The sequence below is a fragment of the Lagenorhynchus albirostris genome, chromosome 5 (assembly GCF_949774975.1).
Source record: "Lagenorhynchus albirostris chromosome 5, mLagAlb1.1, whole genome shotgun sequence".
Lineage (NCBI taxonomy): Eukaryota > Metazoa > Chordata > Mammalia > Artiodactyla > Delphinidae > Lagenorhynchus > Lagenorhynchus albirostris.
The window spans coordinates 136,448,066-136,569,961 of NC_083099.1; the positions used below are offsets into that span (position 1 = coordinate 136,448,066).

Sequence of the window (121,896 nt, forward strand, 5' to 3'; positions counted from 1 at the left end):
CAAGGCCGTCCCTAATCACCTGTTGACAATGCCCACCTGCTTTCTCCACTCAACTTTCCTTTATAGCGCTTCTATATCTGAGATTCTCTACAGTTTGTCTAGTCCTTTATTCTGCCTATTGCATGTCTCCCCTCACGAGAAGGGATGCTCTATGAGGACCAGGAGATAACAACAACCCCTGAACAGAAATCATCACAGAGCAGACACTCCGTAAATATAATGATATAAGATGTTTAAAATGGAAAAGTCAAAATAAAATCGCCCAGCTTTTTGTCGCTCTCCGGCATTCAAGATGTCAAAGCGAGGACATGGTGGGTCCTCTGGTGTGAAATTCTGGATTTCCTTGGGTTTTCTGGTTGGAGCCATGAACAGTTGTGCTGACAACACAGGAGCCAAAAGTCTGCATATCATCTCTGTGAAGGGGATCAAGGGACACCTGAATACACTTCCTGCTGCTGGTGTGGGTGACGTGGTGATGGCCGCAGTCAAGAAAGGCAAACCAGAGCTCAGAAAGAAGTGGTAATTAGACAACGAAAGTCCTACCAGAGAAAAGATGGTATGTTTCTTTATTTTGAAGATAATGCAGGAGTCGTAGAAAACAGTAAGGCGAGATGAAAGATTCCGCCTTTCACAGGACCAGCTGCAGAAGAACGTGCAGACTCGTGGCACAGGACTGCATCCAATGCTTGCAGCATTGCATGATTCTTTGGTGTATTTGTAAAAAAATAAAAATAAAAATGATTTGCTCCCCCCCAAAAAATAAAAATAAAATAAAATCGCCTGCCACGAACAAGTAAGCACCTTCTCTCCACTAAGGTAGACAGTATGGTGAAGCCGTTGCCCAGAGAGCCGAGGACGAAATAGGAGGAGAAACACTGCTCATGCCCTGGCACATTGGATACTAAGCCTTGTGCCTTCCATTTCACCTTGGAGCCCTGATCCCTGTGCACACCTCCACCTGAGAGACTAGAGGGAAGAGCGGAGACGATCCCTCTGGTTTCCAGCTTGCTTGTCAACTCACTGGTGAGTTGTATCCAGGACCGACTTCCCGGGAATGCAGCCTGCATCATGCCACAAGTCTCCGCACTTGGAAGGGACCCTATGTTTGGTTTAATGCTCTGCTGTCCATACCTTGAAATTCTTAATAATTTTACCTTCCAATTTGTCTTTTATAAGTGAAATTCAGTGGGACAATGGAAGATGCGTATGAGCAGAGGAGAGTCATGAAATAAAGGAAAAACCTTCATATTTTAGACCTTTAATGGCACTTTTCCCTACCTTTCAACAAGCAGCCCCATTTTCACTTTGCACTGGGCCCCAAAATTATGTAGTCGGTCCTGGTTGTATCCATGTTATTTCTGGAGAGCAACAAAAACTTTCTAAGGTAGAGGAAATCCATTCTGTCCTATATGGTCTGTTCTCCCAGCTCGAAAGCAACGTGGTCATCTTTTTGGCTGGCAGTGACCCTCATCACCAAGCTTAGATTCAATTAAAGTAGAAATTAAGGATAGCATTTGAGGCAATGAGTTGATTTTGGAAAGAAAGAAAAAAATAAAGAAAATCCTGTTATAAAAATAATTACTGAAAATGTTAACAACAGTAGCTTGGAAACTCTTTTTGTTGTCTGAGAACTTTTCAAAAAGTTTTTTTGTTTTTTTTTATTGTTTTTTATTTTTTTTTGCGGTACGCGGGCCTCTCACTGCTGTGGCCTCTCCCGTTGCGGAGCACAGGCTCCGGACGCACAGGCTCAGCGGCCATGGCTCACGGGCCCAGCCGCTCCGCGGCATGTGGGATCTTCCCGGACCAGGGCACGAACCCATGTCAGGCAGACCCTCAACCACTGCGCCACCAGGGAAGCCCTCAAAAAGTTATTTATTGAAATCATATGACTATATCTACTACAACTACACCATGTACGAAAAGCAAATGGTTTAATCCACCTCTTCCTGGGGAAGAGTGGAGATTAGTGACATTACCCAAAGAGTCTCAAATACTGGAGAGAATCTGGCCATTCGACAATGACGCAAATTAATAAAAGGCAATGCTCATCTTTATTTTCACAACTTCCTAATTTTGAGAAAACTCTATGAACTCACAGGTTAAATTAAAATAAGAAAAAATTTAAACGAGCTGCTAAAAAATAAAAGTTAGATGGGTCATTCATAAACTAAATGCTAATGACACCCAAATTTGGTAACTTGCAAGAAATAAAATAGTTTAACCTCATATTCCCAAATGACTAATATTTTTCTAATAGCCAGCCCTTCCCTATGTCTCTATTTCCAGGATGCTGTCAAAGAAGATGCAATACCTGAGCTGTAAAATCAAACACCTGTAGGGGTCAGACACATAACACAAATGTGTGACTCCGATTAGATACAAGATAACAGAGGAGATGGGACAGTAAGAACTGCATGTGTCCCTTATAAAGAAGTGTTTCATTTCGTTTTGTTTTGTTTTGAAGGGGGCCTGTGTTAGTCTGGGTCTTCTGAAAAGCAAAAACCAAGAGAGGATTAAACGTACCAGTAATTTATTAAGAGAAATACCTATGAAAGAACATGGGAAAGGAGCCAGTCTCCAAGAGGTGATGGACCGTGATGCAGGTCTGACGTGAGGGAAGGAGAGAGGGAAGGAAGGGAATTTGCATGCATGCCTCCTGGGCTGCCTGGAGCTCTACAGAAAGTTCGCCAAGGCCACTGGGGGAGGCCTAAAGCCACAGTCAGAGGCGTCCCATCTCTCCCAGAAATGGACCTGCCTCAGTTTCCTGCCTCACTCAGCCTTGGAAGGCATGGCCTCAGTACCAACCAGTGATGGATTTCAAAGCTCAGAAGCTGGGGCTTCTGAGAACCACTGGAGATATGAGGTCATTCTCACGGCCCTCAGGGTGCCCACAAAACACACCTGCAGACCAGCAGTTTGAGACTCTTCCTGGGCCCAGCTTACAGTTACTTTCTTCATTCTCCCGACATCCCTCCCTTGATGAACCACTGTTGTCTTTCTGTGTCTATACATCTCTTCAGACACAAGGAGAGTTTAGTCATCCAGTTCAGAGGCATTGAAAGGATTCATCAGTTGAAAAACAGGACTTGCGCCGCTAGGAGAAACATTTTCAGAACCAGCTGTCCTTAGAGATCTGTTGGAAGTCAGTCACTGAAGTTGCCTTCAGGCCAGAAAAGTTGGATCAGGTATCAGATTGTTCCATGTCCCCACAGAGGTCACGGTGCCCTTTGCTGAACATGGTTCCAGAACCAGAAAAGTTACGTAGCAACAACCAGCATTTTTTTAACCAATTAATTTTATACCAGTGTTTGAAACATAAAGGAATCTCTCACCCTCTTCTTTTTATACAGAAGAGTGTTCCCCTTGGGAAAGTTCCAATGATCCCACAGTTCCTCCCATGGATACAGAAATAGCATCAGTGTTACATTTAAGAAGTTGAGAGACAAAACCCTGAGTACTACCAGACCCAGGGCCTGCAAAAATATTAGCAGCAGTGTTGCCACACAGCAGGGCTGAAAGTATCATGGCTGTATCCCAAGGGGGCCTCAAGTCAGCAAAATTATTCTGCTGAAGGACTGAAAGAAAATAAAGGAGAAAGTTCCCTGTAAATACAGAACCAGTGAAGAGAACAAAAACAAAAGGGCATCCCTTTAAAAACACAAATGAAATATGAAACACGAAGGAAGATTAACAGCTAAGCCCTCACAGGGGGGAACCAGAAAAAAAGGAAACTTTGCTGTTGACATGTCCAAAATGCCACCTGAGAAAGCTGAGTGCAAGGGGCCTATCAGGGGGAAACGATGGTCTTCTTCAAGATCTTTTCTCTAAAGGATCCAATGCCCCTAAAATAACATGTCATGCATTTTGGGGAAGAGATGAGTAGAGAAATACTTTGTCAAGAACTAACATGGGGTGATTGCCAGGGAGCAAGCAGACGACTGAATAAAAGGGGAATGACAGTTATATGAAGGTATAGATTGAAGAAAAATCATCTAAGTGTAAACTTAATACATGTACATTTTATTGATATAAGTTATGCTTCAATGAAGTTGAAAAATCTTAACAGAAAAAAAAAACTAACATGGGGTATAGAAGAATAAAAATGTGAGACTTGGGTGTGAGCCACATTTTACTGATACTGTTAACCAAGTGTGTGGTTACACTGTGTATTCTAAAAATGGAATTGTGACATGATCTGTGTGTTGCCTTTCCAGGTGATGTGTCTTCTACTAGGACATTCAAACATCCTCAAATCCATCCTGACCCCCAACAAACAGCCTGCCCTCATGTTTTCTTTCAGGAAATGGCAGCCCTGTCTATTCTGGAAACCTATCCATGTTGGAAGACTTCTCTTCTCCAGCCTTATACAACCCATCATCAAGACCTCTCGGTTTCACTTTCTCTTGACTCCATCTGCTTCTTGTAACCGTAACCTCCACCCTGGTCTAAACGAAGGTCACTTTTTTCCAACTCTCTAGAGACAGCCATCCAACTGGTCCCCTTGATTCAACTCTTTCTCCACACCCCGCGTCCTTCTCCAAAGAACAGCCAGTGACCTTCCCAAGACATAAATGGCTCATATTGTTCCACTGTAGTCTCAACCTCTCCAGTGGCTTCCAATTCTGCTTTACTTACAAAGACCCTCATCCTCAACATGCCCGACAAGATCTTCATGTGTGTAGCCCCCCTTGCTAATACATCCACCCCATCTGCTCAGTCCCTATACAGCATCAACACCGCCTTCTTCCGGTTCTTCAAATACTGTGCTCTTTGTTGCCTCAGAGCCTTTGCAAATACTGTTCCCTCTGCCCCCATCTCCTCACCTCTTCCCTCCTGCATTTCATGGAGTTCAGAAGGATTTTCCTCAAGAAAGCCTTCCCTGCCACATCCTTAACTAACCCGTCTCAGAATAACTGAGGTCCTTTTCACACTTTTTGTAGCATGATTGCCATTTTAGTGTATTTATGGGATGATTTGACTAATCTCTGTCTTTATATCTAGAGTGAGGCCAGGAACCATGTCTGTTTTCTCAATTATTTCCCTTGTGGCTAGTCCAGCACCTGGCACAGAGGTGAATAATTGTGTTGGATGGATGGATGGATAAGTACAAAAATATTATAAATGCATAAACCAAATACATCTTTCCAGGGGCAGAAATAAATTTCCAATGTAGATAAACACTAATGGGTAAATATACCACATTTTCAATGTTTTAATTGTTTTGAATAGGTAATACATTTACATGCTTCAAATCTAAAAGATATCCATTGAGAAGATTTGTTCCTACCTTGTATCCTTCTATTCCATTCTTCACCACCCCTATAAGGCACCTACTAGCATCTTATATCCTTGTATCTTCACGCACATACAAGCAAATACATGTTCTTAGTTTCACTTTTTCTTACACAAAAGAGAGCATACCATACACACTGTCAGTTTACCGAGAGCTTCTTACTCTTCTGTACAGGTGTGTGGTAGTCTGTTTATTTAACCCTTCCCCTCCTCTCTTTCTTTTTTTTTTTTTTTTGCTCTTTCAAACGAGACTGCCATGAATAACACTGTGCATGTGTCATTTTGTATGTGTCCAGGTCTGACTGTAAATTCAACTCCTGCAGAAGGAGGATAGCTGGGTCAAAGTGTAAATACACTGGTAATTTTGCTAGATTTCCATCTACACGCATTTTAAAGTCTCATTTTAGAAATCTATAACTTCAAAAAAAGGTACGTTAGGAGATAGTGGGGTAAGCCTTAGAGCCAGAAATGTCTGGGTTTGAATCTTCACTCTATTACTTATCAACTATGTTAGCATGGGTTAGATCACCTCTCTGAGCCTGTTTTGTGGCTTCAAACAACTCCCAAACCTCCATCTGCAGCTGAGACTCTCCTCACTTGTCCAGTTGCCTACTGGATACCTCCTCCTGTATGCCCCACATCCTTAAGTTGCCAATATTTAAAACAAAACTCACGATCTGTCACTTAACCTGGATTCTATTCCTGCGTTATCCAGTCATCCAAAGACACAGAGACCTGAGGGGTTTCTTCTGCTCTTTCTCCTTCTACCCACAGTTCCAATCCAGTCATCAAATCCTGGTCATTCTTCTTCCCAAATCTTCTGGAATCTGCTTCTTCCTTTATTCTCTTTCCATCTGTCCCATTTTAGTTGTTCATAGCTTCCCAACTGGACGATGACAAAAGGGACCAGGCTAGTTTTTCTGACTCTGGTCTCAGGGCCTTTTAGGACAATGTCGCTAACCAGTTGTAAAGGGATCATTCTAGAACACTAACCAGGTCTTGTTTCTCCCTGGATGAAAGCCACTTGTTGTCCTCCACCTTCTGGGGGCAGGTGTCTAAATAAACAGCATGTAAACTGTATGCACCACAGCCTTCTCTCAGCTTCACCTCCAGCCCCTCGCCTCCAGCCCCGCCAGCCTCTCACCCAAACAGATTTCTCTTTGCACAAGGAACTCTTCCTGTATGTTTTTCACTCATTTATTCATTCAGCAAATATTTCTGAGTGGCTAAGATGTGACATTTATCCTTTAATTTAAAAAATATATATATGTCTGGCACGCCTCAGACTACTGGACCCCCAGAGGCTTCATTGGTGCAACAGATCCCTGAATTTTCATAGGGTAAATCTCCCAGCTCTGCTACACAGGTGTCTTACTAAGGCAGTATTTCTCAACATGGCACTATTAAAATTCGGGGAAAGACAATTCTTTGGTGAAGGGTGAGGGTTGTCTCAAGTAGTGTAGAATGTACATCCCTAGACTCTACCCACTAAATACTAGTTACTCACAATCCCTCATTTTTAACAACCAAAAATGTCTCCAGATATTCTCAGGTGTACCCTGGGAGTTAAAATCCCTTGATCGAGAACCCCTGTATTAGGGCATCTATGATACTTGCAGTACCCTGATCAGTAAGTCCAAGTACCATGATGTCATTATAGGTGGGCAGAATGATGTTCGGTAGAATGTCAGGATGAGCAAGGTCCCAGCAGACGTGTAGACAGCGAATGTATACTGCTGCCCTTGCCATGTGAAGGCCAACCACTCTATATTCTCCCCGTTGATGGGGACTGAGAAAAAAGCATGTGCTAGATCAGTAGTCCCATAACCAAGTTTGAGAGTATGTGTTGATCTTCAACATTCAACACATTCAACACATCTGGTACAGCAGCTTCAAAAGGGATTATCACCTGAATAAGTTTAAGGTGGACTAATAACACCTGCCATAATTCATCTGGTCATTACAGGGATGCAATGGGTAAACTGAATGGAGATATTATAGGAACCACCACTTTGCATCCCTTATGTCTTTGATGGTGAATATCTGTAATTCTTCCCTAGGATGCAATATTATTTCTGATTACCTATCTTGGATAATGGGGGAAGAACAGTTTCAGATTACTTTTATTTGGTCCTTCCTACCATAATGTCCCACACTCCACAAGTCAGAAAACCTACTGGGAGTTCTGCCAACCATTAAATATATCTATCCTACTTGGGAATCTGAGAAATAACCCCAGGGTAGTTTTGTGGACCCAAAGAGCCATTATAAAATGGACTTTGGGGAAGACTTAATTTGTCACCTGGCCTCCTAAAGCTGCTGATCTAACTATGGGACCAGTATGTGGCATTTCAGATACCCTGGTACTACTGTCAGCTTAGACCTTATATATAGTAGTTCTCAAAAGGTCTGGCTAGTCCCCATTCCATAGCACTAGTTACTTGGGGAAATATCTACAGATCCCTTGAAGGGGAGGATTAGAGGAATAAATTTTCACGTATACTAGTGAGAAATAGTAATGTTCTTCTCCAAGAGGACCTCAGCCTCCCTTAGGGTCTACAGATTCTAGATATGTAAGTTGACTTACATTTGAAAACCAAGCAAGAAGCCATAATTTTCCACTGCAGTGACTGATGATAACATCCTGCTCTCCAGGTTTCACTTTTGTTATTATTATACAATTTTAACAACACCCTAGTCAGCTGTCCATCCGTCTCCTGTCTAGAAACACCACAATCTGTTAGTCATTGCCACAAATCTCTGAAGGTTAAGGCACCCTAACTGCTACTCTGTGGTGCTTCCGGTTATAATAAGCATGGCTACCTTTGCCTCTGGTGGTTAAGAGCTGCCACCTAGTCTTTTAATTGTGGAATCTCATTACCCCCATTGACATCAAGGAGTCTATGGCAACGTTTACCACCATTAAGCTCAGCCTACAGAAGACAGACACCAACCTCTCAGAGATGTCAGTGAGCCCTTAATTTGTGACTTTGTATTGCCTACAGAGGAAGTGTCCTCCAGTCTCTTTCAAGAAACAGAGTGGGCTTCCCTGGTGGCGCAGTGGTTGAGAGTCCGCCTGCCGATGCAGGGGACACGGGTTCGTGTCCCAGTCCGGGAAGATCCCCCATGCCGCGGAGCAGCTGGGCCCGTGAGCCATGGCCGCTGAGCCTGCGCGTCCGGAGCCTGTGCTCCGCGACGGGGGAGGCCACAACAGTGAGAGGCCCACGTACCGCAAAAAAAAAAAAAAAAGAAAGAAACAGAGTTAAGTGGAGGTTCTTAGGTTTTACAAGCCCTGAACACTACCCTTGCATTTGGATTAAATAACGTCAATGAGTTGGATCTAAAGGAGGTCATTTCAGCACAGACACAAGATACAATAACAGGCGAAATCTTTTCTTATCCTTTTCAAATTCATGTCCTTAGATTTTTTTATTTTTTTAAGAAAGAAAGCTGTATAGCAGCTAAGATGTTGACATTTCCTTAATACATTCATTGAACTTGAGAAACTAACCACAGATTTTCAGGGAATTCTACCTGTTTAACCAAGAAAGTTAATGTAGGAAGCCAGAAATGTTTGAAATTATAAATTCTATGCCACTGGGCACAGTCTAACAGCTCACTACTGCTATTCTGTCAGATGGATTTTTTCTCTAACTAGTCAAATTGCATAAATTCTCCACTTCTATTTGTACTTTGTAGCCAAAGCTCCTTCAGCTTCTTACAGCCTCACCAACTCTCCAGCTGAAGGATGTCTCTGACTGCAGGGCAACTCTACCTGTGTGCTGTGGGGGAAGAGCTGACTTGTCCAAAACTACAGTTTGGTAAAATACAAGACAAAGGGCTAGAGAGAAAGGAAAGGATTTTTTTTTAAAGTCTCCCATTTGTACTAACCGTGAGCCAAACTGAATTCGAGGGACTTGTGTATTTTAATTGTAAAATGTACTATATCTGACTTCATTACAGATTCTGCTCTTAAAGTGACATCATATTTTATCTGGACTAGGAAAATTGTTCTTTAAAGATACTGCAGTGATGAGGAATACGGGGTTAACAAACTACTATACATAAAATAGATAAGCAACGAGGATTTACTGTATAGCACAGGGAACTATACCCAATATCTTGTAATAACCTATAATGGAATATAATCTGAAAAAAAAAAAAGAATCACTACGCGGTACACCTGACACTAACACAATGTTGTAAATCAATTATACTTCAATTTAAAAAAAAAAGGTACTGCAGCAAATTTCTTATTGCTAACTGTCATTTTGTGATATGAAGAATCACGACTTATTGTATCTGTTTTTTACGTTCAAATCTATCCAAAAATCTTTCAGGACAATATCCCGGTATTTCACGTCGAACTTAGGGCATAGTATCCAAAACATGCTTCACTTTTGTATTCAATGAATAATCCAATGCAATACAGACCGAAATCAGGAGCTAAAACAAAAATGCATTCGATGGCATGAGGGCAAATTTGCCGTGGCTGCAACGTCTCCTGTTACAGCCTACCCAACGTGCTGTCACCATATCATTCTGGTTTTGCGTTCAGTAAACCGGCAGTCTCGTGGCATTTGGATGCCGAGACAGGGCAAAGTTTAGAGCATAATCTTTCATTTTAATCTTCCATCCTCATGAGATGTGACGCATATGCAGCTATCTTTGGACTGCTCGACTTCCAAACGTCCACTCCCTCCCTGCACGGACACAGGCCCACAAAGGAACGAAATTGATAGCTCTGAAGTAGAGAGAGCCCACACAAAGTTAACCAGCAATAGGAATATGGAGTGGTTTGGGGGCTTTTTCCCCAATAATACCCTCTGTCAACATGACTCTTTTAGACGGGATCAGAAAGGGACTCCCTTAAACATCCAAGCAAACAACAGGTACCCTTGGTTCCCAGCCACAGCGCCCTCTGCTGCGTATCGAAGAGGGTCCCCCACAGAAGCATACTTTGCTTTAGACTCAACTATTTTTCAATTTATTCACTTTCTGGAGTAAAATGAGGAAGAAAATTACGCAGTTAAGAGCCATGTAGGAAAAAAGACCTCACACAACAAAGGTATCCACTAAATGCTTGGTCAGTGAATGAATGAATGAATGAGTCAATGAACATATCTGAGCATGACATGGCACAACAAGCATTTTTTTGAACCTCAGATCCTATGTAACCGGTCAAAGCTTTGGTCAGTTAAACTAAGCAATGTCCTTTTTTTTTAATTTTTTTTTAATTTTTTTTTTTTTTTTTGGCTGTGTTTGGTCTTCGTTGCTGTGTGCGTGCTTTCTCTAGTTGTGGCTAGCGGGGGCTACTCTTCGTTGCAGTGTGCGGGCTTCTCATTGCGGTGGCTTCTCTTGTTGCGGAGCATGGGCTCTAGGTGCGCGGGCTTCAGTAGTTGTGGCACGCAGCCTCAGTAGTTGTGGCACGCAGGTTCAGTAGTTGTGGTGCACGGGCTTAGTTGCTCCGCGGCATGTGGGATCTTCCCGGACCAGGGCTCAAATCCGTGTCCCCTGCATTGGCAGGCGGATTCTTAAACCACTGAGCCACCAGGGAAGTCCCAGCAATGTCTTTTTAATCTCTTTCTAAAAATACTATAAACAGCTATCACACTTATTTTAGAAGTAATAATACTAAAATATGGAAAATAAGAAATGGAAGTTCCCAAAGTCCTATTCCTGAGAGGTTATCTCCCTTAACAGTTGACTGCATATTCTTCCAGGGTTTTTTTCCCATGCATATATAGAATATACGTACATATTTTTAATAAGTGGGGTCCTAAACTGCATACTATTCTGTAAGTCATTTTTTTTTTTTTTTTTTTTTTTGCCACACCACACGGTTTTCAGGATCTTAGTTCATCCACCAGGGATTGAACCCGGGCCATGGCAGTGAAAGCACCAAGTACTAACTACTGGACGCCCAGGGAATTCCCTGTAAGTCACTTTTTAAACCTAGTACTAACTACTGGACCCCCAGAGAACCCTGTAAGTCACTTTTTAAATCTAAGTCTCTATTACAGACATTTTACATGTCAGAATATACAGTAACTATATCTCACTTCTTTAAATGCTAAATAATATTCCATAAGTCACTTAACTTACCCCCTATAGATGAAGTATAATTGTAAGGTCAAAAATATAGGCACTTTTTAAAAACAGATATTGTCAAATTTGTCTCTAAAAAATTATACCACCATCATCAATACTGAGTACTGTTAGCCTCCTTAATACTTGTAATCTCATGGAGAAAATGCTATTTCATTGTTTTAATTTGTATTAATTTGATTATCAGTAAGGATAAGCATCTCTTCTGCTTATAAGCTATGTATACTTTTTCTTCCATGAATTGCTTTTTCATAACCTTCGTCCATTTTAAATTGGATTGTTAAGTGCTTGCTTACTGATTTGTAGGCACTTAGACACTTCTTATACTAACCTTTTTAAATGACACAGGGTGAATATTTTTCCCAGCTTCATATGCTGTCTTTAAATTGGGTTATATAGCTTTTAGTTACATAGAAGAGTTTTCCTTCACTGTTATCAAATATGTCATTCTAAACCATTTGACTTATGGGCCATATGTCATTTCTTTTAATGCTTTGCTCACTCCAACATAATGAAAATATTTCCTATGCGCTTACTAGTATTTTAAAGATTTTTCTTAAGGTTTAGATCTATAATCATTTCAGATTCACTTTTGTATGTGATATAAGTTAAAGATATAACTTTCTTTTTAAATGTTTTATTTCTTAAATCTTAGCTTATTTTTTAATTTTACCAAATTACAGCCAGATGTGTAAACATAATTCGTTCAATAATTTATCCTTTCTTCACTGATGTAAAATGCCTCCTTTATCATATACCAATTCTCCATGTACAGTTGAAGGCTTTACGAGCAAAGACTAAGGTTTTCAGGAGAAGAAGCAATTCTGCCCAAGACTGCAACACGGAAACCCTGGCTGAGTCTCCAGCCTGCCTGGTCTGCCCTGCGGAGTCTGGACTCAAGACAGTAACATCAGCTCTCAGTATCCTGTTCACCTCTTGGTCTACTCCTGGGCTAGCATCTCACTCTTTTAATTACTGTAACTTTATAGTTCATTTTCACATCCAGAAAAGTAAGACTCTCCTTCATTCTTCTTTTTGAAAAGTTTCTTGACTCTTCTAGAGCATTTGCTTTTCCAGATTAACTTTAGAATCAAATCTGCGATAGTACAATCATACACATTCTGCCTTGGAAGATTTCTTCTCTTCCTGCATCCAAAGTACACTAACTAGGCCTCTTTTGTGTGTTGGCCATCGTATGTAGGGACCACTCTTGCAATGGTTCCAAGCATCAGAGAGCCATAATCTAAGATGTCATAGACTAATAAATAATACATTTCCACCGCAGTGGGGGAAATAAAGGATGACCTGGATGTCCAAAGAAGGTCACCTAACCCAGATTTCGTGTCAGAAAAGTTTCCGTAATAGGTGATATCTAAACATTGGCATAAATAATATTAGGCGTTGGACAGGAAAAACAGACAGAGGAGAGTATTTCGGGAAGACAGAAGGCAGTGAGGAAGAGAAGGCACATTGGGCCACAAGACCTGAAATGTCCACTGTGACTAGAACATGGAGGCCGCCACCAGGGGCCTAACAAGCTCCATGAAGGCATCTGTGTTCTTTCCCAAGAGCAATGAGCTGCCTTAAAAAGGGTTGGACAGAAGAGAGTAAAGGAAATGAGTCAGAGTCATTGAACAGTCATTGAGTGCCCAAGCATCCCCTCTTTTCCCAGTGACGTGCAGCACCCGTCACAGGGGGCGGTACCATTGACCAGTTCTGGCCAATGGGCTGTGAGTGGAAGTGATCGACGGCATTTCCATGCCAAAGCATTTAAAAGCTGACCCTCCCACCCTGGTTGCCCAGCAACCTGGAAGCCACATACAGAGATCTCGGCTTCCCAATATGGAAGTGGCCTGGATCACCAGGTCCCTGAGTGGAGGACAGTGCCCTGAAGACTAGCCTGACCCACACCAGAATTTGCATGAGTGAGAAAGAACTCTTTATTGTGTAAGCCATGGAGTTCTAAGGTTTATTTATTGCTACAGTACAGCCTGGTGCTAACCTAAGAAAGTCTCCAAATACAATCTGATAACAGGGGACCCAGCTTCTCAGAGCTCCCCAACACCACTGAAAGTCCTTGTCTTCAGAAGCTGAGAATACTCCTTCCTCTTTAGGGGAGAACAGTACTGATATCAGCAAGGCCGTCGCTATGCCTTCTCGGGGGTTTACAAGCTACTCCGTTGATGAACACATCGCTCTACTGAGCAGGCGTGAGATGCTTCCTGCACAGAGAATGTTAAGTGATCTGCAATTTTCCACTCTCTCTCCCCTGCTTCATGGTTGTACCTTTCTTTCTTATGTCCCCTGGTTCTTTCATCCCTGGCCTTTTTCCTATCTTTCTTCAGCAGTGAGAGGGTGCTGGCTGATAACTCAAGGGTGGCCACGTGGCAGCTACAGCCACAAGCAATGTCCTAACCTCCAGCCCCGCTGCACCTCCAAGAGGGAGGACAGACTCCCTAGCATTGCTGCTGCAGGCACAGCAACCCAAGTTCAAATCCAGCCCAGCCTCTTTCCTCTCTGTATGCAGTTTGAGAGTTTCTCAACTTCTCTGAGATTTCATTTCCTATTCTGCAAAACGAGGATAGTGATACTTACTTGAGAGTCTTACAGGGATTATAGGAAAAAACAAATGTAACGTTCCCAGCACAGTGCCTGGCACAGAATATGAATTTCCTAAAAGTCTGTTTCCTTTGCCCTTTCTCCTGAGGGAGAAACCGACTCCTCTCAGATCTCCATGGCTTAATCCTACATCTATCTATGTCGGCCTTTTGATGGGCAAAACTGCACTCTTAGGTCTGTGGAGGATACAAATGATCAGACGATGTAGCTGAGGAGGCCAGACGTACTCATAGGGAAAAGTTAACAGGTTAATTATTAATTAGATGTGTAAACACCCGAGGGTTTAATATAAGCCATAAGTGCTAAAGAAATCCAGAGAAAGGAGAGACATGCTCAGGCTCCTGGGATTGAGGCTAAGGATTCAGCACAGGGAGACGGGGATAAGGAAGCAGCTCCTGCTTTCCCGAAGGCCGGGTCTCCCATCTCTGGGTCAGCATCCACTCTAGTTCAAGACGGGCTTCAGACTGATAGCTGTCCCAACGATGACAGAGCTGGAGAGACATTTTCGGACAGGCTCTGTCCACTCACAGCAGATACATCTCTGAGTACTACCTACTGATTCAGGAGGGTATAACAAATAAACTTTTGAATGAATGTGCCCACCCTACAAAAGATTTTAGAGGGTCCCCTCTGTGTAAGGTACAAGGGTGGTCACTCCAAAGGCTATACTTGATATCAAAGGTGGGGACTATGCCGGGTACCCTTGCCAAGCCAGAACCTAACACCAGCACCGGGCACCCAGAGGTTATTTACAGGCTGTCACAGGAGGTTCCCATGGCTCTGCAAACATGCCTACAAATGCCCTCAAACTTTTGGATAGGCGGGGTCAGCTCCTGATTGGGAATGACGCCGTCAGCTTACTCAGCTGCACGTGTGCTTTAGCCGGGACGTACAGTTCCTTTCAAAAAATCTCACAGAGGGGCTTCCCTGGTGGCGCAGTGGTTGAGAGTCCGCCTGCCGATGCAGGGAACACGGGTTCGTGCCCCGGTCCGGGAAGATCCCACGTGCCGCGGAGCTGCTGGGCCCGTGAGCCATGGCCACTGAGCCTGTGCGTCTGGAGCCTGTGCTCCACAACGGGAGAGGCCACAACAGTGAGAGGCCCGTGTACCACAAAAAAAAAAAAAAAAAAAAAAATCTCACAAAGGTGGGAATCATTTAGTAAATGTATAGAAATTTCAAATCACTACTGTGTGGACCTGGAACCAACATAGTGTTATAGGTTAATTATACTTCATTTTTTTTAAAAAAAAGAGAGAAAAGAAAGGATGTAATCACCGTATTCTAATAGGTTCTGTCTGCAGTGAACAATATTTACATAATTAGAATGTTGCAAACACTAATTACTGGCATAATTAAAAGTATGATAATTTGGGGGAAAGAATGAGGAAGGGGAGGTAGAGGTATTAAATCTTCATCTCTTATAACGCCGATAAATTTTAAACTTGCTTTTTTCTTTTCTTTTTACTGATGTCTATACAAGACAATAAATGTTAACTAAACCTACTGCGGTCGTCATTTACAATATATATAAATCAAACCTCACACTGTACACCTTAAACTTATACAGCAATGTGTGCCAACTGTTTCTCAATAAAACTGGGGGGGAAAAAAATCTAACAAGCTCCAGCCACCACTCCCAAAGGAAAACATGAATTTTAGTGTGATCCTGTCACATTGTATGCAAAACAATGCAAAGTTGCATATCAACATCATACATCCACTGGCTGAAGACTCTCACATCAAACGGCATATTCAAAGGCCAGCAGAAAAGCGAAACAAATGAACAGTGACTAGGTTCACTTCTGCTTCTTTTCAGAACCCTCTGGGTACATGGAAATGTAAGGGAATAACAGGTTGATTGTTCTTTAGACTTTAAGGTAAACACAGGCCAACGGTGTGACACAGCTACCAAAAAACCAAATGAGATCTCAGGATGGATAAATTAATAGAAGTACAGTGTCATAAGCAAAGGAGGTGACCGATCTCTGTACATGAACGATGTGCGGGGTCTATATTGCTACTGGACAACTCCTGCAGGAGGTGAGAGTGTTCTCCCTTCGCGTCAGAAAGCAGTGAGGACATTCAGACAGGAGACGATAAGGCAACGTAAACACCAGTGTCATCTTTAAACATTGCAAGGACCTCAGTATGAAGAGAGCTGGATTTTTTTCATATAGTTTCAAAGGGCAACTGAGACCAAAAGACAAAATTGAGAGGGAGACAATTTTTAGCCAAATGTGAAGGAGACCTTTCCAACAACGAAGGCTGTTCAAAATCTGGAACAGTCTCATGAGGTGGTGGGCCTTCCTCGCACTGAAGCTTTCCTACAAAGGTGTCTTCCCACTTTTTTGGCTGCATGAAAATTTAGAGGAACATGAGATTCTTCAACTTTCAAGGCAGGTTTTGTAGAAAGCATCCCTTAGGACAGAGAGTTTAGGTTGGGTGGCCTCAAATGACTGCATAGAAGCTAACCAAAAATTCTTGCTTCCTCAGACATTAGTTTCCCCTATTACAAAGGTTAAGAATTTCCCGGGTCAGATTTTAAAGGGGCATTTAATCGGGTCATTAAAGTTCAGTCCTTTTCCCAACTGGCAAGTCCTGTGCTCACTGGCCTTTGTGCGGTTCTGCCCTCTCCTCTTCCCACCCCAAAGTCACACCCGCGCTCTTGCTAAAAGCTGTGGACTCTAAACCTCATCATGTATAATGCAGAAAGGGAATCATTGATTTTGTTCTGATTAGTCATCATAATGCTTTTCTCTTATATGTACTTAATCACTGTGGTTTCTCCAAGAATGGAAAGCTTTCCTTTCTACGGGAGAAGCTAAATAGCTCTGCAAACAGACAGCAGCTGAGCAAGCAGTGCAGAGAATTTCGGTGCCCTGTGATGAGAGCCACCGCACCCTCAGCTAAGGCCAAGCAGCTCCTGGCACGGCAGCCAAGTTACAAATAGCTGCGGAGTGATTCCTTTTGATCAACGGTGGACGCTTCCATTTCTTACGAGAATGTTCCATCCAGCTTTGTGGTTAGTCACAAAGCCTGAGAACGATAAATGTACTAGAGAATTGGCCAGCGTTTCCCTTCCAGGACTAGGACCAGACGGAGCCGGGCAGCACCACTGCAGCAGGAAACAGCCGTACAGCTGGCCCCCTGGCAAGGGGCCAGCATGAGACGCTTCTCCCTGGAGCCCTCATTTCTCCGCAGCCTTCGCTGCGCACCCTGCCTGGCCCGCTCTGCCTGTCTCTGCCCAGCAATCAGGCCTTTCGTACTTTGCAATCTTCAGCACAGGAAACGCACAAGTCAGCACCCACAAAAGCGCACATCACCTCTTGCTCCTAAGGAGAATTCCCAGCAGCTGTTTAACAGGGTATATATGCCCACTCACATTATCTAACTGCTGAGGCAGGATGAGATGGGGTGGGAAAAAAAAAAAAGGAATGAATGACTCCTGTGAGACTGCAGACTGTTGAATAATAACCAGTTGGCATTCTTCCCTTAAGTAATGTTCTAGTGTTGCGGGGGAAATGTAGGTTTGAGAAGTGTTGCAGCCTCCTCGTGTTCTAGGGGAAGAGGGCTGGCCAGGGGCTTTTGCTAAATAGAGAGGCTCCTTGGGGCTGGTACTGGGAAGAGTATTTCCAGCTCAAAGCACCAGGTGATGCTGCAGCAGAAGGAAGGGATAGAAGAGTACAGTGTCTTCAAGGCCAAGGCCACCTGAGGTCTGACTCTGGGCATGGTCAGCCTCCCAGAGGAGGCCACAATGAACTTGGAGCCTGTCTCCTTGGGGGCAGGACTGCTTGGCTTCTTGCTCTGTGGGAGAAAGTATGAAGCCTTGTCTTTAATTTGCATTTTCTCATTAAATGGAGTCAAGCCCTCTTACATCTGTGCATATTGTGGTTGCCTTGACTGGGTAGTGTCTTTACATTCCAAATTCCAAATTACCAGCTACAAACACACTTTTATTTATTTGCCATCTGTCTTTACACAACCTGGAACGCACTCAAAGGAAGCTGAGCCTCATGCTGTAAAATCGTTATTTTTCCCAGGTCGTGCCGAGCTCAGGCTACAGAACCCTGACCGCAGTACTAAAGCTGGGTCTACCCGGGCCAGGTCTTACTGCTGAACATTGACCAGAGGCTCTTAAATACAGGACTTGGTGAGGGAAGTTTCTAGCAGTACAATCCTACCTCAAGAAACAAGAAAAATCTCAAACAAACAATCTAACCTTACACCTAAAGCAATTAGGCAAAGAAAAACAAAAAAACGCCCAAGTTAGCAGAAGGAGAGAAATCATAAAGATCAGGTCAGAAATAAATGAAAAAGAAACGAAGGAAACAATAGCAAAGATCAATAAAGCGAAAAGCTGGTTCTTTCAGAAGATAAACAAAATTGATAAACCACTAGCCAGACTCATCAAGAAAAAAAGGGAGAAGACTCAAATCAATAGAATTAGAAATGAAAAAGGAGAAGTAACAACTGACACTGCAGAAATACAAAGGATCATGAGAGATTACTACAAGCAACTCTCTGCCAATAAAACGGACAACCTGGAAGAAATGGACAAATTCTTAGAAATGCACAACCTTCCGAGACTGAACCAGGAAGAAATAAAAAATATAAACGGAGCTATCACAAGCACTGAAATTGAAACTGTGATTAAAAGTCTTCCAACAAACAAAAGCCCAGGACCAGATGGCTTCACAGGCGAATTCTATCAAACATTTAGAGAAGAGCTAACACCTATCCTTCTCAAACTCTTACAAAATATAGCAGAGGAAAGAACACTCCCAAACTCATTCTATGAGGCCACCATCACCCTGACACCAAAACCAGACTAACATGTCACAAAAAAAGAAAACTACAGGCCAATATGACTGCTGAACATAGACGCAAAAATCCTTAATAAAATACTAGCAAACAGAATCCAACAGCACATTAAAAGGATCATACACCATGATCAAGTGGGGTTTATCTCAGGAATGCAAGGATTCTTCAATATATGCAAATCAATCAATGTTATACACCATATTAATAAACTGCAGCATAAAAACCATATGATCATCTCAACAGATGCAGAAAAAGCTTTTGACAAAATTCAACAACATTAATGATAAAAACTCTCCAGAAAGTAGGCACAGAGGGAACTTATTGAACATAATAAAGGCCATATATGACAAACCCTGAGCCAACATCATTCTCACTGGTGAAAACCTGAAACCATTTCCTCTAAAATCAGGAACAAGACAAGGTTGCCCACTCTCACCACTATTATTCAACATAGTTTTGGAAGTTTTAGCCACGCAACCAGAGAAGGAAAAGAAATAAAAGGAATCCAAATCAGAAAAGAAAAAGTAAAACTGTCACTGTTTGCAGATAACATGATACTATATGTAGAGAATCCTAAAGATGCTACCAGAAAACTACTAGAGCTAATCAATGCATCTGGTAAAGTAGCAGGATACAAAATTGATGCACAGAAATCTCCTGCATTCCTACACACTAATGATGAAAAATCTGAAAGAGAAAGTAAGGAAACACTCCCATTTACCACTGCAACAAAAAGAATAAAATACCTAGGAATAACCCTACCTAAGGAGACAAAAGACCTATATGCAGAAAACTATAAGACACTGATGAAAGAAATTAAAGAGGATACAAACAGATTGAGAGATATACCATGTTCCTGGAATGGAAGAATCAACATTGTGAAAATGACTATACTACCCAAAGCAATCTACAGATTCAATGCAATCCCTATCAAACTACCAATGGCATTTTTCACAGAACTAGAACAAAAAATTTCACAATTTGTATGGAAATACAAAAGACCCCAAATAGCCAAAGCAATCTTGAGTAAGAAAAACGAAACTGGAGGAATCAGGCTCCCAGAGTTCAGACTATACTACAAAGTTACAGTAATCAAGACAGTATGGTACTGGCACAAAAACAGAAGTATAGAGCAATGGAACAGGATAGAAAACCCAGAGATAAAACCACGCACATATGGTCACTTTATCTTTGATAAAGGAGGCAAAAATATACAATGGAGAAAAGACAGCCTCTTCAGTAAGTGATGCTGGGAAAACTGGACAGCTACATATAAAAGAATGAAATGAGAACACTTCCTAACACCATACACAAAAATAAACTCAAAATGGATTAAAGACCTAAAAGTAAGGCCAGACACTATAAAACTCTTAGAGGAAAACATAGGAAGAACACTCTTTGACATTAATCACAGCAAGATCTTTTTTGATCCACCTCTTAGAGTAATGGAAATAGAAACAAAAATAAACAAATGGGACCTAATGAAACTTCAAAGCTTTTGCACAGCAAAGGAAACCATAAAAAAGATGAAAAGACAACCCTCAGAATGGGAGAAAATATTTGCAAACGAAGCAACTGACAAAGGATTAATCTCCAAAATATACAAGCAGCTCATGTAGCTCAATATCAAAAAACAAACAACCCAATCCAAAAATAAGTAGAAGACCTAAATAGACATTTCTCCAAAGAAGATATACAGATTGACAACAAACACATGAAAGGATGCTCCACATCACTAATCATTAGACAAATGCAAATCAGAACTACAATGAGGTATCACCTCACCCCGGTCAGAATGGCCATCATCAAAAAATCTACAAACAGGGCTTCCCTGGTGGCGCAGTGGTTGAGAGTCCGCCTGCCGATGCAGGGGATACGGGTTCGTGCCCCGGTCCAGGAAGATCCCACATGCCGCGGAGCGGCTGGGCCCGTGAGCCATGGCCGCTGAGCCTGCGCGTCCGGAGCCTGTGCTCCGCAACGGGAGAGGCCACAGCAGTGAGAGGCCCGTGTACTGCAAAAAAAAAAAAAAAAAAAAAAAAGAAGTCCCCCCAAATAAATAAATACAGGACTTGATGAAAACAGCAGAGCTAGTAAACCCTCCGTGTAAACAGAAAGCTGAATTCTGTGTATATTGACTCCCTTAGGAGGTGACTTAGGCATTAGTGATTTCCACAACTAAGACTCATGTTTTGCAAGATACTGATATCAACAAGGGGTGAGGCCGGAGCAATGAGGAGCTCCCTCCTCTCTTCAGAGGAGACCTAAGCAGGGCAGAATCTGGAGAGACTGGAGGAGGAGGAAGAACGGGAGGCAGACGGGGGCTTTGTTCGTGGCACAGAAAAGCACATCCTAGCAGAGAGGGCGTCTGCCTTGGGCACAGGTGATGAACATCCTACGGACACAGATGCTAAAGGCAGCCAAGGAGAAGCAGCAGTCCGTCCTCACAGCTCTGCCCCTTCCCAGCTTCTCCCCACGCTCTGCCCTCCTTCCTTCCTTCCTCCTCCAGAGCTTCACTGGGAAGCAGCTGCATCATGGAGAGGTGGTGAAGCTCCTGGTGCCTGTGTTCTGTCTCCGGACACAGCGGGGAGGCCTCTGGCTGGGGTCAGGGCAACGCCGGCTACACTGGCTCAGCCCCACCTCCATGCCAGTTTTCACTTGCTCCAGCTGGAGAGCAGCCCCATCCTCCGGTCTGGATCTGTCCCCGTGGACCCTGTGCATCCTCCTCTGTGGACCCTGCATCCCAGGACTGACACTGGGCTGGCACTTTCTTCTTCGCAGGGACCTCACTCTTGGTCTCTCCTTATGAGCTGCCCCAAGTCTTCTTTCTGTATCGATTATAGACCTTCATCAATTGTCTTGGCAGACGCTGGCTTCCCGTAGATTGATTGATGCCCACAGCAACTTTGCTGAAAACCTGAGTGAAACCCAGAGCTCTGGCTCACTCTTCATCCTCTGTCTTCTGTCTGACAACTATATTCTCCACTGCAGTCAGTGCCCTGTGTGTTCTAGGAGCGGAATCAGTGGGAAGAGGCGTTTCTCAACTGGGTTCCAAGCTGGAAACGGTTCCCTCCAGGTGGAACCATAAATACCGTGACATGTTGGGAAGGAAAAATCAACCATAGCTGGCAATGAGATGTGAAGGGGGAGGGAGGATTCCTGCACGACTCCCCAACTTTGAACTTGGATGACTAGGTAGATGGCAAACGAGGGCAGGAAGACAAAACGGAAGGGGGTGTGAGTGGATATCCATGTGGGGTCTCTCCCAAAGGTAACAGCTACCTGGAATGTTGTTAATCATCCCCTTGCTTCATCATATATATGCAGTGATGTGATGGTAAATGTTTAAAAATCAGCTCTCCAAAAATTAAATATGTGTGCATATCCTAATAAGTTTGTTATAGATTGTTTGATACAAAGGATGTATATCACACAGTTTACAAATAATAAAATACATAATATCCTTATTATAAACCTCTAACATTCAATTGATTCTCACAGAATATTTTTTATTTTTGCCAAACTTTCATAATTGTGGCCAACCTACGGTTGCAACAGATGAACCAATGTAGTTTCAGTATGAAGGTTGGTTGATATTTTCATTTACATAAACAAGTAAGAAGAAAGCAAAATGACAGAGACACATGGTAGAAAATCACTTTTTTATCAATTATGTGAGCAACTTCTTTGTTGAATCGGATAATAGTTTTCAAATACTGGAAGGCTATTTCCTCAATTTCTGTGCTATTCACAATGAAACAGCCACAGACATGACAAACATTTAAGTTTAATCTGTTAATCATTATTAACATTTAGTCCGTCATTTTGTTATATCCAGACAATCAACAAAGCAATCACGCCCTGATTTGTAGCACTGGCCAATTTCTTTCATATAAATAGGGGCCCATTTCAAGCTACCAAGGTGATGTCACTGAACACTGAATTGGAAAGAGATCATGGTAGCATGCCAGTTTATAGGATTTTTACCATACAGATGCAATAGATAGAATAACCTCAACAGCATAGATAATAGTAAAATAAGTAAGATAATTAGGAAGTGATGAGTTAGAGTATTTATTACCATTCCTGTTGCTGTAATTATTTTATTGTAAGCTTATATAATTTAATTTTTAATAACAGCTGTGTTTAACAACTGCCTTGCTGAATTCCTGAAAATTTAACTATTGGATCTCGCAAGTCAGTTCAAGCCGGCTCAGGCAAACCATTGCGTGAATGGCCCACCAATATGTTGTTTCATTTTGTGCTTTATAAAAATGGTACCATGTTGAGATTCCCTGGCGGTCCGGTGGTTAGGACTCCGCGCTCTCACTGCCAAGGGCCCAGGTGCAACCCCTGGTTGGGGAATTAAGATCCCACAAGCTGCACGGTGCAGCCACAAAAAAACGGCACCACGTTGCAGGTCATCTTCTGGGAGTTGCTTTGTCACTCGCCATCGTGTTACTCTTGTCTAGGGACACTCAACACTATCCTGTCCCCTTGTTCTCAGCTCTGTCACAGGAAGTAGAAGCCTGAGGGCCACAATCCCCAAAATCTCTTGCCAGCAGGGTTTCTGTTCCATGACCAACGACAGGTGGACGGTGGTACAAGGTGGATTTCACTCTTCCTCAGGCAGCGATGGTGTCCGTGGTAGCCATAGTGGCTTCCTGCAATGTTCTGGTTTCCGAGGAGCATCCCCATCTCTGGATTTCGCCCCCTCCCATCCCTTCCAACAATTGTGTAGGACCTGATTTCCTGTACTAAACCCTTCCGACTGGAAATATGTAGAATGGTTTCTGGGCTTAGGATGAAAAGACTGGGATTTATCCACGTTGATGCATGTAACCTAGGACCATCTTTTCCACTGTGGTATAACAGGCCACACTGTGACGGCATCACGTAGGATTCTCCACAGTTAGGCTGCATTTTATATCCTGCCTGCCCACCTTTGATACTTTCAATACAGCCAGTGTGCCCAGAGGATACTACCGCGGGCAACAGGAGATCACGCCCTGGTGCTGACCCACACAGTTCTCAGGCTCACTCACTGGACTCAACATTCCTGCCCTTACCTCCTTCTCCATCTCCTTCTGTAGGTGATCCGCTGGATCCTGCTCTCCAGTCCGTCAACCTTGGCCAAACATGCGATCATGTACTGAAGGAGGGTCTACTGGTGATAAAGAAGTCTGGTTCCCGTGGGCCAGTACAGGCTCCCAGCTACAGCATGGGAAAAAAAAAATCACATAAGGAAAATGTAGCTTGGGTTAGCACATGTAAGCTTTTATATATGGAGTGGACAAATAACAAGGCCCTACTGTATAGCACAGGGAACTATATTCAATAACCTATGATAAACCATAATGGAAAAGAATATTAAAAAAAACAATGTATATATATATATATATGTATAACTGAATCACTCTGCTGTATAGCAGAAATTAACACATTGTAAACCAAATATACTTCAATTAAAAAATATTGAAAAAAAACATAGCCTATCTGCTCATAGTAAATTACCTTGAGACGTAAGTTGACAATAGCATGACATAATTGGCAACAGCCCGCCCAGATTCATTAGTTAATCAAACCCAGCCAGGACTTTTCCAGAATGTCCTCCCTGTTCCCATACAACCTGTGCTGAGCTGCTCAGGAGATAAGTTAATTTATTTCTGGGAAGAGGAGAGAAATATTGTCTCCCCTTGTCTATGGGTTGAAACCCTATTTGCCCTTCAAAACCCAGTTCAGATATCTCCTCCTCCGTGAAGCTTTCTCAAACGCTACCCATCTGAAATACCCTGCTCTGTATCCTCTGCACCTTGTGTATAATTCTTTACGCCCTTGAGAGATGGGATAATGTCTTCCCCCCAGACAAAAAATGGGCTTGCTTATCACTTACTCTAAGAACAGTGGATTCGCCAAGCTCAGCATTCCTCGGCTATGACACAAACCCGCTGCACACCTAACGTCCACCTGGACCCCTCATATTGCCCCTGTGGGGCTTGGAGGACAAGGGGAACCCAGGCCGTCATAATACCCATTCAGTCTGCTCTGCCATGAATAATGAAGTCCCTCGTCTCTGACCCAGGACTCTGTCTTCTGCCGGCAGCCAGTGAACCAGTAAGAGGCTAAGTCATTAGCCTGTGAGTAAAATCCCAGACCCTTCCCAGATCCAAGACTGAGTCTGTGTCTTATCATCCTTGGGGCTGCAGAGTCTACTACAGGCCTGATTAGTACAATATATGTTTGGAACGTCATCAGGTTGAATGGACTAGACCAGATACCAGGAACTTTTCTTCTACTGCGTACCAGTGAGCCCGGAGTCTCTCAACTTGGGCACTGTTGACATTTGGGGCTGGAGCATTCTTTGCTGGGCGGAGGGTGGGAGGCGCTGCAGGATGTGCACTACAGGATGTTCAGCAGCATCCCTAGCCTCTACCCACTCTCCAACTGTGGCAACCAAAACTGTCTCTGGACATTGCCAGCTGTGCCCTGAGGAGGCAATACCACTCCCCTTTCTCCAGCAACGAGAACCACTGGTGCAGCCTACCCAGAGGGTAGTGGTGAGAATGGGAAGAGCAAGCAAAGGGGCCGTCGCTAAGTTACAATGTAGCATCCGGACAGAGATATAAAATATTACACAGAGGGGGCTCCCCTGGTGGCGCAGTGGGTGAGAGTCCGCCTGCCGATGCAGGGGACACGGGTTCGTGCCCCGGTCCGGGAGGATCCCACATGCCGCAGAGCGGCTGGGCCCGTGAGCCGTGGCCACTGAGCCTGCGCGTCCGGAGCCTGTGCTCCGCAACGGGAGAGGCCGCAGCAGTGAGAAGCCCGCATACAGCAAAAAATAAATAAATAAAAATATTGCACAGAGATGTAAAATACTGCACTGCCTTTGCACAGCTAACAGTAAACACAACCGTGTGAGCACCATAGGTGCCCCGGGGGCATCAGCTAGATCACCTCATTCACACCCTCCGACATTTCACTCTGTAGGAACCAGAGGCATGGATGGGGTAAGCGGCTCACCCAAGTGGAATAGTTTGGACTTGAACCCAGAGCTGAGGGTTTCCAACACTCTTGTTCTTAATTCTTAGCCTCGTTATGATCCCACAAAGAAAGGGGGGGAGACAGACTGGGGCTTAGAAATAAGGAGATGGGAAATCAAAGTTGACCTTAAGAAAAAATAATAATAATCAAAATTACACGTCAACACCAGTCTCTTAAGGGTTAAAAATACATAACCCTTTAGCTATTTTAAGTGGGCAAATAAGTGCCAGAATCTGTATTAACATGTACTTTAATTCCTACATAAAATGTTTAAGTACAAGCCCTCATGAGCTGCTCTCTTTTCTGCATCCAGAAAGTCCAGAAAGGAGAAAAGTGTCAAAAGCTGTTTTAACGCAGCAAACGCATTGGTGAACTTCAGTGGAGTACCTCTGCCATCTGGTGGCGAGTTGAAGAACTGTCCTTAAAACACACAAAGCCACTTGGCACACTGCGATGGGTGTTTGAATGAGTGCCCACCTCATTCCCAACTAAGTCAGACAAGAATTGATGCTCCAAACTGGCTACAGGTTGATACCAGATTTGGGTAATCTGGAGAGCAGAAAAATTACTGATTACCTATGGAATTACAAAGCTTGAGTAACTCCTAAGGAAAAACACTATTTTGACTTTAAACTTTCCCTGAGAAGCTAACATTCCCCTCATCCTTAATTCTCAGAAATGTTTTCAATGCACGATAGCGTTGTGTTTTGGAGGCAGAGAAAGACAGCAAGAAAGAAGGAGGGGGAAAGAGAAGAAATGAAAGAAAGGGGACATCACTGCCATATTTGGTGCCCAAAACCATAATTCTATTAACAATGCATATTAGTCAAAGATTTTCCAACATCTAAGTCAGTTTCTCTCAGGAATCCTAGAAACATCATTAATGTTTTTATTAAGAAATTAATGATGACTTCTTAGTTAAAATAATAAATTTACTTAAGATACATCTACATAACTCCTGTTGATAAAAGTAATTTCCTCCCATTATTTTATGTTCCAAATAGAATTGTCTCATGTCTTCATTCCTCAAATCTTTAAACTGTTCTCTTCCTCTACTCAGTAATATCATAGAAAAATCTACAACACGTTTTTGTTAATCTAATGAGTATTTTCTTGAGCATCTACTATGTACCAGGCATTGGGATATAGCAGTGAATGAGACATATCCTTACCCCATGGGGCTTACAATCTAACAGGGAGAAAGGCGATCCACAGGCTCTATGTAACGTGGTAAGAACCATCTCATTTAATTTTCACAACTCTATGTAGTGGGTCTTATTATCCCCATTTTACATATGAGGAAACTGAGGCTCAGGGAGGTTAAGTGGTTTGTCCAAGGACTCAGAAGACTAAGTGGCAGAAGCAGGATTCAAAATCAGATACCACCTCTCCAAAGCCCAGCTCTTAACACCTGTACGATTCAGTTACACGTCTTCAACAGCGAAGCAGGCAGCGTGCACTGAGAGCTGATATGTTCGGGGCACGATGCCAGGCCCTGTGGGGTATAGAGGAGGTGCCTCCAAGAGTTAGAACAGCATCTGCCTGCAAAGATTAGTACGTGAGGCTTCCGGGCCCAAGAGCACACCTCCCCACTCACCAGCATTCATTAAAAATAACGAACGGGGCTTCCCTGGTGGCGCAGTGGTTGAGAGTCCGCCTGCCGATGCGGGGGACACGGGTTCGTGCCCCGGTCCGGGAAGATCCCACATGCCGCGGAGCGGCTGGGCCCATGAGCCACGGCCGCTGAGCCTGCGCGTCCGGAGCCTGTGCTCCGCAGCGGGACAGACCACAACAGTGAGAGACCCACGTACCGCCAAAAAAATAAAAATAACGAACGATCCCAAACTCCACTCTAATACTCTGGGGGAAAAAAATCATTCTTAAAATTATAATTTAAAATGTATAATAAACGTGAAATTCAACAAAAAGATTCCCATTAAGAGGATCATCGACAGATCCAGCCATTTCCCCATAGAGGGAAGAAAAGTCAGGTTTGGGGCAACGGATATCGTGGGGGGCTTCCGCTCCCCCACCTCACGAATTTAAAGTCATGATGAAGGACAAGGACTGGGATTTTCAGGTGGCCAAACACAGCCCCTGAAGTGGAGATCTTGCTTCTGTACCAACAGTGCATTCTGAAAGGCTCCGTGACGTAGAATGTAAAAGGAGGAGTGGGAAATTGCAAAAGACACTCCACTTGAACAGACGGAAAGTCAGCACTTCTGGATATCACGTGCCTCTTGGGCAGGTATCCTAAATCTAGGCTGCATCTCACACAGACCCAAAGTTGACCTCGGAAGAGAAGCCCCGCTGCCTACACGGCTGTTAAAGCCCATTCCCCCCGGCCATTTCTCGCAAACCTCTGATTTCCACTTGTTGTCTGAAACACAGTTTGCTTGGCCAAAGCCAAAAGACCTGAGAACCTCCCAGGGCAAATGTTGATCTAAAGAAAATGTCCTAAGTGATCGGTGGTATTTATCCAGGTATTATTTCCGCCACCTGAGCTGAGTTTACCAAGCAGGTGGGGAGAGCTGCTCTCTCCCCTACGTTTCACTTGAGTTGCCTGGATACCACGTGTTGTGTTCAACAGGGAACATACACGTAATTGTTCCTCTCTGCACTTAAACCATAAGGATTCCAAATTAGCTCATATCGCTGAACCACAAGAAGGAACCCTGTGCACGTGAACTCTGCATGGCTGGCCGGAGCTGCCCTGTGAAACCAGAGGCAGCAAGGTCTGTAATCGAGAAGATGCTTCAGGGTCTCGTCAAACCAACCAACATTCAAGAATCCCTCCTCCTGGCAGGCGTCAGTTTCGGTGTGATCGCTCCTAATTGCTGGTGACATTAAGGAATGGATCTCTGAGGTCTGATTCCCTTTCTGCAGCCAAGTTGCTAACGTACATTAAAAACACCCTCATAAACTGTCGTCTGTGGGCAGAACCATCAGTGCCCATTCCAAGACATGCTTGGCTTCCACAGACTGGAAAAAAAAGAAGAAATCGGAAAAAAATAAGCCCAGAAAGGACGCAATTATAATAAATGTAATACAAGGAGTAAACTTCAAAGTTGCAGCTACTGTAGAATCTTTGGCAAATCTTAAAATAAGATTATGAAACGTCATGGAAACGTTTTAAGGTATCTGTTCACGAAATCAACTTTTTTCCTTGGGTTCTATTTTCATTTCACAGCACTTATCCCAACTGTGATTCATGAATTAGGCACATAATTTTTTTATTGGATGTCAGACTCCCTGGTTATTCCGTAGCTCCCTAAGTGGAGGACCCGAGACTGAGTTATTTACACTCCCTATGCCCCATATATGGATGGGCACATAGTAGGGGCTCAAAAAAAATCGATGCTATCTTTGCAACAGCACTGTGATTTCATCACCTTGATGTGTCACCTAGCTGTTTCAAAAGCACTCTGCATCATTTCATAGTTTTGTTATGATCATTAAGCAAGACGTTGCAGGGGTAAAGGGTACATGGTACCTCCCTGTATATTTTTTTTTTTTGCAACTTCCCGTGAATCTGTGATTATTCAAAGTCTTGGATTTCACCTAAATAGTGGAATTTCCATTTCGATCTCTCACACGCATGACGTCACAATGCTCTTGGCTTCCTGGATTTCACCAGTGTATTCTGGGTTTCCCCAACTCTACTTCCAACAATCGGACACCCTGAGCAGCCAAGTGATAACTAGAAGCTCATCTTTTTTTCCCTCCAACCCTTGACAGAGCACATCCCTCCGTACAACAGCTACCCCTCTGAGACAGCCAGCCAAAATGTCAAGACGGATGCCAATTTTCATACCATTTATCCTTCTCTGTCTTCTCCACACAGAGACCACCAAAAAGTTATCACGTGGCAGTAATTTTCAAGAACTAGCTGGAATACCAAGGTTCAGGGAGAGGTGCTATGTTGCTAAGCCAATCATTCCCTCAAGATTGTTAGTTGGCAATAAAATCCAGAACGTGTGTGTCCGGATTCCAAGTCGGTGAACCACACACTCCTAACTCTTCTTTTGCCGCGTCCGTGGCAGCCTTGTGTTACACAAAGAATCAGGCCGCCACCGAGCCGCCAAGAGCCTTGGAAAACTGTACAAAGTGCATTAAAATCAACAGAAAGGTTTCCCAGGTCACAGTATTTGGATAACTTCTCACCCCTGCGAGGTCCCCCAAAAGCTACTGGCTGAAGTCTGACACACTGGCTTGAATTGCACAATCAGATTCAAACTTTTAAACAAAGCACTGTGCAGCTATTCACTTCCCCATGAGCCTGGGAACACAGCCCAGCCCCACTGGACGTGAGGACAGATCCCATATCTAGGGGCAGAGCCGAGTCAGGACTGCAGAGCGCTCTCAGAAGTTGAGTATACGAGCAGCCTCCGCCAGCCCCGAGCTGAGCCCACTCTGCTTCTTCAGCCTCCTAATTAATGACCTTCTCCGGGATAAAACAGAAAGTCCTGCCTTTAACATTCACATCAATCTCTGTGAGTCAGAAGACAGAGGCTGTCTGGCTTTCCAACACCTTCACAGGCTCGGAGCACCGTCCTCTATCGACCCTTGTAAAAGCAGATGGCAACAGCAGAAGTTCAAGGAGAAACAGCTTTGAAAGCTACTCCAACAGTGAGACCGGGCTACCAGGAAAGACGAAAAGGAGTGAAAGCCAGTTTTCATCGCCTCCTGGACCAAAGTGGGAGAAGAGGGAGAGAGGGCCAGGGGGAGGAGAGAGAAATGATCTTCATTATTAAAATGCTTTAATAAGGTAGCATATACACTACCAAACGTAAAATAGAGAGCTAGTGGGAAGCAGCCGCATAGCACAGGGAGATCAGCTCGGTGCTTTGTGACCACCTAGAGGGGTGGGATAGGGAGGGTGGGAGGGAGGGAGACGCAATAGGGAAGAGATATGGGAACATATGTATATTTATAACTGATTCACTTTGTTATAAAGCAGAAACTAACACACCAATGTAAAGCAATTATACTCCAATAAAGATGTAAAAAAAAAAAAAAAAAGACTGATATTCTCACTGCCAGGCAGTGAGTCCAGAGAAAGACAAATGCCCCATCCTCTCACGGTTTTTATTTAGCAGAAAAATAATGTCCATTGGTATAGCATTTTTAAATCAATAAAGTACTTTCACACACAGAAACTCACAAACTCTCAGCAGCCTTGAGCTATTATACCCACTTTGCAGATGAGGAATCTGAGACTCATAGCAACACGAGTAAGTGGAGAAGCAGGATAACAGTGGGACGGTCAGCAGTCAGCAGGGAGACGAAAGAAGCAGGCGAGAACTGCCTTGCTACCCTTTGGGGGAAAAATAGAATAAAACATAGTCCCCAGATCAGGGTGTGGGGGATTCATCTCCACCTTTGTGGTGGGCCTAGGACTCCAGAAAGGACTTCGGAGAGTTAGTTTATTCTTATTCTGACAATTCAAAAAGAAGAGTCCCTAAGCTGATAATTTCTCATTTCAGAGGTGATTCATAGAACATTGTCTCCAAAAAGAAATCCACTGAGAAATGTGAGATGAGAGAGTTATAAACAAAGGGCCCCCAGCTGCTACTTGAATCGGTTACATGCCTCAAATGGGACGGGAGCCTAGGCCAAAATATTAACGGGCTCTACAGCGGGGCAGCTCACCTTGAAGTGACTCTGGAACACGACCTGGTCATGGATGAAGACGCAGAAGCTCAAGCCGGGGCCTCGGTGACAACAGGAGGTCAAGTCCAGGACTCAAACCTCTGACCTCAGATAATGAAAGGCAGGTGGGCCACACCCTCTGGTGCTGATGGAGAAGCCGTCTGCTCCAGGTTTCATAGAGCACCCACTTTCTAAACACAGAGACACGCACCTCTGATTTCCATGTGCAAACAGATGTGGCCTTGGGGGATGGAGAAGTAGGGAGGAGAGAGGAAACGGTGCTGCAGGAGAAACTGGGCCCTGAGTGCTGACCTACGCTCTGCCCCTCAGGGTCCCGTCCGAACATCTCACCCTAACCCTAACCCTAACCTGACAGAGCGGGGATGCAAGGCCAAGCTTGCCCGGGGCCCCTTGAACATATAAAAGTAAAGCTTGGTTCCATGACCTTGGGGAAATGAGTTTTCTGTCAAGCTCAGCCTACAATTGCCTTTAGGAAACCTTTGACAAGAGTTTCCTTTGCCACGTCCGGCTGTGCTCTCTGCAGCCATACCGGTGTCCCCACAGGCCTTCGAGGAGGTGGGTACCTGCTCACTTCAAATGTACTGAATCCATTTGACCTGTCCCAGGATGGGCCACTTGGACTGCATTTCCCCCTTCTGGTAGAGAATTTGGGAGCACACTGCCCTGGGCGGACACTGAGAGCAAAGAGTGTGCTCCCCAAGTGTAAGCACCCAGCTCAACCTGGAGGCTGGGGGAAGGGAGGGAACAGCGACACTGAGGAAGGCCCAGCCCCCCTGCCTGGTCCCAGGGGGACCCCGTGGAGCAGCGACCACCGAGCTGCCCCCCTACCGCTCTGGGACAGAGAAATAAATGTCTGTGTCATTGAAGGCGCTCAAAACACACACAAACAGGACGGAGGGAAGGGGCAGCCCAGGATAGAACTTTCTTTTGATGAGACTTTGGATTCTATGTCATGTTTTAATCCACAAGAAATCTGGTCTCACTTCACGCCCTGGGAAATAACAGAGCCTCCCTCCATTTTCCCAGCCTACTCTTCTGAAGTTTTACTCCAGATTTCTCTTTTCGTTCTAAAAGTTTTAAGGAGGACTTCCCCGCGGTCCAGGGGTTAGGACACTGCGCTTCCACTGCAGGGGGCCCGGTTCCATCCCTGGTCAGGGAACTAAGATCCCGCAAGCCATGTGGCATGGCCATGAATAAATAAATACATAAATAAATAAAATTTTTAAAATAAAAGTTACAACAAATTAGGCCCATCGTGTTGTCCTTTCATTTATTTTTTTAATTGTGGTAAAATACACATAACATAAAATTTACCATCTTCACCATTTTTAAGTGTGCAGCTCAGTGGCATTCAGTCTATTCACATTGCTGTACAGCCATCGCCACCATCCATCTCCAGAACTTCTTCATCACCTCACACAGAAACCCTGTTCCCATTAAACAATAACTCCCCACCCCACCCCCAGGCCTTGGCAACAACCATTCTGCTTCCTGTCTCTATGGATTTGATTCCTCCAGATATACCTCATGTAAGTGGAATCGTACAGCATTCGCCCTTTTATGGCTGACCTCCTTCACTCAGCACAATGAAATGTAACCTTGTGGTGCGTCCATGTTGTGGCAGGGCTCAGGATGTCCTTCCTTTTTAAGGCTGGATAACATTCCGTTGTGTGGATGTACCACACTTTGCTCATCCAGTCATCCTTCAATGGGTGCTTGGACTGCTTCCACCTTTTGGCGGTTGTGAACAATGCTGCTATAAACGTGGGCCTACAAAGTCTGTTGGAGTTTGCTGCCCTTCCTTACAGCCGCCCAAACTGAGATAATTAGAAATGAACAGGGCATCACAGAAGACCGTCGGTTTAATATTGCGACGTCACTGCCCAAGCCCATCTGAAGCTTGGGCCCAGGGGTCTGTCTCAGCAGCTTCCAAGGCCCCAGTTCCTTTTCAGTGCCCCCCACACACATGACAACCAACCCCACAGGCCCAGCCATCGAAAAACACAGACCCCCCAACCTTCACACAACCCAACCCTCACACACACCCAACCCTCTCACGGCCCTGACACAGCAGAGGCCCTGTTGTCTCTGGGGGCGTCATGGAGCAACCTCCCGCCTGCACTCCAGGACTGCAGCACTTCCCAGCCTCAGGGCATCCTCCCCGGGGCCCCAGCATTTCCAACCCTGTCCCCAGCCCTCTCGAAACTGAGTACTTTTGAAAACCAAACGCACCCTGCCTCTGTTGCGTGGACAAGGGCAGCTCCAGGTCTCCTGGACACAAAGCCCTGCTCTCCCCTCGGACACCAGAAGTAGAGAAAATATATCCCAGTAAATCATCCTCTGCACCATGAAGGGTTCTGTGTCCTCTCTGACTCTGGCCTCTTTGGTTCTATTTTTATTACATTAGTTCACTTTGCCTCCAAAGGGAGGAATCGATTAGAAAAACACATTTTAAATATCCTCATAAGATTCTCCCGCTGTCCTTGGGATATAGGTGCTACAGGAAGAATACGGAGAGAACTTTTAAGGAAGGAAAATGTGTCTAGAAGCTATTCTGTGGGTTGGAGAGAAACAGGCTGTGCGGGTCTCATTCACAAGCGTAGCCACAGTGAAGACAGCTGGTATACAGTCTGCTCGATAAATAACTGCTGGGTGAGTAAATGAATGAATGTTGGAAGTCAATGGAAGGATGAAGGGAGAGAAGGGGTCCCCCTTACGCATCAGCCTTCACCTTCCATCATCCAGGGCAAAGTGCTGCTCGGGATGGGGAGCTTCAGGGAAAACAGGGATCAGTCTGATGGCTCCTGGCTCCTGGCTCATCACAAGAGCATGGGCCAAGGTGACATTCACAGGCAGGGGACCCCATGTGCACCTGCCCGGCTCACGGACCTTACCCAGCCTTCCTCTACGCCGTGGCCATGTGAAGTGTAAGGACAGGTGCCATGAGAATCACACAGATTAGTCAGGAAGAGCAGTGAGTCTTCCTGGATCCTCTTGACAGTGGGATGGATACCTGCGGTGACAAGAACAGGAGGGGGCGGCAGACGTCAACCTGGACTTCACCCAGCCCCTTAGGGAGGCAGACTCTTCACTCACCGCGCCATAGACAACCCACCCTTCACACTTCCACCTGGGCAGGTAAGCATCAGACGGTCAAAGCGGGGAGAAGGATGCTTTCCCACCCCTTTTAGGAAGATTAGGGAAGAAAAGTCCTTCTGCCTACAGTGTCTGTACATCGACTGGCTTTGCCAAGCCTGTGGATGGTGACGGCCACAGATTTAGACAAGATGCACAAGACAAGATGACCCAGACGTCAGAAACCAGGCCTGTTTCTCAGCAAGGTACTGAGGAAGGAGATCAAGAGACCAATCAAGTTTTTGTGAAGAAACATGATCAGAAACAACAGGAAAGACACCTTCTGTGCCATCTCCTTTAGATGGGCCTTTTTCTGCGACAGGCCTGCAGTTTTTGTCATTTGAACCAGTGCATTTAGTTGTAACTCTAAAGACCCCTGGCTCTGGATCCAGCAGACTTGAACTTGGTACAGGAAGACTGGAAACTGTCCTACCAGGAACCAGGAAGACAGGTAATCTACAAGGAGTACAAAACTGTTGCCACCTCTTAAAGAAAGGGTTGCTGGGCTTCCCTGGTGGCGCAGTGGTTGAGAGTCCGCCTGCCGATGCAGGGGACACGGGTTCGTGCCCCGGTCCGGGAAGATCCCACATGCCGCAGAGCGGCTGGGCGCGTGAGCCATGGCCGCTGAGCCTGCGCGTCCGGAGCCTGTGCTCCGCAACGGGAGAGGCCACAACAGTGAGAGGCCCGCGTAATGCAAAAAAAAAAAAAGAAAGGGTTGCTCTCACTTTATTTAAAACACTAGGGCAACTGCAGAAATAATTACATGCAGTAAAAATACTACTCCCCACTGCAACACAGCAACTGGGACCCAGGACAGTCTGTCATTAAGGCCCATAAAGAAAAGAAAGGCGTATCAACATTGAGGTTTAGTGGTGAGCGGAGATGAAGCCTCCCTAGAGTTTGCTGGTTCTGTCTCACACGGCTACTTTATCCCAACATGGCTGTGGTTTGGTCTTCAAACAACTTGAAAGATAAGCAAATCCCTTCCTCCCAGGTTACATTCGACTGCCCTCAGCATCCAGTGTGTTGCATGAACACCAGCGGTACAGCAGAAAGCCACAATTCACCCACACTCAACCACAGAACCTCATCTAGAATAAATCATAACTGGGGCAGAAGATCCCACCCAAACAACAAAATCAAATTTGATTAGAAGGTGAGACAGCCAGCCTCTTTCAGCCACTGATCTTTTTGATGTGGGAAATGTGAGAGTTAGAGAAATCAGATGGGTAATTCAGACCACTATAAAACACAAGCAGGCATCACAAATGATGTCTTACCATCAGAAACAAACACTCTGAAATGGATTGATAGACTAAATGTGCACCGTCCAATTGAGTATCCCTAGACACATGTAACTGTTTAATTTTTAGTTAATTAAAATGAAATAAAATTGAAAATTCAACTCCTTAGTCATGCTAACCACCCAGGTCAAGTGCTCAATGGCTACATATGGTTAGTGGCCGCCATATTGAATGGCACAGGTATAAAACACTTACCAGGAAGTGTTATTGGACAGCACGGAACTAATTACTAAGAAAGGGAGAAGGAAAGGAGTTTTAAAAAGAAATAAAAGGGGTTGTTTTGTTTTGTTTTTAATCAGAAACTTAACTATCTACTGGGTCCCTCTCTCAGAGATTCCTGAAGGCGTACTCAAACACAACAAACACATGGATGACTTGACATGCAACTCTAGGCCTACAGAAGCCAATGTTGTTCCACAAAAAGGTAGTAGTAGTAGAAGTGCCATGGGGTAATTACTTTTGTAATTTTCATAGCTTTTTAAATAGACTGAGAACAATGCTTTCAACAAAAGGTTAGTTGGAGCTCTCACGCTCATTTTGGTAATGTGTTCGTATATTATCATCTTTATATGTTTGCTGTGAAAAACTAAAACGATGAAAGCTTCTAGGTTGCTCACTGTAGCTCATTTTTTTAGCAAACATTAATACTGTATTTCAATTTTTTAATGCCATTTACCCAAGTTTTTCATACTAAAACTTCATTTCAAGGAATACTTTTCCCTTGTATTGAAAAAAAGAATTTGTTTCCATTTGGATCTTTTCACCAGGTACGTTTTCTCTCCCTGGAGTTCCCAGAATAAAATAAAGATCAAGTCATTTAAAATGAAACTGGGTCTGCTTTATTCATTTGGCCCAGAATGGCCAAGGAAGTAGGTGACAAGCTGAACTCTTGTTTATCCCATTGGCTTTTCATGTCTTGTGGTCCAAACTCTCAAGGTTTCCAGCAATCCACCCAATTTTCCCTCTGTTCATGGTTAATGGGATAACAGGAAAAACATAGGTTTTGAAATCAAATACCATCGATAAACTCTATGATTTTGAGCAAATTACTTATTCACACAGCGCCTGCTTACTTACCTGAAAATGAGGTTAATAACAGAAACATCACAGGCTTATTGTAAACATTGAGTCAACGTGTGTAAATCACCTAACCTAGTCCTCAGCACACAGTAATTAATCTGTATCAGTATTATAATTATTATTGTTGTTGTCTTTCTTTCTATGGCATTGCTTTTAATATGTACTGTATTCCTGAAAGTGACCGTCTTTAGCTTGGTCTTGAAAATCCCTCCTCTGATCTGCCCAAGGAGCATCCTAGCTAGGCACGTAATCTAACGGTCCAAGGTCCCTCCCAAACTCAGTTCCAGCCCTGAGGTGCACCTCAGCCCAGACACTGAAACAAAGGAACATCAAGAGAAAAGCAGATTCTTTGAAATAGGTAATAAATATTGATAACCTTCTGTAAGTCTGATTAAAGAAAAGAGAGAAGGCATAAATAAAAAAGATTAGGAATGAAAAACAGAAATATAGATGTACAAATTTAAAAGACAGAAAATTATGAACAATTTTTGCCAATAATTTGAGAACTTAATTAAAATAGATAAATACCCAGAAAAACACTAATTGTCAAAAGTGAGTATAGAATAAACAGAAAACCTGAATGGTCCTATAAATATTTACAAAATTTAATCACTAATTTAAATTCTTTCCTCAGCTGGATGATAAATACATGGGGTTTATGATTCTATTCTCTCCGCTTTTTATGATCAAAAATTTCAAATATATGCAAGAGTAAAATTAGTAATAATTTCCCACATAGAAATGTTTCTGCAGGTAAATTCCATCAAACACTCAAGGATAGAGGAATTCTACTCTCTCATAAAATTTTTCAGATACTAGGAAAAGAGGAAACGGCACAACTCATTTTTTACACTAACAAAATCTTGAAGTCAAAAGCAGACGAGGATGAGATGAGAAAGGAAATTTTAGGCCAGAGGAGCTACGCTGGGAACTGGCGTGTGTCCACGCAGAGGTTGAACTCCATGGTGAACTTGCCCTTCAATTAAAAGAAAGCCACATTTTACATTAAGAGCTTTATCATCCTTTACCTTTTACATTGTGAGTTATTGTAATTAAACTCCAATCCTTCCATTAACACCTGATAAATCCACACATTGGAGGGTTGTGTTGTGGACGAAAGTGAAGAATAAAGCCTGTGCTCCTCCCACCGCCCTGGCTCCCAGAGACCCAGAGCGCACATGAGGGGCCTCTAGCCTGTGTGTTCCAGGTGGAAATCATAAGCAGAGTGAGGGGTGAGCATGTAGGTGACTCCTATTGGCTTTGCCGTTGCTCAGGTCCCATCTCCAGGTGACTACTCAATGACACGATCTGATGTGGACAAATCTTATGAATTGGGGACACCCCACAGCAGCCCCACGGCCATAGCTCAGGACAGGCGGATGCCTTTCCCCTCCCCTTCTCATCAGACATGAAGCCCACTCCTCACTGCCCCTCCGACAAAGGTGTTACATAAGAAACATCAGAGGTTTGAGCTATCAACTACTTCACTCCTCTGTCTCTCCTGCTGGCATTGTGACCTCATTCGTATCCTTAGCCCAACTATACAGTGTCTTGCTAAGTGAGACCAATTTTAGTAACTTCAAGAACTAACATTTTCTTGCAGTCAGTAATTTCCCATTTTCCAAGGCTAGATCATTTTGAACAGAATCAGGTAAGCACGGATGGGCATGAAGTATTTAAGGGACTGTGAGATTATCAGGCTGATTGAGGTAGAGAGTAATTTGGGGAGTACTGAAAGGTAAGTTTAGTTATACCAAGCTAGACCAAGATGAGGGAGATTTTACTTGTTTGAATAAGCCAAGGGGTTTTCCAGCTTCTCTTTAGCAACAGTGCAGTTTTTATAGATTCTTTTTTTTTTTAGAAGAGATAATGAGGGTTCTTTTGGGGTTTTTTAATTAATTAATTTATTTTTTTGGCTGCGTTGGGTCTTGGTTGCTGTGTGTGGGCTTTCTCTAGTTGCGACGAGCGGGGGCTACTCTTCATTGCAGTGCGCAGCCTTCTCATTGCACTGGCTTCTCTTGTTGCGAAGCACAGGCTCTAGGCGCGCAGGCTTCAGTAGCTGTGGCACACGGGCTTAGTTGCTCCGCAGCATGTGGGATTTTCCCGGACCAGGGATCGAACCCGTGTCCCCTGCATTGGCAGGCGGATTCTTAACCACTGCGCCACCAGGGAAGTCCAGCAACAGTGCAATTTTGATGAATGAAATTTTATGTAGGTCTTCAATACATAAAATCGATCAAATCAGAGCTGGTCTTCTTATAGTAGGAGGATGAAGATTCAGGGATTCACCCACTGGACCTTCTCGTATCCTCTGAGTCAGCCCCACCCCCAGACCTAGACCCCAGCCCTCAGCGCTGTGGGCTCTGGGCATACGGCTCAAAATCCACTGCCATGGGCCCTAAATGTCAACTTACAACCTTCGCCATAAGGTCATGCATAATTTAGAGGCAGGAGGTTTATGTAAACCAAACCCTTCATTTTACCAATGAGCAAACAGTGGGAAGAAGGGTCTTCCTGACTTGTCTGAAGTTCACAGCTATTCAATGGCAGAGGCAAACATAGTGTATATGCACCCTGATCCCTACCTCCTCCTATTTCTACCACATCCCACTGATGCAATTAAATAGAATTGAAATTTTTTTTTTATGGCTGCATTGGGTCTTCGTTGCTGCGCATGGGCTTTCTCTAGTTGCGGTGAGGGGGGGCTACTCTTCGTTGAGGTGCGCAGGCTTCTCATTGTGGTGGCTTCTCTTGTTGCGGAGCACGGGCTCTAGGCGCGTGGGCTTCAGTAGTTGTGGCTCACAGGCTCTAGAGCTCAGGCTCAGTAATTGTGGCTCACGGGCTTAGTTGCTCCGCAGCATGTGGGATCTTCCTGGACCAGGGCTTGAATCCGTGTCCCCTGCATTGACAGGCGGATTCTTAACCACTGCGCCACCAGGGAAGTCCCAGAATTGAAATTTTTGAACTTGCCTCCACTAATGACTCCTATACTATTTCTATCCCAATATCTGAACGATATGTGTCCATACTTCTGCACAGTTCTAAGGATATGTGTAGCAGAAGTCCTTGCTAGGCTGTAGATGAAGCTTGTGGAGATGGCTGGACCACCCAGACAGGTGTCATCCACTAAGTATCACAGGGACCCGAAGCCGCCCAGAAATTACTTTAATATCTGTTGAAACTGGGGGCAGGAAGAACAGGGTCAAGTAAGGAGAATCAGTAGAAGGTAGGAATAGGAGAGACTGTGAGGTTCCCTAGCAAAGAGCAACCATGCTGGATAAAGGGATGGATCTTAGGGGCCAATTTCACCAACAGGACCTAAGGGATAGAGGGGAACGGCGATTCCAGGTGTGACAAATACGTCTCCCTAGATGCTGCCCCAAACTCAGCCACAACGACAGTGTGTACATGCCTTGGGAAAGAAAAAGGGGTATGGAATACAAACACTTAAGAAAACTGTAAGTCCTAAAAGAGCCAGCACCCAGCATCTCCGCAGAAGGACCCCCTCCAGAAAACAGAGATTGGAAAGGTGTTCATTACCAGGAAGAGGGGAGTGAGCCTCAGGACACGACAAGACCCAGAGGCAACAGACACTGTCTTCTTCCCCCACTCCTACTCGCCACCCCACCCGCAAGCAAGCGTCAGCAGCCTGAAGGGATCTTAGAGCAGATTTGGAGTTCCAAACAGCAAGCTCTCTCTGCAAGTCCAATGTATAAATCTACAGAAAACAACACTAATAGGCCCCGCTTGTGTCCCATGACAATGCCTGGGACCAATCACTACGGTGGGAAGGACAATGGCGCACACCTGAGTCAGACGCCCATAGGCCAGCCAGCAACACATGATGGGGGAGGAATGGCAGGACCCCACAGGTGAAGAGAAGTGCTATTGTTGAAGGGATGGGTGCGAAACAGACCAGAACAGCAGATATCTACCAAGACTCTTAGCTTGAGAAATTTCTAGACCATTACCTCAAGATCAAGAATTAAAGGTTGGAATAAGCTGTAGTCATTTTAGAGAGGGGTATCTGAAAAAGAAGACGCAACGATGAAAATTGGGACTTCCCTGGTGGTGCAGTGGTTAAGAATCTGCTGGCCATTGCAGGGGACACACGTTTGATCCCTGGTCCGGGAAGATCCCATGTGCCGAGGAGCAACTAAGCCCATGCTCCACAACTACTGACTCCATGTGCCACAACTACTGAAGCCTGCGTGCCTAGAGCCCATGCTCCGCAACAAGAGAAGCCCCTGCAATGAGAAGCCCGCACACCGCAACGAAGAGTAGCCCCCGCTCACCGCAACTAGAGAAAGCCCGCGTGCAGCAATGAAGACCCAACGCAGCCAAAAATAAATAAACAAATTCATTAAAAAAAAAAAAGATGAGAATTTAAGAAGGTAACTGTCACATCTGAGGGGATAACAAAGAAAACGATAAGGAGCTGAGCCAACCAAAAACAAAAGTGCAGGAATGAAGATAAAAGGAATAAACTAAAGAATAATCAAAGTTACCATGTGGTCTCGCCTCCTAGCGCTACATACATTGTTTCATTTTATCCTCCTAACAGCCCTGCACTGTAGAGTATCCCCCAGGTTCCTGCCCATCCCCACCACCCTGTGAGAGCTGAGAAATCTGGCTTTCATAAGGTCAAATATACCAAGGTCATTCAGCTGGTTATGCGGCAGAATTGTTCATCAAACCTAGGTCTGAAGACCCAAAACCTCTCCCACCGCCTTTCACGTCTCTCTGCCCCCTCACGCCCACCCCCAGCACCCTCCTACACCACACTGTCTCCCTGTAGAGCCTGGGTGGGCTCTTCAGGGGATACTGGGCAGGAGGGAGGACTCCCCTATGGGGGCATGGGCATCATCTGGGCACTGATGGCTTGGCCATTAAATGGAGGCATGAAGGCCAAGGACAAAAAACAAAAAATTGGGGAGCTGGTGCAAACATTTTTGAAAATACAATAACAGTCATGTTAGAGGCTAGTGAATCAATCGCTACTTAGGGTATCACCGGAAGGAAGAGAAGAGAATTGGGAAAGCAGGAAGTGAGTCTCAGACATTAATGCTGAAAGCACCGCTGGGTCCTTGTTACACTGCACCTTCTGGGTCCTCATCCAGAGATTTGGATTCTTTGGGCCTGGGGTGAAGCCCAAGAATGGCAGCTTCAACAAGCACCAGGGATTCTGAGGCAGAACAGCGTTCAGAAACACCGGTGAGAGACGAGGGAGAAGTAAGGATAGCAAAGTGTGTTAAAAATGGGAGAAAGATGTACGTGTTCTAATACTGTGAGAACTGGAAAAGAGGAAAGAGAAACGTGTCCAAGGCCACCGCTAAACCCACTTACCCGCCTTTGTCCCAGAAAGGGAATATTCTGGAAGAGCCAGGCAACTAATAAAGGGAGGGGGGAGGGGGAGGTACCTCCTGCATCACTAAGTGGCAAAGGACCAAACCTAAGCTAAGGCTTAAAATAATTATTAATACTTGATCTAAGGTTATAAAAGCGTAAGGAAAGAAAATAAGAGGAAAGAATGCACTAAGTCAACGTTATTGATTTACACTCTGAAAGAAATGCCAGAACTATTATTTAGATGTCAAAATAACTCCAAGAAGAGTACAAGGCTGTTTTGATCATTTGAAACCAAATACCTGCCTTCTTTGAGATGGGGCTTTCAGACAGAGAGCCTCCTTAAATACCACTGCGATGGTCTGAACAGATCACATTTCCCCTTCAAAGGTTATACCACTTTAAATTATATGCAATTTCAGAAAGAACAAGTCGTTGTCCTACTTTGAGTCCCCTTCTCTTAAAAGCATGTTTTGACTAAGATTAATTTATAGCCCAAGGAGATTTGGGGAAAGGAAAAAGCCTTGAAATTGCAAGTAAAAATAACTAAGAATTCCAGTCGCTTCTTAAATATTGAGTGACGTCGTTTTGGGAATAGGACCAGAACTGCACAGAGCTACAGGTAAATGGGCCGACTGTGGGATCTGCGGTATCCAGTAGACACTTGAAGGGGAAAATTCTAGCTGGATGGCATGGTCAGGGAGTACTACTACGTGAGAAAGACAAATACTGTATGATATCACTTATATGTGGAATCTAAATTTTAAACAGCATACAAATGAACTTATTTACAAAACAGACCCACAGACATAGAACACAAACCAGAGGTTACCAAAGTGGAAAGGAGGGGAGGAAAAAATTAGGAATTTGGGATTAATATATACACACTACTGTATGTAAAATAGATAATCAATAAGGACCTACTGTCTAGCACAGGAAGCTATATTCAATATTTTCTAATAACCTATAAGGGAAAAGAATCTGAGAAAGAATCTATATATCTGAATCACTTTGCTGTACACCTGAAACAAACACAACATTGTAAATCAACTATACTTCAATTTCAAAAAGTAAAAAAGCATCTCTTTGTGCTTTTTTTCTGTGTTTTCTTTGTGCATGTGAACAATCTCTTCATCTTTCACTTCCATAACACTTGCTCTACCAAATCAATAAAACTCATTATTAAGTGAAGGAACCCCAGAAGAGCCTACACAGCCGATAGAACTAGGGTTCATTCACCCACCAAAGGAAGAAAAACTTCTTATACTTCTCATCTTTTGCACATAGTCACTTTGGTAATTCCATTTTGCATCATTTTTTTGATTCTTCAGATGCAAATTACTGAAGGGAAAAGACGTTTTCAGTGGGATAGGGGATTAAGTACTTGCATTGTGGCTTTGATCTGTTGGAGCATTTCCTGAGTCCTGGCCCAACACTTGTTTCCTTAATAAGAGGATCTATTAGCCTGCCTGGGCTGCCATAGCAAAATCCCACAGCTAAATGGCTTAAACAACAGGCATTTATCTTCTCACAGTTCTGGAGCCTAGAAGTCCAAGATCACAGTGTCAGTAGGGTTGGTTTTTCCTGAGGCCTCTCTCCTTGGCTTGCAGACTGCCATCTTCTCACTGTGTCCTCACATGGCCTTCCCCTGTGCACACATCCCTGGTGTCTTTACCTCTTCTTAGGAAACCAGTCCAGTTGGAATAGTGCCCACCCTCATGACTTTATTAGTGGAGTTTTCCAGAGAAACAGAACCAATAGGATAGAGAAGAGACTTATTATAGTAATTGGCTCACATGGTTAAGGGGGCCAGGAAGTCCCACAATCTGCTGCCTGCAAGCTGGAGACCCAGGAGAGCCAGTGGTGTAATTCTGTTGAGTTCAAAGGCCTGAGAATCAAGGGGCTGGTGATGTACGTCCCGATCGGAGTCCAAAACCAAGAGAACCAAGGGTGCCAATATCTGAGGTCAGGAGAAGGTGAATGTCTCAGTTGAAGCAGAAAGTGAATCCACTCTTCCTCTGTCTTTTAGTTCTATTTAGGCACTCAGTGAATTGGATGATACCCACCCACACTGGGGAGGGCAGGCTGCTTTACAGAGTTCACCAATTCAAATGCTAGTCTCCTCTAGAACACTCTCAGACACATCCAGAAAGAATGTTTTACCAACCGCCTCAACATCCCTTCTCCGAGTCAAGGTGACATATAAAATTAACCATCACGCTCACTTAGCCTTAATTATCTCCTTAAAGATCCTATCTCCAAATACAGTCACATTGAGGGTTAGAGCTTCAACATATCAATTTGTGGGAACACAATGCAGACCATAACAGAGGATATACCAGAAATATTAACAGAACCAACTGTTAAAATGCTGTAGAATGGGGACTTCCCTGGTGGCAGTGGTTAAGAATCCACCTGCCAATGCAGGGGACACAGGTTTGAACCCTGGTCCAGGAAGATCCCACATGCCACAGAGCAACTAAGCCCATGCACCACATCTTCTGAGCCTGTGCTCTAGAGCCCGTGCTCTAGAGCCAGCAAGGCACAACTACTGAGCCTGTGTGCTGCAACTACTGAAGCCCACGAGCCTAGAGCCCATGCTCCGCAACAAGAGAAGACACCACAGTGAGAAGCCACAATGAAGAGTAGCCCCCGCTCGCCACAACTAGAGAAAGCCCGCATGCAGCAACGAAGACCCAACGCAGCCAAAAATAAAATTAATTAATTTTTTTTAATGCTGTAGAATGATGGAGAAGTTTAAGGTATTACTCTCTTTTAACTTGACCCATAAAACCATCAATGTACAAATACCATGGGTTAAACCACACCCCTGAAATAAATCAACTATCTATCTACCTATCTACCTACCTATCAATCGATCGATAGACAGGTAGATAGATATAATAAAAGCACTACATTTATGGAAAGTAAATTATCTTCCTAACCTCTATCTTTTAATATAATTTAAAAGGGCTTCCCCTCCACCAGAAACCCTTGGACATTCATTTCAGATCCAAATGATAAAGTAAGTCAAAATATGTATCTTAGAAACCATCTGTATTTAGCTTCTGATGGGGAAAAAATGCAGATACAGCATTTAATAAATAAAAGACAAGGGCTTTTCACACAACATCCTTATGATCTGAAAAACTGCTGTTGTTAAATTTAATAGCCGTTATTATTTTAATAAGCAATGAGACAATCCAGAAGGCACTTAGTCCAAGATCATAAAGTCTATGTAAATCATCGAATGTGACTAGCCAATGAGGGAATTACAGCTCCCGGCACTGAATCGCTATTGGCCCACGGTACTTATTCTTCTTCTTCGTCAAGATGCATGACTCTACAACTCCCTGAGGACTGACAAATAGCTGTTCTGCAAATGAGATAACACAGCCAAGCGGCAGGTTAGAACGTGGGATCATCGAAAGGAGGGATCAGGTCCAGGAAACAGCCTTAGGTTGTACTAAACAGCATCTTAAAACACATTTAACCAAAACCTACAGAGAGATTTTTTCTGAACCTCAGACTAACCAAACTTTTTTGCAGCTCATGACATTTCTATCAACTGCCCCACACCTGACATCATCAAAGTAACGAAGTGTCTTCTTAACCAGTACTCTTAGCTTAAATTTCCCATATATCTTTTCATTCTTTATCATTTTCTCCCTGCTTCCAGCACTGTGTTACTTTCTTTTAAGTCCCCAAGCCATGCTACTTTGTATGACTAAATCTTCATGCAACATGTCCGAACTTCCATGGAAGTTTTCTTTCAACTTCTCTGCTGCTGGAGTGTTATGGTGATGAAGATCTACTAATAATTATTAGCAAAATGGGATGGCAGGGGGAAAGGTACAGTTGTGAGGGAAACACAAGAAGGAATAACCCCCAGAACACATATCTTTGTAGTAAAGATATCTGTCGATTTATGATATATTTTACCATAAGATATCTGATTCAACATAAATACGACTGGTAGCAGCATCGCAACTGGGGAAACCCTCACTTAACACTTCTTCTAAACTGGTAAGAATCATGGCCAAGTTCTTTCTGTCAATGACATCCAAGCTCTGAAGCGCTTCCACAGATAGGACCTACTCTGTCCAATTTCTTTCCTGATTGCTGTTCCCAAAATATTAACCAAAACAGCATACTATAGGTCAGGATCTACATTCTCCTATTGCTTAAAATAGTAAACTGTATTTTACTTCAGTAAGGAATATTTAAGGTGAGCAGTACAAAACATAATATTACATTAAATTGTCCAGAGGAAACCATCTGATCACTTGGTTTAGAGTGAAGATGGCCTTAATGGTTCCCTCAGGTTGACTTAAGTTTAGACAACCTTATTCCTCACTCTAGGGTCTGGCCTCCTATTACTTAGAGCATTTTTTCTAGAAAACTTGTCATTGTAAATTCTTCCTCTGCCACTTTGAGAGATATATAATCTTTTTTAAAGCCTGTTGCTAGTTTTACAACCCAGGAATGTCTTTCTCAAGGACCTCGGAGCCATTCCCTTAAAATGTAATCATCAAGGAAAAGAGTGCCCTATCTCCCAGTCTCTGTTGGGAGGGTGGGAGCCTAATTTGATGGTCTTAATCACAGAGAAAAACATTTGCAAACTCGGGAAATAACTCAGTGTGCTCGACACACATCCCATTGATCAACCTCCCTGCTAACTTCCTCCAGTATATTTCCACTAGCTCATCCCAGCCCTTTAAACACCCCCTGCCCTTTACTGCAGTAGAGTTGAAGTCAGACTTAGTTCTAGTCTCTCTCCCCTATTGCAATAGCCTTGAATAAAATCTCCCTAGCCTGTTTAACTTCGTATACTGCAATTTTTGCTTTGACAAGGGTTTATCATCTCTATGACTCTGCTCATCATGGAAAAAAGGTAAAAGTTACTTATTTCACAATTAACAAAGGATCCATAATTTCTTCAGGGTATAGTGTCTATAAGGCATCTATCGCAAATTGCTGGCAAGCTGTTTGAGAAGTACATATATATTTGTTTATAGGAACCTCTACTGATATTCTTCATCATCATCATTATTCAACAAATAGTTACTGGAAATTATGCCTGGTCCTAGGGCTGCACTGGGAAGCATGCAGACACAATCCCAGCCTGCAGGAAACTTCATTCCAGCATCAGTGTTACAAGGGTAGCAGTTTGGAAAGCATTAATATGCTTTTCTCTTTTGCTTTTCTCTTTGCTCTGATCTTTAGAGACATCCCTCTGCTTGGGGGGGGGGGAATGAGAAGTATATAAGGAAAGCAAAGAGATAGGCCAAGGTAACATTCATCTTCACGCATTAAAAATGATGATTTCGCAGCAAGAGATAACCTTTCAGGCTGGGCTGCTGACCAGAGAAAGGATGCCCAGCTTTCCTTGTCTCCCCATTAGTGTATCAAGAGCCAGGCCTGGAGGACTAAACCATGGAGTGTTTATAAGGGAGACCTAGACAGGACCTGCCCCTTCTGGCCCTGGGGGAAATGTGGTGAGGAGAAGGGAACCAAGAGGCAGGAGGTCAAAACAACTGCCTTGGTCCATTCTTGCTGCTATAACAAAAATACCATAGATTGGGTGGCTTAGATGACAAACATTTAATGCTGACAGTTGTAGAGGCTGGGAAGTCTGAGATCAGGGTGCCATCACAGTCAGTTTCTGGTGAGAGCTCTCCTCCTGGTTTGCATCCATCCATTTTCTCGTTGCGTCCTCACATAGCAGAGGGAGAGAGAGGAAGCTCTGGTCTCTTCCTCTTACAAGGGCACCAATCCCATTATGGGGGCTCCACTCTCAGGAGCTCATCTAAACCTAACCACTTCTCCAAGGCACAAAACCATCACGCTGGAGGGTAAGGTTTCAACATAGGAATTTGCAGAGGGGCACAAACACGCAGTCCAAACTTACAAGCCAACAGGTGTGCTATCGTTCAAGTGAGGATATACCCAGGACAGGGAGTTCTGGCTTTACTACGTGTGTCAGGCTATGAAGGAGTCACCTTACAGGCTGCCCCGTATTCCAATCCAGGGCCCAGACACACCCTAAAAATTCTGGCAGCACAAAAAGCAGGGTCATTCTGAAGGACGCCTTGAAGACCAGCTGTCCTGGGCCACACGGATCCCTGGCCTGGGGCCAGCTAGAGAGTCAGGCTCAGGGGTCTGCAGACAGCAAAAGCCAGCAAGGGAGAAATAGCAGATGTGTCCCAGAGGTACTGCCGGGGCCCAAAGGACAGACTGCAAGTTCACCAGTTCCAGGCAGGAGAACCACCACAGAGGGCAGAACACTAAACACACAACACCCCTCCCACCCAAAGCCATTTTAGGCAAAAGACCAAGAGAGACTATTGGAGCAAATTTCACTTTCGGCTATTGCCTAAAGGAGCTCTTTAAACTCAACTGTGGCCTTTTAAATTAGATTGGATGAGATGATATAAACTGGACGGGACTAAAAGCAAAATTTTACCCAATAACCCGTCGGGTGGGCTCACGGAGGATCGGGTCATGCAGCCAAAATGAAGGCATCACATTTTCTCTGCAGCGAAACTGATGCCCCTGCACAACAGCCAGGCCTGGCTGCACACGGAGGTACACTTCATCCTTCCAGCAGCCCTCGGACATCAGTGCTCTGCTTGTCCACACTTACAGATGAGGAAAGGAAGGCACAGGATGGATATAAACTTTCCATGGCCACAGAACTAGTGAGTGGTGCATCAGGACCCAAACCCAGGTCAAGGCTGGGGGCCAGTCTAGAACCCATGCTTATAATCCACACCCCACACGGCCCCTGATCAGAGTACAGTTAAGCAAGAAGCCCAGGTCCTTAAAGCAAAAGGAAGATACCATACAAAGCTTTCATGACAAAGCATCACGCAAAAGTGCTCCACCAGCCAGTGAAGCTACGTGACGTCAAAGTGCCTCGTGTCAGGTGACACAATCTACCCTCAAAACTAAAATACAAAAGCAAACAAAAAACACAGCAGCAGCAATAATTAAAGATGAGATGAGAACAGTTAAAGAGAAAAGGCAAGCTGGAAGAGGTTTCCTGTGAGAGCTGCATTTTTAGGGAAAGAAAGGGAGAAGAATGATTTTTCTTTCCATGACTGGATCAAACTCTGAGGTCAGAGTAAAGAAATGACCTTGAGCCACAGCAGAGAATAATAAAAGACAGTTTCCAGTAAGCATGCTAGCTCAAATTAATGATTTACTTTTTATTTTTAAACTCAATTCAGTAGAGATTTACATGCATTAGGTTACGGTGATTAACATTTGAAACTCGACCGTGAAATAATCTTTACATTGTAAATTCTTAATGATCAAAACAATGTTCTCAGTGATTAAAACATATTAGTAATTAATGAGTAAAGGAGAAAAATTGCAAATATACACGCCTAAAATCAAGGCTTTTAAAGCATTTGTACAAATGACTGGACATTTCTTACATTTACAAAAAAAAAAACACCCTTCATCTGATTCTCATTTTCATCATCAATCCAACAACAACAAGAATGGTACTTCTCTGCCTCTTCTGTTGTCTTACAAACTAGAAATGTACACAACTACCTTTGATCCCATCAAAGCCAAAGAAAAAAAATTGTCCCATAATAATCTGTAACATTAAGAAATAATCCCAAGAACTTTCTTGAGTAAGGTTAATAAAAGGTCAGTGGTTTTGATGATCATTTGTCTTTAAAAAAAAATCACTTTGTGAAACAGTTTAATAACATATAGTCAGGACACCGTCTTCGAGCTCCACCTAACAACCACGAGTGATGCTCAAACTGCTAACAGGACAAGTGGAACTTACCTAGCCAACTGGATTTGCCTGAGTAATAAGGCAATTTTTCCTGAGTAATAAGGTTTCAAGAAAGAATTATATCTCATTACATAGAGAAAAAAATTCAACCAGGTATCAGTCCCGTGTATTTTAAGCAATCTTTCCCAATGCTGAGGCTTTCTTTAACTTGGATGCTCTTCCCTGGAATAGATTTCCTCCCTATAGAAGGAACCCACAAATGTGTACAAGCCAGCGCTAACTGTGGCTTCCACTGGCCAAGGACCAGGACAAGGGCCTCTCAATACACTGGCCTCCCAAGGGCTGATCACACCTAGCCAACTCTCTTGGAGAAGATGAAAAAGTATCCCCTACACTCTCCTTGTCTGTGAGGTCCCATCAGAAGTGACAATGTTTAATGGAAAAAAAAAAAAAAGAGAAAGAAAAGGCAATTTGCTGGGCCATCTGATCTATGTAATTTCCTGAGTTGCCAAACATTACTTTTAGTAATTTACTTTATGTTGATCACTGAGATATTCTTTCAATATAAAGGAGCGATATTTGAAATGGTACCTATGTTAATTTTCTACTGCTGAATAACAAATTACAACAAACTTAGTGGCTTAAAGTAACACAAATGTATTATTTCACAGTTTCTGTAGTCCAAGATCCAGTACACTTTAACAAGGTTCTTTGCTCAGGGTTTCTGCTATGGACTGTTTGTGTCACCCCAAAATTCATATGTTGAAGCTCTAATCATCAGTGTGATGGGACCTCTGGAAGGTAATTAAGATTAGATGGGGTCATGAGGGTGAGGCCCCCACGAAAGGATTAGAGCCTTGTAAGAAAAAGAAGAGACCAGAGCTCTCTCTTTCTCTGCCGTGTGATTATATAGCAAGAAGGCAGTCCCATGCAAGCCAGGAAGAGGGTCTTCACCACACACAGAATCCACCAGCACACTGATCTTGGACTTCCAAGATCTTGAACAGTGAGAAATAAATGTCTGTTGTTTAAGCTACCCAGTCTATGGCATTTTTGTTATAGCAGCCTGAGCTGACCAAGACAGTCTCACAAGGCTGAGATCAACTTGTTAGCCAGGTGCATCCTCATGTGGAGGTTCAGTGAGGGAAAGATCCACTTCTAAGCAACATGGGGTTGTTGGCAGAATGCACTGCCTTAGAGCTATAGGACTGAGGTCCTCATTTTCTTGCTAGCTGCCAGCTGGGGACCACTCTCAGCTACTTGAGGCTATACTCTAGCCCTTGCCACGTGGCCTCCTCCACAGGTCCCCTCACACTTCAAATCTACCTCTTCAAGAAGGACTTGGTCCCTTTTGAGGGCTTGCCTGATTAAGTCAGGCCCACTCAAGATAATCTCTTTGGATTAACTCAAAGATAACTGATTTGGAGTCTTAATTATATACTGCAAAATCCCTTCACTTTTATCATATAGCATAACCTAGTCATGGTATTCATAGCCCTGTCCACACTTAAGAAGGAAGGGGGATTATACAGAGTATGTACACCAGGCAGCAGGAATCTGGGGCCATCTCACAATTCTATTCGTTTGGTTCTTCTGGAGAACCCTGACTAATATACCTGTTCATTCTGTGAGTTACAATTCGGGCTCCACACTATGTCTCTCCAAATTCAATTTGTCCTTTATATTACCCACGTTCATACAAGGGGCAAAAATGGTAACCCCTTGAGGGTTTTTTTAACGGTCATGACATCCTAAAGAGCCCTGGCAGAGCTACAGACCTCATAACCTTGAGACTGTACTTGGTTTATTTTAAACAGAATCCAGTGACCGTCTAGTCCCTCTGATGATACCTTTCTGCAGGCACAATATGTCTTAACCCGATGACATAGAAAGTGGAAGAAAATTTAAAAAACAAGGAATGTTCCTATTGCAGAGGATACAGTAATAACTATCAGACAGATATTTTTAGCTGCAAATAACCGAAAACCTAACCAAAAGGGGCTTAAACAATAATAAAGACATGTTACTTCACATAACAAGAGACCTGGAGACAGGAGGTCTCCACACTCATAAGGAGTGTGTATTCTTTCCTTCTTTATACTCTGCCATCCTCAGGGTGTTGACTTGGGATGACTCCCTTCATAGTCCCAAGGAGGCTGCATAGATCCAGGCATCATGCAGAGATGACAACATCTAGAAGCACAAAGGGGCTACTCCTTCTCACTTGCCTCTTTCAACATTTTAGAATGGAGGCTGAGGAGATCTACATTCTGCTGTAAAATACAGTGAAAAAAACCAATACTTCACAAAGTCTTCCAAAGAAAAGAAGAGGAAACACTTCCAAACTCATTCCACAAGGTCAGTATCATTCTGATACCAAAATCAGGCAAAGATATTACAAGAAAAAAAAACTATAGACCAATATCCCATAGGAATACAGATACAAAAATCCTCAACAAAACGTTAGCAACATATAAAAAGGATTCTGCTCCATAACAAAGTGGGATTTATCCCAGGAATATAAGGTTAGTTGATATGAAAATCAATCAAAGTAATATACCTTATTAAGAGAATAATGGATAAAAACCATATGATTAGACATGGAAAAGGCATTTGGCAAACCCCAATACCCTTTCATGATAAAAACACTCAATAAAGTAGGAATAGAAGGGAACTTTCTCAACCTGATAAAGGGTATCTCAAAAACCCATAGTTAACATCATGCTTAATGGTAAAAGACTGAAAACTTTGCCACTAATAGCAGGAACAAGACAAGAAGGCCCCTCTCACCACTTCTATTCAATATTGTACTGGAGGTTCTAGCCAGGGCAATTAGACAAGAAAAAGAAATAAAAGGCATCCACATTAGAAAGAAGTAAAACTTTCTCTCTTTGCAGATCACATATATAGAAACTCTTAAGAAATCCACAAAATAAACTATTAGAGTTAATAAAGAGTTCAGCAAGGCTGTAGGATACAAGGTCAATATACAAAAATCAACTGTATTTCTATACAGGGCGATGAACAATCCAAAAATGAAAATAAGGAAACAATTCCATTTACAATAACATCAAAAACAACAAAATAGGTAGGAGTAAATTTAACAAAAGAAGTGCAAGACATATACAATGGAAACTACAAAGCCTCCTTGGAATAAATTTTTAAAGATCTAAGCAAGTGGAAAGATATTTCATGTTCATGGATTGGGAGACGTAATATAGTCAAGGTAGCGGTGATAAGTCAGTTTTATGTGTCAGCTTGACCAGGCTGCAGTCCCCAGTTATTCAATCAAACACTAATCAAGGTGTTGCTATGAAGGTATTTTGTAGATGTGGTTATCCTCTATAAACAGCTGACTTTCAGTAAACGAGATTATCTTAAATAATTCAGGCGGGCCTGATTCAATCAGTTGAAAGTTGTAAGCATAGAACTGAGGTGTCCAAGTAGAAGATATTCCACCTGCGGACGTCAATTTCTCCTCATGTCCCAGAGTGCCAGCCTGCTCTTTAGACACCCTGCCCTGCAGACTTCAGACTTGCCTAGCAGGCCCCACAACTGCAGAAGCCAACTTACTGCTGTGTGTGTGTTGAGTACGTGTGCGCCTCCTACCAGTTCTGTTTGACTGATAGAACCGTAACTGATATAATGGTTACAGTCCTCAAAGTATCTACAGATTCAACACAATCCCTCTAAAAATTCTTGCTGGCTTTTTTGCAGGAACTGAAAAATTGATCCTAAAAATCATATGGAAATTCAAGGGACTCAGAATATCCAAAAAAATAATAAAATCTTAAAAAGAAAAACAAATTTGGAAGGCTCACATTTTCCAATTTCAAAATGTACTACAAAGGTACAGTAATCAAGATAGCATGATATTAGCATAAGGACAGACATCTAGATCAATGGAAAAGAATTGAGAGTCCAGAAGTAGACCCGTACACTTACGAACAATTGACTTCCAGCAGAGTACCATGACAATTCAACGGGAAAATTACAGTCTTTTCAACAAATGGTGCTGAGACAATTAGATATTCATACACAGAAGAATGAAGTTGGGGGAGCTCTCTGGCGGTCCAGTGGTTAAGACTCCGCGCTTCCACTGCAGGGGGCACAGGTTCAATCCCTGGTCGGGGAACTAAGATATCGCATGCTGCATGGTGTGGCAATATAAACAAATAAATAAATAGAATGAAGTTGGACCTTTGCTTCACACCATATACAAAAATTAGTTCAAAATGAATCAAAGACCTACATGTAAGAGCTAAAACTATAAAACTCTTAGAAGAAAACAGGTGTAAATTTTTGTGACTTTCAATTAGACAATGGTTTCTCGGATATGACACCAAAAGCACAAGCAATTAAAGAAAAAAAATAGATTGGACTTAATCAAAATCAAAAACTTTTGTGTTCCAAAAGACACTATCAGGAAAATGAAAAGATACCCCACAGAATGGGAGAAGATATTTGCAAATCATATGTCTGCTGAGGGTCTAGTATACAGAATATATAAAGAAGTCTTACAACTCAACAATAAAAAGCAAATAATCCAATTTAAAAATGGGCAAATGACTTGAATAGACATTTCTCCAAAGAGGATACACAATGGTCAATAAGAAACATGAAAATCTGCTCAACATCATAGTCACCAAGGAAATGCTAACAAAAAGCACAATTAGATACTACTTCATATTCACTAGGATAGCTATAATCAAAAAGATAGACAAAACAAGTGTTGGTGAGGATGCAGAGAAACTGCAACCCTCATACATCGCTGGTGGGAAATAAAATGACACAGCCACTTTTGAAAACAGTTTGGCAATTCTTCAAAATTCCACTCCTAGGTATATACCCAAGAGAACTGAAAACACATGTTCACATAAAACCTCGTATAGAAATGTTCATAGCAGCAATGTTCGAATAGCCCCAAAATGAAAATAACCCAAATGTCCAACTGATGAATGAATAAACAAAATACGGTATATCCTTATAATGGAATATTCTTCCACATAAAAATTAATGAAGTACTGATATATGCGAAAACATGGATGACCTTTGAAAACATCATGCTAAATAAAAGAAGCCACTCACAAAAGGCCACCTGTTCTATGATTCCTATTACATGAAATGTCCAGAATAGGCAAAGCCACAGAAACAGAGTAGATTAGTGGTTACCAGGGGCTGAAGGGAGGGGAAGTGGGGAGTGACTGCTAATAGACCAGGTGTTTCTTTGGAGGGTGATGCAAATGTTCTGGGATTACATAATAGTGATGGTTACACAGCTTTGTGAATATACTGAAAATGACTGAATTGGATACTTTTAAAAGGTGAATTTTATCATAAATTATCTCTCAATTTTTAAAAGGACAGTGAGAATTTGAAGTTCCTAAGAGTGTTCCCCAAAGGATGTGAAGAGAAAGAGGAAGGAAAAGGAGGAGGAGGGGGGTGACATGATGAGAAGCATGGGTTTCTCTGGGGGTGGGGTGCAGTGGGTGAGAAAAGTTTGTTTTGCAGGAGAACTTATGGAAAGGAATCAGGAATCAAAGACAGAGGTCCAGGAGAAATCAGGAAGGGGCCTCAGGGAAGGAAGGGGGAGTGGAGGGGTTTAAGAGGAACTAAGGGAGAGCAAGGCACTCCACAGAAGGGAGAGGAACCGGGGGAGGGATTTGGTGCCCAAGAGACTCAGCTTGGACAGAAAAACATGTTTGAGGAAGAGAGTTCTGGGCAAAAGAATGAGAGAAACAGAATTATCTTAGGAGCCACCATGAAGTATATGCTTGGATCCATTTAAGATTCTTCCAAAAACTCTAGTAAGATGGAAACTCCTATTGGGATTCTGCTTCATTAAACACCACATCTCAGGCCACAGATGTGAAAACAAAACTTGTCAGGGATATATTATATCTAAACTATTACGAGTCCAAATTGATGGAATTTTATGGCAAAAGTCATTTAGAAACAGATTCTTTACTCACTGCTCTTCCGAAAGGTGAGCAAATCAATCTCACTTCCTAGACGTGTCAGACTGGCAAAATTACAAGACAAGAAATACAGATGAACTGACTCCCTGACAGGCCTGAATGGAAATACAATCCACTGCTTCTCCATCCTAAATTCATTGCATTTCAATCCACTATTTCTTTAAAGTTGCTCAGTAGAATGTTGGACATGATTCCTCAAAGCCCTGCACATTCAACATCAAGTTAAAAAAGATGTAAGACATTGGCGTTTTTCTTTTTCTGTATTCGAAATATAGAATTTATGCTCCTGTAATCAGAGGATGTAAAAAACTGCTGTTTTGGGCTTCCCTGGTGGCGCAGTGGTTGAGAGTCCGCCTCCCGATGCAGGGGACGCGAGTTCGTGCCCCGGTCCGGGAAGATCCCACATGCCGCGGAGCGACTGGGACCGTGAGCCATGGCTGCTGAGCCTGTGCGTCCGGAGCCTGTGCTCCGCAACAGAAGAGGCCCGCACAAAAAAAAAAAAAAACAAAAAAAACCCTGCTGTTTTGTAGTCATGGCATCAATCATGAGAATTCACAATTCTGTGTGCGAGGATTTCTCATATTTGATAAATGACTTCATTATTGCGTACTACTGGTTATTTGCTTTTCAGATACATTACAATTGTTGGAAACATCCATTAGCCAGTACTTATCCCCATTTTAGGGATTGATTAAAGTGAATCAGTGTTTGGGGAACATAGAGGAACCACTTGTGCTCTGAAGACAATGAAGACATCCAGTAGATACTTGGGGAAGAGAACAATAAACAAGAATCTGGGGGGCTTCCCTGGTGGCACAGTGGTTGAGAGTCCACCTGCCGATGCAGGGGACGCAGGTTCGTGCCCCCGTCTGGAGAGGCCACAACAATGAGAAGCCCACATACCGCAAAAAAAAAAAAAAAAAAAAAAAAGAATCTGGGGCCACCTATCACTGTCATTTGTTTTCTACAGGTTTACCAGTAAGCTCTTCACTTTTACCATGAAAGTAGCTCAGAAAGCAAAACAAGTCAAGGGGAGAGTACAGACGCAATCTAATGTTATAATACAGGACCACCACTTAGACTGTGTCTGTAGTTCATCTTTGCTTTTGGTTTCCATCTTAAGTTTTTAACTGGGGTCAGCAAACTTTTTCCATTTATTCATACTAAATATTTCAGCTTTGCAGGCCTGAGGGTCTTTGTTGCAACAATTCAATCAGCCTTTGTAAGAACAAAGCAGCCACAGACATTGTGTAAATGGATGGGTTTAGCTGTGTTCTCATAAAACATTTACCAAAAAACGAGCATCAGGCCAGATTTGGTCCATGGGCCATATTTTGTCAACCACTGGTTTACACTATACTAGAATCAAAAGTCATGATTTATGCTTTACAATTGATATGACTGTTGTGATTATATTTCATATTTCTCCTACTTCAGGCAAACCGTGTATTTTTTTTTTCTCTTTGCACGTTGCCAAATTACATGGCAATGTTATGTCACAGATTTGGAGGTGCCACATGTTAATGGGAAGGGAACATGGTGATATGGAGACAGATACACATCAATCCAAGTCTCTCCAACTCTATACTACAGCCTTTCTCCATCCCTCCTAGCTGCAGACACACAGTTGAGCTCCCAAGAATACGAGATGATTGGGAAGAGCAGAACAACCCTTGGGTAGAAGCTGCGAAGTGATTATAAAAACCCTCTGCTTCTCTCCCACAGTCCTTAACTTCCTTCCCTCTTCTCCTTTTGGAGTAGGATTTTGCATGGTAAGATTTGAGGAGGCGTGTTCTGAAATTAGGTGTGCTTTTGATGGGGAGCCAAGGCAGGGCCCCAGGGGTGTGAAGTGCTGCAGTGGCTTCCTCGATGTGATAGCAGGTCACAGGTCCCTCCCTGTCTGCAATGCCCTTTGGTGTGTGCTCACCCCGCCTCTCCCTGATTATAGATGCTGGAGAGGCTGCTTGTTTCCTTGAAGTCTTCTTATCCTAATTCTAACACGTTCTCTGTTTCTCCATGATCCACTCCAAAAATCTCACCTCAAAGGATCAGTCCAGCAGAGTGGCGACTGCATTGCCCTGGCCACTCCCGTTCCAACCCATGCAGCTCTAGACAGCCCCAGAACTCCTAGCGCCTACTCTGCAAGCTTTCATATAAAAGGACCCCCTGCTTTGTCCTGATCTTTGATCTCTCTCCAGAAAATGTAGCTGTGACTCCCATTTCCACTGCTGTGTATCACTGTGGTGCTCTGGCTGGAGAAGCCCCTAATTTTTCAACAGGGAAACCACCTTGCATATTAAGTTCAACCTTCACATTACCCCAGGCAGCCCAAGGTGTGCACAAATAACTTATTAATAAAAATTTAACAGCTCTGATGTAAAATTATTCTTTCAATAATTTAGAGTGGATTTAATGTGACTCCTGAAATAATGTCACTTTTTTAAATCTAGAAATAATGATGCACTTTTCCAATTAAGAAAAAAAAAAGTTGGCTTAAGATGAAGGAGAGATATTAACTACTGTCCCACCACTCACACCCAAAAGCCCATGATACAGTTGACAGTTGTGGGAACTACAATTTATACTGCTCATGAGGTGTGGTTTTCCAGTTTCTGTTGTTCTCTTTTGAATTTCACTCAGGGATATATTTTCAGTAAGAAAGACATCAAGGACAAGCAAAGAATGTGTCAGCAGTCTCTGCATCACCAGGGAACAGAATGCTACCACGCCCCTCCTCAGTCAGCGTGCTAGAGAAATCTGCAAGCTGGCTGTATTCAGTATTCCTTATTTTTTTCCAATTTACTTTCAAATTATTTCAAATTTACTCTCAGGCACGTATCACCAAAAAAAAAAAAATCAAACAGCTTGAATATGACTGTGTCCCTTATAAGCAGGGAAAGCCACCTGCAGATCAAGGCCATCACGTGATCTCTCCCTACTAATAGCATTCAAATATCTGTGAATTCCATTTATTGTGACTTTTAACAAAATGGTCTTTATTTAAACGTATTTATTGTAGCACGTGCCTACTGAATTATCTGAGGAATACAGAAGGAGAACAAAATCAATACTCATTTTTTTTTAAATCTGTACCATAAAATACACTTTTAAATAATTTTCAATAATCACATTAACAGTTTTTTGCAAAGTGAACAGTTTTTGAGATCATCACATGGCTGCTTTATTTAACATGTGGATAAATGTGTTTATAAAAATCACCCAAAAAAGCACAGTGTCATTTGCCTTATTTCCCTGCAAGATTTCTTTGTATTTTCCAAAAATCTGAGTCCACTCATGGGATGTGTCATTATATCAGATGTATATATATCTATATAGCCTGGATGTGAATGTCATCCATTATATGTGTGCTGGGTTGAAGGGTGTTGAAAGGGATCAGAATATGCCACCCCAAAACACGCCACTTTGGCATAAGGACTCTTTTGCGCTGAAGGCAACTGAGACACAGCAGGTACAGGAGGAACTCTCTGCCCTCCTCCTTTTTGCCTAAAATCAGGGCATAAACTTCCATTTGTTAAGGTGTCCTCCCCTGTCCCCACACCAGGAAGAGAACAACTCTTAATCCCCAGAGATTCCTATCACTGGAGATTGCCAACTTGGTCTGCATAACAAACCTTACTAAATAGCCCGTATCTTCCATTAGTTTCCCCAAACATTCACCTTCCCACAATTTACCCTCCCCCCAGAAGTACAAACCCCTTTTCCTTTGTCTAGTCTTTTCTCTACCGTATATCACCTTTTGTAAAAAAAAAAAAGACATATAAGCTCTGAAACCTAACTACATTTTGGAGTTTTCATTTCTTTTCTGTGTGGCCCTTATGTTAGGGAAAACACTGACTGAAACCGCCCGCCCTGGCCAGGCAAAGACAGCAACAATTTGCATGAGTTATTTTATGACAGGAGATCCTAGCGAGGAACACGGAACTAACAAGCCAACACAAACGGGAAGAATACGGGAAAGGTCAAAAGAAGAGAGGAGACGCCAGTGCATATGTCCTACCAACCTCCCAGAATCCTTCTCACTGGAATCCATCTTGGCTGAGCAGTTGTGTGTGCCACCAGAAAGGACCCTGAGCCAGAATGATTGGCCAGAGGCAACCCAGAAACTAATCCCGTCACCATAAAACCTGAGACTTCGAGCCACGTGGCAGAGCTATCCGCCTAGGTTCCCTCACCCTGCTGCTCTCCTCCCGGGCGCCCCTTCCCAATAAAGTCTCTTGCTTCGTCAGCACGTGTGTCTCCTCAGACAATTCATTTCTGAGTGTTAGACAAGAGCCCATTCTCGGGCCCTGGAAGGGGTCCCCCTTCCTGCAACACTTACATGCATGCAAAGTAAATCTTTCTCCTCTTGGTCTGTCTATTGCCAGTTTATTTGCAAGCACCAGTCACTGAACCTAAGAGAGTAGAGGAAACGTTTTTCCCTCCTCTACTGTGTCCTCACCACACCCTCATAAGAAAGGTCCGAGTCCTAAGCACCAGTACCCATGAATATGACCTTATGGGGTTTGTATAGATGTAATTATGTGAAAGATCTCAAGATGAGATCACCCTAGATTAACCAGGTGTACCCTCAATCCAATGCCGAGTCCTTTTAATGGAAAAGAAGCAGAAGCAGATACACAGAGAGACACAGGAAGGTGATGTTGGCCCTAGCGGCAGAGATTAAGGTGACGCTGCTACAAGCCAGGGAACCCCAAGGATTGCCAGCAACTGCAGAAGCAAGGACAGAGACCTGGAACAGAGTCTGCCCTAGAGCCTCCAGAAGAAACCAACTCTGCTGACACCTTGATTTCAGACTTCCAGCCTCCAGGACTCCTTCCTTCCTCCAGGACTTCCGACCGCCAGCCTCCAATATTCTTTATTGAGAGAATAAAATTCTACTGTTTTTAAGCCACCGAGTTGGTGGTAATTTGTTACAGCAGCCACGGGAAACTAAAACATATGTGTCGGGGCAAGAGAAAAAAAAAGTGTTGCCACAGCACAGATCATACTTGCTCTAGGTTTTAAGGGAAGGAAAGAACATTATTGTCAGTCCAGGCCCTGGGAGGAGAGCGGATGTATTAGGGCCAAAAGAGCTTGTCTGCGGCTGGAGCAAGCCCGGTGTGATACCGAATACCAGGTACCAAATACCTGGTAAAGTGAGCGCAAGATACCAGGTAAAGAACTAAGCCTTGTTCAAAACCAGTTCCCAGGAGACGGAACTCTCCAACAGAACCACCAAAGGAAGCACATATTTGATTAGATCTAGGGCAGGAGTCAGCAGACTTTTTCTGTAAAGGGCCAGACAGTAAATATTTTCAGCTTTGTGAGCCATTTGTGAGCCATCGGGTCTCTGTCACAACTACTCAGCTCCGCTGTTGTAAACTCTGCCATAAACAATCGGTAAACAAAGAGATCCAGCTGTGTTACAATAAAACTTCGTTAACATACCCCTGGGTATATACCCAAAGAAAGTGAAAGGAGATGTTCAAACAGATACTTTCATATCCAAGTTCATAGCAGTGTTACTCACAAGAGCCAAGAGGTAGAAACAGCCCAAGTGTCCATCAACTGACTAACAGATAAACGAAATACGGTATATACGGACAGCAGAATATTATTCAGCCATAAAAAAGAAGGAAATCCTGTCACATACTACAACATGGAGGAGCCTTAAGGACACGATGCTGAGTGAAATAAGTCAGACACAGAAGGACAAATACTGCTTGATTCCACTTACATGAGGTATCTAAAGGAGTCGAACTCTTAGAAACAAAAGTAGCATGGTGGTTCCAGAGGCAGAGGGGAGACGGTAAAGGGGAGGTGTTATTCAATGGATACAGAGTTTCAGGTCTGCAAGATGAAAACGTTCTAGAAATCTGTTGCACGACACTAAATATAGGAAACACTACTGACCGTACATTTTAAAATGGTTAAGATGGTAGATTTTATGTTATGTTTTTACCACAATAAAAAAAAGCAATGATGCAAGGTGAGTTAAGTTCTGAAGATCTAATGTATAACACTGTGACCACAGCTAACAATACTGTATGTGTTTTTCAAATTTGCTAAGAGGATGGGGCTTCCCTGGTGGCGCAGTGGTTGAGAGTCCGCCTGCCGATGCAGGGGACGCGGGTTCGTGCCCCGGTCCGGCGGGTTCCCACATGCAGCGGAGCGGCTGGGCCCGTAAGCCATGGCCGCTGAGCCTGCGCGTCCGGAGCCTGTGCTCCGTAACGGGAGAGGCCACAACAGTGAGAGGCCCACATACCGAAAAAAAAAAAAAGAAAAAAAAATTTGCTAAGAGGGTAGACCTTAAGTGTCCTCACCGCTAAAAAAAACATAATAATTTTAATTTTAAAAAAGATGGTAACTACGTGAGGCGATGGATATGTTAAATAGCTTGATTGTGGTGATTCTTTCATAATGTATATCAAAATCATCAAGTTGTACACCTTAAACACATACAATGTTTAATTGTCAATTATACCTCAATTAAGCAGGGGGCGCAATGAAGTACTGACATATGCTAGAACAGATGAACCTCAGAAACATTATGCCAACTGAAATAAACCAAGACACAAAAAGACAAATGTTATATGATTCCACTTCTATGAAATATCTAGAATAGAAAATTACAGAGACATAAAGTAGATGAAAGGTTACCAGGTGTGGGGGCGGGGGGGCAGGAGGGAATGGGGACTTATTGTTTAATGGGTACAGAATTTCTGTTGGGGTGATAGAAAATGTTTGGAAATCGATAATGGTGATGGTCACACAACACTGTACTCAATGTCACTGAATTATACACTTAAAAATGGTTAAATGGCAAATTTTATTATGTTACACCTATTTTACCACAATTTTTTCGAAGTCTGCATTTAGAAAAAAAATTTTATTTACAAAAATAGGGGCTGGCTGACCCCTGATCCAGAGTTTTCTGTAAAATGTGTTCTTCAATCTAACACTCTCCCAACTGTAACATGTGTTCTATAACATGTGTGTGTTATGACTCCAGAATTATCCCCGTGTCACAGATTCGAGGTGGGAAGCTCTGTGGTCCTCGTCATTGGTCTGTGCCATTTCCTCATGGATACATACTTATACACATGTGGAACATGGAGAAAGGCAAATTTATGTTGGGTTGTGTGACCTTAAAAAGTCTCCAAACTATGTCATTTACACTCTGCTGTGTACCTAAGAGGGACTGTCTGATACAGTATGAAGACTTATGGGTTGGGAGACCTGTCACCATTCACTTCCTGGCCCTCAGATGCATCATTTCTGCTCTCTGGGACTCAGTTTGATCAGACGATTCTCATTTGCCGGTTACATGATATCCTGCACCAGAGAAGCACGTAGCCTCCAATGGAGCCCACGTGAGAGGGCATCCCAGCATCCCAAGCATGGCTGCCACCATCCTTAGGAATATTTTTATCCAGAAGAATAAACATCCTAGTAGAAGGAGACATGAAACGCGAAGCTTGAAGTCATAATTCAATGTATAAGCACCCGCAAAGCGGTGCAGGTTTATTAGATGGCTAATAAAAATAAATCATGGTCATGTTTTTAAAATGACTTCTCATGTGTTGTGGTTACTTCTCGGCATACTGTAAATTAGCTGTGAAGGGCTACTTCCTGCCAGGATTTTTTTTTGTCCCTCAAATATAAAGGGTTATAAGGCTAAAGAATGCAGACACGCATCATGTCTGCAGAAATCGTAAAAAAAGATCAAATGTAATATTTTCTTTCAACATGGACAATGGCTTTGAGATTTTCCATTCAGGCAGCCTTGAACACAGCCTCCAGCATTTGCCAATTACTCCTGACAAATACCATTTGGGCCTGAGTGATGTTGTAAGTGAAATAAAACAGTGGGAGGAAAAAAACCAGAGCATGATAAAAGGCATTTTTTTTGGTCTGCTGAGAACTTACTGTAAGTTATACATTCACAGGGGAAGGCCTCGCTTCCTGCCAGTGACAGGCCCCATGTGATCGAGAGTTCTAAGGTGACTTTTGTTTGACAGTAATAGGAAGAGAAGACAAAACTCAGTTTTCGTGTCCCTTAAAAGGGAGTCAGCTCTTTTTTTCCCCCTCACGAAGAAAAATATGTCTATAAACAAAGGAAAGGACACCAGGCACTGCCCCCACCCCATTCTGCATAATGTGAGCTAATGGGTGAGAACAATGCCGTGAAATCAACCTGGCCAGAATGCCCTGCGCTGCCAGCACCTCCGCTGGCTGGGATCTGAGCTTGGGGCATGTCAGAACCTGCAGGGAACCCAGGCCACAAGAAAGAAAAGGCACAGCCAGCACTCAGAGTGAAGCTGTCTGATCCTTCCCACGGCCCATCTCTCCCGAAATCTCCTCCGCTTCTGTGGTCTTTCTGTCCCAGAACCCATGGGTGGCCTCAGATAAGCGAAGACCAAATCCATCCCCCCCACTACCACTGCCTCATTCTTCAAGGCTCCAAGGAAACTCATCCCTACACTCAACCTTAGTGCTGAAGGGAGTCAGAAAGCAGCTCATGGAAATGACCAGAAAGAAGCTGTAGGTGTATGAAGGCACCTTTATACTCCTAAGTTAACACCATGGCCGGGTCTGAAAGCCCCTGGACTCTTCCACTCGAGGCCCACCAGCCCCCATGCATTTGCAGTGGCTCAGGGAATTCAGAACCACACCGCTGCACGGGGATCTATTTTTTTCCCCGTGAATGGGAACCTCAGAAATGGATGTTAGGAAGACTGGGGTTCCACAGCTGACTGCCCAGCAGCCGCAGCAAGGGGTGGGGGTAAGGAGCTGAGTGGCTTCCGTCGGGCCACCTCCCCTGGCACTTCCGAGGAATTTGGGAACAGCCGTCCCCCAAAGTCAAAGGGGCAAAACTATGATAATCGCCAAGGATCTGGCCACGTGGATCCTCCCAGCAGAGCTCCAGGGCCCCGCGAACAGTGCCCTCATGTCAAGGATGGGCGTCCCCCAACTGCGCCAGATGGCTTGCTGAGGGTCCGACCGACTGGTCCAGGAGACTGGGAATTCTCTACCACAATGGCTTGGACCCCAGAGCCAGTCACACTTCTGCGGGACTGCTTCTCTAGCTCCCAGTAGGTTCGGGGCAGGGCCTGAGACTCTGCTTTTCTCACAAGCTCCTGGTACTGTTGATTCTGTTGGTCTCCAGACCAGCTTTTAAGGAGCAGGGCTCTAGGGCAAGCCACCCCAATAAAAGATGCCGACAGTGCTTCGTTAGCTTTCTGGGGGACATTTTCAGTGGCAGACTCCTGCCACTAGCAAACTATAAAAGAAAGATGATGAATTCTAACAGTTGCTCACTGCCAATATTTTGCTCCTACTGGTATCAGAAACACTGCCTTGTAAATAGACAGAATATTTCCTTTTTCATAAAATTTCTGCTGATGGCTGTGTCCATGTGTGCCACGGCTCCCAACCTGGGCTACGGTGTGGTCCCCTGGCCTGAATATTGAACCACAACAATCACAAAGAGCTCATTATCCCAACATGAATACTCTGAAGCAGGATCTGTTTCCCAAAGAGCCAGCCACCACCAGTAAGGCAACTCCAATCAGAGAAACTGTCATCTGTAGTTTACTCCTCCGAATAAGGGGAAAAACTTCAATACCATAGTAAGGGCCTCATCCAGGTCTTGCTACCACGCTCTAGATGAAATGCCCAAGAGAAAACAAATACCCACTTAAGACAAGGCTGGGATGTGTATAAATAGCAAGAGGTGTGGAAGGAGAAAAGAGTGAGAAGGGAGAAACCGTGATCAGAGCTCCCCTGATCTGCAAGTTGAATTCATCTTGATGGAAGGACAGATCACAGAGGCACTGGGAAAGTCCAGCGGACCAAAGAGATCGTTTCAAAGGAGCCCCCCCACCCCGCCACTGTGCAATCACTAGGTGATGTGTGCTGGGTCACGTCACTGCCCCAGCCATGTGGGATCTGGAGCCTGTCAGTCACCTGTAGACAGAGCAGTCCAAGGACACCCTGGTGTCGTTTTCACTCTACTTTGAAGCTCTGTCCTCAGATCAAACGCACGCCTCTAACAACAGACAGGCAGCCCTCCCGTTGGTTGGGAAGAAGTGGCTCCTTTCCAGCTCTCCACCAAATGGACCACTTTCTAATTCTAGAAGCATCTGGCAGAAGAGGGGTCACAAGAGTAGCCCCCCTTTCTTTGTGTGGGTGGTCAGTTTAAACTCCAAAGCGACCCTTGCTTTTTTTGCCTATAAGTCAGGACCTGTCTCCCTGCTCCCAGTGATTGAAATTAAATAGAACAGAAGAAATTAAACCCTGCTAGCCGGTGTGAAAAATGAATTAAAACCTGCTACCTGGTGTGAAAAATCCTGGCCAGGTCCCTTCTCTGTCAGCCATCACCTTGAACTATTATTTATCGGTCTGCGTTTCTCACTCAAGGAGATCCAACGGCCCACAAGAGAATATGAAGTCTGCATTTTATCCCAGTAGCAACACATAGAGTTCTTTTTTGCCTTGTCTGGATCCTAACATCTGAAAAAAAAAAAATGACACTCCCTGTTGCCTGATTTTGACGGTAGCCTCAAGGACCTCAGTCTGCATCCTCAGCCCAGCGGTCTTCTTGCGCCATCCAGTGTTCAAAGACGGAAGTGTCTCAAGCTCACTGCAGAGTCCCACAGATTCAGAGATCCATTTCTTATTTTTCAGGCTTCAACCATAACACTTGGGACACTCACAGGTATAGCCAGTTTTTAAAGGAGACTTGTGAAAAGAACTAAAAAGTACTGAGCCCCTGCTGTGGTCTGGCCACTCATATTTCACTGTCCTGGCTGAAATGAATGTTAAAGCACTTGTGCTTTGGATTAATCTGTACTCAGCAGGGATTGGTACTATTTTAGAAATTATTTAGGCAGCATAAACTTGTTCAGTGGAACAGCAACTGGCATTCTCTCTCCTGCCTCCCAAAACTATTGTAACTGTAGGCTTGAAAATCCAGAATGTTCCAGCTGGGAGAAGTTAAAGGAGCTTGTTCCTATAGCCCAGAGACTCAGAAAGGAAACTCTGGTGAAGAGCAAAGTCACCTGGGAGCTTTAGGACCCCCCAGGATGTTGGCACACCCCAGATCAATTAAATCAGACCCTCGGGATGGGACTCCGGCCTCTGCAGTTTTTAAAGCTCTGCATGTGAGAGGGAGGTGACATCAGCAAGGTGGAGGGCTAGGAGGTCCCAATGTTCACCTCCTCACAAAGACAGTGAACAACTGTAAACCAACAGAAACAGCTCAGGGAAAGCTCTGGAATACAATGAAGAAGCATCAGAAATCCTGCAGAGCTCAAAAACCAAGGATGGCCATGTAAAAAAGTGCAGGAAGCATCTTACCTGTGTTACCCCAGCCTCAGGCCAAGAGCGTCTAAGTGCCAGGGAGATCACCCCCAGAGGAATTCCACCTCCTGGAGAAAAGGAAAGCAGAAGCTCCCGCAAGCCTCACCACTGTGCACGTCTGCAGCCTTTGCTACTGAGGTCTCCCCCGGTCTACACCAACGCTGATCCCAGCTGACGGAGCTGCCCCGAGTGCCCACCACCATGTCCCCTCCCTAGGGCTGGAGCTGTCACCGTCCGCAGAGGCCCCAGGCACCGCCGCACCCCACTCTCTGGGATCAGGACCTCACAGCGCATCATCACATACATGATGGGAGCCACGGCTGCCCAGAGCCCTGCTCTCAGTCTCAGGTCACAGCTTTGTGCCACCATTGCCGGGGCAGCCTCTGCTGCCCTGAGCCCCACCCTCTGGGTCCCAGGTCATACTCTGACCGTTACCAGTACCACACTGTTACTGCCCTGAGCCTCACACCCAGCTCCCAGGTCTTGGCTCTGAATCATCACTGATGGGGCTGCCCTGAGCGCCAACCCCACGACTCAGGCCACCACTCGGAACCATCATTGCCAAAACACACTATCAGTGCTCCCAGCCCTGCCCCTCGGTCCCAGGTCAAAGCTCTGAACTGTCATTGCCAGAGGCACTGCCACTGCCCTGAGCCCTGCTCCCTGGATCCTAACACAAGGTTTTAACAAGCCACCACCAGGTAGGTGCTACTACTGTCCTACAAGTGCCCCCTGGGGTCAAAAGTGGGACTTCAACCCACCATCTGCAGGCTGTGCTGCTACTGCCCCCTGCCCCCTGGGGCCGAGGACCAAGCCATTGCTGCACCTTGTCACCCCAGGGTCTGTGCCACTGCTGCATCACCACCCCCCGCCAGCCAGAGTCACTGTGGGGAGACCCAGAGACCCAGACCTTGGTTCCACAGGCCATCTGTACATGCTCACACTTTAGACACAAGTGATGCTGCCTCAGCAAGTGGTCCCAGGACTCCAGCTCCACTTCTACTGTTTGTCAGCACAACAGACCACAGCCAAGAGGGATCCCATTGGCTAGAACTTGCTCCCATGGGAAAAGCAGAAGACCCCAGCAACCTTCACCTCCGAAGTGCCCAAAAGCCTTGTTGCCACTCCTACCCATAGGACCTTGGCAGTCTTGGCCACAGAATATTCCAGCAGTCTGCACCTACGATGACCTCAGCTGACAGAGCCGCGTGGAGACTATGCTGCTGTGCCTTCCAAGAATGAAAGACACTGTATCCCACCAGGCTAGTACCCTTGCAACCACATTTAGGTGAAAGTCTTTTCCCACTGAAGCCAGTCCAAAAAGTGAACGCATCCTCAAATGCACAGATATCAATGCAAAGCCATCAGAAATATGAAAAAGCAAAAATATATATATATATATGAAAAAGCAAGGAAACATGACACCATCAAAGGAACATAATGATTTTCCAGTAACCAATCCCAAAGAAATGGAGATCTGCAAGTTACCAAAAAAGAATTCAAAATAATTATTTTAGGGCTTCCCTGGTGGTGCAGTGGTTGAAAGTCCGCCTGCCGATGCAGGGGACACAGGTTCGTGCCCCAGTCCAGGAAGATCCCACATGCCACGGAGTGGCTGGGCCTGTGAGCCATGGCCACTGAGCCTGCGCATCCGGAGCCTGTGCTCCGCAACGGGAGAGGCCACAGCAGTGAGAGGCCCACATACCGCCAAAAATAAATAAATAAATAATTATTATTTTAGGAAGTTCAGCAGGATTTAGGAGAACACAACTTAACGAATTCAGGAAAACAATAAATGAAAAAAATAAGTTCAACAGACAGAAATCATTTTTAAAAAGAACCAAACAAACTCTGAAGCTGAAGACCACAATGAATGGAATGAAAAAATGCAATAGAGAGCTGTTGAAGTTCTCAGGCAGAATAAAGAATCTGTGAACTGGGACTTCCCTGGTGGCGCAGTGGTTAAGAATCTACCTGCCAATGCAGGGGACACGGGTTCGATCCCTGATCCAGGAAGACCCCACATGGCGTGGAGCAACTAAGCCCATGCGCCACAAGTACTGAGCCTGCGCTCTAGAGCCCACGAGCCACAACTACTGAGCCTGCATGCTTCAACTACTGAAGCCCACAAGCCTAGAGCCCGTGCTCCGCAACAAGAGAAGCCACCGCAGTGAGAAGCCCGTGCACCACAACGAAGAGTAGCCTCTGCTCTCCGCAACCCGAGAAAGCCTGTGCACAGCAACAAAGACCCAATGCAGCCAAAGATAAAATTTTAAAAAGTGGAAAAAAAAAAAGAATCTGTGAACTCCAAGATAGATTTGTTGATATTATCCAGACAGAGGAGAAAAAAATTAGATTGAAAAAGACTGAAGAAAACTTATGTGAATTATGGGATACTATCAAACAAAACAAAACAAAACAAAAGAAGAGAGAAAGAAAAGGACAGAAACATATTTAAAGAAATCATAGCTGAAAAATTCCTAAATCTGGGGAGAGACATGGCCATCCAGGTACATAAAACCCAAAGGTCCCCAAATAGATATAACCCAAAGAGATATTCACCAAGATACATTATAATTAACCTCTCAAAAATCAAAGACAAAGAGAGAAATTTTAAAACAGAAAGAGAAAAGGGACTCATCACATACAAGGGAATCCCAATAAGGCTATCAGCAAATTTCTCAGCAGAAACCGTGCAGGCCAGAAGAGGGGATGACACATTCAAAATGCTCAAGGAAATAAACTATTCACCAAGAATACTTTATCTAGCATAACTGTACTTCATTAGTTGAAGGAGAAATAAAGACTTTCCCAGAAAAACAAAAGCTGAGGGAATTTATCAGCACTAGACCTGCCTTACAAGAAATGCTAAGGGGAGTTCTTCAAGCTGAAACAAAAAGACACTAATTAGTAACATGAAAACATGGAAGTATCAACTTTACTGGTAAAGGTATAGTAGAATTCAAAATACCCTAATACTGTAATGGTGGTGTGTAAGTCAGTTTGAACTCTAGCATATAGGCTAAGAGACAAAAGTCTTAAAAATAATTATAGCTACAATATTTTGTTAATGGATACATAATATAAAAAGTTGTAAATTGGGACAACAACAATATAAGTTGAGGGTGGGAGCAAGTAAATGTGTAGAACACTTTTATGCAACTGAAGTTAAGTTATAAGCTTAACAGTTATAACAACAAGATGTATTATGAAAGCCTCATGGTAACCACAAAGCAAAAACTATCTGCTGTATAGATACATAAATGATAAAGAAAAAAAGAATCAAAGCATACCACTATAAAAAAAATCAACTCACAAAGAAAGACAGCAAAAAAGGAAGAGAGGAACAAAGAAACTACAAAACAGAAAGAAATTAATGAAATAGCAATGGTAAGTCTTTGCCTATCAATAACTACTCTAAATGCAAATGGTTTAAATTTTCTATTAAAAAGGCAAAAAGTAACTGAATGGATAAAAAAACAAAACCCAACTATATATACTGCTTAGAAAAGAGTCATGTAAGCTTTAAAGCCACAGGCTGAAAGTGAAGATATTTTATGTAAATGGAAACCAAGAGAGCTGAGACAGCTATACTTATATCACACAATATAGACTTTAAGTCAAACATTGTAACAAAAGACAAAGAAGGTCATTATATTGTTATAATGATAAAGGGGTTAATTAATCAAGAGGCTATAACAATTGTAAACATATATGCACCCAGTATTGAAGCACCTAAATATATTAAACAATTATTAATAAAGCTGAAGGCAAAAAATAGATAGCAATGCAATAATCGTGGGTGATTTCAATACCTCACCTTAAACAATGGGTAGATCATCCAGAGAGAATCAATTTTAAAGATGGACTTGAAAGACACTTTCAATCAAATAGACCTAATAGACATGTAAAGAACATTGCATCCAACATTCATCTCTAGCACACATGAAACATTCTCCAGGGTAAATCATGTTAGGTCACAAAACAAGTCTTAATAAATTTAAGCAGACTGAAATCATATTGAGTATCTTTTCCAACCACAATGGTATGAGACTAGAAATCAGTAACGAGGAAAGCTGGAAACTTCACAAATACGTGGAAATTAAACAACACACTTCTGAACAACCAACAGGTCAAAGAAGGAATAAAAACATATCTAGAGACAAACAATAATAGAAACACAGCATACAAAAACTTATGCGATGCAGCAAAAGTGGTTCTAAGAGGGAAGTTTATAGCAATGAATGCCTACATTAAGAAAAAAGATCTCAAATAAACAACCTAACCTTACTCCTGAAGGAACTAGAAAAGGAAAAATAAACTAAGCCCAAAGTTAGCATAAGGAATGAAATAAAAATTAGAATATAAATAAAGGAAATAGAGATGAGAAAGACAATAGAAAAAGATCAACAAAACTAAGAGTTGGTTTTCTGAAAAGATAAACAAAATTGACAAGCCTTTAGCTAGACTAAGAAAAAAAAAAGAGACTACTCAAATTAATAAAATTATAAATGAACTAAGAGACATTATAACTGATACCACAGAAATTCAAAGGATCATAAGAGACTACCATGAACAACTATATGCTAATGAATTAATTTAGAAGAAATGGATAATTTCCTAGAAACACACAACTTACCAAGAATGAATGAATGAATTAATGAATGAAAGAATGAATCATGAATTAATAGAAAGTATGAACAGACCAATAATGAGTAAGGAGATTATGGGTAATCAAAAATCTCCAACAAATAAAAGCCCAGATGACTTCACAGGTGAATCCTACCAAACATTTAAAGAAAAATTAATGCCAATCCTTTTCAAACTCTTCTAAAAAACTGAAGGGGAAGGAAAACTTCCAAACTCATTTTACAAGATCAGCATTATCCAGATACAAAAGCCAGACAAGGACACTACAAGAAAAGAAAATTATAGGTCAATCATCAGAGGTTGAACACAGATGCAAAAATCCTCACCAAGATACTAGCAAACTGAATTCAAGAACACATTGAGGGCTTTCCTGGTGGCGCAGTGGTCGAGAATCTGCCTGCCGATGCAGGGGACACAGGTTCGTGCCCCAGTCCGGGAAGATCCCACATGCTGCAGAGCGGCTAGGCCCGTGAGCCATGGCCGCTGAGCCTGCGTGTCCAGAGCCTGTGCTCCTCAACGGGAGAGGCCACAACAGTGAGAGGCCCGCGTACCACAAAAAAAAAAAAGAAGAACATTAAAATGATCACAAACCATGACTAAGTGGGATTCATCCTTGGGATGCATGGATAATTGAACATATGTAAATCAATAAATGTGATACATCACATTAATGGAATGAAGGATAATAATCAAATGATCATTTCAATAGATGCAGAAAAAGCATTTGACAAAATTTAACATCCTTTCATGATAAAAACTCTCAACAAATCAACTATAAAAGAAATGTTTCTCAGCATAATAAAGGCCATATATGAAAAGTCCACAGCTACATCATACTCAATGGTAAAATTTTAAAGCCTTTCCTCTAAGATCAGGAACAAGACAAGGATACCTACTCTCACCATTTCTATTCAACATAGTACTGGAAGTCCTAGCCTTAGCAATTAGGCAAGAAAAAGAAAAGGCATCCAACTCAAAAACGAAGTAGCAAAATTATGTTTGCAGATATAATCTTAGACATAGATAACCCTAAAGATTCACCAAAAATCTGTTAGAACTAATAAATAAATTGCAGAATACAAAATCAACATCGGAAAGCAGTTGCATTTCTATACACTAATAACAAACTATCTGAAAGACAAATTAAGAAAGCAATCCCATTTACAGAAACATCAAAAACTATAAAATACTTAGGAATAAATTAAGCAAGGATGTGAAAGACCTGTACTTAAAACTATAAGACAGTGTTGAAACAGACTGAAGAAGACACAAATAAATGTAAATATATTCCATGTTCATGGACTGGAATAATTAATATTATGAAAATGTCCATAGTACCCAAAGTGTTCTAGAGATTCAGTGCAATTCCTATCAAAATTCTAATGGCATTTTTCACAGAAAAAGAAAAAAAACTACCCTAAAATTTGTATGGAACCACAAAAGACCCTGAAGAGCCACAGTAATCATGAGAAAGAAGAACAAAGATGAAGGTATCATATGTCCTGATTTCAGACTATATTACAAAGCTACAGTAATCAAATAAGTATGGTACTGGCATAAAAACAGTCACATAGACCGGTGGAACAGAATAGAGAGCCCAGGGATACACCCACACATATATGGTCAACTAATTTTTGAAAGGGTACCAAAAATCCACACTGGAGAAAGAATAATCTCTTCTAACAAATGGTGCAGAGAAAACCAGATAGCTACATGCAAAAGAATGGACCATTATCTTACACCACACAAAAAGATTATCTCAAAATGGATCAAAGACTTAAATATAAGAACTGAAACTGTAGAACTCCTGGAGGAAAACATAGGGAAAAAGATCTTTGACAGTGGTCTTGGCAATCACTTCTTAGATAAGATATCAAAAGTACAGGCAACAGAAGCTAAAATAAACAACTGGAACTGTATCAAACTAAAGAGCTTCTACACAGCAAAGCAAACAAGCAATAATTTTAAAAGTCAGCCTACAGGATGGGAGAAAATATTCACAAATTGTATACCTGAAAATATACAAAGAACTCATACAACTCAATAGCAAAAAAGCAAATAATCCAATTTAAAAACAGGCAAAGGACCTGAATAGACATTTTTCCAAAGGCATACAAAAGTTATATGAGAAGGTGCTCAACATCACTAATCATCAGGGAAATGCAAATCAAAACCACCTCACACCTGCTAGGATGGCTATTATCAAAAAGACAAAAGATAACAAGTGTCGGTGTGGATGTGGAGAAAAGGGAACCCTTATACACTACTGATGGAAATGTAAACTGATGCAGCCATTATGGAAAACAGTATGGCGGTTCCTCAAAGAAGTAAAAATTTAACTACCCTGTGACCCAGCAATCCCAATCCTGGGTTATATCTGAAGGAACTGAAATCAGTATCTCAAAGAAATATCCATACACCCATGTTCACTGCAGCGTTATTCACAATAGCCAAGATATGGAAACAACTTAAAATGTCCTTCAACAGATGAATGAATAAAGAAAATGTGGCACATATATACAATGGAATATTACTCAAACATAAGAAAAGAATGAAATCCTGTCATTTGCGACAACATGGATGAATTTGGAGATAACCCAGATCGAGAAAGACAAATACTTATGATATCACTTATATGTGGATTTTTTTTTTAAATCCAATTTCATAGAAACAGAAAATAGAATGGTGGTTATCAGGGGTTGGAAGGAGGGGGAAATGTTAAAGGGTATAAATTTCAATTATCAGAAGAATAAGTTCTGCGGGCCTAATGCACAACGTGGTGACTAGTTAATAATATGGTATTGTGGACCTGAAGTTGCTGAAAGTAAATCTTAAGCATTCCCACCACACATGTGCGCGCACACGCGCGGGCACACAATGAGTTAACTCTGTGAGATAATAGATGTGTTAATTATCTTGATCTTGGTAATCATTCTACAATGAGTATGTATCAACATATCAAATCATTATGTTGTACATTTTAAATATATACAATTATATTTGTCAATTATTCCTCAATAAAGTTTTTTAAAAAGGCTCCACATGTGATTCCCTTGAATGGTTAAGGCTGCGAACCGCTGGTCCCACCTTCACTATCTGAGGCTCAGAGGCCAGTCACCCAGGACACTGAGTCCCAGAGATGACCTGAGAATCGAAGGTCTGTGCTGCCCATCTCCAACATGCTCTATACGTGACCTGCTTCCTCAGTGACCTCCTGAAACCCCCTCTCCTCTTAATCAGTTTAGAGTCTCCCTTTGTGAACAGGGCAAAGTTAGAACTGCAATTACTTACTGCCCTAATAACTGCTTAGTAGATGCTTTGCAGTCCTGGGTTTTGCCTCACCTTCTGATTCTAGGCACCAGAAGGCGTCCAAATGCTTGTGGCCAGAGCTGCAGAGCTGGACAGGGACCCTTGATATCAATAGGGATCCCCACCCCAGGACAAATTCCTCCGGAATGGGAGAAGCCTGCCTGGCGGGACCACTCTCCCCTTCTTGCCCCTCTAGTAACACCTGCTGCCCTTTATGGGATGTGGGTCTTCAGGGTGAGTGGGAGAGGCTGGAAAACTGAAATTCGACCATAAAAAGTCAGGCTGCAGGGAGACGGCTTGGCCCGCAGGGACTTCCGGGCAGGCCTTCTTTCTCCTCAAAGCTCGGTGCTGCTGGGTCCTCGTGGCCAATGAGGTCGCCCATTGTAACACAAAAATGAGACACAACAAAAACTGCTCTCAGGTGGCCCATCCCTACCCTGCACCCTAGGCTGCCCATCTTTGGAGGCAGAAACAGGTGTGGCTGACAGGTGATAGACTTGAACTCAGACACTCCTGGGGTCAAACCCCAACCGTATGATGTGGGATAAGTCCCCTGACCCCTCTATGCCTCAGTTTCTTCACATCTAATAAAGACATAATAACGTGCATCCCAGAGCCACCGTGAGACCAGAGGAGGGGCTGAAATGAGGACAGAGGCCAAACCCAGGAAGGACTCAGCTCCAGCGCGTCCCTTCTCCAACCCTTCTCAGGCTAACGCTACTGCTCCCCTTTCTCCTCCAACAGCCCCACTCCCACTTTCTGATTCTTCCCTGGAAGAATACAGTTTGGGGAGTTCATTTGGGACAGTATCTGGAAGGAGGATGCAGGAAAGCATAAAGTCTGCTAGAAACAGCAAGAAAATGTGGGTTCTGATGCTAAGTCCATGGCCCAGAGCAAGCTTCTCACTGTCTGGGAGCTTCACCCACAAAATGAGGGGTCAGAGTGTATCACCCCGAGGACGTCTCTCACTGCCACCCTCTGATGCTACACATATTCAGAGGCCCAGGGCCGGAGTCACACGATCGAGGGTCAGGTCTGTCTAACACTTCACCTCAAGAGCCTGTGAAATGACAACTGAAGCCCTGGGACCAGGGACCAGGGCGCAGCCCCTCCTCTGGCGTCTCTAGGTCAGTGGTTTGCAGACAGCGTGCCCTGAAATCACCTGGGGGCTCAACAAATACACATTCCCGGACCTACCTCCCAGAGACTGACTCAGTGGGTCTGGACTGGGCTCGTGCACCCTGGCTGCTTCTGATGCCAGGGTCAGGGGACCCCACCGTGACAAACGTGCTCCTAATAAAGGCTCCTGCTGCCCGCGATGGAGAGCAGCCTCACCGCCACCTTCACATCACTCCACATTCCTTCTCTCCTCGGAGCCTGTTTCCTTTTCTCTAAAACGTGGCTAATAACACGCCCTCTCAGGGTCAATGTGAAGTCAGGTTCCCTGGGCCCTGAGTCTGGTCTTCCATGTACTAAAGCGTCTCTGTTTGTCAAGAGGCCAGTGATCAAGCCAGGAGGGAGCGTGCTTAAACAGCAGGACCGCAGATCCCAGCCCTCCAGATGCTCGTCCAAGGGCGACCACTCCAGCTCCACTCTGAGTCCACGTGATCCCAATCAGGTGAGGGCAGGTGCCCACCTAAGCCCGCCTGTGCTTCACACACACAGTCACAGGAGCATCAACTTTAGGAGAGTGGGGTATGAAGGTTGACCGAGGTTTGAATCCTAGCTGTGTGACCTCAGCAATAACTCTACCTTCCTGAACCTTTGTCTCCACATTTACAAAATCAGGAAAGTTATTCCCGCACAGATCATTGTTAAGAATTAAACGAGGTGATAAATGTCACGCGTGGGGCAGAGGACCTAACGCTGCCAGGCCTCTACCATCATCATCAGACTGACAAACTCTAGCCCTGCCTGTGAAAAAGTGTTAGCTGAGCATGAGAAGAGGGATAGAATTGAATTCCCTGGCGGTCCAGTGGTTAGGACCCTGCACTCCCACTGCCGAGGGCACAGGTTCAATCCCCTCGCCAGGGAACTAAGATCCCACAAGCGCACAGTGGCGGGGCCGAAAACCAATTTAAAAATTTAAAAAAGAAGAGGGACAGAATTCTCCAATAGGTACTAACCCTACTTTTTTTAGAAGAATAGCTTTATTGAAATATAACTCACATGCCATATCATTCGCCCATTTAAAGTATCTAATTCAATGGGTTTTAGTATATTCAGAGCTGTGCAACTATCACCACAATTTTAGAACATTTTCATCAACCCAAAAAGAAACCCCCTACTCTTTGGCTGTCACCCTCCAATCCCTCTAGCACCCTGCCCCACGCCACCGCACCTGCTAATCTACTTTCCATCGCTACAGATTGGTCTATTCTGGAAATTTCATGCGAATAAAATTCTATGTGGCCTCTTGTGGCTGGATTCTTTCATTTAGCGTAACGTTTTTAAGGTCCATCCGTGTGGCATGTGTTGGTGCCTCATTCCTTTCTATGGCTGCATGATATTCCATTTTATGGGAAGACCACGTTTTGTTTATGATCCATTCACCCACTGATGGACATCTGGGTGTGGGGCTGTTATGAATAATGCTGCTATGAATATTCATGCTCATGTTTTTGTGTGGACATATGTTTTCAATTCTCTTGGGTATGTACCTAAAGGGGGAATTGCTGGGTCATAAAATAACTCTATGCTTATCAACCTCTTGAGCCACTGCCAAACTATTTTCCAAAGCAGCTACACCATCTTCCTTTCCCACCAGCAGTGTGTGGGGTTCCAATTTCTCCACATCCTCAACAACACGGGTTATTATCCACTTTTCTTATGATTGTTGTGCTAGTGGGTGTGAAGCAGTAACCTTACATTTTTCTTAAATCTTACTATATTTCTGTGAGCAGTTTTTTTTTAATTTTACTCATAGCCTGATGTTAAAACTACATGGAACAGAAGGAAATTAAACAAGAAAATATCCCCTCAAGGAAAGGTTACAACAAAATGATGAAGACAGAGAAATGCCCTCTGCAAGGTGAGCGGGAACAGCCCTGGAGAGACAGCAGATGGCACTGCTGTACATGACGCATTGTATCGTTGTATGTGGTACAATGACACCGTTGTATGTGGTACACTGTATTGTTGTATGTGGTATGACATTGTTGCCTGTGGTACAATGACCCTGGTGTATGTGATACAATGACACTGGTGTGTGTGGTACATTGGCAGGGATGTAGAAAAGTGCATCAGGCCTTCCTCCTAATCTTCTTGTTCCCTTTAATTCACATGTAACTTCCTGGACCTGTAAAACAAAGCTCTTTTCCAAGTAAACCAACATGGTGGCATTCCTGACAAAGCTCTATATTCAAATGTCAGCTGACAACCCAAAGTAGGTTTTGTTATACTTTCCTCCTCAGGACAAAACTTACTGCTGCCCAACACTAATCTATCACAGAAAATAGCTGCAGTTTACCAACTAAAGGAGGAGCTAAAATAAGTTACCCATTTCTGTGCCCAGACTCCCCTCCAAGGGGGTGTCCAGGTGTTTCAGTGAAAGCCATTGTCACAGCATTACAGCACTGATTTCCTGAAAGGTCATTAACAGTCTCCACCTTCAGGCAGAAGCACTTTAAGTGCCCCAGTCCAAGGAGAGTCTCAGCTCTATTTTTATCTTGAAAGATTTCAGGAATGCCTCAAATCATCCTTCACTTCTTGGTGTCTGCCCCCTCCGGCCAAGGCAGCAGTTGGAGGTTTACCACCCACAAACTCCGGAACCAGATACCAACAAGGGTGGGCGTACTACAAACCGCAGGCCTGCCCAAGGCCTAGGAGAGAGAAAACAAAAAAGGGGGAAGGAGAACAATGGCAGTTGGGGGGAGAGGCGGTACGTGGGAGAAGGGAGCAAACAGTTCTGCTGGTAAAGGACAGTGCAGGCTGCCCCCCTGTGTGGGCAGACGCGGGGTGCTGGCCCTCACAGGGACTGACTGGCAAGGACAAGCCTAGGGACGCAGTGTGTGGCCTCCCTGGGGTTCGCCCTGAGGGCCAGACTGTCCACAGGAGCCACGCGTTTCTTGCAAAGAGTCTGAATGCATTTATACACCAAGGGTCATCTGCAAACTGTAAGTCTTATACTTCTGTTTTCTTTTTTTTTTAATTAATTTTTATTGGAGTATAGTTAATTTACAATGTTATGCTAGTTATACATATACATATATCCACTCTTCTTTAGATTCTTTTCCATATAGGTCATTACAGAGCATTGAGTAGAGTCCCCCGTGCTATACAGTAGGCCCTTATTATACTGCTGTTTACAACTAAGGGTAGATCTGTCATGGATGATGAAATAGCTCTCATTTGTCAATGTCTCCGAGTAGTTGCTTCTTGTCATTGCTCATTTTTTCTAACCACAGACAACTAAAGCATAAGTCCCACATGCGTCTGAGAAGTTTTTCCTGTTGGGGGGTGAGGGGCTTTAATTTCTAAAGGTATAAAGCACTCTCAAGTAAGAATTAATATGTTTAGGTCCTAAATGTCCAAGAATAGGGGACAGGAAAAATAAATGGTGCTGTAGTGCAAGGTCAGCACCCCACGGCTCTGGCCTGTCTTGGCAAATCAGGCTTTACTGAAACACATGGTCAGGGAGCTAAGATCCCACACGCCTCGTGGCCAAAAAACGGAAACGTAAAACAGAAGCAAAGATGGTAACAAATTCAATAAAGACTTTTAAAAAAATGGTCCACGTCAAAAAAACCTTTAAAACAACAACAACAAAGTCAACCTCAACTGCATCTATGAACAGGGAGAGATGCTCAAGATACAATAATGAAGATGTTTTATTTCTAACTCTGATCCCTGAGGTGAGTGGGCTCCGTTCACTTGTTTTTTGTTGAGCTTCACGAGAGGAATTCGCTTCTGGGGAAGGCTGAAAACAGGGCAGGGAAGACAGGACTCTGGGCAACAGAAACGCCGGGGCTGGGGCAGCCCCCACCCCCCATGACCCATTCAGGGATCCCCGAGGCCTGAGGAGCGTATACACCCCCTTCCCACGCTAGTTCTGAAAAGGATAAAAAATACTCCTAGGTAAGGACAGAGGTCAAAATATAACCATGGCCTTAGGTCAGTTTCCCTACACAGAGGCCCAGAATCAAGAAGACGTCCCCACTGCGGCACGGCTGCGCTGGGTGGAGCTGGGTTCCCCCAGGGGCGAAGCGGAAAGAGCTACGCAGGGGGCCCAGCCCTTCTTCCCAAACTGACAGTCACGTAATCCCTGCCCAGCGAGGTGCGGGGACCCGCCCCGTCCTCCTGGAAATCCCCAGAAGCCTCCTGCAACGGCCAGCTCGATGCGTCCACGCCGGGAAGGCACGCAGGCCGAGCCGCTGGGTCCACGGAGCACAGAGGCCAGCCCCTCGCTCCCCGGGCAGGACCCTCTTCCGCCCCGGGACCAGCCACGCTGCGCCTGTGCGCTCGCGCCTTCCCGGGGAGGGCGGTGGGACCGGGCGCGGCCACGACAGCCGGAGGAGGGACCGGCTCCCGGGATGTTTCTCATCCCCGCTCTCACATCGCAGGGCGGCGAGAGCGAGGCCGACCCTGTCGCGGACTCCCCAACATAACCTGCAGTGAAGCCGCGCGCCCACCAAGGCCGGTGGGCGAGGAGCGCGGCCATCGGTGAGGACGGAGGAGAGGCACGTACCCGAGTCAGGAGAGCGCGGAATTCCGGACACTGACGCCCCCGAGCTGTGACCCGTGTCCCCCAGAGGGTCAGCTGAGAGGCACCGTCGCTCTGCCACACGCTAGGTGTGGGATTTCCGGCCGTTTCTTCCGGTCTTTGTTTGTAAAATAGGGCGGCTGTGAGGCTTCCGTAAAACTCCGCGCACCAAGCCCGAGCACAGGGCCTCGACCCAGCGACGCTAACGTTTAATAAACGTTACTGCTGTATGTTTCAACAACGTCCAGTTTTTATAATAAGCACGTATTTGCTTCTGGGATATATGATGACACCCGCTCTGACCCCCTCACAGTTGTTAACTGACGGGCATGAAAGCGCTGTGAGAAGTTTAAATCCAGAGCCAAGATCTAAAAAGTACTAATTAGAGCACACTTTATATAAAACCCATACTCAGAGTGCCGTCAACAGCCTAAAGGGCTTGTATTGTCTTTTTTAAAAAAAAAAAAAAGAAAAAAAAGGAAAGCAAAGCCTGAATTCAAAATGACCAAGTGAGCACAAAACTTTATCTCCTATTCCTCCCAATACCCCCATTAAAATGAAGAAAAGGAGCAGAATAAAAGGGTTAAACACCCACCACAAAGCATGGGAAAGGGACACGGGCTGCACAGAGATCTGAACACATTCTGGGAAACTGTAAACAGAGGGAGGACTGGTGAGGCTCCACGAGTCTCCTGTTGGACAAGGACGAACTCGCTTGCTGCGCACAGAAATCACAGGTAGTCAGGGCTGGAGGGGCCCTCCCCGTGAGCTAATCCCTGGTCCTCAGCGGACCGGGGAGGCGCAGACGGGGAGCGGCAGCACCACCGGGGCCTGTGCCACAGGCCCTGCTGCTAGGTGGGAGCACAGGGGACCCCCGTAACAATCTCGTTTTCAGATGGGCAGTCAAGGACAAAAGATTCAAAGTGAGTTGCTCTAGCTCAGAGCAGCGGGGGCGGAGCCCGGCTGGGAGCCAAGCCGGCTGGGCACCGCCCCACACTGCCCCCTCCGAAGCCACCCAGCCACTCACCGCCCCGTGCTACATGCCCCTCAACACTAACCCGCTGGCATCAGAGCACAGAGCAGCACGACGTCTTGTGCTCTTACGGCCGCTGAGTCAGGTAAGAAGCAGGACACCCAGAGGAAGACCACAAACGGGGCCCCGGGCTGACCCCGGCCCCCTCCCAGCCTCGCCCTCCCGTGACAATTCATTCGTTCCTGGGACGTCTTCCTCCAGGACTGCTATTTGCTTTGACAGCAACAGAAATGCTGATGGGACGGAGTCCCCAGGACCTGCTCTGCCCCTACAGATGCCCTTCGACGTCCCCAAGCAGTCACCACTCCTCCCCACAGACAGACAGAAGCAGGGGAATAGGATTAAGCAGATAACTGTTTAATAGAAACCGTTGATTGACTGTAAATGATTCTATATAAAATAAACCTTAGTTTAAAAATGTTTAAGAAGTCACACCCACCATTGGAGGTGATCACCTGCACTTCGGTGAAGTTACGTAAAAGCTGTTTGCAAACTGGTTAGGGTCTCAGCAGAGGCCTGGAGAATTTTCAGCTCTTCTGTCCACAGTGTTTCTACCAAAGTTAGTTGGTTTATCAAAGCCACTTCTTCATCTTTCATATGAGAAACCTGGAAGTTATTTTTAAATGATTTTCTTTAGTGTAGTAAAATATACATAAACATAAAATTTAACATTTTAGGGCTTCCCTGGTGGCACAGTGGTTGAGAGTCCGCCTGCCGATGCAAGGGACACGGGTTCGTGCCCCGGTCCGGGAAGATCCCACATGCCGCAGAGCAGCTGGGCCCGTGAGCCATGGCCGCTGAGCCTGTACGTCTGGAGCCTGTGCTCCGCAACGGGAGAGGCCACAGCAGTGAGAGGCCCGCGTACCGCAAAAAAAAAAAAAAAAATTAACATTCTGACCATTTTTAAATGTACAATTCAGCGGCACTAAGTACATTCACAGTGTTATATAACTACAGCCACCATCCATCTCCAGAACTTTTTCATCATCCCAAACAGAAACTCTGTACCCATCAAACATTAACTCCCCATTCCCCCCTCCCCAAATCCCTGGTTACCTCTACTCTACTTTCTGTCTCTATAAATTTGCCTATTCCAGATATCTCATTTAAGTGGAATCATACAGTACAGGGTATTTGTCTTTTTGGGTCATGGTTTATTTCACTCAACACAAGGTCTTCAAGGTTCAATAAAATTATTTTTTTTAATCCTAGTAATGTTTTCATTCAAATAAGCTAATTCCTCATTTAATTAAAACATTCATTAAATAAAAGGGAAAGACGGGACTTCCCTTGTGGTGCAGTGCTTAAGAATCAGCCTGCCAATGCAGGCGACATGGGTTCGATCCCTGGTCAGGGACGATTCCACATGCCGTGGAGCAACTAAGCCCGTGCGCCGCAACTACTGAGCTCACGCACCGCAACTACAGAAGCCTGCGCACTCTAGGGCCCGCGTGCCACAACTACTGAAGCCCCGCGCGTCTAGAGCACATGCTCCACAACAAGAGAAGCCACCGCAATGAGAAGCCTGTGCACTGCGACGAAGAGCAGCCCCTGCTCGCCACAACCAGAGAAAGCCCGTGTGCAGCAACGAAGACCCAACCCGGCCAAAAAAAAATTTTTTTAACTAAAAGAAATTTAAAAATAAAAGGGAAAGAGTACCTTAAAAATCTGTTACCAAGAATTCATGCAATAATTTTACCTATTGAAAGGTGTAGACACATGTTAACAGTCAAAACATGGATTACATCAGTGTTCATTTATTAAGGCATTAACAACACCCTAAGAAGGTGGACTATCCCTATCCAACAAGCATCAGTACAAAACAACTTCATCAACACACTTAAGAACGCAATATTCTAGAAGCATACCTTTTGAAGCACAGCCTTACTCTCCTTGATGAAATAATGGCATATTTTCTGGGCTATGTCCAAACTTGCCTTCTCATTTGTATCTGAAATTATTTCCCCAATAAGTACTTTTTTCCAGCATGTCCTAGAACCAAAATATTCAATAAGGTCATTTCAGCAGGTTTTCAAACACAAAGGCGGCTTTTCCACTTGAACACTTCTCCTATTTTTCCAGAAATATAATAAAACTCATTCCATCAGCATGTTCCCTCAAACCTCCCACCACACGCAGGTCCTGTGTTGGAGCAGACAAGGTATACAGGACAGAAGAAGGAACGCCGAGGATAAGAAGCGAGGGAACTGGCGCTCTTTGCAGACAGGGCCTGAGTCTTATTAGCACCACAGTCCTGTGTCTGGCACGTGAGTAAGAAGAGTCGCGTCCACCAGCCATAGGAAGAGAACAAGAGACAGGAAGGTGAGTCCACAGTCAAAGTACTACCGACTAAGGAGCAAAGGCGGAGGTTTTCCTTTTCTTCAAATGACAGCCTCTCCTAAAAAAAATGGCAAACGGAACAGGACATGTTTCACAAAGTAAATGCTCTACAGATGGAAAGAGGAATCAACAGTGAAGCCTTTCTCTACACGCAGGTCCTTCCAATTTTACACTAAGGAAGTCCGTAGGAAATGGGGCTCAGTGGGCTGGCGGGGCCAGCTTTCTGCAGAGGAGGCAAGAGGGGGCCACGGCCAATGTGCCGAGCAGGAGGGGCTGAGTCAAGCCTACAGGCCGGTGAGGAGCACTAAACAGGGAGGAAGGGGGCGGGGGGACAGAAGCTAGATGCACAGAACGCGAAAGTGCACGTGGCTGAGGAGGGAAAGGCCAGGGTGACAGCTCTACCATCGCAGTGGAGGGCACAGAAGTCGCTGAGAAATTCAGAACAGCCCAAGAGCCACACAGAAAATGAAGTCTTAGATGTCATCAGCTTCAGGGATCATGGCAGCAACCCCAGAGCAGATGAGTTCTCGGGAAAGAAAGGAAGTCAAGAAATAACATTAGGGACTTCCCTGGCGGTCCAGTGGTTAAGACTCCGCACTTCCACTGCAGGGGGCACGGGTTCAGTGCCTGGTTGGGGAACTAAGATCCTGCATGCGCGTGGTACGGCCAAAAAAAAAAAAAGGAAGAAAGAAAGAAGGAACGCCATTACTGCGTGCCAGGAACAGTGCTTTATACACAGCCAGTATCTGTTTTAATCTTCACAACCGCCTAGCAAAGAAAGCATTATAATCCCCACCTCAGACACAAAGAAACTGAGAATCCGGAACAGTAAAGCACTCACCCTAAGTGACGGAGCTAATGAGAGGCAGAACTAGCGTGCAAATACCCGTCAGGCAGAATCCCAAACACATGCTTCCTCTGCCACACCACTCAGGTAGTCAGAAAGCACCCAAAGGGAAGAAAGGAGGCCTCAGGAGGACCTCTGGGAAACATCCAGTTGCTTTATTTAATTTGAGGTTGACGTCTCCAAGAACGACTTAAAGAAACTTATGTGGGTATGCACGAGATAAAATAAAACACAAGATGAATGGATAGGGAAAACAAGATGAAGGAAAGAAGAAAGATAAGATACAGCCAGGAATGAGTCAGTGATAAATTGCACGCCTTAGAATCCTGCACACGTGGATGGACCACAAAGTTGCCTCTGAGTTTTCTAGCCAGCGATAAAAAGAAGGAAACACATCAGATACAGAATTCAGTGTCTGTACGACAAAAACACACCATCTGCTGAGACGAGACACAACTGCTTCTGGTGTTGAGACCAGGGGATAGTTTTTCTCCCCAGGTCCCTACAGAAATGGAAGTAAGCAACACTGTAAACAGCAACATCACGGGCACGATGGAATGAGCACAAACTACTTCCAGGCACTGTGCTGAGGGCTGCTTCTAGGCGTTATCTCACCTAATCCTCCCAACTGCTCGAGGACGAGGACGGGGTTCGCCATCTTCAGGAAGTCCTCCCTGTGGTGTCTCTCACCTGAGATGTGCTAAGTAGCAGGCATTACTCCCTGACTCCCTCGCAAGGAGCTCCAGGGCTGGGCAGCACGGCCGCACATGTGACCATCCTTTCCACACTAAGGGAAGGACCAACAGCCTCTCAGGAATAGTGAGGACCTGACCAGGATGCGTGTCTACATCAGGGGCTCCTCCACCTGCCTCCTCTATGGAAATATCCAGGCCTCTCCTTGAGCAGGCGTCTGGATCTGCCCCCAGGACAGTACCAGGGGGGGCCCGGCCAGTGGTCAGGAGCTCGGTCTGTTCCCAGGAAAAACCCACCTGCTCAGAGGCTCTCCTCTGACCAGGGCCAACACGCACACTTTTCCAAGTGTTTACCCTGAACAACGAGCTGCAGGTCACCAGGGGGATACATGTGAGGAGAGACCAGTTCTCAGGCCCGTGTACTCTGACTATAACTCTAAAACCAGAATTCCAGAAATGGTGCAAACCTAGAAGTGAACCACTCCCCACACGGGCAAGTTACACAGAGAATAAGCAACCCCAATATACAAGGGCATATCCTTTCTCCTCTGAGGTTGGGCCTTTGAATGTAAGCCCCAAAAAAGCCAAAGTTACGTCCAAATCGTAACTACAGCTCACGACCAACACACAGGGAACTTACAATTCTTCAGCTTTCAGACATAACAACTTAAGAGCTGTGAGTAACCGCCAAGACGGTCCATCCCATCCAAACGTCAAATTTCTAAAGTAGAAAAAGAACAGATATATGTATATGTATAATTAAATCACTTTGTTGTACACCTGAAACTGACACAAGATTGTAAATCGACTACACTCCAACATAAAATAAAAATTAAATTAAAAAAAAAAATTACCAGTCTGTCATTTCAGTACTTCATTACATCACAGTAAATGACTAAAAATCCAAACATTTTTTTAAAGGGGCCACTAAACATGGCACAACCCATGGTCTTAGTCACAAAGAGAAAAGTAAGTCTGCAAATACTTAAGAATAAGGCCTGAGTAACAAAAAATTCTTTGTGTTTAAAAAAAAAAAGAAAAAAAGTAGGGCTTCCCTGGTGGCGCAGTGGTTGACAGTCCACCTGCCGATGCAGGGGACGCGGGTTCGTGCCCCGGTCCGGGAAGATCCCACATGCTGCGGAGCGGCTGGGCCCGTGAGCCATGGGTGCTGAGCCTGCGTGTCCGGAGCCTGTGCTCCGCAACGGGAGAGGCCACAACAGTGAGAGGCCCGCGTACCACAAAGAAAAAAAAAAAGTAAAAAGCTATTTTTATTTGGTAAGAAGCTGAACTTGGATGAGGGGCCACAGTGAGATGAATGATGAAGAATCTGGATGATCCTCTGGATGAAACAAATGGCAGCCAACAGAGCTAGTGTCCCTCACAGTGCTGCTGGATTATTTAAAACTTAATTTCACCTATAGAAGAAAATCTGAAAGGGAGGGTGTCCAACCCAGTTTATCCCATTTGGCGTGGAATCACCTAGGCTCCTCCCATCCCAAGAGCCTGCATCCTGTTGCCGGGTGACTGACGGCCAGGCTGGCCTGCAGTAGCCGATGCCACCCCACCTGACCACATGTTTGCCACAAACACACTGGGCCACCGATCAGTACGTACGGGGCTCTCCCGGTACAGAACTTGAGACTTCAGGCTTGTATCTTAGGTCCCCAAACAAGTCGCCTGACCAGCAAATTCCCCTCCTGTGTATCCCGCAACATGAAGCACGATGTGCTGCACAGAGTAAATGCTTGGTAAGTAGCTACCTGTCACCGGATACAAGTCGAGAGGCAGCTCACAACTGTAAAAATCCCAGCTCTCAACTTTTCATCAAGATTTCCTGAAGGAATAATTACTGGAGAGAAACACTTACTCTATAAAGTCGTGATCCTCTAAAATGGAAATCTTTTGGTTCATCCGTTTATCTGTTGATGGAAGATATTTAACGAGTATATCTGCATTAAAAAAAAAATCAGGCTGAGATTTAGGGTATAATTCAGGTGGAAGAGAGGGGGGACCCTTTCTTCTCAGCTTACTTTCCTTCCCGTCAGCAATCAAAACATGTGTAAACAATTTCACCTATTTCACATCCAAAAAATCTAGTCTTCAAGCCCAACTCAATGGGAGTATGATTCAGCCCTCTGGAAAGCTACAAGAATTCCAAGGCAGGGGACAAAACATCTGCTACCTCAGCTGCTGCTCTCACTAAGCAAATCAACCCGCGAAATCGGGTAATGAAGACATTAGCAGGACTGCCGAGAAATTACACCCACCAGAAGTACAGACTCTGTACAAACATGAGGAAATGTTTCCAAGACTCAGTTTTTAAAAGCCAGAATTCAAAACTGTCTGGATATTAGTGACTGTAATCATAAACAACTGATAATGAACATGCAAAAATTAACAAAGCTTTTTGGGGTCATAGGATAATGAGGGATTTTTCTATTTCTAAAATTTTTTACATTTCTCTACTTTTATTTTTTAAATGCAGAAATAATGAAAGTGTGAATTTTGTTCAAATTATTTAACAAATCAATACTTCATGGTCCTCGATATTAAAGTTATTCTGATAATATAAGGCTAATTTCAAAGCTAGCTTTCTAAGAGACCCAGCAAGGCCCAGTTTTCGCTTTTCCATTTCATTCTGAGAAATAACATTATTACTTTGGCTACTAATAGGATGGAGTAGTATCACCTTGACCAAGTCTCTATTTCCATTAGAACTTATATTAAAACTACCTCAAATTATACACTCAGTAAATCTCTAGCCATTTCTTCAAAGCCTAGAAAACTATTTCTCTGCTGCTTCAAGGAAGGGGGAAAAAAATCAGCCCCCTATGTACTATTTTTAATACCATATTTGAAATTTTCACAGCATAAATTTAATAGGTAAATCATTATTTTAAAAAGAGTAATACCAATGATGACGCTAGGTAACAAAAGAACATAAATGGAATGCATATTTTATCCTGCCATTAAGCCGCCCAGAGAAGGACTGTGTAACATATTTACCATGTGATTGGTACACCACCTTACACACAGTGGGTGCTTCATAAATATTTTTTACTTGTTGCTCTCTAATCCTATTTTATCTTTAGTGACAATGTCTCAGTACAAAAATTTCCACTTCTTGCCATCTATTAATACTCTATCTATTTCCCTAGCAGTTTCTCTTTTCTTCCATTCTACTGTCTGACCTAATGCAATAAAAATCTCAGTTCTTCTCATCCTCAACATCGATCAAAGCTTTGCTGGTTTTACTTCAACAATGAAATGACGTGGTCAATAAGAATTAGGCTAGCCCTGCCTAGGAGAAAATAAATGATACACACTTTACGGTTTTGCCATTGTGACAAAAACTTAACATAACCACAGATGGGGGGATGGGGAATTCTATCATCTTAGTGATCAGAACCAAAGTTAATTCCAACCTTTTGAGACATAAACACAAGCATGAGGATTGCGGACGGAAACAAATCCATACTCAAGGAGCAGGCGGTGGTTATCGTGAGGGCCATAGCAGATGAGCACCTCTTGGTGTTTCCCACAGCTCACAGCTGTTCTAATTTCATAACAGCGAGTTTCCTCATTAAATGCTGCTTTTACCTAGAAAACAGAATTGTAAAAGATGTTTTTAGAGCAAAGCAGAAAACTAAAAAGATTAAGTGAGCGTATTAATTTAAGCAGGATGCCGCTTTCAAGCACTCATCACGGAATTTATCCACCTGGAGAAAAAATGCCACGTCCGCACTTTGGCCTCTTTGGTTCTCCTCGACTTCCCCCCATCGGGGTGGGAGGGAGTCCCGCCTGGGGGCTCTGAGGATGGCCAAACACACGACACCTGACATCGGACAGATGACTAACGGCAGTTTATTGTAAGTCACCCATACGGCCACACAGGGGCTGCACCTGGGAGCGGAGTGTCAGCAGAGGCCATGGGAAGCAGGCCTGCAGGCGCAAGGGGTGACGCCCTGGTTCCCCGGGGCGATGTGATTTGCCTGTTTGAATAATTTTGAGGGCTGGCAGGGAGTTGACACGCATTCGGTTGAGGACCAGGTGGGCTACAGCCAGTCCGGCAGAGGGCAACTTCCCGCTGGGTGGGAAATATCCGGAGAGGGCGGAGGAACTCACGGTCAGGCCTTCGGGGCCCCGCGAGGCCCAGACATCCAGGCCAAGCATGAAATTTCAGGTCCTACGATACACACACAGCCTTTTGTGAGCAGCATGATGTTGGCTAATACTGTCATATGGATTTTGTGACAGCTTTGTTAGGTAACAGGCAGAGAGGAAAAGACCAAGGAGACCGGACTGCTCCCACAACAAGCGGCGGGTACAAGCACCGAGGCCTTCTCACTAAGCAGCAAACTGCAGTGAGACGGGGATGAGGACCAGGCTGAAATTCTAGCTTTTGTGGCACCTACAAGAGGTCAGGGCCAAGGCCAGCGGTGTCATGTCAAATGCCAGCTGCAGCGCACTTTTTTTTTTTTTTGCGGTACGCGGGCCTCTCACTGTTGTGGCCTCTCCCATTGCGGAGCACAGGCTCCGGACGCGCAGGCTCAGCGGCCATGGCTCGCAGGCCCAGCCGCTCCGCAGCATGTGGGATCTTCCCGGACCGGGGCACGAACCCGTGTCCCCTGCATCGGCAGCGGACTCTCAACCACTGCGCCACCAGGGAAGCTCTCCTTTGCTTAATTTTGTTAGAAATGTATCTTTCTACAAAAGCAAGGAGCAGACAGGCACGGCGATGGCCGCAGCCTAAGAAAGCACAGGGAGGGTCTCCCCTCCATCCCCACGCTCTCGTCTCGTGGGCACGTGGGCTTCTCAGGGTGGCGTGGGTCACGAAGAGGACAGCGTGAGCGCAGGTCCCGCCAGTGCGCCTGCAAGCGCACCCTGAACAGGCAACAGGTTAGCTGACACACAGACATCCTTTGCCCTCATGCCAGGCCTTCAGCCCCGTGTGCCCCGCAGATATAATCATCTCCTTTATGTGCTGGAGCAGAGAAGCCTGGGGAAGAAGAGATCCCCGACTGACTCCCAAAGTGGGACCCCTTAACAATTTCCCACAAATAGCCATCCAGCCAGAAACTGTTGATTGATTGAACAGGCCTACTACGTGCCAGGCCCTGTGCTGAGCACTGGCGTTACAAAAAGTACAAGGCAAAGTCCCTGTCCTCTAAGACTGCAGAGCTCCAAGCGGGGAAGGAGCAAGTCCCTCAGAGATCACGGCAAAATGCTGACAGCGATGCCACCAAGTGTGAAAGGGAAAGAGACAGGAAAGCAAGCTAGACTTTAGCCGCAGGTCTGAGAGGAGGAAGAAGGATGCTGCACCACGGGGAGGTGGGGGAGGGCTAGGGTTCAGGGCATAGAGGGGATAGACCATCTGCAGGCCTGGAGAGCAGAGCAGGGAAAGTGGCAAAGGAAAAGGATGCCGGAGGGGAAAGAGGGTCGGGAAGAAAGAGAGGAGCCTACCTGACAGCAGGTGGGTTTACCAGCTGCACCTCTCCCTGCGGTTCTGCTGGCTTTTCCGAGTCACAGGTTCTACACGTTAGAATCCTTCCTATTGAAACCAAACACAGGTCTCCCGGTTAACGTCTCACCTGGGCGTCAGGGCTGTGGTTCAGCAGATCGAGGAACGGGGCGAGCACGCAGGTGTCCGGCTCTGCGGAAAAGCACTGCCTCGGCGCGCGCTCCATGTACACAGCCCTGGTGTTGACAGTGCACCAAGCCCACAGGAGGGCGCTGTAGCTGAAGATGCTCTCGACGGCCTCCGAAAACAGAGGCTGCAGGGAAGAGAAAAAGTCTCTGGAGGAAGAAACGAACTCCTGCACGTGGGTTCTCTGCTCTCTGGCCTTTGCTTTCAAAGGTCTGGGAAGAAGATTCACCACTTCTGGCTCCAAACAAACAGGGCAGGTGTAGGCCTTGGGCAAAACCTCCAGGTAAGGCTTCCAGGGAGACCGGTCCCCAGCATGCTTTTCTGAAACTAAAAAGGTGCAAAGAGCCAGCACAGGAGATGGAGGAGGCTGCCACCTTTTAAAATGAAAAGCAGATTAAAGGAATTACTTTCATTCAAAATACGGCGTAAGCAAGAGGTACAGACATCCTAGGGCTTACTTCTGCTCCCAGAGGGACTGTGGCCAAGCTCACCTAATGCACCCAAGAGAGGTCTTCCTTCCTCAAGGCTTTCCTCCCCGGATTGCACCCCAGTACAAATGCAGTGAACCAGTCACACTGATACAAGGACTGGCTCACTAACCCGAGCTCCAGCTTTGTTTGCCAGAGATTCTTTCTTGCAAAAGCCTCTTTGCTTCCAACTTGGTTCTCCAGTTTTAAAGCTTTTGCTGGAATTTCACTTGTTCCACTTGGTTAAGGATATAAATCTTGGGGGGTAGAGGGCAACTGGTGGAAAGAACCTAGACGTGCCCCATCCAACACAGTAACCGCTGCGTACATATAGCTATTTCAATTTTTATTTTTTTTAATTAAATAATATTGAAAATTCAATTCCCCAGTCATACAAGCCACATTTCAAGTGCTCTTGAGCCATATGTGGCTGGTGGCTACCGTACCAGACAGCACAAGGTAAAACAATGCTATCATTGCAGAAAGTTCTATCATATGATACTAACCCAGGCAGAAAACTGAAGAGGCTCACTATATACCTGTTACAGATCTAAAGCTTTTATCCTAAATGTACCCATTCTATTGCAAATTATACATCGCAGTGTTTTTATTTGTTACCAATAAAAAGATCACATGTTGCATGAATGTATTTAGGAAAGTTTTCATTAATCCTTCAAAGTTCAGATTCCTAAAATACCATGCGTTCTACTCAAACTTTCAGAAAATGTTAATACTAAGAGCATCCTTGCCTCTACTCAGGCCAGTGAAAATACACCAGCCCTCTTACAAAAGTAAGCCAGGGAAAAAAAGTCCAGAACTTACTGTGGGTTGAGAAACAATACAATCTTTCAACCTTTATAATTTAGAAACCCCTTATGCTGAGGATCTCCCTCACACTGTCCTCAGAAACCCACCCAAAACAGAGACCCCCTATAACATAAGCCAGAAAATAGTTCTCAGCTCCCATGTTGGCCTCCTCTCTTCTCTGCCAAACAAAACCAACTCTCTCATACTGTCAACAGCTCTTCAGAGCTGAAGGGGAATTCAAGCAAGTACAATAAGGGTAAAAATGAAAGAGTAAATAGAATTTGTCAAGACCTACTACAACGGAGGAGAGTGGAGTGTCATGAGACAAGGCACTCAGCCGTGATTTACATCTATTATCCCATTTAATCCTTATTTTCTAGTAAGGTTAGATCAGGATTCAAACCCACATCCCAAGCAGCCTATTAAAACCTTAAAAACGCAGTTTACAATGAATTAAGAATCAACTTCATAAAACAGAGTAAACCTTTCAAATCATTTCAGATATTTGTTAGCTACGTGAAAGGGCTGGGTCCTAATGAGCTACGTCTTGGACGACACACTCTCCAATGATATAAACTTTAAGGGAGAAGCACTTGGCCCAGACAAGCAGGTGAGCAGTCACTTACTTAGCAATATACGCCCCTAAGTAGCTTCTAAGCACTGTGTCCGTGGTGAGCAGGCAACTCTCAGGCAATGAGATAATCATCTGTCCCTCCTTGGCAAAAAGAAAGTAAAGTTTAGGACATCCATGCTTTGGGAAGGACCTGAATGAGTCTTTAAAGCCCTTGATTCCACAATCATCTAATAAGAACCCAGCAGAGCCCAACCACCGATGACCGAAGAGCCCTCAGGGGATGGGCTCCCCAGTTTAAGTCAGCAGACGCAGGCAAGGCTGCTCCCACGCCAGGGATAGATACTACATCCCCAGCAAGAATTAAAGGTTAATTGTGTGACTGACACCCACCACCAGTCAACCTTCCACCAGAAAGGAATGTGGAAACACTGACAACTCGAATCATATTATCCCTTCATTTTCTGACACCAGGAAATAGTGCTACCTATAGGCAACAGACAGAAACCACGCCAAAAAATTCTTCCAGTGAAATCCATGTGTCCAGTGACTATTCCCAGCAATGGCCTACTCGCCATATAACCTGCGCCAAGTGGCTAAAGAAAGAAAGGCAGCCCCCCCAGCACAAGGGTCTCATTTGACCACCTGCCAAAGTATAGCTTTCAGTTTCTCCCACTGAGACAGAAACATAGAAAGAAAAATCAAGATGTCAAGGAAGACACATCAGAAAGAAAGCACTAAGAAGCCAGATATAAGATCCTGCTTTCATCATAACTGGCACCTAAGTTGGTTAAACATCACAGCCAGGGCTTCCCTGGTGGCGCAGTGGTTAAGAGTCCGCCTGCCGATGCAGGGGACACGGGTTCGTGCCCCGGTGCGGGAAGATCCCACATGCCGCAGAGTGGCTGGGCCCGTGAGCCATGGCCAATGAGCCTGCGCGTCCGGAGCCTGTGCTCCGCAACGGCAGAGGCCGCAACAGTGAGAGGCCCGTGTGCCGCAAAAAAAAAAAAAAAAAAAATCTCCTGGGTTCAATTTCTGGTCTCCTCATCTGTGATTCAAGATTGAGTTGGGATGGTCACTACAGTCCCTTCCTGCTCTGACATCCCATGACTTTCTGATTTAAAAAAAGGCACTTAATAAAATGCTCTATGTCTTGACTGGGGTAAATGACTTCATCATCAAAACTCATCAAACTGGACACTTTACATCTGTGCATTTCACTATGTGTAAAATACATCTCAATTTTCAAAAAGTTTTCACAAAAAAGCCACATTTGAAAGTACATGTAAAGCAACTGCCAATTATCATTTCATGATCTTAACAAAAACTGCCCATAGCCACTGCTGTATTCGTGAGAGGTATATTTCTCCCCCCAACTTCTGCTACACAATGAAGTCATATACCTCCCCTCAAAAAGAAAAATATTGCACAACAATGTTAATGTACTTAATACTACTGAACTGCACACTTAAAAAGGGTTAAGATAGTAAATTTTATGTTGTGTAAATTTTACAATTTTAAATGTTTAATAAAAAAATTAAGATAGCATAATAGAATTATAACATTAAAAGCTACCATTCTTTAGGCTAAAGATATATACACAGCTGGGTTTTTTTATAAATTAAATTAAGGAAGTAAAAATAAAACAATTTTGAAACAGAAAATTAAGATCATTACAAATAAGTTAAGGAATTAATTTCTAGCTTTACAGAAAACCGTGCATTAGATACCCTTTAAGTAGCACAGAAGAACTAAAACAGACCTTGGAGAGCATCCGCATCACTTACCTCCCGCTTCCCAGGTGAGGAGACAGAAGCTAGGAGGGTTAGCAGCCTGCTGGGCTGCCCGGCCGTACTTACTATGGATGTTCAGATTCGAGCAGCTCCCTTCCGCCCCCAGCCCATCCCCAGCGCATTTACAGTATGATCCGATTTACAAACCCTGCTGGCCACCCCCCACAACGCGCTCCCTGCTCCTGCTCCCCATGCAGTCCCACCTGAAGGGTGCGGCTCGCGGCAGCTGGGAGCTCGCGGCAGCTGGGAGCTGGAATTTCCGGGGTGAGGGGAAGCCTGCCCTTCCTCACTCCTTGCGCCGTCCTGCTGCTCAAGCTCCTGGAGCTGCACCCTGGAGCTGAGGGTGTGGGGCTCCCTCTCAGAACATGGATAAGAGCTGGACGGAGCCCGAGAGACCAGCACACCAGCCCAGGTCTGCCCGTCCACACTTGTTCACATGACGGCACGAGACACTTGCGCTCTGTTACCTTGGGGTTGTCTCTTATACGCTGCAAACTTAATTCTAACTGACAGAACTGTATTCAAAACTATCCATTAAGTAAAAAATAAAAAACTGTACGTCTAAAATATCTTTAATTCACTTGAGTGAACCACAAAAACAAAAACAAAGCAGCAAACTCTACTTTGGGTTTCAAGATAAGAGAGAAATTCTCACCCGTAGGGATGTTTTGCTCATCAGCCCTCTTCCTGTACCTAGGAATGCAAAGACAGAAAAAGGGTAAATCCTACTCTTTCTTCAAGGTCTTAGAGATACTATTTTGCATAAAAGATGTGGATGAACTTCAAAATTACACAAAGCTGAAGCTGAGTGTCTCGTATCCTTTGACTCCCAGGGGAACCAAAGGATCAAGAAGCTATTCTGGGGCTTCCCTGGTGGTGCAGTGGTTAAGAATCCACCTGCCAATGCAGGGGACACGGGTTCGAGCCCTGGTCCAGGAAGATCCCACATGCCGCGGAGCAACTAAGCCCGTGCGCCACAGCTACTGAGCCTGTGCTCTAGAGCCCGTGAGCCACAACTACTGAGCCCACGTGCCACAACTACTAAAGCCCATGCGCCTAGAGCCCATGCTCCGCAACAAGAGAAGCCACCGCAATGAGAAGCCCGTGCACTGCAACGAAGAGTAGTCCCTGCTCGCCGCAACTAGAGAAAGCCCGTGCTCAGCAACAAAGACCCAATACAGCCGAAAATAAATTTTTTTTAAAAAAGAAGCTATTCTGGAAAATGGCCCGACCTCCTTCTGTGCTTATAATCTTGAAGGGCAAAGTCAGCTTCAGAGTCAACACCTAAAGACCATCACCTTTAGGCAGATCTGCTGCTGGGTCTCTTACAGGAAACGTGAGGCTGGATTCTCTCCCCTGGGGCTCACCAGCCGGGGTGGAGCCTAACCCTAACGCCCACCCAACCTCAGAGGCTGGACCCACAGGCCACTTTTACCCACTGCCAGACCCGGCCTTCCCCAGTCATGATCTCGAGTCTTTAACCGAATGACCAGTAAAGCTCACTCAGGTCCCTCAAAGCCTGAGGCCTACCCCCTCCCCACCCCAGCCAGGCAGCCATTAGCCACAGCCTCCGTGACCTGACGAGCTCAGCAGGGTAGATCCAGGGCCAGCTGCTCCCCTTGAGCCAAGGCCTTGGCCAGAGCACACTCACAACACTAACCTCCACAGCAGCTCTGTCAATGCCACCAACACGCAGACGTCTACCCCTCTGTGCCCAAGGCTGCCCTCCTGCAACAGTCAGACGACAGCTTTTCCGGCAGGGATGGGCACAATATGTATGACCTGTAACTATCATACGGAGTCTCTCTAGTCATCTTCTCAAATCCACAGTTGTTGACTTCTTTCTCTCAGCTAGGAGGGTATATAATTCAGCAAAGGTCAATGCCTGCGGGACTAGCGGAAGCTGCAGGTTCCTGGAGGAAATTCCCGCCTCGAGTCCCGTCCGGTATCTGGCAAGTTTGATTTGATGAGTTATCTCCCTACCCGGAAGCGTCTGTCTGCTCAAACACACGGTTTTGGTTTTAAGAACTTACTTAATTTCTTCTGTGTGTCCCACTGTGGAGTTAATCCCCGTGGGCCAGAACCCTTCCTGAAATCAATTACTAATGAGAGGATTTTTTTCTGTGGGGTCATCTTTTAAAAAAATTCATGTGCTGGGCTCCCCTGGTGGCGCAGTGGTTCAGAGTCCGCCTGCCGATGCAGGGGACACGGGTTTGTGCCCTGGTCCGGGGAGATTCCATGTGCCGCGGAGCGGCTGGGCCCGTGAGCCATGGCTGCTGGGCCTGCGCCTCCGGAGCCTGCGCTCCGCGGCGGGAGAGGCCACAGCGGTGAGAGGCCCGTGTACCGCAAAAAAAAAAAATTCACGTGCTAATTTAAGTGGAAATTTCTCTTCGAGCACACATGAACAGAACTTGGCATGTCGAATAAATCCGGAAGATACTTTACCTATATGTCTACAATATAGTATTCAGGAGATCAGAAAGCAGATCACAGTAACCTGCACTTACTAAGGCAAGGTAGCAAGTGGCCACGAGGATCTTATTACAGACCTCTCCCTGCCTTATAATTTCTGCTACCATCCATCTACCCAGGAGGCCCCGATTTGGACAGTGCTTTTAGCATTAAAAGGAAATACTAGGGTCAGCTCCCAAAGCACAAATCAGGTCAGAGTCTAAAGACTGAACCCTGCTTGCAACTTGGGAGCCTTGCCACAAACCAGGACTAACTCCCCAGGATTCTGTCCATTCTGACAGACTCCCGTCAGCATGCTCTCCTATCACACACTGATTAAGAGCTGAAGATACAGAAAGCCCTTAGGGAAGGTGTTGCAGACCGCACGCTTGTGTCCCCCCAAATTCATATGTTGATTTCTCAGCCCCCAGTGAGATGGCTTTAGAAGGTAGGGCCTCTGGTAAGTGGCTAGGTCATAAGGGTGGAGCCCTCGTGAATGGGATTCGTGCTCTTATAAGAAGAGACAAGAGAGCCTGCTCCAGCTCCCAGCTCTCCACCATGTGAGGACACAACAAGAAGATGGGAATTTGCAAAGCAGAAATTGGTCCTCGCTAGACACTGAATCTGCCCACACCATGATCTTAGACTTCCCAGCCTCCAGAACTGTGAGAAGTAAAGGACCGTTTTAAGCCGCCCAGTCCATGGTAATTTGCTATGGCAGCCCGAGCTAAGGCAGAAGGTTCCCTGACCCCAGAACTGTAAGTACTGGGTTCTGATCACTGCCAAACCACTTTGCTTTAGCTCCTCCAAGACCATGAATCTGGAGGTGGGCCCAGAGAAAGTTGCTCCTACTTTTAAAACTGCTAACTCTTCACTGCTTCAAACCACAGACAGATTACTTATTTTCAGGCATTCGATTGAAACCATATGCCAATTCCCGCTTGACAATTTTAAACCTACCCTTCTTAAGGCAAAGTGACACCCGAGGAGTAGGCAGGCCTTAGGCACAGCAAATCCACTCCTGACACTACTTTCCCTTGATCATCTCATAAAGAACTCCATCCAGTAAAATCTAAGAGTATGGTTTTTACTGACCGTTCCTTGACACACAAAAAGAGAAAGTTAAACATTCTGTTAGAGGCTGATAAATATGGTTCACCATCATAAAGAAGGAGCAATCCTAATAGAAGTTGGTTCAAATCAAGTATTTTAGCCCAAAGTCATCATGTATAACTGACACATAGGGAACAACTTTACACACATCGCCTCACTGGACCAGGGGCACACATGGTAAACCATTTATCTTGGGTGATATATGAGGAAGTTAGTTTGCCCAAAGTTAAATTACCTAATGGGTACTTGAATGACCATTTTAATCGCCAAGGGAAGCATTCAGAGGCATATGATCTAAATATTTTACAAGGTGAAATGTCTGCACCTGCCCTGTGATACAGAACTTCAAGGCCCTCAGCACATAACTGTCTCTGTGCTACAGCAGCTCTGTAGCACAGAGACAGGTGGTCCTCTCTGTGGTTACCTCAAGCCCACTTGTGGACAGAGCTGGGTCGCCTTGTATGCAGGCACAAGCCCATAACAAGCTGCCCAACTTCTGTGAGAGAATGTTCCGGAAGAGAATGTTAACCCAAACTCCATGACAAGCTCCTCAATTTTCAGAAAACAATGTTAATCCAACCTTCACAACAAGCTCCTCACCTTCCAGAAGAGAATGTTCACCCACCCCTGTTCAGGTGACTGTGGACGCCAGGGCCACACAGGGGCTCCTCCTCCAACACTCGGGGGGCAATACCGCTGAGGCTTCCCTAAGGGCTCCTCTCCTGGAGCCTCCCCCAGGGACCAAGCACCCCTGCTGGTTCTCTGGAACCCCTCCCCTTAGAAAACTACGGTGATGCTCCTGATAAGGGATAATCCCATCAGCCTGCATGGCTTGAAAATCCCGTGAAATCACCAGAAGCAGGTTGATGGGGACACCAGTCCCCACATTACACAATGTCCTCCCAGAAAAGCCCAGTGAAGATGTTTCCCTCAGGTCTAAGTTCCAGAAATACCTGTACTTCTGATGAGTAAACGATTTAGCTGGGTTTACAGAACACTAAGATTCAGCTAATTAATCATATACATTGGGCTGCCGGAAAGATGAGTCAAATTTGTAGCTCACCTCTGACAGGGGTAAGAAATTTCACAATCATGGCTTTTATGTGTTATCCTTATCCCTGCCTTCGTCTTATTTTTCTATTCTCATTTCCCTTTTCTAACACTTAATTTTATTTCACCATTTTGGAATTTCTCTCCACAAGCCACTTAAACTCATTTTTAGAATAAGGTCAAGTAAATATTACACCTACAAGGCAGGAAGGCTGCCACACAACAGAAGATGTTAGATATTTTTTGTCGGGTTGAGGAGATGATATGCCCCCAGAAAGAATACAGCCCACCTGCAAGAATCACCCCTGCTTTCCTACCACCTGGGCCCACATGTCTCTCATGTGAGAGTTGAATGTCAGACCTTACCTGGAAAACGAGCAGGTATTAAGTTTGTATCTTCAAACTTCCTATCTTTCAGCCACTTCTTAAGCTCTATAAATTCAGGCTTGTAGCTCTCATTCCCTAATCAAGAGAGGAAAGGAAAACTGGTGATTAAAATCACTATATAATCAGATCACCATTTAAAAAGTAAATCTCTGATGAACTGTCTCAGACAGTCATATCATAAAAGGGAATAAATTTTAAAACATGCACAAATAATGTAAACTAAAATAGAAAAACCACAAGATCATCTCAAAGATGCAGGAAAAGCATTGGACACAATCTGGCACTCATTCCTGATAAATACTCCCAGCAAACAAGGATAGAAGGGAACCTCCTCAACACGACAAAAAATATCTAACAAAAAACCTACAGCTGACATACTTAAAGATGAAAAACTACGTGCTTTCCCCCCAAGATCAGGAACAGAAGGATGTCTGTTCTCCCCACTACTATTCAACACTACACTGGTTCTTGCCAGTGCAAAAGGCAAAGAAAAATAAATAAAAGGCATCTATTATGGGTTGAATTGTGTACCCAAAAATTCATATGTTGAAATCCTAACCCTCAGTACCTCAGGATACGACCTTATTTAGAGATAGGGTCTTTACAGAGGTAACCAAGTTAAAATGAGGTCATCGGGGTGGACCTGGATCCAGTACGACTGATGTCCTTATAATAAGGGAAATTTTGACACAAGAACAGAGGGAAGATGATAGAAGAAACACAGGGAGAAGACAGCCAACGACAAAGCCAAAAAGAGAGGCCTAGAACAGACCCTTCTCTCACAGCTCTCAGAAGGAACCAATCCTGCTGACACATGCTTTATAGATGAATCCTCAGGGCATTATTGAAAGTGAAATAAGCCATTCACAAAAAGACAAATACTATATGATTCCACTTACATGGGGTATCTAGAATAGCCAAGTTCATGGAAACAAAAAGTAGAGTGGTAGCTGCCAGGGGCTAGGGGGAGAGGGGAATGAGGAGTTATTACTTAATGGGTATAGAGTTCCAGTTTTGCAAGATGAAGAGAATTCCGGAGACTGGTTGTACAACAATGTGAATGTACTGAACACTACTGAACTACACTTAAAAATTGTTAAAATGGTAAATTTTATGTTACATGTAATTTTACTACAATTAAAAATTTTTTTTAATTTTTTTAAGATCTCAAATCAATAATCTGAACAAATGGAGAGATACATCTTGCTTATGGGTTGGAAGATTCAATACTTGTTAAGAAGTCAAGTTCTCCCCAGATTGATCTATAGATTCAATACAATCCAAATCAAAATGTAAGCAGGCTTTTTTGTAGAAATTGACAAGATTCTAAAATTCATATGGAAATGCAAAGAACCTAGAATAGCCAAGACCACTTTGAAATATTGATTTCAAGACTTTTTATTACTATAAAGCTACAGTAACTAAGACTGTGTGATACTGTCATCAAGACAGACAACGAAATCGATGGAACAGAAAAGAAAGTCTAAAACAGACCCACATATGTGGATAACTGGCTTTTCACAAAATGCAAAGGCAGTTCCGAGGAGAAAGGATAGTTTTTTCAATAAATATTGCTGGAACAATTGAAGTAAACAAATCATGGAATATTATCAGCAATAAAAAAGAATGACTTGTTGATACACACAACAGAGAATTATCTCAAAATAATTATGCTGAGTAAAAGAAGGCAGATAAAAAAGAATGCATACTATATGATTAAAGAAAACTATAAAACAAACACATCAATAGTGAAAGGAATCAGATCAGTGGCTGTCTGAAGATGGAGGCGGGGGGGGGGTTCAAAGAGCGCAAGATGAAAGGATTACAAAGGGAAACAAGGAAACTTCTTGGGGTGATGAATATGTTCATACCTTGATTTCGATAATGGCTTACTGTGTGTATACATATGTCAAAATCTATCAGATTATACACTTTAAATATGTGACATTCATTGTATGTCAATTATACTTCAATGAAAGTGTTTTCTAAAAAAATACGTGATCCAAAATCTAAGGCTGCTAAAATACGTTATCATAACCTAGAGAACAGAGTTTACAGCAAGAACATTTAATAAGCAACTACTACACTCCCAGCACTATTAACCACTGTGGAGAGCGTTCAACATGTTCCTCACCCTCAAAAAGTTAACATTTTAGTTGGGGAAACAAGACTTCCATGAAAAATAACTGGAAAACCATAGCTCCTAAAGAATAATACCCAATAAGCATGATAACCCAGTGACATTAGTGAGAACTGGAAATGGCATTACCAAAACCATAAGATCTCAACTCTGCCCCGAAGGTTAGAGAGAAACTGAACAAGCAGGGAGAAGGGAAGAACGATGTTTTGGTTGAAGAAGGACCTTGAGGAATGGCAGAGGTGGAAATGTGGGAGGTGTGCTCAGGAAATGGTGAGCGGAGAACATACTGCCAACACAGGGAGTGGGGCGGGGGAGCCACTTAGAAAGGCAGTTGATGTCAGGCAGGAATTCAGAGAGCACACAAAAGAGAATGAGGGGGACTTCCCTGGCAGTCCAGTAGTTAAAACTCTGTGGCAGTCCAGTAGTTAAAACTCTGTGCTCCCAATGCAGGGGGCACGGGTTCAATCCCTGGCTGGGGAAGATCCTGCATGCCGTGTGGCACGGCCCAAAAAAAAAAGAGAGAGAGAGAGAGAATGAGGATCCTGGAGGCCCCTATACCAAAAAGGCTACATCCTGTAAGAAAGTTAGACTGACAGTGACAAATGGAACAACCAGCAGGGAAGAAAACAAGAATGTAGTGAACCAGCCAAGAGCTGGCTGAAGTCATCTCTGGGTAGAACAGAGAGGGAGAAGTGAACCTAAGAAAGGCCAGGTGAGAGTCAGTAGGACATGGGCTCCAGAGAGCAAAGAAGGATACGTGATCAAAGATTACCTCCATGGTGCTGACACGCTGGGGGTCAGCTAGGAGGAGTGCTATTAATTTTTACGAAAAATAACAACTGCATTTATGTAGTACTCTCCAGTGGTCCAAGCACTTTCACATACGGTATCTCGTTCAGACTGGGTTACACTGAACTTGAAGTGATAAATTTACATCCAAATATTAATATCCTTTAGGTAGCTAGAGGTCAGCAGAGAGGTCAGGACCAGAAACAGAAACCTGGGAGTCATCCCCAAAGAAGACATAGTTGAAGCAATATATCTGTATTTCTACAAGGGTTTAAAAGAATATAATGGCACTATTTAAAAGAATATTCTTTAAGAAGTATTCTCTATGAACACTGCTCATGGGCTTCCCTGGTGGCGCAGTGGTTAAGAATCCGCCTGCCAATGCAGGGGACAAGGGTTCGTGCCCCAGCCCGGGAAGATCCCACATGCCGCGGAGTAACTAAGCCGGAGTAACTAAGCCCGTGCACTACAACTACTGAGCCTGCACTCTGAGCCCGCGAGCCACAACTACTGAAGCCCGCGTGCCTAGAGCCCGTGCTCTGCAACAAGAGAAGCCACTGCAGTGAGAAGCCGCGCTCCGCCGCAACTAGCCCACGCGCAGCAACGAAGACCCAACGCAGCCAAAAATAAATAAATAAAAAATAAATAAATTTAACATTGCTCGTGTGCCTCTGAGAAAAGCTATGTGTTAATAGCAATCAACAAAGGATTCCTTTTTTCCATCACTGGCACCAAAAGAATCAAAACTGTACCTCCTCTTGATTCAGAACTTGTGAAGAGTTTTCGTCTTCTGATTCGGCTTGTTCTTCCACCTCCGTTCTTCATACTAAAACTGCAGTTTCTGCTTAATTGCCCAATCTAAAATAAAAAGCATTATCTCTGCCTTTCTTTCCAGCTGTATGATAATCACTGTTGATTGTACCTATAAAGATTTAAATATACAAATGTAACTATTTAGTAAACCATTTCTCTAAAGTGTTTTTGTATATAAATTGTTTATACTCTGACCTAAATCATGCGCAGTAATGGAATGCCCATTATATTGGTCCCTCTAAAACAGTTTTATCTTGAGGTCCTATTACATGCTGATTAATCATAGAAATCCTCATAACTGATTTCATAATTGTGTGCTTTGGTGACGTGTACATCAACGATAATCAACACTTACTAAGCACCAACCTATCTGTACTTTGAATAAACAGTAGTCCTGAAGCCCCCATCTGCTAGGAAGTCTTAGAGAAAAAAACCAAATCCTCTTTCAGCGTGAAGTAAATAATGATTTGTCCTTAAAACCAGCATCCTGAAATAAATATAAACTAAGCGGGGGTTTGCCACAGATTAGGGAGAAAATGAGAGCCAAGAGAACAGACAAAACAAAGAGATAAGAAAATCTAAAATGACTACAGTTTCTATACGTTACTTCCTCGGAAATATAAAAATGAAATCTATTAAACACACCAGCATGATCAGATAATGGAGTGGCCTGCTATATGAAGCCATTAATAGTAAGTATGCGTTAAGATGTAAAAATGTCCAAGATATATTACATGAAAAACTAAAGTTGCAGAACAAATTCAATGATCCCTTATGAGTTTGATACTGTGCACATTTTATGTTTATAAAACAAGAGGCTTTAAGGAAGGATATTAAAAAATATGCACGGGGAGGGGACTTTTACTATTACTTCTGTATCCTCCTAGTCTGTGCCTTATGTATGTATGAGTACATAAGTGACATAATATGAATATTACTTAACTGCATATATATGTGCATTTTAACCATACCACTGTTTTTTTAAAAACCACTAAAAGCTACCGAACTGAAATTAATAACAAGACACGAACTCCAAGCTCTATTACTATCCCACCCCAGCACTGGAAGGTTCACTATTTGATCGACCCGAAGTTGGCAAGTCCGGTCCCAGGGCCACCGGCGGCTCGTCCCCTCCGGGTCCCCAGCGCCCCGCCCGCTCACGGGCCGAGACGCGTCCACACTGACCCCCGGCCCGGCCGCGCGCGGGTCCCGGGGTCCGGCGAGCGAGCTGTGCACGTGGCGCCAAGGCGACAGCACAGCTGGCTGCACTGTCCTCGCCCCCAGTCCTCAGCCCCTAGACGTGAGGCCGCCCCACAGCTGCGACACACCCCGCCCCTCCCCAGCCCCCTCCGTTTTCCGGCCGCCGGGTTGGCTGGGCAGGGGGCGAGCTCAGACCCCGACCAGTTACAAACACCCGACCTTGGGGTCCTTCGCGCCTGCACAGCGGCTTCTCGGGTCGACATTCGCTAAATGAACGATTCCCAGATAACGGGGGGTGGGGGTGGGTGGGTACTGTAATGAGCAGCATTTTGCCAGGCCTGGCGGGGGTAGGCTATCCGAACTCAGCTCTCTTTTTGACCCCCCAAAATTAAAATATATGGAAAGCTCCGGCAGGAGCAGGTTCCCGTTACCTGGGCAACGGTAGGCCCAGCCCCGGAAGTCGACCCGCTCACCTTGGCACAGCTTCAAGACGGCGGTGGGCGGGCCCACGTGGAAACCCAGAACAGCGCGCCAGATGCTCGCGAGTTAAAGAAGCGAGCCGCAGCAGCGGGGGGAGGGATAGAGCGCCGCCAGGCCCGCCTCGAGTCCAAACTGACCCACGCCCTCAGTCGCCAGGCGGAGCCCTCTTTCCGCCGCGGGCCTCAGCCTCTCGGCGTGCGCATGCGCATTGTGTTCCGGAGGCGCCACCGCCAAAACTGGCTGGGGTCAGAGTGCCCCAAAGCTGGACCGGGGCGCCGGGGGGAAGAAAACCCTGTGGTCCGTGGACCGGGAACTGCGCTCTGAAAAGCCGACCTACGCAGTCCTTCCGTACCACCAGGGAAGGAACCGCCAAGTGCGCGCATCCCAGAGCGGACTCCTCCCCGCGCCTTGGCCCGCCAGCTTCCGCCTCGCCTCCGGGCCTCGCAATCCCGGACCTTCCCCCACTTCCTGCCCGAAGTTGCCTCGACCCCGCCCTGCCTCGGGTCGCAGTCCGCCCTGAACCCGTTGCAGGGCAGCCCAGCCCCACTTCACCCTGCTGCCCCTGTTGGCGGACGTGTCCCAGGATCAGCCTAACAGGAAAATTCCAGTCGTTTATGTAAATACGCCTCCCTACAGGAGATGGGGCTCAATCTCTGCCCCACCCACCCCACCTTGATTATCTCTTGCTTCCAAGACAGCCCAGCATGGAAAGGAGGGAAAGGTAACTTTACAGTGGAGAAACTTGGCAGACACTGCCCTGGCCAAGTGATAAGGGTTAGCATATCAGTAATAAGTTATGTTGATTGCGAAGTTCCCAGCTATAGGAAGGGTACTTCACCTAACATTTGGAGATGTTACTCTCCAAAACCCATAACCCTAGTTCTGTAACACAGAAGAACAACCTGGCTCTATATTGGATCTATTCCTTTAACTCTAACGGTTGTGTTGTTGCCTGTGCTTAGTCATGCTGGCTCTGCACCTTTGTGTTACCAAACGGAGAAAGAACGTTGTCCACAGCCTGAAATACACATAATAGTCCTTCCACAAGGCTCTGCCTCCCAGGCTTGCATTTTAAAGGCTTAACACTTTTCATTTGTATAGAGATTAAAAAGTTGCAGAACTTGTTGAAGGTTTACGAGAACATCATGACCCGACCAACCGTGGACGGCTGCAAGAACAAAGGATTATCACACCCCTCTGAGTCTGGCCAGTACCAAGGGATCTGCAACAACCAGCCACAACCCCTCCCCTTTTGGTATAAAAGAAGCCTGAATTCTAACTCAGGTAAGATGGTTCCTTAGCACACTAGTCCGCCAGCTTCTCTGTCTGCTGGCTTTCCAAATCGTCACTATTCCTTGCCTCAACACCTCGTGTCTCAATTCATTGACCTGTCGTGCACCAAGCGGTACAAGCTTGGACTCAGTAACAGTTCTTCCTTGATAATAACATGAGACAAACCCACAAACACCTGACCAGTGCAACCGACCCTCTGTATCCACATCTGTGGATTCAACCAACTGCAAGTCCAAAAATATTAGGAAAAAAAATTTCAGCAAGTTCCAAAAAGCAAAACTTGAACTTGCCACACACCTGCAACTACTTACATAGCATTTACATTGTATTAGGCATTATAAGTAATCTAGGGATAATTTAAAGTATATGGGAGAATGTACCTAGGTTATATGCAAATAGTAGACTATTTTATTTGAGGAACTTGAGCACCCCAGGTTGTTCGTATCCACGGGGGGTCCTGGATAACAAGGGACGACTGTACTCCTCAAAGCTGTCAAAGCTTGTGAAAAGCAAGTAAACTCTGAGAATCTGTCATAAACCAGAGGAAACTAAGGAGACATGACAGTTAAATGTAATGTAGTATTCTGGAGAGAACCTTGGACTAGAAAAGGGATATTAGAGGGAAAAACTAGTGAAAGCCACATAAAGCATAGAGCTTAGTTAATACTGTTCCAGGGTTATTTCTTAGTTATAACGAATGTACCATCATAGTGTTTGTTACCAAACTGAACTTAGGTCCACTCGCCCACAGCAAAACCAATTTCTGACAAGTTGTGAAGGAAAGTACAGCATTTATTGCAGGGTCCAGCAAGGAGTACAGGCAGTTCATGCTCAGAAGACCCGAACTCCTCAATGGTTTCCAGGGGAGCGTTTTTAAAGGCAACATTTGATGGTGAGGGCTGCAGAGTTCATGACTTTCTTCCGATTGTTTGGTGGTGAGGTAACAGGGTGGTGTTTCAGGAATCTCAGTCATCAACTTTGTGGTTCCAGCCAGTCTGGGGTCTGGTACTTGTGCTCAGCATGTAGTCACCATCCTCCACCTCTGGGGGTGGGGATGAGGTCTTAGTTCCCAAAGAACAATTCAAAGATATCCATCAAGTTGTTACGTACATACCTTGGGGAGAACTAGGACTCTGTTTTATCACTGAACTATTGGCGTTAGTTTTCTTATTTAACTGCTTTTCCTTTATTTCTGCATTCCCTCACTTCCCTAATTAGTAACTGCATGTGCCTGCTCCTTGGAACCCAGGGAAGACCTAGGAGACTAAAACCTTTTACTACAAACAAGAAACTGGGGACATGGAGGAGCTTTTGTACGTGAGAGTGCCTCACAGTGTCCCACTCAGTTTCAATAGTCAGATGTTAATAATAGGGGAAATTTGATGTGGAGTATATGGGAATTTTCAGTACTGCATTTGCAACTTTTCAGTAAATCCATTCTAAAATTTAAAGTTTATTGAAAAGCAAAGGGGGGCTGGAAATAGATGTTTCCAGATTTGGACCCATGAGTCAGTGATGTGATTAAAAATCAAAGCTCTTCCTAATTTTCCACAATACCATCCTTAGGGAGTTGGCTAACCTCTTAGTTTGTTTCCTTATGGTCTCAAGATAGTTGCTGCAGCTCCAGGCATCACATTCTCATTACAAATGCATTCAAGACAGAAGAAAAGGGGTAGATAAAACAGGTATTTTCCCTTTATGAGGGAGAAAAATCATGTATACTCCCATTTTCTAGAGGGGAATTGACAAAGATTCTCTTCTTGACCAAGCTCTAGCCAGTCTCTTCCAAGCCCTCTTTTCAGTTAGGCCTCAGCCTGGGCCTATAAAACCTACTGACTCAGCACTAATGATTTCATCCGCTCCCCCACCAACCTCCACGTTAAAAGACTTAAACACTAACATAGTTTCTAATAGCTTAAGGCTGTATCACTAGGATGACCTTATTTCCCCCTTAATGAGCTCCAGGCTGCCAGAAGAATTTACTATTTGTTCTAGCCAACACCTGACAAGAGGTCCTTTACTACCCTTTCTTAGAGCATTTACTAAAAAAGGACTTAAAATTTGTGAATTCTCCCTCTGTCCATTTGCAATATATATGTATCTCCTACAACTCAGGACCTGAGTCTTTCTTTCTCAAGGACCTGAAAGCCATTCCTTTGAAATGTAATTATCAGATAGGATAGGACCTCTGTCTCCCAGTCTCTTTATAGCCCTGATGGGCATTTACACTCACCGGGCCTTTATAATTTTCCCCTGACTCTACCCAAGCCCCTCCATTCCCCCTGCCTACTCCCTCAACTTCCCTTTAAAACATCCAGTCACCTCTGTACAAATCCAAGTTGAGTTCAGTTCATGCTGGACACTCTTCCCTACTACATTATAATACTGATTAACATCTGTCCTTACCGCTTGAGGGAAGGTAAGTTGGTGCAGCCACTGTGGAAAACAGCACTGTATTTCACAAACTTATGCAGAGTTAAAGTTAATCCAATTGTTAGGTTTGTGGTCAATTACCTATATCCAGTACTTCTGGGTTACCTTGGTGGATTTCTCCACTCCAGGGCTCTAATTGGAAGGCCCTTAGGCCACAATTGATATTACTAGAGGGGACTCCCTCACTTGGCCAGTTAATAATACCTGCTCTGACCCTGGCCATAAATATGAATTTTTCTTTTAGGGTCACTCAAGCTCAGTCAGAACCACCAACTGAATCACAGTCAAAAACCTCCTCAGTTACAGGATGGATTTATGTGGGTAACACCAGGCTATGGTCATTTAAGTTTAAAGGCTCCTTTATGTTAGAAACAATAAAAGCATACTAAGGATAACCAGCCTAGTAACACTAGAAAATTGGGCTGGGTGACTTATGAACAATGCCAATATATCATCTCCCTTAAAGGTAAGGATTGATATGGAACACGACCAGAGATCGTGTACCCTGGTTATTAGTTTTGTTTTTTGCAACTGATTGGAAAAATCCCTTGAAATTGCAACGTAATTGGAGACTATCTAAAATATAGCTGTTCAAGAGAACTGTCTGCACTGATGGAAAGAAATATCTGAACTGTCCGATACAGCAGTCACTAACACGTGACTATTCAGCACTTGAAATGCAGCTAAAGCAACTAAAGACCTAATTTTAATTGTATTATTTTGATTAAAGTTCCATTTAAATAGCCACTAGTAGCTTGTGGATACCATAAGAGTGTGGACAAAGAATGTTGCCTGCCATTTCAGTAAACAAAGGATCAAGCCATCAGCCATGGCAGCGGACTGCGCTGGTGCACACTGAAGGGAATTCAGGATGGAGAAAAACAGGATACTGGCTCTAGATGGTTCAGGTGCACATCAAAGGAATAATTTCAATAAACCCAGACTCTTGCATCTTCCTATACACTGAAAAGTGCTAAATTCATTAACTTGAGATGTCTGGTTTTCTTTAATTAGCAGTAATTGATGTTCCGACTACCTGGGTTGTTTTTATGTTTTGTTTTGTTTTGTTTTTTATAAATTTATTTATTTATTTATGGCTGTGTTGGGTCTTCATTGCTGTGCACGGGCTTTCTTTAGTTGTGGCGAGCGGGGGCTACTCTCTGCTGCAGTGAGCGGGCTTCTCACTGTCGTGGCTTCTCTTGTTGCGGAGCACAGGCTCCAGGTGCGCAGGCCTCAGTAGTTGTGACACGTGGGCTCAGTAGCTATGGCTTGTGGGCTCTAGAGCTCAGGCTCAGTAGTTGTGGTGCACGGGCTTAGTTGCTCCACGGCATGTGGGATCTTCCCAGGCCAGGGCTCGAACCCGTGTCCCTGCATTGGCAGGCGGACTCTTAACCACTGCGCCACCAGGGAAGCCCTGTTTTGTTTTGTTTTTGCAAAAACTCCTACATATCCTGGCTCCTCCCTTACCTCTTCAGAACAGTCCCTCAGCTATCTGAGAGGCTATATCCCAAGGCCTAAGTCCCCTAGGTTGTGCATTTTCTTTCAGTCGACAAGAGACAGCACAGAAATGAAAATGATCTTATAGACCCCCTAATTCCTCTGTTTTAAGTGGTAAATAGTAAGGAAGAAAATTAAGTTCCCACTGAGCTAATTTATGAACTTTCTGAGGATCCATTTCCTCGCTTGAAAATGGAGATAAATCCTGATGAGTTATTTTGAGTGTGAGAAAGGGCTGCAGAGCCCCTTTGCACCTGTACACTTCAGGACCTGCATACAGGCAACCTGACAACCCTGGAAGTATCTAGTGAGGTAACCCTATGATGATTCAGTAAACACTCCCCACTAACACGTGAGAATCATTCAAGGATAGGGCAGTAGCTTGGCTTTCACATACTTACGGGAGGAAGCAACACACACTCGATCCCTACCATGTCCTCCCAACTTATTCCACGACTCTAGGTTACAAAGACTTCAGTTCGAGCGATATTTTTCAAACACCAGGAAAAACAAAGTCTGCACAAATGACCCATTTCTTCAAGCGCAACCGCGAAGAGTTGAACATCTGGGTGAAAAGGAGGAGAACAGAGGATAGGGTTCAGTTTAAACACAGGCAAAACAGCTAATCAGAACGATTCTCTGATGCCAGGCAGGCAGTCGCCAGCAGCGACTTTTCAGCAGGACTGTCCTGCAAACTTGCCTGATGGCCCTTCTCTACGTTCCCTGCACCGCTGGGAGGGCGCCGGCGAGCCCAGCCCTGAAGGGGCGGAACCTGCGCCTGCGCTTGCGCGCTCAGCCTGGCAGCTCCAGGCATGGGACCTTCAGGTGCGCGCTCTGCAAACTCCAGCTTCTGCGCAGACACTCTGACGCGCCGCGCCGCTGGGAAAGCACAACGGGCTCGCTCTCCACCCAAGGGCACCGCACACCCAGCACCCGGCCATGTCGTCCTGCGCCCGTGTGGCGCTGGTCACCGGGGCCAACAAGGGCATCGGCTTCGCCATCGTGCGTGACCTCTGCCGGCAGTTTCCGGGGGACGTGGTCCTCACGGCGCGGAACACAGCACGGGGTCAGGCGGCCGTGCAGCAGCTGCAGGCCGAGGGCCTGAGCCCGCGCTTCCACCAGCTGGACATCGACGACCTGCAGAGCATCCGCGCCCTGCGCGACTTCCTGCTCAAGGAGTACGGGGGCCTCGACGTGCTGGTCAACAACGCGGGCATCGCCTTCAAGAGTAAGGGGCTGGGTGCTCCCAGGCGAGGCGTTCATCATCCGGGATGGGCCGTATCTGTCGGGGAATCGCTGCGGTGGGGCTTCTCCCGCCTGTGGGGTCCAGATATGACTCCCTAGGGACCGAGAAGGGAAGGGGGAGGGGTGCAGCGAGAGCGGAGTCTGCAGGGAATTGGATGCTTTCTAGCCATAGGGAACTTTGCTTCTTTGGCTCGAATCCTGGGGACCTTTCCTAGATTGCCCCACAGCTTCTTTCTGATTGGACTTTGGAGCAGTTGGGTTAATTTTTAATGCATTTTGAAATAAACGAGAAAATTGCAAAAACTGATGTACAGAGATCCCGTGTGTGTGCACCCTTTGGGCAGCCGCCCCCGCAGTGGCGCCATCCTACAAAACCATAGGCGTTGTCAGACCCTGAGATTCATGCCGGCTCAATACTACGAACCAGACGCAACCTTTACACAAAATTCAACAGATTTCACATGCGCTGTTTTCTTTGTATCTTCCTATAGAATGTTACTTGAGGGCTTCCCTGGTGGCGCAGTGGTTGAGAATCCACCTACTAATGCAGGAGACACGGGTTCGAGCCCTGGTCCGTGGAGGATCCCACGTGCCGCGGAGCAGCTGCGCCCGTGCGCCACAAGCGCTGAGCCTGTGCTCTAGAGCCCGCGAACCACAACTATTACTTAAAAAAAAAAAAAAGAATGTTACTTGATGGCTACTATTTATTCACTCCACTTTTCTTTTCTCCTAAAAGCTGTTGATTCCACACCGTTTCATATTCAAGCAGAAGTGACTATGAAAACAAACTTCTTTGGTACCCAAGATGTGTGCACAGAGCTCCTGCCTCTAATAAAACCCCGAGGTGAGTCTGATGAAGAGCCCAAACTGCAGTGTTTCTGGCAAGATCTGGTCCCTGCCTGCCTCTGGTCTCATCTACAGGCCCCCCTACCTCTCCTGCTCAGCTACACTGGCCTCCATCTGTGCCACCATCCGGCCAGGTGCCCTGAGGCCTCAGGTTCCTCTAAACACTGCCCAGGTCATTGGTGCTGTCTGTCCAGCTGCCCTTTGCACATCTGGCTCTTTCTTTTTCCCATCTTAGCTCAAAGGTCTCCTCTGAAAGGCTCTTGATTTGCTCCATGCCCCCCACAGGCGGCGTTCCCTTAGGAGTCCATCTCAGGCCTTCTCTCCTCTGACCCCCTCTCAGGGTGATCTTACTCAGGCTAGTGGAGTCTCTACTCCCACCAGTTCATTAGGCCTCACTCAAATCTGTCACCTGCCTAGAACATTCCCAGAGCTCCAGGCACACATTGTGTCTTCTTGCCTCTCCATCTTAACCTGATTCCCATCCTTCCTCCCCTGAATCCCCCCATCTAAAACAAATATTTCCAAAGACTCGTCCTTTCCCCAAATCATCTTGGCCACTGATCCCATCATCCACCCACCGGGATCCTGGAGGTCACCACGCCTGCCCGCTTATTGCCATCTACCAGATCCTAAGACACTTCCTACTGATTTTCTTCCCAGGCCTTCACCCCCATCCCAGCTCTGCAAACGGGCCCTCAGCTGTCATTTCTAGACAATTGTAAACTCTCCTAAGAGTCTCTCCCTGCTTCTTGAGTCCTTTGCTTCCTGGGCATTCTCTGTACTCTGCATGCTCACTCCCCCTCCCAAAAATCCTTCAGGAGTGAAGTCCAGGCCCTTAGCGTGACTTGCAGGGATCTCCGTAATCCGACCTGCCGAACTCCAGGTCCATTTTAACTGCCCTTCAATCTGCTCAATGTTTCCAACAAAACAAACTCTCATATTCCTTTGGGTTAAACTACTATAATACTTACCCCCGAAGTAATGGGCCAGGAGGGGAACCACCACCCATTAAACATACCAGATAAGACAAGCAGATACTTTTAGAAAGGTTAAGAGGCGTGGCTGGAGATTTAGTACATGCATTTACAATTGACACTCAGCTTCTGCCCTGTTTCCCCATCCTGTCCTCCTGGAAAGTTCTTCTAAGAATTGGTTCACTAGGACCTAAAAAGTCAGCTCTTTAGAGTGTCACCTGATTCCTCCACTGGTCCCCACACTTGTGGGCTGCAGTGGAGTTCCCTGTATCAGCTGCACGTGCTGCATTCCTCTTGACCTCGTGCTGATGACCTCTGGCCCACCACTCCTCTTACTTAGCTGGGCTGTTTCTTGCTGTGTCTGGGCTTTGTCCAGAAGGAGGAATGAGTACCCTCCAGATGTGCTAAGACAGCCTCTGTTTAACAGTTTGTCTTGCCTCTCGAAAGCTAGAGTAAATGGAACTTTAAATACATGCTATATTCTCAGTATGAGTGCAGCAAGGTTTACTTGCCTTTTGAAATAGGAGAATTCTGGTTTTGTTGGGGAAAAGCTCCAGCAGTTCATGTTATCAAGACTTAAGCGAGCGTGTGATTCTCTTCTGGGTCTACAGTCTCACCTAGTTGGGAGGAGAGGGCTCCAGGTGGCTGGCTCTAATCCCTGGGGATCCAGTCAGTGGGAGGGGCTGGCATGGAACACATTGGGAAGATGAAACAGCCACATCCAGGAGTTTATTACCTCGAGAGAACTTTGGATCTCCTGGTCAGGCTTCCCTGATACGGGTTAGTCTTTTCACCGCTGATTCTAGACTTCCTGAGGTAGACTAGTTAACACAGAATAAAAAAGGTTGTCATTTGATTACTGATTATAACCAACCTAGAAGAAGTTAACAGTATTTCTCTGTCTGCTGTCCAGGTTGAAGACCCATGAAATAAATAATGTCAAGACCCTTTTTTTTTTTTTTTTTTTTTTTTTGCCGTACGCGAGCCTGTCACTGCTGTGGCCCCTCCCGTTGCGGAGCACAGGCTCCGGATGCGCAGGCTCAGCGGCCATGGCTCACGGGCCCAGCCGCTCCGCGGCATGTGGGATCTTCCCGGACCGGGGCACGAACCCGTGTCCCCTGCATCGGCAGGCGGACTCTCAACCACTGCGCCACCAGGGAAGCCCAAGGCCCTTTTATTGATAGTAATATAGCTGCCTTTCCCGTTTACCAGTTAACCATTCTGACTTCCGCTCCTGCAGGCTTTTTTTCTTTCTTTATGCCTTTCTATATTTTGCATTTTTAACTCATGAAATATGTGTTATTTTTGTTGTGAGAGAGGCTTGGTCGTGTTTTTGAGAGCGAAATAAATTATCCTAAATATAGCATCTCTGAATGGTGCTTACTGCAACATTTGGACAAATTGGTTCTATTCTATCTTAAGGACAATGTCATTTCTATTCATTTACTAGTTGCTTCTTACTCTTTACATGTTCTAGATTAGAAGGAGGACGTGGATTAATCGACCCGTTTCAGAAATGTGTTCATCTTAGAAGAATGCCCGGAAGATTAATGTGGCGATTTCTCTAAATCAGTTTATGTATTTCAGAGAATCATTGAATGGGAGTCCTAACGCCATCTACTAATTTATTTGTTGATATTTTCTGAACTTCCAAACCTTTAGTGGGATAGACATCAAAGCTAACTGACTACGGCAGCATGACATGCCATTTCTGTTGCCACATATTTTCCCCATGGAAAAAAAGGGTTTAACATCTTTGTCCATGCCTGGTAATTTTTGGTTGGAAACGGGACACTGCAGAATTTTATAGCTACTCTTGCTATTAGAGCCTACTTCCCACGGGCTTGTGGTTGTTATTTGCTTATTTGTTCAGTGACTGGCTACATTATTTTTTGAAGTTGAGTCTCCGCCCTCCTCCCCTCGCAGTGTTAAGTTTCTGATGTTTCATCTCAGAAAGTACAGCCTGGCTGAGACGCACAGTCACACTGGGATTACTGTGGGTTTAGCAGAACTCTCTTTTGCTGTCTTTTTCCCGCACCGCACCCAGCTGTTAAGCTCCACTACTTGCTGGCTGATTACTCCACTATTTTCGACAAGGCACAGCATAAATCGCTTCACAGACGCATCTCCATCCAATTACATTCAGGCTCTTTTGAAAGGGTAGTTTTGGTGCTCCGTTCTGAACCGAGAAGGGTTCTTACCCTTATCTTTCTCTAGTTTTCTCTGGCAAACTTGCTGACTTACATGATTTAGTTTATATTTCTAACAAAGCTACCAATCTCCTAATTGCTTTTCAGCACAACTTCCATTGTTTTTGAGAGTGTCCTTAGGGTCGAACTTCCCCACACGCTTTCAAATGAAATCACATCCTTTTGGGAGAGCATCAGACCTCTAGGTTTTTATGTCCCGACTCTTTCTCCCTCTTGTGCAACATCTCTAAGCCACAGGTCTGAAGACAGAGGCAGGGATGGTGACACTTCTCTCTGTGACACTCCTGTTCTAGGAGCTAGGAGGGAAGAGAAGCAGTGTTCTCTGGTCTCGTCAGCTTGCCTCGCTTTGCATGATACTTCTGCCTTACAAACAAGCTGGGGAAAGGGCAGTCTGGGCCCCAGTATTCTCAGGATGTCCAGCCCCAGGTAGAGCCTTTGTCCCACAAGTGAGGGCTGGATCACCTCCTAAATGCACTTGCCAGGAGCTGAACCTCTGCAACAGGTAGCTGAGGAGCGGCATGAGACATGCTGATGTCCTACGCATCTTGGGAAGATACAATAGTCTTGTGTTCTCGGATGCACGAAGTTTCCATTGTTATGGCCAGAAAGGGGGAAAGGAAGGAGCAGGTCATGGTTGAAATACCACAGAACAGACTCTGTTCTTAGCTGAGTTGTTGGAGATATTCGGGAATAAAAGTTTCTTCATTTGCTCTATGCCCTCAGTACCATTAGCAGAGACTTTAAATAGTTAAGTTTTTAAAATAATTTTCACAAGTTGTTCTGGGCGGTAGATTCACAGAATTCTTCCCGTTTTCGTTACTTATTTCTTGAGTTTAAGTGAAATAGTTCATTCCTGTAATTTTCAAAATAATTATGTGTAATTTTTAAAAACATTAGAAATAACAGATGGTTACTTATAATCATAAAACAGATAAAACCCAATGAGTAACCCCCTCCCAAAATACGTTCTCTTCCTTCCCTAATGTCCTCTGACAAGAGGACACGAGGACATAAATCCTGTCCCGAATTTGGCATTCATTGTTCTTGTGCTCACCTTTCTATGTAATGACTTGTGTTGTATTTTAGGCAGAGTGGTGAATGTGTCTAGCTTTGTGAGTGTCAGCTCTCTTAAAAAATGCAGCCCCGAACTGCAGCAGAAGTTTCGAAGTGAGACCATCACAGAAGAGGAGCTGGTGGGGCTCATGAACAAGTTTGTGGAAGACACAAAGAACGGGGTGCACAGGAAGGAGGGCTGGCCTGAGACCGCCTATGGGGTGACGAAAATCGGCGTCACGGTCCTGTCCAGAATCCAAGCCAGGAAACTGAGTGAGCAGAGAGGAGGGGACAAGATCCTCCTGAATGCCTGCTGCCCAGGGTGGGTGAGAACTGACATGGCGGGACCCACAGCCACCAAAAGCCCAGAAGAAGGAGCAGAGACCCCCGTGTACTTGGCCCTTTTGCCCCCGGATGCTGAGGGGCCTCATGGACAGTTTGTTTCCGAGAAAAAAGTTGTGCAATGGTGAGCTCACTCACAGCTCCCCCCATGGGCCCGATTATGCTCCTGTCCCAATTTCACAGAAAGGACACTTACACTGTCAAAAATATCCCTATGCAAAAAAAAAAAAAAAGAAGAAATAAAAGAATCAAAATATCTCTATCAAGTCCTCACTGGGAAATGGCTACTAATTCTGTGAAGCCGTTTGTGTTTCCTTCTGTGATCCCAGGGGAGGAAAAGTGGGATGGGTGACAAATAATAAATAAAAGTCAATAGATGAATAAGCAGTTCTTTATAAACGTCCATTTATGCAGACTCTTCAAGGCTGAACCAGCTCAGTTACTCATAATTGTTGGACCTGCTTTGGAGGACATACGGGTGTCCACTCTACTATTCGTTCTACTTTTCTGTTTGAAATCTTTCAAGGCAAACAGCTGAAACCAAAAAGTCTTGGCGCTGCCGCCTTCCTGCATGACCTTGATCAAAATACTGCATCTACTGTATCCCTTCAAATGTAAAATGGGGATAATAGTCATAGGAATCGCCCCTATATAGGTGACAATGTTGAAATCACGTTGGAATTGCACAAGTGTCTTCTATCACGAGTCCCTGTGAGGGGCCCAACACCACCCAGGGCAGTGACGAGAAGCTTCGTACTGCCCAGCACCGCCTGGCTTCCCCAAGGCCCCAGGGACTGTCCACCACATTCCCTCCCTTCACAGAAGCACTCCATGTTGTACAGACGCCTCTACTGTCATGTTGTTTGTCACTTTTCACATCTGATTCTCAGGCTTGGGGAGGTGGAAAGTGACAGCCCCTGAAGGCAAGTGTGGAACCCTTATTTGAAGAGTCAGGTTTACTTTACAAGTGTTTCCCTTCCACTAGGCTGTTAGTTTCCTCTTGTCATTTTATTTTTCTAAACTGCCAGCAGAGGATTATCAATGTCTAGATCAACACCATAACATCTGAACTACTAGTTTGGAAATGGACACAGAGATCTTAAAGATTTTTTTCCTAATTCCATAAAATAACACCTAACTACATATGCCACTTATTGTCTATGACCTAGAACAAACCAGAATGCAGGCACTTTTAGCAATTGTAAGGATTAGGTAAACATTAAATAAAACATTCCAGTTAATGACTTGGCACGCAGTAAGACCTTCATAAACAACCCTCCCAACTGGGAGCACGCTGGGAATCCCACAGGGTTAGGTTCGCTGCCTGCACTTAAATAACAAGGATTGTTGAGGGTGTGGAGAAAAGGCAACCCTCATACACTGTTGGAGGGGATGAAAATTGGTGCAGCCACTGTGGAAATAGTATGGAGATTCCTCAAAAAATTAAGTATAGAACTACTGTATGATCCAGCTATCCCACTTCTAGGTATTCATCCAAAGAATATGAAAACACTAATTTGAAAACTTACATGCATCCCTGTGTTCATCTTGGCATTGTTTAAAATTGCCAAGATATGGAAACTAAGTGCCGATCAACAGATGAATGGATAAAGAAGATGTTATACACACACACACAGAAACACACACAAACGCATAATGGAATACTGCTCATCCGTAAAAAAAAGATGAGAATATTCCCATTTGTGATAACATGGATGGACGTTGAGGGTGTTATGCAAAGAGAACTAAGTCAGATGGAGAAAGGCAAATACTATATGATTTCACTCATATCTGGAATATAAAAAGCAAACAAACAGGGCTTCCCTGGTGGCGCAGTGGTTGAGAGGCCGCCTGCCGATGTAGAAGACATGGGTTCGTGCCCCGGTCCGGGAAGATCCCACATGCCGCGGAGCAGCTGCGCCCGTGAGCCATGGCCGCTGAGCCTGCGCGTCCAGAGCCTGTGCTCCGCAACGGGAGAGGCCACAACAGTGAGAGGCCCACGTACAGCAAAAAAAAAAAAAAAAAAAAAGAGAGAGAGAGAGATCTGGAAAACAATGGCATGAGAAAATTTGGTAAAAACAAGGCTCTTGGGACTTCCCTGGTGGCACAGTGGTTAAGAATCCGCCTGCCAATGCAGGGGACACGGGTTCGATCCCTGGTCCGGGAAGATCCCATGCAGAGCAAGTAATCCTGCGAGCCACAACTACTGAGCCCACGCACCTCAACTACTGAAGCCAGTGTGCCTAGAGCCCGTGCTCTGCAACAAGAGAAGCCACCGCAATGAGAACCCCGCGTACTGCAACAAAGAGTAGCCCCCACTCGCCACAACTAGAGAAAGCACACACACAGCAATGAAGACCCAACGCAGCCAAGAAAAAAAAAAAAAGGCTCTTCATATTATTTTCTTGGCTTAAATGGGACACATTTGGTTCCTGGCTTAGAAGTAGACTATCAACTCAGTGTTTGTCACTGTTGCAATGGTCAAATATTGGTTCTAAAAAATCTTAAGTATTGCACATAGCTGCTCTTTTATCAAATGATCTTTGCTGATAGAAGCAAGAAGGTCTAACATCAAGTGAAACTCCTCAAGTGACCTCCATCATGACCCTTTGCTTAACTCAGTGATGTAGGTATAGACAGATCATCTAGACAAGGATGTGGTCTGTCCCATAGCCATGGTTGAAGTATGATCCAAAAATTGTGACTGAGAGATAGAAACATGAAGAATTACATCCTGTCAACTAGATAAGCTACACAGAAACCAAAAACTTAAAATACAGAAAGACTGTTTAAGCTCAAACAGCTCAGGCAACAGTTTACGTGGCAGAGTTGTGTGTTTCTGAAAGATAAGCTCACAGATAAACTGTTCAAATACAAACCATTTCAGCAACTCTCTTAGTTTACAAATTCTGACCAACCCCAGTTTAGACCTCAATTTCTAATTTCTGCCATGTGACTAACAATTCAAACGAATCCTTGTGAAACCCAAGAGCTCAACACTCTAGTGGATTCCATTGGATGGAATTCATTCAACCAGTGGCTTCCTTGGCTGACAAGTTTCTAATAAACTTAGGCTTTTATTATTTTTTTTAATGACCACAAGTTTCTCTGATGGTCCCATATGGGGTCTTTGACAGCTCATTGGGTGATAGTCAGGAAAAAGTAAATAGGGCTTTTTATTCCCTTAAACTAGCTTTCCTCCATACTCTTTATGGCCAGTGATTCTGGGATGGGGAGTATATGAATGGGAAAGTGGTTTTCTGAAATAGCATATTCACTCACTTTCCCCAGTCTCTAACAATATCCTGCTATGCAGCTCAAAACTGAGAAACACGAGTGCAGTAGCCCCTGTCAGTAATGGAGGCATAGTGCATCTCCTAGTAATGCTGGAGGAAAAGCATTGAAACCACTGGATTATAAATCACCAATGCAAACCCACAGAAGTAGGAGATACAATAATATAAGTTAAAATAACTGATTTTTTTAAACTATGACTACTTTTTTAAGCTATGACTTCAAGAAGTCATAAACTATGACTCCAAGTCACTGCTCCCATCTCTCTCTTTCATGTAACATCACGTGCCTCGTGGGTGGGTGAGAATTGTGTGTGTGTGTAGCGGGGGAAGGACACACAGAGTAGAAACACCAGAGGTAGGAAGGTCACTGGAGGTGGGATGAGGCAACACTGTGCTGTGGGACCTGACGCTGCCGTCACTATTCCCATTATTAGTGCTGCGGACGCTGGTCTCCACCCCAATCCCGTGTCCAAGCTCAGTGTCCCTAAAGCACTGCCGCCCTTCAGGCACAGCCACTCCATGCTAAAAGCCTTGAAGAGCAGCTACCCCCGGAAGTATAACCAGGCCCTTGAGAGCTGGTCTTTGACTGGACAGTTATAAAGGACGCAGAAGCAGACAGCTTCTAGGAAAGTGTTGGTTTGCAAACTGGCCCCGGTACTCAGAGGGCAAGGAGAAACCAAAGAAGGAGGTGAAGCACTCCAGATTGGTAGGTGGCAGGTTTAATAAGCAAAGGAACTTGCTTTCAAGGCTTGTCTTGGGCTGTAAGGTGAGTAGATCTCAGCACCCACCTGACAGTATCTTAAAAATTTCTGTAGAGACTTTAACTGGGTTCAATTGTGTGCACAGTACAGGTGGTCTCCACAACTTTAACTCTCTCAGCTGTGTCCCTGAAAACAGCTCCCACTGTGCGGAC

The 121,896-nt window shown here is 44.6% G+C and overlaps 2 protein-coding genes and 1 pseudogene across 10 annotated transcripts; 2 read left to right on the forward strand and 1 right to left on the reverse strand.

Annotated features, from left to right (window-relative positions):
• The first annotated feature begins 292 nt into the window (after positions 1-292).
• Positions 293-702, forward strand: LOC132520720 (large ribosomal subunit protein uL14-like; annotated as a pseudogene).
• Positions 703-22,329: 21,627 nt separating this feature from the next.
• On the reverse strand, positions 22,330-106,191 carry SETD4 (SET domain containing 4). Of its 9 annotated transcripts, XR_009540814.1 has the most exons (13): positions 105,788-106,191; positions 104,054-104,223; positions 100,352-100,447; positions 96,027-96,064; positions 93,634-93,722; positions 91,678-92,107; positions 89,512-89,686; positions 87,954-88,035; positions 86,727-86,807; positions 84,076-84,199; positions 82,647-82,813; positions 34,446-34,564; positions 22,330-24,051 (listed from the first exon to the last, which is right to left on the reverse strand). XR_009540814.1 is itself a non-coding variant. In XM_060150904.1 (12 exons), the coding sequence occupies exons 2-11, from the start codon at positions 104,124-104,126 to the stop codon at positions 82,679-82,681; spliced, it is 1,323 nt and encodes a 440-aa protein (XP_060006887.1). In that variant the 5' UTR covers positions 104,127-104,223; positions 105,788-106,191; the 3' UTR covers positions 22,330-24,051; positions 82,647-82,678. The 9 variants fall into 9 exon arrangements, 7 of the variants coding, with proteins under 7 accessions (XP_060006887.1, XP_060006891.1, XP_060006889.1 ...); XM_060150904.1 differs by lacking the exon at positions 34,446-34,564; XM_060150908.1 differs by lacking the exons at positions 22,330-24,051; positions 34,446-34,564 and adding an exon at positions 60,956-61,024.
• A 5,621-nt stretch (positions 106,192-111,812) lies between these two features.
• On the forward strand, positions 111,813-118,071 carry CBR1 (carbonyl reductase 1). The gene is made up of 3 exons (XM_060150910.1): positions 111,813-112,245; positions 112,999-113,106; positions 117,379-118,071. Exons 1-3 carry the CDS (start codon positions 111,957-111,959, stop codon positions 117,813-117,815), a joined length of 834 nt encoding a protein of 277 aa, XP_060006893.1. The 5' UTR covers positions 111,813-111,956; the 3' UTR covers positions 117,816-118,071.
• The last annotated feature ends 3,825 nt before the right edge of the window (positions 118,072-121,896 follow it).

Excerpts from the sequence above, each read along its gene's own strand:
- SETD4 (XM_060150904.1), bottom strand. The coding sequence starts at position 104,126 with ATGAAGAACGGAGGTGGAAGAACAAGCCGAATCAGAAGACGAAAACTC. Across the intron at positions 93,723-96,026 it reads TGAGCAAAACATCCCTACGG|GAGGGACAGATGATTATCTC; the intron begins GTGAGAATTTCT and ends CTTTTTGCCAAG. Across the intron at positions 88,036-89,511 it reads TTGTGTTTATGTCTCAAAAG|ATATACTCGTTAAATATCTT; the intron begins GTTGGAATTAAC and ends TTTTTAATGCAG.
- CBR1 (XM_060150910.1), top strand. The coding sequence starts at position 111,957 with ATGTCGTCCTGCGCCCGTGTGGCGCTGGTCACCGGGGCCAACAAGGGC. Across the intron at positions 112,246-112,998 it reads CGCGGGCATCGCCTTCAAGA|CTGTTGATTCCACACCGTTT; the intron begins GTAAGGGGCTGG and ends TTCTCCTAAAAG. Across the intron at positions 113,107-117,378 it reads GCCTCTAATAAAACCCCGAG|GCAGAGTGGTGAATGTGTCT; the intron begins GTGAGTCTGATG and ends GTTGTATTTTAG.